This window comes from Coenobita brevimanus, chromosome 8 (genome assembly GCF_032717465.1).
Source record: "Coenobita brevimanus isolate Jiangsu-jjx chromosome 8, ASM3271746v2, whole genome shotgun sequence".
Classification (NCBI taxonomy): Eukaryota; Metazoa; Arthropoda; class Malacostraca; order Decapoda; family Coenobitidae; genus Coenobita; species Coenobita brevimanus.
In genome coordinates this window covers 29432975-29577153 of record NC_136961.1, presented here as the reverse complement: position 1 = coordinate 29577153, position 144179 = coordinate 29432975, and positions in this window count along the sequence as shown.

The window sequence follows — 144179 nt, the reverse complement described above, 5'->3', positions numbered from 1 at the left end:
GCGAGGCTTGGTGGATGTGTTTGGGAGAGTGTGTGAGAAACGGAATCTAAAGGTGAATGTAGGGAAGAATAAAGTTTTGGTCTTCGAAAGAGGTGAAGTCAGTGAATGTACAATGAGGCTGGATGGTGAGGAATTGGAAAATGTGAGTACGTTTAAGTATTTGGGTAATGTGGTGAGTAAAGATGGAAGTTTGGAGGTAAAATGCTTGGAAGGGTACAACAAGGAAGAAATGTTGCGGGTTCCTTGAATGCAGTGATAAGAAACAGGGAAGTGAGCATGGAAGTGAAAAAGTTACTGCATGACAGTATTGTCATACCAACTCTAACGTACGGAAGTGAAGCTTGGACGTTGTTGGGGGCACACAAGTCAAGAGTGAGAGCAGTGGAAATAAGTTATTTGAGAGGAGCCTGTGGAGAGACAGACTGACAAATGAGGATGTGAAGGAGCATTGTGGTGTGGATGTGGATGTGATAGGAAGCGTTAGGAGAAACACAGTGATGTGGTTTGGCCATGTAGAGATGAGACGTGTATGTGAGTGAGGTGGAGGGGGAGAGAGGGAGGGGAAGGCCAAGGATGAGATGGAGGGATGGAGTGGAATGGTATATGAGAGAGGGTGATGTGAATTGGAAGCAGGGCAGTGAAATGGCGGGGAACAGGGTGACGTGGAGGCGATTTGTTTGTGGGCACCCCGTATAAGGGATTCAGACGTCTGGCAATAGATAGATAGATAGATAGCACTAGCATTTTTGCTTTGTTTTGTTTTTGTTGTTCTTTCAATAACTGGCAGTTTTTTTTTTTTTTAAACGAAAATTCAGGTAGTTGGCGGTATATTGTACTGAAATTCACTTTTGTCCACATTTGGGGCACAGTACTGTACATATAGGTTTTTATAGCTTTTGTCGAACACAGGAGCGGAAAAAAAAAAAAAAACTAAGCCACAATAAAACACTTCTTTAATGTGTGTGTGAGTGGTACTATTTATTTTAAAGCAACCTTTTCCCCTCAAATATGTTTAAAAGCAATAAAGCATAGCAGCCATTTTGGAAGAAGTTTTACAAACTCCTTATATATAAGCTACTCTTTTATATGAAGAACAGGCTTTCTCAACCTTTTCTTATAATAGGAAATTCGTATTTTATAGTTCAATAATTAACCCGCCTCATCCCAACCACTTTTCCACCTCTGACTCCCCCTAATCCCGACCATTTTTGGAAAAAAAAAAAAATTTGGCTCAAACCTCCACTTTTGGTGAGAAACATCGAAAAATCATAGAGAAATCGTTCACCTGAGGTTTAAAATACTCGAAACAGGTAGCAGTACCTCCTCACCTTACTGTGTTTTCTATCAGGCTGACTCCAAAGAAAACGAGTTCAATGGGAGTGTAACCATTCCACACCACTCATAAACGGTATTTATTTATTTATTTGGTACGAATTTATATGTAGTACGAGAGAACAATGGTTTTCACACAGTAATAAAGGCAATATAAGCATTGTTTCACTCATGAAACACATCAACATACCTGACCTTTTTTGGCAACATTACCTGATCATCATTTCTGACTGTTTCTTCATATAATGCTATGTAAAATTTGTCCTCCACATTGTCATCGATTGGGGAATCACTCTGGCCCTGAATTTCGTACCGTGGCATGACATGGCTTTACTAGCCAGGTCACTGGTAACAGGTGAACTGCTGAGACAATGGCGTGCTGGGGGGGAGGTCATGCTGGGTAAGGCATTGTCCCTGCCTGGCATCTTGTAGAGGAAGGTGTCCTGTGTATATGCACCAAAAATCACTCGCGAAAATTGAAAATTGTGCAAATTACGGACCTTGCAATTGATTCGCGTTTATGAACGTGAACGGGATTGGCAGTGACAAAACGTGTGGACATTAATTCACGTCGATGGGACGCCGCAGGTTAACACTCAGTTGCCAAGGAAACTGTGAGATGAGAAGAGTAATATTTTAAAAATACGAACTTCGGAAGAGAACCTGGCTGCTCTGCCAAATGTAATGGCCAGGTGCGGCATGTTTGCAATGCACGCCATACTGTCAACTTGATTATTGTCTGGTGGCATCTGACTTCCCTCTAGGCTTGCTGCAAGCAAACGCTGTGTGTAAGTCTGAGTCAGTCACTGACTAGCAGAACTTTGGGGTACTACTGCAGATTTTACACCTAGCCAGAACCCTTAGATATTGCTTCCGACTGTATTTGGTGTTTTTGTGTGCACTCTAGTGATAGATGTGGATGCTGGTGATCTAAGTAATGAGGGAAAGACTCTTATTCTCACTTGGAAGCAGGAGAACGGTCCGAATGGTCGGTGAGGTGAGAGTAAGTGGACTTCCACCAGATGTTGTCCTGGAAAGAAACCCTCCTCAAGGACGACAGTGCAATACAAGTGAAGGCTACAAACAAGCTTCTAAGGCCTCTGGTACTTAAAACTTCTGATATTACAGCTGCACATCTGTAAGTTAAATCATCCCAAGCTAAAACTGGGTGTCTCTTTCCGCACCGTCCAACACTGGCAGCAGAAGTACCTAAACCTGACATCACTCTTAATCCGCCATGTGCCAGCCGACTTGGGACCTTTATGCCACCCCAGTGTTGGCCAATTTTCGATATTATTTATTTATTTTTTTTTTTTGCTAGATAGGTTACAAATGATGATAAATAATGGAGAACAACCATAAAAGTACTCACAGAAGCCATTTAGTCGATTTTGAGGTCGATTCTCTCTGAGCATGCGACTGAAAACTTCAGAGTAAAGCCCATAGACTTCACTACCCATCGCCACCACAGAGCGAAAGGAGGCAGAAGCTCTGCATTTTCTTCATCAGTAGCTATGGTATTCGAGCCAAGGACACTCTTGCTGGGTATATAGATGATATAGGAAGTGTCCTCGAGCATAGTTATGTACGTTGGCACATTATGACAAGCAAGTGAGTGAGTTGGATTGCCCATATAATGTTCATAAAAGTTCTTATTCTACGTTTCTTAGGTAGAAAGTCTGTGCCCACACGTATTATACTGTACATAATTTTTGTTTTCCACATAACTTATAATTCTTTTTATAGTCTACGCACTCTTGGTGTTTTTTTTCTCGCACACTCAATGCACTACCGTTCCCTTTTCTCGCATGGCAAGATACTCACGCCATGTCATTTCACTTACTATACTTTCTCGCACACTCATTGCGCTACCGTTCTCTATTCTCGCACAGCAAGATGTTCACGCTTTTTGCTTAATATGTTTTTTCTCTCTCTCTCACACACACACACACACACATACATCCGTAACTTATATTACTTCACATACTATTATAAAATCACTAACACTAGTTTCTTAGCATTTTTTATTTTTATGCGAGGAAGAAGGAACCAAAGGCCAAGCCCACAAATCATTCCCTCCAAGAAGAAAAACAAAAACAATACACAAGAGAGCCAGATTCAAAATCCATTCATTTTGAGATGCCTGGACACACTGCATTTGAAAGACTGGAGACCATAGGAAGTAGGAAATACAGACAGAGGGAGACCGTTCCAGAGGTGACCTGTTGCATATGTGAAGGACTGGGAGTCATGGTTAACTCTTGCATTAGAGAATTGGACAGATAAGAGATGAGAGTTTGTTGCAAAACGGGTGCTACGTGCCTGTCGTAGAGGTGGAGGGATGCTAGCAGACAGTTCAGAGGAGCAGTGACCATTGAAGTAGCAACAGAAAAAACATAAAGAGGCAACAGCACGATGAAGAGACAGAGGCTGAAGGGAGCCAGTAAGAGGAGAGTTGATGAGACAAATAGCCTCTGACTCCACCCTACTAAGAATAGCTGTATGTGGGGAGCCTCCCCACACATGAGAGTTTTACTCAAAACAGGGGCGAATAAACCCGTGTATAAAGTCAACAACTGTGCAGGGGTCAAGAAGGCACGGAGTCGGCTTAACATACCTAATCTCTTGGAAGCAAATTATACACGAGATGCAATGCGATCCTTCAAAGATAAGTCCCGTGTGAATGAAACCCTAAGCATGTTCAAGGATTATGCGGATTGAGCTGGATATTATTAACCCGCCCCATCCCGACGACGTATGGGTACGTCACCACGATTTGCATTTGCCAGTCCCGGCGACGTACCAGTACGTCGTGCAATTGCAATGTGCATAATTTCGACAATTTTCAAATTTCGCGCTTGATTTGCGGTACGTACCCTCGCCTGACCTTCCCCTACCTGCCACCAGGCGGGGACACTCGGTGACCTCGCACGACCCGCGCTAACCCACCACTCGTCCACTCACCTGGTAGCCACGGTCCTGCTCAGACATGGCTAAGAGAGGTCTCTCAGAGAGTGAAATTCAAGTCGCCCTGGACACCTTTACCAGCGACAGTGATTCCCCACTGGATGACGAGGAGATGGACAAGGATTATGTGCAGCCAGAGGAGGAAGAAACCACCAGCAGTGACGAGGAAGTTCCGTCACCAAGGAAGCGGCAGTACTTGACTTACCGTGCTGCTAGAGAGGGGCAGGAGGCAAAGAAGGCACGTGGTATGTCATATCCCTATCCCCAGCGTGCCTTGGAAGCAGAATTCGAGGTCGAGGACGAGGACGAGGACGGAGACGTGGGACGTGCTGCCACGTGGTATGGGCGGGAGGTGATTACGCATCGTGGCCCAGAGCACACACCACGTCGTCTAAGCAGGTATGGGCCTAGCATTCTGTTTGGGGCGGTAGGAAGTGAAGTGGAGGGAGTGGGGAGTGAAATGGACATTCCTGGGATTAGGGAAAGTGAGAGTGAGGTGGGTGAGTCATTGCTCTCCCTATGCAGTGTGAGGCGGCAGAGTGGATCACGTGGGCCAGTGCGGGTGCGTTCCTTATCACGTGGGGTTGTGAGGGAGGGGGAAGGTGGGGAGGAACCACTCCAAAGCACGTCTTATGCTCCCCAATATCCCCTAACACGTGGTCGAGCAAGGTTGCATGAGAGAGCACGTGGTGTGGTAATGGAGGGGGAAGGTGGGGAGGAACCACTCCCCAGCACGTCTTCTGCTCCCCAATATTCAACTATTTCATCCCCACAGCCCCCTAATGTTCCTCAAGGCCGTAAGGGTAAGGGAAAGGGAAAGGGTAAAGGCAGAGGGAAGAGGAGTGACATTGGGGAAGCCCTCCGTACTCCTTCTCCCCAACCTCCCCAACCAGGATCTCCTCCCCACCCAGACGAAGGCGGTGATGGGGACGAGGGATTTGTGTCGTGGGATTGGGAGGATGGGAGTGATTTTTCTCCCCTCATTCACCCCTTCACTGAGCAGGGGCGATCTGGCTGCATTGCACCAGGTATTCACTGTAATTCAAGCAGGTTGGATTTTTTCCACCTGTTTTTCAGTGAGGCCTTCGTAGATCAGATCGTGTTTCAAACAAACCTGTTTGCAAGCGGCCAGCGGCTAGAAAGTGAAAGATTGGGAACAAGGAGTAGGCATTCAATGATTTATGATTACCCTGTCTCCATTCCAGAAATGTTCTTATTTTTGCCCTTGTCCTTTTGATGGGTATAATAAGAAAAAATAGAATTCCTGCTTACTGGACTACAGACCCTGTTATGTTTACCCCCATATTTGGTCAAGTGATGAGCCGTAATCGGTTTCAACAAATTCTAAGTCGCCTCCATTTTTATGATGCTAATGACCCTGCAAATGCAAACAACACGGACAAAATGAGGCGAATTAGGCTGGTCTTTGATCACCTCAGGCAAACCTTTCGATCCTCATTCTATCCCTATAGAGATCTCGTCATAGACGAGAGCCTCGTGTTGTGGAGAGGCAATATTTCATTCAGACAGTATATACCCAGCAAAAAGCACCGTTTTGGGTTCAAGATCTTTGTTATGTGTGACTGTAGGACTGGATACGTGCAAGACATAGTCTTGTACACGGGTGCACAGACAGACATAATAGAAGATCGAAGTATAGGACTTTCGGGAGCAGTGGTAAAGACGATGATACAAGACTACCTTCATCGTGGTCACGTTCTCTATCTCGACAACTGGTACACTAGCCCTCTTCTCGCTCGTTATCTTCACAGACATGAAACGGGAGTCTGTGGAACCGTAAAGGTGAACCGGCGTCACATGGTCAAGGTAGGGCGGAAACTTGCAAGGAGTGAGGTTGTCTTCTTCAAAGCAAACAACATCCTTGCAACAATGTGGAACCACAACAGAGAAGTAAGCCTCTTGTCCACGGTTCACCGCCCCTTGATGCACCGTACTGATTCTGTTGATTACCATAGCGAGAGCAGGCGTCGTGTTTGGAAACCTGAATGTGTCATGGACTATAATATAAACATGCGCCTCGTGGACCAGTCAGACTCCATGATATCGACGGTAGAGTGTGCCAGGACCACGATGAAGTGGTATAAAAAACTGTTCTTTCACTTGCTAGATATCACTGCTCTGAATTGCCACCACCTTCACGCCATGACCACAGGAGTTCAGGAAACCTTTGAAGGGTTTGTGAGGGAGCTCACACGAGAAATCTTTGCAAAGTATGCTGTTGAAAGGCCCCAACAGCGCCCCCGCACTGCCCATATTACCCACACTCCCCAGAGAATATCCGCCCGCCATTTCCCCACTCCTATCCCGCCCCAGCCCAACAGACCTAGGCCCCAGCGCTGGTGTCACGTGTGCAGTCATTCCCAGGTGAGACTCACGACACAGAGGAAGGACACCCGCTATGAGTGCGTGCAGTGTGACGTGGGTCTGTGTATTCACCCATGTTTTAGTGAATATCACACGTTGCTGCAATTTTAGCATGGTGTGAATGCGAAAGGACGCAGAAATTATGATGTAAATGCGACAGACAGACGCTCTGTGAAAATATCAGTCATGTGGATCGCCAAATATTAGTATAAAGTGCCTACGGGTAGAACATAAGTGAAAACATTGGGTGTAAGTATATAAATCTGCCCTAAGTTGAAACTTACATAGAGAGGGTTGTTTGATGCGATATTCTGTCGCTCAGTGCAATAAATACGGCCCCTTATTATATATTTTCTATTATGTGACATTCTTACGGGTATAATATAAGTTCAAATCGTTGTATATGATGATGTATTTCCTAAGTCAAATATTCATAGCGTGTCTATAAAGATAAGATTTCCTGACGCTTAGTCGAATGAATAAGGCACGTATTAGTCAAAATAAAAGTCAGCAAGTGATAAAGTGAATAATTAGTATATAAGTGTGTGAGTGAATTAGTATATAAGTGTGTGAGTATTATGTATGACGTAACATTCCTTGCGAGGGTATTTTCAGGCGATATTCTCACGCTCACTTGAATAAATAATGGCAGTAAGTATGTATAGTGCATTGGAGGGGTGTAAACTTGTGTAATGTAAGTGGGAAATTGGAGTGAATAAATAAAGTAGATGATGAAACACGAGTGTTTGAGATCGTGGTTGCTACGTGAATAGGCGCTAGCATATCGCTAAATGCCCTCGTAATGAATGAAAATAATTGAAAACCTTCACAGTGGTGGGGGAAAGGTTCTATGTAAATGGGAAAATAATTGGAAAGTGATAAAACAATTTGGTATGTTGAAATACGAGTCATAGCGAGTGCGCTTACTAAGCTGATGTGCACTAAACTTATGCTGCATGTCATCATAATGAATGAAAACATCTTAAATCACTTACAAACAGTTGTAATTGGTAAATTGTCATTGAAACAGAAGTATACAAGTAGAAAAAATGATCGGTAGACTCATAACAGAAAATTAGCAGATAGCATGATACGACTCGGACCTAACTCGCTATGCTCGCGCGATGGTACAATGCTTATTTTTCCTATATGTGTCTGAAATCCATTATATTGTTACTGTTATTGTTTATTAGTACAAATTCAATAAATGTAGAGGTGTTGTGTGTTGTTTGTCCCATTATTCCTTACCATAGAAAACGTTAACGCATATCCAGCCCATTACAGAATACGATACCTGCGGGGGGAAACCGCACCTGTATAGACCACTTATAGACCGCAGAGACCACTTTCTTCAAGATTTTCCATAGTTTCTCGACCTAAGCGGAAGTTTCATAAGAAAAAATTTTTTTCCAAAAAGGCTCGGGACTGGGGGATGTCATAGGTGCGGAAAGGCTCGGGACGTGACGGGTTAAATATTAGTGGGTACTCCTGGGAAAGATTTTGACGGATTGATCGTTGTAAAAACTGAGTCTTTGATGAATTAATAACAAGATTATTTTTACCCCACTCACAGATACGAGCCAAGTCAGACATTAGGTGTGCTATAGCCTCATCCCTTGTCTGTTAAGGTAATCATATAACACTTACTTATCAGATAATTATCATTACATGTTACTTACAATTATATGCATTTCACTTGCGTCTCTCTCTCTCTCTCTCTCTCTCTCTCTCTCTCTCTCTCTCTCTCTCTTTCCACAGTCGTCCACCTTGCAATATTTCACAAGGCTGTGAAAAATATATACTCTGTCCAAGGTGAATGAAATGGATGACCGGACATAGAAAAGCGGCATGTGTGTGTGTGTGTGTGTGTGTGTGTGTGTGTGTGTGTGTGTGTGTGTGTGTGTGTGTGTGTGTGTGTGTGTGTGTGTGTGTGTGTGAAGAGGATGGAATGTGTAATGATGCGTGGAGAAGAAAAGCGTTGGTAGCAGGAGTGGTTTGAGTTTGTGTGTGTGTGTGTGTGTGTGTGTGTGTGTGATGAGTCAGTTGAGAAGGTGATGTAGGTGGGGTGTTGAGAATGGAGGGAGTAAGAAGGGAAGGATGGAGTTAGTAGTGTTATGAGGAGGAGGAGTGTCTGGAGTAGAAGTGGTTTGTGTGTGTGTGTGTGTGTGAAGTGGATGGAATGTGTAATGATGTGTGGAGAAGAAAAGCATTGGTACCAGGAGTGGTTTGAGTTTGTGTGTGTGTGTGTGTGTGTGTGTGTGTGTGAAGTGGATGGAATGTGTAATGATGTGTGGAGAAGAAAAGCATTGGTACCAGGAGTGGTTTGAGTTTGTGTGTGTGTGTGTGTGTGTGTGTGTGTGTGTGTGTGTGTGTGTGTGTGTGTGTGATGAGTCAGTTGAGAAGGTGATGTAGGTGGGGTGTCAGGAATGGAGGGAGTAAGAAGGGAAGGATGGAGTTAGTAGTGTTATGAGGAGGAGGAGTGTCTGGAGTAGAAGTGGTCTGTGTGTGTGTGTGTGTGTGTGTGTGTGTGTGTGTGTGTGTGTGTGTGTGTAGAGGGAGGAGGGAGGAGAGGTGTGTAATGGTGTGTGGTAGTGAGGACTGATTGGATGTGTGTTGTGTGTAGGGAAGGAGAGAAGTGTGCAATGATGTGTGATGAAGTGTACTCTTGCTAGTAATGGCTGTGTGTGTGTGTGTGTGTGTGTGTGTGTGTGTGTGTGGAAAGATATACTGGTGTGTGGTAAGGAATGGGGAATCACTTTCCCCATCATAAGGCATCTCAAGGAGAAAGTCAATCTCGTGCTGGGCTAGGCCGCGATGCGCCACGATCCTCACTCACTGTTAGACTGACGTGGCACGCTCGTTCTCCCACATGGACCCAGGTGTGCGGTGATGACTCATACCTGGTGGGTGAGGCCTAGAAAGGTGAGGGAATATCTGCCCTGATTCTTTAGGCATGTAATTTGAATTTTCTAATTTTGCCAAATATTTCAAGTTGCCCAAGTACATGTATGTCAGTGGCACTGTCTGCACATACAAGGGCCGACGTACATGTACGTCAATGGCATGTGGTGGGATAACGGCCAAGAAACCACTTCTTCCCTAACAAATGCATCAGAAAAAGGTATGACTTTTCAAAGAAAAACAAAGATTGGACCTTGCAAGACCCGATGAAGGCATTGTTCTTGATGAAAGCATCTTTAAAAGTTTTCATCCTCAAAGTGGGTGGAAAAGGAGACCTCTCAGAGTCAGTTGCTATGCCCCCTACGACACGCAGAAGTCTACACAGTGATGGCATATTGGTGTGTGGTTGTTGTAGTAAGGAATTTGGCAGGGGAGGCCTCTACTTCCTTTCTAAAACCACAACGATGAATCTTGATGAGTCTATTCAAGAGCAGGACAACCATCTCTTGCAATTCTATGACATTCTTGGTCACACACATTTTATGCAGGACCCTCCCATGTTACAAGGCCAAAAGGATTATGAAATTCCTCTCAGATCATGACACCGAAATGCTGGATTGGCCAGGTAACTCTCCAGATTTGAATCCCGGTGAAAACTTAAGGAATTGTATGAATGATGAGACAACAACTTTTCAACATCTCATCAGTTTCTCTCCTTACGTATGAGATTCCTAACTTGTGGGCGAAGGAGATGAACGGATATTACTTTTAAAATTTAAGAGATGCCATGACCAAACACTTCTAGATTGTAAATGAGATCGAGGGCAGCATGACCAATTAAAAAGATGTAGTTATATGCATGGTCTTGTCCAAATCCTTTATATATTCCCTGGAGTGTTTTTTTTTTTTTTTACATTATGTCCTGTGCAGTCAGCTAGTTTTGTGGAGTCTCTCTCTCTCTCTCTCTCTCTCTCTCTGCATATATATATATATATATATATATATATATATATATATATATATATATATATACTGTATATAGATAGATAGATAGATAGGTAGATATGTATCTATATGTCAACTGTATGTATTAATATCTATATCTATCTATTTATCTATCAGTCTACTATCTATCTATCTAACTATCTATCTATCTGTCTATCTATATATAGTAATCCCTCATTCATCCGGATATGACATAACAGAGCCAAAGGCATGTCCGAGTAGTGGCAACATCCAGATAATGAACACTATTCCCCAACCATACCCAGACCCTACCTATACCCACCCCCAACGTATACCTAACCTATTTGTACAGTACCTATGCTTAATTTGGCGGTGTTTTCAGGTCATTCAGGCAAATTTTGACATCAAAACATTCACTGGAATATCCAAAGTAATGGTAAAACACCAAGAAAACCATGCAGAAAAACCACTGAAAACCAAAAAACACCCTGCATATACACTACCGTATGTACAGAACCCCTCTTTATTTTGGTAATGTTTTCGGTCATTCTGCCACATTTTGACATGAAAACATACACAGGATTATCCAAAATAATTTGCAACACCAAGAAAACCATGCAAAAAAAAAAAGAAAAAGAAAACCAAAAAGCACCCTCCCAAAGCACTACCGGTACTGCATGCACAGTAGTCCTCCTTATTTTGGCAGTGTTTTCAGGTCATTCCAGCATATTTTGACATCAAAACATACACAGGATTATCCAATATAATTTTCAACACCTAGAAAGCCATGCAAAAAAAAAAAATGAAACCAAAAAACACTCTACCTAAACACTACCATATGTACAGTACCCCTCCTATTTTTTGTACTGTTTTCAGGTCATTCTGCCATACTGTGACAAAAACAGTGGTGGGCAGCGCAAACGAAGAAGGATCTTGCGCAAGCGCAAATGCACAATCTGACAAATATTTAGTTTGTGCAATGTCGCAAAGCGCAAGCGCAAACCATTTGCATATATTTTTGGTAATTACTGAAAAATATTGAGATATTTAAATAAAACAGCATACCTACGTACTTACTTTTATTTATTATTATTATTTTCTATTATTTGTAATTTGTGCAAGTGCACAATCTAATATTTAGCTTGTGCAATGTCCCAGAGCGCTAGCGCAAATCATTTGAATATGTTTGTGGGAATTACTGTAAAATATATATTGGTATAATTAAATAAATTACTAAATTAGCAACCTGCCCACCACCTGCAGTGACTGAGGTACAGTAGGTCATTGTCCGGGAAAAACAGCCTGTATTTACCAAGGCATTGGCAAAGATCACGTGATTACTATATCATCAACTCTCTCTCTCTCTCTCTCTCTCTCTCTCCAACAGAGGAGGGAGGGAATGGAGAATAAGAGAAAGAGGAGGGAAGGAACGGAGAATAAGAGTGAGAAGAGGGACGAAGTTTATGCCTTATCTCCTCACTCAAAGGGACGCTCCTTTGCCATTCCCGTATTTATTCTCTCTCTCTCTCTCTCTCTCTCTCTCTCTCTCTCTCTCTCTCTCAGAATAATGCTCTTTATCTCTCTCTCTCTCTTGTCTTGTGAAGACAGTTTATTTAATAATTCAATATAGATATACAATAGCATATGTAATTCGTTACAAAAAATAAAAAATCATGAAAACAGAGTATTTAAATCAAATATCCACAGCCTAATGAATTATTAGGCTGTGGATATTTGATTTAAATAAGATGTTTTAATGGTTTTTTGTAGGGAATTGCATATGCTAATCTTAAAAAATAATGTATATTTATAATTATTTACTAATAATAATAATTTATAAAATATTTAAAATACGCTCTATTGAAGCATATTAAGAAATGCTACTACCCCCTTCCCTCCTGCCTCCCCCCACCAAGCCAACCCACCCTTGAGCCCCGTCCCAGCCTCCCCCATCCATTGTCCAGCCATGCGGGAAGCTCCCAAGACCACTGTCCCCTGGAAGACCACGTGTCCCTTGGATTGCGCAGTGCACAATCCACAGGGCAGGTGCGCAAGGCAGGTGCACAAGCGCAAATTTAGTTGTGCAAGCACAACTAAGTTTGCACTTGCACACCTGCCTTTTCATGTGCGCAAGCGCAAAATTGCTCATGGTCTCGTGCGGTGCGCAATGCACAAACGACATCACCGGAGCACAAGGGGGCGCAATTGAGCTTTGCCCAAGTGTTTGCGCACCTGCCCAGCAATGCATAAAAATATACATAGGATTATCCTAAATAAATTTTAACACCAAGGAAACTATATAAGAAACCTAAAGTTACCTGCTGAAAAACATTCGGTTGCAGTAATTACGACCCAGTGCACAGCAAACAGGCTTCTTAACCCACACACCTCCAGCAGGTATAGAGTTGTCCCATGTGGTCCAGTGGCAAACATTTACGCGGAGTAGACTGTAGCACAAGTCGAGCAGGGCAGTACTCCCGAGGTGGATGGAAAGCTGATGACAGGGAGTGCTGGAGCTCCCGTTTCATCAGCCCTCAGGACTAGTTCCTGACCATCCCCCTTTGCTGAACTTTTTCAGTGTCTCAGTTACACAGAGAGTAGGCCAGCATGCTCTCCAGTACAAATTTCTCTATCTATCTTCACCAAACTACATGCACAGTACACACTACACTTCCTATTCAAAATTCACCAAAATGGCATCAATTCACCCAGCCTCGGAGTCCCCAGGGGGGGGGGACCATAAATGCCCCCGCCATCTGCCCCTCTCCCGGTGACGACTCGAGGTGCCTGGAACCACTGTCTGACTCTCTTCTTCTTCATTTCTGCAACATTCGCGGCCTTTCATCTAAATTTCGCTCTGTTGAGCACCACCTCTCCTCCTCTAAACCTCACCTTCTTTTTCTAACGGAGACTCAGCTGTCTGAGGCAACTGACAGCAAACCCTTTTCTGTATCCTCCTACTTTCTCTATACTCATTTCAAAGCCAAAGGTGGCTGTTGTGTATACATACGCAACGACTTATCTTGCTCTCGTGTTCCTGAACTTGATTCTTCTGAATTCTCCACTCTCTGGCTTCGGCTTTCCTGTCATTCTCTGACTAAATATATCTGTGCTGTTTACTTATCCCCTAATTCTACTGACTATCAAAAATTCTTCGACTATCTTACTTCTACGATGGAACACATTCTGTCCATTTCTCCTTTCTCTGAAATCTCCATTCTTGGAGATTTCAATGTTCACCACCACCTTTGGCTCTCCTCTCCTTTCACGGATCCACCTGGTGAACAAGCCTACATCTTTTCTATCCTTAATGACCTAGAGCAGCTTGTACAGCACCCTACCCGTATCCCTGACCGCCTTGGAGAGAGCTCCAACATACTTGACCTCTTCCTCACAACTAATCCTTCTGCTTACTCTGTTAATCTTTTCTCTCCATTGGGCTCCTCCGATCACAACCTTATTACCTTAACCTGTCCTATCGCTCCAGTACAGCCTGCGGACCCTCCAGGGAAACGTCGTCTCTGGCATTTTGGAGCCGCGGACTGGGAGGCCCTCAGGCAGTACTTCTTTGATTTTCCCTGGAATGATTATTGCTTCCATGGCCGTGAGCCATCTGAGTGTGCCTTGCGCATTACGGAGGTTATTCTCTCGGGCATGGAAGCATACATTCCTTTCTCATATCCTTTGACTAACGCAAGAAAGCCTTGGTTTAATCACGCTTGTTCTAATGCTGTCCGCAACAAGGAGAAGGCCTACAAAAGGTACCGGAGCCAACCCACCCCTGAATCACATAATCTTTACGTTTCTGCCCGGAATCGTGCTACGTCTGTTCTTCGCTCTACTAAAAATAATTTCATCCATACTAAATGCTCTCAACTCTCCAACTCGAATTCTTCCCGCTCCTTCTGGCACCTTGCCAAAAATCTTTCTAACAACTTTACCTCATTATCCTTCCCTCCTCTTTTCTACTCTGATGGTTCTGTAGCTATTTCTTCTACTGATAAAGCAGATCTCTTCGCACAGACTTTCTCCTCCAATTCCACCTTAGACGATTCCGGTGCTGTTCCTCCATCACTTCCCCCCTCTGACTTCCTCATGGCTGACATTAAAATTTCTTCAGTTGATGTATTTTCTGCCATTACTGGCCTCAGTACTAACAAGGCATATGGGCCTGATGGGGTCCCTCCTGTTGTTCTCAAAAACTGTGCTTCTGTCTAGGCAAACTATTTCACCTTTGTCTGTCAACTTGTACCTTTCCTTCTTGCTGGAAGTTTGCTCTCATTCAGCCAGTCCCAAAGAAGGGTGACCACTCCCAACCCTCCAACTATCGTCCAATTCCTTTAACGTCCTGTATTTCAAAAGTTTTCGAGTCAATTCTTAATAGAAAAATTTTAAGGCATCTTTCCTATCACAACCTTCTTTCCGATCGTCAGTATGGGTTCCGTCAGGGACGCTCCACTGGCGATCTTCTCACCTACCTTTCAGACTCCTGGTCATCCTCCTTTCGGGACTTTGGCGAAAGATTTGCCATTGCACTTGACATCTCAAAGGCTTTCGATCGAGTCTGGCATAAATCTTTAATTTCCAAACTGCCCTCCTACAGTTTCTATCCTTCTATCTGTGCCTTCATCGCTAGCTTCCTTTCTGGTCGTTCTATAGCTGCTGTCGTAGACGGCCATCGTTCTTCTCCTAGATCTATCAACAGTGGTGTTCCTCAGGGCTCTGTCCTATCACCAACTCTCTTCCTTTTATTCATCAATGATCTTCTAAGCTGTACATCTAACCCTATCCACTCATACGCTGATGACTCCACCCTTCACCTTTCCATTCGGTTCCCGCAACGCCCATCTCAACAGTTACTTCAAGAAACAAGGGATGAGGCTATGGCACACCTAATGTCTGACTTGGCTCATATCTCTGACTGGGGTAAAAATAATATGGTTGTCTTTAATGCATCTAAGACTCAGTTCTTACACCTATCAACCCGACAAAATCTTCCACAGGTATACCCACTAATGTTTAATAATATTCAGATTAATCCTGCATCATCCTTGAACATGCTTGGGGTTTCATTTACTCGGGACTTATCTGGGAAAGATCATATTACATCTCTTGTAAAATCTGCTTCCAAGAGATTGGGTGTGCTAAGCCGACTCCGCTCTTTCTTTACCCCTGCACAATTGTTGACTCTATACAGGGTTTTTATCCGCCCCTGTGTGGAGTACAACTCTCATGTGTGGGGAGGCTCCCCACATACAGCTCTTCTCAATAGGGTGGAGTCAAAGGCTTTTCGTCTCATTAACTCTCCTCCTCTTACTGACTCCCTTCAACCTCTGTCTCTTCGTCGTACTGTTGCATCTTTATCTCTTTTCTATCGCTACTTTAATGGTCACTGCTCCTCTGAACTGTCTGCTTGCATTCCTCCACCTCTACGACGGGCGCGTAGCACCCGTCTGGCAGCAAACTCTCATCCCTTTTCTGTCCAACTCTCTAATGCAAGAGTTAACCGTTACTCCCAGTCTTTCATTTATGCAACAGGTCAGCTCTGGAACTGTCTCCCTCTGTCTGTATTTCCTTCTGCCTATGATCTCCAGTCTTTCAAACGTAGTGTGTCCAGGCATCTCAAAATGATCGGATCTTGAATTTGGCTCTCTATTGTATTTTGTTTTTCTCTTGGAGGGAACTGTTACTGCGGGCTCATGCCTTTGGTTCCTTCTTCCTCGCATAAAAAAAAAAAAAAAATCTAGCAAATGTCCTATAACTCCTCCTTCTCCACCTGAATCTCCCAGAGCTGGGCGAGGAGTGGAGATGTACTGTGTAGTGATGGTGGCCTACCCACCTCAGGAGACTCCGAAGACCGCCGCAAACTTAGATCCAACAGAGACTCAATGGCTGTTCATGTGCTCAGTTGCGGGTCTGATGGTGAGATGGGAAACGAGCTGGTTGTGGTAGTGGTGGTGGTGAGAATGGGCTGGCACTCATGGGGGTCACAGATTTGAAGAAGGGGTCTATCCTGGTCTGGTGATTGGACAGACGATTCTGCCAGAGGATGAAAGCTCCCACACCTTCATCACCAGGTGGAGTGGCACCAAATTCCTTGTCATAATGCAGGTGCTCGGCATACTCCAACACCCCCTCCAGGTAACCATGGAGGACACAGTGATGAGGGAGTGAAAGAGTTGCGGAGGACTGCGAGTCAGGGTCCTCATCCTCATCCTCGTCAGTCCTGCTGTCCTCTTCCATGCCATCAGAGGCAACAGCAGTAATCTCCTAATCAGACATGGTCTGGTAATTTGGATAGCCGCCGTTGTCATCTAGCCGATCCCTCACTTCGTAGACATCCTCCTGCTTTCCTGCTGTTCAAAGGTGACTGCGGAAATCAACCATATCAAACCCCTCACGGTCGTGCTCGGCTTTGATTTCCTGCAGGAGATGAGACCAACTGCTTTCGAGGGTTTTCACAGAGACTTCCTTCCACACGTTCGTCCACCCGAACACTGCATACTTCAGTCGTAACACTGAAGATTCTGCAAGGTCTGCTCCCCACTTGTGTCCTTGACTGCATCTTCATTCTCATGCATCACCATCACCTCGTTCAGGAACCTCTAGCAGTACAGTCTCTCCATAGCCACAATAACACTTTGGTCCATTGGCTGAATCAGAGCAGTTGTGTTAGGTGGCAGAAACATGTACCAAATCTGCCCATCATAAGCAACCGCATCCTTCCCAGATGGATGTGTGGCAGCATTGTCCAGGAGCAGGAGTACCTTCACCTGGTCACAAGAGTTAACAAGGACCTCCATTTGATAATGGATAACCTCCCCTATGAAATGTCTCTGGAACCAGTCTATGAAGATCTTAGCAATACACCAGGCCTTCATAGAATGGTACAACACAACAGGCAGGCTATCGATCAACCCACAGAGACAACGTGGTTGATTTGCATGCCCACAACAAAACAGAGACACGTTGTTTGGACAACTTCCAAAAAGACACAGTCTTTTCCCTTTCCTCAGCCAGAGTGTTGGTCAGCAAGGAGTGGTAGAACAGACCAGTTTCATCAGCTTTATAGACTTGACCAAGTGCAAGGCCCTCGTCCTTGATCAGGCACTGTACTTTCTGGTGAAGCAGATCTTCTTCCTCCACTGCTACATCCAAAGCCTCGCCATGTGCCTTGTGGCCAGTAAGTCCATGCTGAAGCTTGAAGTGAAAGAGCCATCCCTCAGACGCCTTGAAGTCATGCATGCTGTGCAGATGTGCAAACTTCTCGGCAGCACCCTTCACTTCAGTCCCATGCACTAGCACACCAGCACCACATTGCTGGTGAAACCACGTGAATGTCAACTGGTCGATAATTGTGTGCCAGGCCTGGGCCATTACCTTCCTGTCGCCCCGAGGTATGCTTTTGGCAAGGTCCTGTCTACAGTATACTGCGTAAGCTTGTCACTTGACTTATTGGTAACAAACATTGTTGAACGGGGTAGATCATATTCATGAAGAATGCATCCTGTGGTCCAGCCCGCGTCAACATTTACCAATATCTCATGTTTCTTCTCCGGAGTCAGAACCTTCCTCTTATGCCTCTCAGGTGTTAGTAGAGCCATCACCACACACACACGAGAATACAGCACAGGAGGGCCACAACCTGAAGAAGGTAGGGGACCACCACAAACGCAACTGCATTCACAGCCATCATTGCAAGCAAGTCACTACGACAAAACAAACGGAGGAAGTGATGTGCAGGCTTGTGTCGGCCAGCAACCAGTACACTGCTGCCATATCATATCCAATGGTTGCGTCCAAGCACAGAAGAGGAATAACGTGGGGATCTCCTTTCTGCATATAAGTTCACTTCCATTAGCCCAGCCAGTGGTTAGTAAATGATGGCAACAGTGGGTGATCAGTACATCACCACCTCAGGCAGTGTATGACTAATGCAGCCTGCCAGGTGACTGATCAATTGATACAGAAGCAGACAGGCACACGTGGTGGGAGGTTTTGCTCTAATCCCGGAGGCCGGGGGACTCCCGTCACTGGTGTAGAGGCAGACGCGTGCTTTTACTGTACATTTACTCTTGGCTTATGGTCTGTGTTACACACATGGCGGCCACCGGTAGGGGAGGATGATAATGGTTTGGACACTTTTTAACCCTTACACCGCGGGCATGTTTCCCAGTGTTTTGCGTGTCCCGCGGGGTTATTCGGGCTCCTACAGACTCTCAAAAAATATTTGCCAAAAATCAGTTATTAGTCCTAGAATATTAAAATTATATATGCTTATGGCACATACATTCAGCTTTCTCCTGGGATGGTTGTTGAGCCTTCGTCGATTACCGTAGGACTTGTGGAGACCTCTGAATTTGGGTAATGAAGTCTCCACTTTACACTTCCCGACAACCCGTAATATGATTACCACAGCCAGATATTAACACTATAAACATTACTATATGATTATCAAGTAGTTTGGGATCCATACTCCAAAAAAAAAAACACTGTGAAAGCAATGAAAATTACAAGCCCATATGACCTTCCCACTTGCGCTAGTTCGCTGTTGGTATTCTGTCATTTATTATAAAACCCCTCACACTTTATATTTCTATTACTATATAATACTTATATATATCTGGAGTCTTTATCCATAAGTTTCCTTCAGTAGTATTAGTTTATTGTCACTGAAGTCATTCAATTTTTCATTCAGTAAAATACGTAGAGAGCCATGGATTCACTTTCACTGTTATAACATCAAGTATTTGTACTCATATTCTTATATTACTAATTACTTACATTTCTATTTACGTTTTCTATCGTATTTTCAATATTTACACTTCTATTTTACTTACACTATGTTATTCACTGTCACTTTCAGTAACATAAAACTATATTACACTGTTCAATCATATGTACTGTACATCCATTGCTTTCACTTTGCTATTTACACATTATTTACACATTATTTTCACATTACTTTCCTTTCCCACTTGCACTTTTAGAACTGCTTCTGGCTGTGGTAATCAAGAAGCAGGTAACACAGAGGGGAACCTGGGACTCAGCGTACTGCCAAGAGGTGCGTTTGTGCTCAGGTGTGCATCGAGTGGTATGTGCACACACCTGGCACCTGCGGATCTCAGCCTTCCTCTTGCCTGTGGCAGGCATTTGCACCAGTCTGTGCCGATCCATGTACGCCCTCTGCTCAAGTCTGTCCGGAAGTGTTACTGGATGGCGCCTTGGAGCTGCTGCTGTCACCCTACCATATCTTTCAAGCAGCTGCTGAACACAAGTCCTGGCGAAGAACCTCAGGGAGAAGGACTTGGGTGGCTTGACCTTCATCTTGTACAGGATGAAGGCGTTCAGCATCGTCATGTCTATGAGATGCAGAAAAACTTTCCTGTACCACCTAGTATTCTTCCTGAGGCAGTTGATCTCTCCAATCATCATGTCGGACTTGTCCACCAGCCGCATGTTGATACTGTAGTCTAACACAGCATCAGGTTTCCTCATAGGTTCGCCTGTCCTACGGTCGACCTTCCCACTGTCTGTCATTTCCCCCTTATGTACGGTGGTGAGCATGTGCACGACCCTCTTGTCATGCCACCGTATTGCCAGCATCTTCTCAGACTTGCGTAGGTGCACGTCTCCTCGCTGCGAGGTTCCTGCCTCTGGGAATTTAGGGAAGTGGGCATGATTGCTCTTCACAGTGCTGCAGGAGCCGATGCCGTGCTCAGAAAGGTATTTGGCAAGTTTCGGTGCTGTATAATAGTTGTCTGTATACAGCACATGATTCCCACCAAAATACCTTTCAAGGAGCACTTTCACTACACAGCCTGAGAAGCCAAGGGGGTGTGTTTTATCAAGATCGACAGTGCTGGTTGAATAAATGATGAAGTTAAGGATGTACCCCGTCTTACAGTTGCACAGTACAAAGAACTTGATTCCAAAGCGATGGCGTTTGCTTGCAATGTACCGCACAAACCTAAGACGTCCTCTGAACAAAACCAAGGATTCATCAATGACAACCTTCTGAAAGGGGTGGAAGAATGTCATAAACTTATCCTTCATTCTGCTCAGAATCTCCCGGATCTTCCAGTGTGGGTCGGTTTGGGAAGGTACATCATTGTTGGCAAAATGCAGGTTTCCCATGATGTTCCAGAAGTGATCTCTGGCCATGTACTTATTGAAGGTGGGTGAGGGTAGTAAGGGGTCCATAGACCAGTCTCACCACATATATGCTGCATGACTTCGTCATCGAGGAAGGCCAAAAGGAAGTCCACACACTCAGCATCCTCATCAAAAGTGAAAGCAGGCTGTACTCCTGAGGAACTCTCATCAAAATCGAGATGTTCTGGGACAAATTCGGACCCTTCCATCCACGCAAAGGCGTCCAGGATTCCCTGTCGTGGTGGTGTAGGGTGGGTGAGGGTGGAGGGTGGCTGTGAGGCAGATTTATCACGTTCGAGGTCACTCGCACTGACCCTGGGTTGCCGTACAGCACTAGCAGCCCTTACTCTACTAGCAACTCTACTTTTACGGGTCAGGGATTTACCTCTTCGTCTATGGCCTGCCTTCACTGTTGATGCTGGTGGTGACTCCGATGACGAAGACTCCGGAGATAATTCAGCAGAAGAAGAGGAAGAAATGAGTGAAGTGGGGCTTGGGGAACGAGGAGGTGAATCAACTCAGGACTCATGGCGGTCTGGGTCATGCAGGACCATTGTTCCGGGGCTAACCCACCGCCTTTTCACTCCTTTCCCAAATTCCTTCCCTTGCTGCACTAACAGCTCCTTTCCATTGGAGCTAGGGATAACTTGGGACACTGAAGCACTCGTATTAGTAGTTTCTGGCACAATTTCCTCACCCGGCTCATCACATGAATCCCCCGAAGGGTCAAAGTCACTATACATCATCACCATTGATAATTCGGCTAGTTCATGTTCCACTGCTGAGTCACTTAGTCCTTTCCTGCTTCCCCCATGAGTTTTTCTGGGTGTAGAGGTCATGGGGCCCTTTGCAATGGGTGCAGAAGTGGCACAAATGGCGGGGCACGAGTGCAACATGCTTTGACCACAGTGGAGGACAAGGAACTAAATGCCGTGGCTTATCTGAGAATGCAAGGGTTGACAGTGACAATGGGGCTGACAGCTGCTAACTTACATGCTAATAAATTATTGGTAGAAAATCTTGGCAATACATAATGAAATAGGTAGTTCCAGGTGAATTTAAATGTCACTTAGGCTTCTCCCTTCTTTTCTGATATATATTTTTATTACAGAAATAGATTACAAGGCATAATTCAAAGGGGAAATTACCATGGTAATGTGGCGAATGAATGCATGTGAGGTGTTGTCAGGTAATAATTAGCCAATTCCTGGTGTATACCACTATCACTTACCTTAATTTTTTTTGGTATATATTATTTTGTATAAGTATAGGGCATAGGGCTTATTTCAATGGATGAAATCTGTGGAAAAATCCGGGGGAGATTTGCTTAGCACAGTGCGGCTGGGGAGGTGAGAGGACAGGGTAATGGAGGGGAAGTAGGGAGGGGAGTCAGGAACGGGGGAAAATCGCTAAAATGTCAACAATGGATGGGAGTACAGATGAGATTTGGAGTGCTGACTAGTGTTGGACATTGGCAGTACTGATAGATGATACAAGCCACCACTTGAAAGCCCAGGATAATTCAAAATAACACAGAATCACAAAAGTGACGCCCTGCGGTATGATCCATTGCGCCCGAGCATCACGAAAGTGATGCCCCGCAGTTAAGGGGTTAAAAAATATATTTATGAAAATTCAGGTTTATGCAGGAGTGTAATCTGGTTTATGTTAAAATGTTACCACATCATTTGGGTCATTAGGCTGATAATATGAAATTCTTAACTCTTTTCAGCTTTAAGCTATAGTTGACGAAACGCAAGTTACTAAATCGTCCGAAACATCCTTGTCAGTGGTGATGGATTGGACAGAACGGTGGGATGGTTCGGCCATGTGTATTACTCGGCATCTTAAAATTATGTGAGTTAGATTGTACAAAAACAAACATTTACTGATTCAAAGACATTTTACTTTCCTAAAGTACAAAATTAAACTACAGTATCCATGAACCACTTGATATTTGTAAAAAAAAAAATAATATTTTATCTCAGGAATTACCTTCACAAGATCTATTAATAACTGAGTGAACCTCTTACTTTCTACTTCAGAATTATGCATAATTGGCTTCCTCTCTCTCTCTCTCTCTCTCTCTCTCTGGAATATTGACATCACTTTTCACATGCTAGGCCTAATTTCAGCCTTCAAAAGAAACGTAACCTCTTGTTTTATTTCTCTCGTTCTGCCTGAATAACTTAAAACTTTCAATGCGTATTGTAGCCTGCAAAACTGAAGCAGAAGTTGTAATACCTGTTCCTTCGTTTTACATTTTGAGGAAAAGGTTAGATAAACAAAACTATAAGTATATATTCTCTGAAAACGATTAAGAATGGTGTTCATTATGTGTTCAAATCTGAATTATTAAAAGAAGCAGCATTATCATTCGACAAGGTTATGACTTCATAATAGTGGAGGGATGGTTTGAACACTGTCCGAACCATCCCTCTCCACAACTATCTGAATCTCCTGAATTTAGAAAAATTTATTGATGGGTACCCTGAAGTTTCACACGAGAGATTTTAACATTCGTTTTTCATAGCAATGTGTTCTACATGCAACACAGATTCACCCTGACAATGCAAAGTTCGATGCTTGGCATATTCATAAAGGTAGAGCTTACAATATACACTCAAATTATTACATAGGAGCAGTAAAAAAAAAAATCTGACCTGCATTTTAAAATTTGGCGTTTCTTGCTTGGAGGTTCCGTGTGGTTGAAGTATGCAAGCTCTTCCTCTTTCACGCAAGATCTCGCGGCCCTGGGTCCCATACATTTCTCAGGAAATGTACTGTTCGAACCATCCCAGTGTCCAAACCATCACCACCCACTCCTACCCCTCAACCAGGGACGACATTTGCCTCCTCCATTCAAAAATAACCGTAGGATTATCTCGAAAATATGCTCAATATGTTTCCCAGGCAATATTATGTAGGTTGTCTTTAACCTAATCTAACCAAACCTAACCTATGCCATTAGGGCTGCTTGGCTAAGGTGGCTGACTGTGGTATTGAAACGAATACCCAGAGTGAATGGAAGTGTCCTTTACAGTGCATACACCCGTACAGTAGCCTAATGTGCACAGTATTATCATTTGCATTGGTACAGAGGTTACTGTACTGATAGTGTAATCACATCGTGGGAAGGAAGCTCTGTGTGTGTGTGTGTGTGTGTGTGTGTCCCAGTGGCCGCGTGACGTTCGACATTCGGTAGAGAGGCGGACGACTGCTGTCACCAAACATGTACTCGTGGCTTGTAGTCAATGTTCAATGGTGGTCACAGTTGGGAAAGACGGAGCCCAGTGGCTGAACAACATTCAACGTTCAGTAAAGAGGCGGACGGCCGCTGTCACCAAACATGTTCTCATGGCTTGCGGTCTGTGTTACAATCTCATTGGCAGTTAGGAAAGTCTTAGCCAGGTGGTCCCGTGATACTGGACATATGGTGAGGAAGCATGCAGACGTTTTGACACCGCTAGCATGTTAAAGTCGTATTGCTTGGGTGCTGGAGGTTCATTGGGCACGATCGGACGAGTGTACAGCTTTGACCATTCAATACAGGGGTGGATGGACATTTAGTTCTGGTGGTGGGTAATGGACAACTTTCCATTCATGGCTCGGGCCCAGCGACCATGACACTGAATGTTTGGACATGACCAGCTGGCTGAAATTGTCGGGCACTTGTACATCTGGATAATGGCAAGTTAATTCGGATAATGATTTAATAGAGCCAAGGTCCAGCATCCGGATAATGAACACGTCTGGATACAGAGCATCTGGATATATGAGCGACTGTACTATATATATATATATATATATATATAATCATCAGCCGGCCTATCCCAACCCAAGTGGGGATGATACAGCCAACGTATCTCTACAAAGTGGCTTAGGATGTCTTGTAGAGACTATATGTAGGGTGTGAAGTGCTTGTAAGTGTAATTGTGGTGTTGAAGTGGCTTTGGATGTGTGTGTAGTCTGTGAACCAAGTGTAATTGGCACACGCAAGCCGACTGGGTGCAAGCACACTCTTATAGTAAGCGACACTGGTTCAACCACAGCACCCCTTATGTCCGCCAAGCAGTACGTGGCCAGGAGAACGCTCCTAAAGTTTTTTACCCTGGCGGGGCGCAAACCCTTGCTCTCCAGTGTATGAAAATTCACACTTTGCCACTGTACCATAGAGGCTTCATATATATATATATATATATATATATATATATATATATATATATATATATGTATATACATATATATATATATATATATATATATATATATATATATATATATACCTTATATATATATACCTTATCTACCAATCTGTCTGTATATACATACGTATCTATCTATCTATTTATCCATCTATCTATCGAGAGACATCATGAAAAGTAGCCTGTCGCCATGTGTCGGGATGACAACTGTCACACGATGGGTGATATGACCTCCTTCGACAACGGTGCCAGTAATGCAGCAAACTGTGACACGACACTATTGAGAGTATGGGCAAGTCTTGGTTCCACTCCACATCATTGTCTTATCTTGGACCGAGGCCTGGGTGATGGAGAAGTATGGGAGTCGAAGAGGAGAGGAAGAAAGATAAAAATGAAGGAGAGGATACCATTGCCACAGACAGGGAGCGTCACATGCTGCTGAAAGAAGCATATAAAATCCTTTGAAGTACATAGCAACCAGAATTTGGAGCATGAACGCAGGGAAAGTGGAAACAACAGAGAGGGCTGGAGGACAGTGGGCAATGGAGAAAATCGCAGAGGAAGATGAAAGTGAAGTATGAATATAAGTGAAAACAGGAGAAAATGGGAGCAGAGAAGAAGGATGAAAGCAGTGTAAAAATGTGTGAAAACATGAGAAAATAGAAGAAAGGGGACAAGTGTACTATCAGCTCTATAATTGATTATATCGTAGTCAAGGCGAGCTGTAGTAGACAGTGATTATATATGTAGGAGATACCCTCAGTTTACTTGTAGTCGATGACAGGAGAAAGGTGAAGATTAGTCCTGGGGTTTGTAGTTTGTAGTTTATTTCTTCAAGAGTATAACTCAAAATATACAGTAAGTTAACTTCTCGAGCCTGTCCCCTTTTTACCCCACCGTGCTTCTCTCCCTAAAGTCTAGACCCCCTTCTTGCTTCCTGTCTCCTTGCTTCCATCTCCCTTTTGCTTCTGCCTCCAAATTCCTTCTCTCTCATATAGGAGAGCTTGTGTCACATGTACTACACAGTTGAGTGGAATTTTCTCAATTCTGGGGGCTTTCCTATCAGACGTCAGAAGGTGCAAACTGGCATTCCTCAGAGAGAATGTGCAAACGACCTTTCCTCCAGGCTCTAGCCATGACTTTGACTTAACCTCTAGATTACCTATGTATGCTAGCAGCTATTATATATTGTATTATGATACTGTAGAGTCCCGACATCGCTCGGTCACGCCATGTGGTCAACCTACAACAGCATGTGGCAATTAATTATAATCTATTGATACATGGCATTCATTACAATATTGCAGAAAAATAGTATTCATGACAATATTCTACAGACTTGGTAATACTGTAGAAACATAACACATTGTAGTAATACATTGTATGTATAATGGAGTAAATACGTTGTAGTAAAACTGAATACAGAATATTGCATAATATACTGTAGTATTTATAGTAAGAATCATTAACATATTTGTAGTGTATCTATGATATATATATATATATATATATATATATATATATATATATATATATATATATATATATTGTTACATAGCCTATGATTTCATCATCCTTTGTGTAATTCTAACGTACAGTATGCTGCATGTTTGATCACGAGCGTGTTCTACCTCACTTCCCCCCTCCTCCCTTATAGTAGAGTAGGTCGTTCTTTCTGTTGTTCAGAGCAGGATTGTCAACTCTTTGTCCCTATGGCTTCATTTGCACGTCCTTCTTACAAGTTGTATCAAGCTCTGCCGGCCCCTATATAATGAGCTCAGTCTCTGCATTAATTGCCACTTAGATCTACTCCTCATTTTGCTCACATCTCTGTCCTCCCCTGTACAGTTGTTATTATTGTGAGTGCTCAGGAAGTCTCCAACCATCTAGCAGCTGTGTAATTTGAGTATAACTGTTATTGCATTTTTTCTTGTACTGTGTAGCATGAGGTGTTAATTCTTAAGCCTAGTAAGGTTTTTGTGATTCATGTGTTTTGGGTGTCAGCCCTTATTAATAATATTTTGTATCTGTAATAATATATCTTGCATTCACTGAGTATTATCTGGTATTGTCATTTTATCAGGGCTGACGTAGATAAATTTACTCTTGCTAATTTCGTGTTAATAGAGGCTATTGCAGTTAACCATATATTTAACCTGTTTTTTTGCCATTACATTATCCTTATGAGTCCTGAATGTTTTGTTGATGAGTAAGGATGGAAGCTTAGAGAGTGAAGTGCTTGAATGGGTACAACAAGGAAGAAAGATTGCTGGTTCTTTGAAAGCAGTGATAACAAACAGGGAAGTGAACATTGAAGTGAAAAAGTTACAGGACAGTATTGTGATACCAACTGTCACGTATGGAAGTGAGTCTTGGACCTTCTTGGAGGGACAGAAATCAAGAGTGAGAGCAGTGGAAATGAGTTTTTTGAGATGAGCATGTGGAGTCAAATGGACGGACAAACTGACTGCTGAGGAAGTGAAGGAGCGTTCTGGTGTGGATATGGATGTGATAGGAAGCGTTTGGAGAAACACACTGAGGTGGTTTAGCCATGTGGAGAGGATGGAGAGTGAGAGACTGACGAGGAGAGTGTATGAGTGAGGTCGATATATATATATATATATATATATATATATATATAGAGAGAGAGAGAGAGAGAGAGAGAGAGAGAGATACAGTATATAAAAATAGTCTCACCACTGGAGACATTCAAAATTGATACGTATGCCTGAGAAATACTGATTTCCATAATCAACTGTCGATGCTAGACTGGTTTCAAGTTGAAAAAAAAAAAAGAAAAAAAAAACAGGAAATGAAATTCATGAGAAACTGGTTAGAGTGTTCTGACACTGTCTCTGCGCCCTCATATTCCGAATGCGAAATTTCCACGAATGAAGAGGAATGTACTCATTGCGTCCTCAGATCATGAGAGTTTTAAGATGCATTAGAGACAATATAAACGAGTAATCCAAAATGGTGATTGTAATTGTTGTGTGCTTTTACTGTGCTTTTTAAACACTCGGTGAGAGAATATAACCTTGTCGCTCCGTACCCAGTGATAACACTTGCTCTACGTACAGCAGGAGCTGTGAATCATCTAAATATTCATTCCAGCAGCTCAAAACTTTAACCTAACACAATCCACTTGACAGAAAATAACAAGAGAAAAGTGTTGGCTAAATATGGAGTGGGCATGTAGGGGACTGGGGATCCATGAACAAAGAGAGTGCACAGATTCTACTGTATAACATACCATCCTATACTGAAAGTCTGTCTACTGTATGGGGAAAATATAACCATCGATTTTGGAAGTAGTGTGTAGATCGGCGACACTCATTGTCAACTCGTCTTCGATCAGTTTTGTTTAATGACAACCTGGTGTGTGTGTGTGTGTGTGTGTGTGTGTGTGTGTGTGTGTGTGTGTGTGTGTGTGTGTGTGTGTGTGTGTGTGTGTGTGTGTGAGATGCATATAAACAATGAGTCATTGCTTTTTCAGGAATTCTGAATGTAATAAACTTTTGGTGGTAATCGTTAAGTGGTGATGGCGTCTGTTGTGTGGACACTGTGGCTTTGGCTGGGTATGTCTAGCCTAAGGATCTACGCCCGCCTGCCCATCTGTTCTGGTAAGCTGATGCTTCTGGTCTGGAAGAGGGGAGCCAGTGGTGCATTGGGTCATACCCTCAGCTAGGAACAGGAAGAACCCAAGTTAAAGTCTCTGGTCTAACAGAGTTTGAAAAAAAAAAAAATCTCCTTCATCCCTGTTCACTCAGCACTAGTACTGAGGACCTGGATATAACAATAACTGTTGTGAGTTTTATTTTAAGAGAAACTGTGGGTAATAATCTTTGGAAAAAAAATATATAGGCAGTTGATTGACATTAATTTTATATTGCCCCTCATCTGTGATATAACATGGCAATGAAACTAAACTTTTCCAGGTCAAATTACTTTATCTTCCTAAATATACTAAATAAAACATTAATTCAGTGTCACGTAATCGAAGGGGAAGTTCAGTTCCATTCACCTGGTCTTCACAAAGTGACCCGATCTTGTAAAATGAGATAGGGCTGTGTTTCTTTAAAAATTATGAAAAGGAGTACAACTGCACCCATGGAATTTCATAAGAAAGACCCACATGACCATTTTAATAGGTAGATTCCCCAATGTTTCTGAGAGTGAAAGAAAAAAAAATGCTTTCTCCCCACGCCTCTTAGATGCAGCAGAGTAATCCTGGGCCGCAATGATTGGACTCCATGGTGGCGAGAATGTAGACAAGTCCACTCTGGCTGGTGAACTCTCATATGCTGGCTGTGCGTGACGACGGCAGAGTCGGCATATCCAATACTGTACTTGTAACCTGAATAGGTAGCAAGGAACATAACAATAACAATTGAAAGGACAAACACACAAAACACCAGAGTGACTGGATGGGCTGGTTTGTGTGGGCGAATAAGGAGGAGGGGATTGGATTGGAAACATAATTATTCATCCAAATACAAGGATGCAGTTGAGTCATTCTGGGGGAAAATCGCAGGGATTGCTTGAATTGCATCTAATTCCACATAAGTGAATGACATTAAAATGTATGATATGAGGGAGTACAGACATTTTGGCATAAGGCGGATGTGGGAGTGACTCACTATAGGGACTACAACTGTTATCCAGGACCAAATTACCTATACCATGAACAGTCTAAAATGTCTTAGCAATATCAATGACAGCACAATTAAGAGTGAATTGCATAGGTTTATTCATAGAGATACACTACTGGTCATTATCTCAAACAAATTCAAGGGCACCGCCGGATTAAGGGGGGGGCCCAAGGGGCCCGGGCCCTGGGCCACCCACCAAGAGGGGGCCTCCCACCAGAGCAACTTGTGTTCATTTCATTTCGTGTTTATGCATTACATATTACAGCATTGGATGAATAGTCCTCGTTCGGTATTTCCTAACTAAAAGTGTCCTATTTATATATTAGGATTTAGGTTACCAGTCTGTGGTGTATGCCACTGGGGGAGTTGGAAAGGGGGCCTCCCTTCCAAGCGGGCCCCGGGCCTCCCACATGCTTAATCCAGCCGTGTTCAAGTGTGAAAATTTTAAGAATTCCCTTTCCACAAAGCTGAGACACAGTGGCCTTCTCAAGAAATGTAGCACCCTTACAGGTGCTAGTGCTTGTTTGCGAGCTGCAAGCTCGCAAACAAGTAATATTTGGTGCGAACTATACTGAGCGAAATCATCCAACAATATCTATACTGTAAGCTAAACGATTTTCAGTTAGCACATTAAATTGGGCAGATGGGTCTGTCTGTACAAGGACACCAGTCACAGTTACTCTAAAAGACAATGAAGTGATTCAGAAGACATCAGTAATATCTTCGGGGTCACTGTGAACCAGAACTGGCAAGCAGAAACATACTGAAGATAGGGTCTTGCGAGCTACTACTCATACGAGATCATGGTACAAGGAAAGGTATTCAGGATAGGCAGAAAAAACAAGTCCTGGCCTCGTCAGTGAGATATTGTTTAAAATTTCAAGCAATAATATATTTGGCAAAATATCTGCACTCACTTGAGGCTGCATGGTCATGCTCTGAAGACCTAATATATTCCTTATATGATCGGCAATGATATCCAACAAAGCTAATAGAAGATATAAGTTTCAAAATGCGAGCTTCGCCTTCCACCTGCAGAGTTCTGAAGGAAAACAAAAGGCTAATTACTGCATGCACAATATTAGCTACATTTTGGACCTTGACAAGTGCAGCTTGCATATAACACATATACCTAATAATAATATACACTTTGAATGAACATTCATTAACTGACGATTTTTTTTTTTTTTAGATGTCTCTTCATTCTATCCCAAATGGGCGTGAATTTCGTCTAAGTGGTTCCGAGTTGCAGTACCAAAAAAAAGGAGTTGCAATATCGCCAACAAGATAAATTGCACCTCAGGGTCTAGAATCAGTCAGTGGTTCATCTGGCAACAAATATTCAGCAGAATTATTAAAATCCTCAGATCTTATACCCATTCACCTTGCTCTCACTCCATTCACCTAGATCTCACTTTTCGTTTCCACTCTGCTGGTACACGGCACTGACATTAGCTTCACTTTCAATGGCTTGAGTCTTCTGCATATCTTGCACCTCCTGTGTATCTTGCATCCCTTTCTTTCACCTGTAGAACTTCAATTATCGCGCAAGTTGTCCCCAGGCGAATCCACTCCGCCGTGATTATATACCGATATGGCAGTGAAATGATTTGAACTATTTTCGCCATCATCATCATTATTGTCACCGGCCTCATGTACTGGGTGTGGACGGCGAACATTTCTGTTATATGTAATGGTGAGAGAAGTTTCTGGGACCACTCACACTCAATCTGTGTGCAGGATAGAGGCAGCTCCATCCTCACCTCAGTGTACCATAATTACTACGTCACTGATGCGCTCCATGACCCTGTAAGGTCATGCATAAAGTGGCTGTAGTTTCATAACAACTCCATACTTAGGAATCGTACACACATATACTCTGTCTCCTACATGGAAAGGCTTTAGCGCAGCCTTTTTACTTCAATAATTTTCATTCTCTGTAATAGCTAGCACTTCTGAAAAAGTTTAGCTGCCAGTGGCTGCTGACATTTACTTGCCATCATCCACATTATAGTGCAGCTGCAATTCGTTTACTGTCTGATATGACACAAGTGGGTCTCTCAGATACAAAAGGAAATATGAAGAGTTCCTAACTGACCTACTGAATCCTGAGTAATTGGCATTGCAAGTCAAATGTACCATTTTGTGCCGCTGATTTGCATTACTTTCAGTCAATAAATGCAGTATCTGAATCACGGTTCCGTTCACCTGTTCCACCAACCCATGTGCAGAAGGATGGTAAGGCATAGTTGTGATGTGCCCCATTTAGAATATGTCCGCCACTCCACGTAATGTGCCATTCACGAATTCTGCTCCTTAGTTGGTGTCAAGTTGTTGTGGAGTTACATGAACGAGTACAACTCTTTCAAGGAACACACGAGCTACTTCCTCCGCATTTTTTTATTTTAAATGGTTCAGCAACAAGAAATCTGGTTAGTGTATCCATTACCATAATGATATACTCGTGTCCTCCTTCAGACATAGTCAACGGTCCTATAATATCCACATGGACCGGATATCATGGCGCCAACATTTACGGGTATCTCATCAGTGGGGTCAGGACATCCCCGACCTCTTAGAAAAATATTCAGTTTGCAGTACCAACACAAAGTGTTATTATCCTTGAGCATAGTCGGCCAATATACAAATCTCGGTGAATGCAATAGTGATCTTGGTCCCGACACGTCCTGACAATAGTAGGTGGTGGGTTGAATGTGATGCTGCTGGCACACACTGTTAAGGTACAACCACCTGTAGTAAGTCATTAGCCTGATAAGCACGTGCTTCTTTTCTGTATAGCAATCAATCCTGGCGGAGACAAAGCTGTTCAACTTGGACAGCCAGTTTGGGGGCCTGAGGAGCTTCTCCGTAAAGGTACGGTACTGCTTTAACGATCCCCAAATTGGATATGCATCTTGCTGATTCCTCGGTTCAACAAGATAACAGCTACCTGTGTCAGGGTAGGTCTTGATTCTCTCAACAGCCAATATAACCTCTACATCATCATGCTGTGGCTCGCTACGAAGACGTGACAGGGCATTAGCTACCTAATTCTGATGTTTGGGTAGATAAGACACATCAATATCATATTCTGCAACCTGAATTTGCCATCTAGCAATCCTTCTGGACGGTTCCTTAGCATTAAACTTACATTATAGGGTTCATTGTCTGGACAATCACTTTGTACAGTATCTTAAGGGGTTGATTGATTCAGAGTCCATACACAGTACTCAAGGCTTCCTGCTCAATCGTGGCATAAGTCATCTCAGCCTTAATCAAAGCTCTATTAAAATATGCTGGCGACCTGAGAAATCCATCATCATCCGTTTGCTGCAATACCCCACCTGTTGCTGTACTGCTTGCATCTATTGTCAAGAAGAACAACTTATCAAGGAAAAGGAACTTAAGAACTACATTATCTCTTAACTATCCCTTCATAACTCTGAATGCATGATCTGCATCGATGTTCTTCATTTTAGAGTTCTTTAACTCTTCTTTTCCCACAACCCAGTCTTGTGAGGGACAAAGCAGTCTTACGAGTAGGGAAGCCATCTATGAACCTAAGGTAACAAGTAATTAATCCTAGAAAATATTGGCGCTCCTTTAGTGTCTGTGGGACTGCGATTTCCTTTATGACTCAGACCTTATCTAGTTAGGCTCGCCATCTTTCAGCAGAATTTATGTCCTAGGTAAGATACTTCAGCCTTGGAGAAAAAAAAAAAAAAAAAAAACACTTCTACAGCTTAACAGTAAGTTGACCTGCTTCCCGTCTATAGAGAAAACTTCATCCAAATTTTGTACATGTGAATAAAAATCCTTACCATAAACAATTATTGTCACCCAGGTAAGTATGACTGATACGTCCCGTCATACCGATTAGGAACTCATTTATAATACACTGGAACACGGCAGGGGCATCCTTAAAGCCAAATGGTAGGTTATTATACTCCTAATGACCACCTGGTGAAGAAAATGCGGTCAATGGTTGTGACTCTTCATCAGTTGGTATCAGATAGTATTCCTGCCTCAAATCTAAACTACTAATTATATATAATGTTCTCTTCTAACTGAGAAAGGATGTGTGTGTGGTATTTGGCAATGGGACGGGGTCTCCTACTATCTGCTTATTCAGGTGCTAAAAGTCGAAATGGATCCGTGTTCCGCCATCTCTCTTGGCAACTGAGACCAGTGGTGAACAATAAATTGTTCTAGAAGTGCGTATACTATTTTTCTTTCTTAATGTGTGCACTTGTTGCCTAAGAGTTTCATGATATTTAGTTGGTGTTGTATAGGGACGGCAATTCACGACCGGCCCCGTGGCATATGCATGACGTAGGATACAGTCTGTTGTAGTAAGTGGGTTCGTCAGGCAAAGAGAACGCATGAGGATGTTTTCACGCAAGCTGTTTCATGGCATAGTTCTCCTGACTTTACGGTGAAAACAATTCATCTATAACTGTATTCAGTCTCAATCTTTCCTCCTTTTGTGTTACACTGGTAACTTGGCCTTGCTCGTTGTCCTAACTTTCATCCCATCTTACTTCCTCAAATGGTTCCCTCTGCCTACCCTATACCTGCCAGATATACTGAACTGGTCAGGAGTGGCGTTAGTCTACGCAACAAAAACCGCTACACTTTCCTCACACCTCACTCTGGACCATGTTCACTAACCTTGCCCACAGCATAGAGGTGAAAGTACTACCAGAACTTGGGGTAAATATACCAAGTGTCCTCTCAAAAATATCAATCTCTAATGGGATGACGCCATTCATAGATGGGTCTGTCACAACTGTCACACTCGTCATGTAGCGTCCAGATACGTACTCTAGTCTATTTGATAGTCGGGCTTGGTTATGGTCAGGGAGGAGGCAGTGTCTTCGTGGAGACCTACCTCTCAGACCTGTAATTCTAACTTCTCCCCATCAATCTTGATGTGCAGTGGGTCTAGGATAATGCGTATACATTCCAAGCAAAAGTGAAATAGGAACTAAGAATCATTTAAACTGTACAGAGTAAATTACTAACCACTACTAACTCACTTTCATAGGTGTGGTCTGCTAACCCTATGGGTAGGTCTGTCACTCCTGCAACTTCATCAGTGCTTGCAGACACTAGCTTTCGGCCTACCTACGGCCAGAGCTCAGGTTTTGTCTTCCTCAAATTCTCAATGGTTCCTTGGTTAATGAGAGATCAACATGGCCCCATACCTAAAAGCATAGGGAAATATTTCATCACACGCTTCCATTCCATGACTTCCACAAGATCAGATACATTTCCCCAAGTCACAACAACTAGTCGTCGGACTATTTTGTGTGTGTGTGACGAGCACTGCTCAGCATGGTAAGTTGTACTTTTACATTGACTGCATTGCGTGACCTGACTCTGGGTTGTCTCCATTAGAGAAACAATGAATTGCCATGTGACCAGATCCACCACAGCAGAAACATTTGAGCTTTCTCCTTTCCCCAGTTGACGAGATGTTATGCTGGCCTCATGAGATTGGCCTTGTGGCACGGCTCGTGCAGGCTCAGCTACCTGTAACACCACATCTGTTACATTTTCCTAGGCTCACAGAGGTAAACCTCCCAATATCTATCTGTCTTTTAGCAAAGACTTTACCTTCTGTCATACGCGTGATTACGTCACGTCTTCTGCCCTTTGCAACGTTGTTCTCGGCGAGTGAAGTATTGCACTGTCCTGCCTAACTAATCATCTTTTTCACGAGCATCAATAGTGAATGTATACAGGCTGAGGAACATTTTCATGAATAAGCTAATGGCTGTATACGTTGCAGATTTTCCAAAAGGAGGTCCAGTGCTTGCAGTCCGATTTGCCAGTCTCACTAGTCATGACCAGTAATCAAAGATACGCTCTCCAGGCTTACATCTCACTCAGATCAATGCCTGATGAGCAGGGTGGAAAACATTCTGAGTAAAATTTAAGGAGAACAGACTTGAAATCCTCCCAGCTACCGTTCGCTTAATGTACAAATTGTTCAGCTCTGTCATGAACACCACCTAGTGTGTATTTCCTAGCTACATCAAACCTGCCAAGTGTAGTTCGTCTAGGTCCAGTCCTGTTCTCTGTATCCCTTATCCATGTGCTACCATAGGTTCGAGAGTTAAACCTGGGTACTTAGCTAGTGTTGAGTATTTACTGGCTGTAAAATAAGCTAAATCCATATTTGAAATTCAGCATCTTTCTGATTATCAGCAATTGCTTGCGACAATTGATCACAAAGAATCATAATGCCTCCTGCAGCTTGATCTGGTTATTCTTCCGCCATTTCTACTAATGCTCCAGAATCTAAATCTGACAGTGTATGTTCTAATTCGAAGGGAACATTCTCTTCGTTTAAGCTAGACTCACTATTAGATTCCATACAGTCAGGTTCTAGACTCTCAGGTGTGGATCTGTTTAATGATTCCCTGAATGATTAGGGCTTAAAATATCCCTTGAATGTGCCACTATTGTTTTGCTTTACACTCCCTCAGTAATTATTTACATGTTTTGCACTCATCTTTAATGAGCATGATACCTGACTGTTATTGTTAGGAATTGGTAACATGAGAACAATGGTAGTAGGTAGTGCAGAGATAAATCCAGAAAGATCTGTCCGAATACCCTCCCTGAATACATGGAAAAACTGTTCCACACATTGAGGTTCCAAAACCACAGATACGTTTTCTTCTTTACTGTCACTGACTTTGTACAAGAGTTACATTACTTTACCAGCACCAGTGGAGATACATGGAGATTTAACTCAGTTACATGTAATTAACAAATGCATTAAATGTAAACTACTCGTAATGACTCACTTTTGAGCATTGTATGTTCACTTAAATTCTTACTTCAAGAATAATCACTTATCACCACGACCAAGGACGAGAATGACTGTTTTAATTTTTGCTGGACTCTGAGATGTTACTTGGCATTTAACTGAAGCTTAGATCATGTGCAATTTCCTTGCCTTCCAAGTCTCTCCAGATCTCACTAACATCTAATTACCAGATTTGTTTTGCCATCGATTGTCATGACTATCTGCTTCTCTCAGCAGAAAATCTATGCCCCTCAGACACTCTATATTCTGTCCCATCTGCCAGCAACCTAACTCTCCTCTGCCTTTGTCACCCTTATGACTGTCCATACACTTCCTGGAGCACTGTCTTGCCACATACTTGAGTCACAAAAATTAATGATGTACTCATCAACATGCTCTCTCTCATGTCCTCTTACTAAAATTAATTATGTTTTTAGGGGTAACTTTCTCGTGACTAAAATTAATGATGCTTTCTTTCATAACCTTTGTTTCTAACCTTGCGCCCCACAAAAGTCTTGTCTATGTCAAGGGCATCAAGTACCCTTGGATGTTTTTGTCTTCTCCTGTTTCCACTCTTTACTTCCTCCCTCTTCTACAATTTTCTTTGTCTCCCGTCATCTCTATGTCTTCTCTATAGCTTCTCATGTTTCCTGTGCTTTAGTTCTTATCTCCTCGTGATGCTTACTTTTGATGGTCATGTATGACTGCATAAGTATCCTGCAACACTGTTTATAGCAGTAGAGTTTTCTTCTCCATTTCCTTCTTCCCCATTTCCTTCTGCTTCACCTTGCCCAGGTCTAAGCTCTTGACCAAGACTGGTATGTGTATAAGGTAAGCCTGGGGCATGGGAACCCTGGATGATTTGCTTAATGGTGTTGTAAACTACCACACCACATGTGTTGGCATTGGCCTGGTGGGAGATGGGGGCTTAACGTCGTCCAGTGCTTGACTGTTGCTGTCACGACAAGTATATCCTAGGTATGATTTATACCAACATAGTGTGAGAATTTGAAGTGAGCGCACTGTGGAAACTCATGGGCTAGCATGGTAAACCTTGCGGTGTTGCCTCTTGATGGAAGAAAATATAAACAGTATCTGCCATGTGTGGCTGATTGTGGTGTAGTGGGTGACTCAGCCTAATGTAAGCAAGTATCCCACTGTTGGTGATGTTGTATAAAGTGGAAGTTGTACGGGGTGCTATAGAGATGGGTGTTGATGTTATGTGGTGGTAGAACTGTCACAAGAGTGTCAGCAGGAGTTTGTGGGAGTGGCAGATAGATGTGGGACCGGCTGATGTGTGGTTGGACTGAGGTGTCTCCTTAGCTATGGGGACGTTTACGGTTCAAGGCTCAGAACCGCCTTCCAGGCATCTTGAGCCTCCAGGAGTCGCCTGGGCTGGAGCAGAGTCCAGTGAGCTGGCGCAGACCGGCTCATCAGTAATGCAGTGAACACCAAGGGATGCTACCAATTAAAGAGAAAATATAAGACGCAGTGGGACCATATCACGCTGACCATAATATGGTGGAGCCCTGATGGGGGTGTGGCCACGGTTTGGTGCTACACTGTGCTCAGAGTGGGGGGGGGAGGACTGTGGAGTTGCTACGCAGAAGCGTAGCCTGTGAGTGTGGAAGACGGGGTGAGACACTTATAGTGCACGATGGGCAGTGCTGCGACACTGTGAGCTGACTGGGTAGGGAGTGGAAGCATTTCTGTATTTTTCTTTTGTGTAAATGTTCACTTGAGTTTATGGATATGCATTTAATAAAGAATTATTGTTTCGCAGAGTTTATATTAACTCAAGTAGGAAGTCCAGTAAAAGTAGGGGAAGTGTTCTTTGTTTTCTCTGCGTGTTTTCTCTGAGTGAGGTGTAAGGTGAACCCTAGGCCGAAGGCAGCTGGGACCGGCTCATTACGCTAGTATCTCGGACTGAATGGACCTTGTGTTTGCCTTTCTGTTAAACAATTTCCCTTGCAAGGGACGGCTTTTGTTGTGTTCCCGGCTTCAGTCGTCTTCACATAATTTGAAAAAAAAAAAAAATTGGTATTCTGTATTCATTTCCGGGAAATTATATTAAAACTGCAAAATTCAAACACACACACACACACACACACACACACGCACACACACACACACACACACACACACACACACACACACACACACACACACACACACACTTATATTAAAACTGCAAAATTCAAACACACACACACACACACACACACACACACACACACACACACACACACACATATTAAAACTGCAAAATTCAAACACACACACACACACACACACACACACACACACACACACACACACACATAAAATCAGACTTTACTGATATGCCAGAAGACCCGCCAACATGTCTTAAAAATACCCCCGCTAATACCAGTACACCAGTCCTGTATGAGACAGCCCTAGAATGTATTCAATATGGACATTGGGTGTTAGCGGCGAAGTATATATATATATATATATATATATATATATATATATATATATATATATATATATATATATATATATATATATATATATATATATACCCTCTAACTGTTGCCCGATTTCTTTAACATCCTGTGTCTCAATAGTTTTCGAGTCTTTTCTTAACAGAATAATTTCAAAGCATCTTTCTCATCATAACCTTCTCTCTGATTGTCAGTATGGGTTCCATCAGGGAAACTCCACTGGCGATCTTCTCATACCTTTCAGACTCCAGGTCGCCCTCCTTTTGGGACTTTGCCGAAAGCTTTGCCATTGCACTTGACATCCTAAAGGCTTTCGATCGAGTCTGGCATAAATCCTTAATTTTCAAACTGCCCTCTTACCGTTTCAATCCTTCTACCTGTGCCTTCATCTATAGCTTTCATTCTGGTAGTTCTATAGCTGCTGTTGTAGACGGCCACTGTTCTCCTAGATCTATCAACAGTGGTGTTCCACAGGGCTGTGTCTTATCACCAACTTTCCTCCGTTTAATCATCGATGACCTTCTAAGATATACATCTAACCCTGTCAACTCATACACTAATGATTTCACCCTGCACCTTTTCATTCGGTTCCCCCGGTCCCCATTTCAGCAGTTACTTCAACAAACAAGGGGTGAAGCTATGGCAAACCTAATGTCTGATTTGGCTCGTATCTCTGAATTAGGTAAAAATAATCTTGTTGTTTTTAACACATCAAAAACTCAGTTCTTACACCAATCAACCGACAAAATCTTCCACAGGAGTATATTACGGAGTTCAAATCGGATTGAGCTGGTGAAGGTTTATATCTAAGGGATGGTTGGGGCTTATTGCTCACGTAATGCCACTCAAAGATGAGTGAGGCTGGTCACTCTCATCTTAAATGTCAGGACCAACTTGACTAGCCCCGGGGTTCCTACGCTCGTCATGGGGGCAACGTTGGGTTGGATGATGGATGGATGGATATATATATATATATATATATATATATATATATATATATATATATATATATATATATATATATATATATATATATACAGAAGGGAAGGACGGGAAGAAGGAGTATTAGCAAGGAGAGTGGTAAAGTTACAAAAGGATGAGAAAAAGGCAGAATATAAGAGAGAAGTGGAGGAACGACTGGCCAAATATGAAATGGAGCAGATGGGGGACGTGGAAGGTGTGAGCAGGATATTCACAGAAGAAATCTGATTAGCATGTGATGTGGTGTTTGGGATGAAGAGAAGACGGAGGGGGGTGCAAGAAACAGCGTGGTGGAATGAAGAGGTGAGACAGGCTATGGCACAAAAGAAGAAAGCATACAATGATTGGATGAGAAATAGAGACATGGAAGATGTAGAGAGATGGAAGAAAGAGTTATATGTAGACAAAAAAGAGATACGTGAAAAGATTAGTAAGAGAGAGTAAGAAGAGAGTGGATGAGGAATTTAGAAGGAATTTGAGTGTAAAGTGGAGGGACTGTAAGAAAATGTTGTGGAAAGAGGTGAAGAGAGTAAGACAGGATGGATGTGAAGTTAGCAGGAGAGTGAAAGATAAAAATGGTAGATTACTAGTGGAGATGGGAGAAAAAATGAGCAGATGGAGAGAACACTTTAAGGAATTGTTGAACATAGAGGATGGAAGTAATGCGAGTATAAGTGGCTGGGGAATGGCTGGGCGAAGGAGGGAGGTGAGAAGATAGGAAGAAATCAGTGGGATAGAAGCTGTCAAGAGAAATGAAGAAAGTTAAATTGGGGAAAGACCCAGGAAATGATGGAGTGTGTCGTGAAATGCTGAAGCATGGGGGAGAGATAGTAGTAGAATGGATGTGGAACATGTGCAGATTGGCCTGGGAGGAAGGTAGAGTCCCGGAGGATTGGAAGTCAGGTATAATTATTCCCTTACAAAGGAAAAGGGGAAAAAAAAGCGTGTGGTAATCATAGGTGAATGTGTCTTCTTAGTATAATAGGAAAAGTGTATGGTAGGATACTTATTGACAGAGTTAGAGAAAGAACAGAGGAATTAGTTGGAGAAGAACAGGTAGGCTTTAGGAAGGGAAGAGGTTGTGTAGATCAGATATTCATTCTTAGATCTTTAGTGGAAAAGTTTCTAGAGAAGGGAAAGAAGTTGTATGCGGCTTTCATGGATTTGGAGAAAGCATATAACAGAGTCGATACACAAGGATTGTGGAAAGTATTAAGAATTTATGAAGTAGATGGGAAGTTGTTGAATGCTGTGAAGAGTATGTATGATGATGCTAAGGCTGCAGTGCGTGTGGATGGTGAACTGAGTGAATTTTTCTCTTTGAAGGTTGGGTTGAAACGGGAATGTGTCATGTCTCGATGGTTGTTCAATCTGTACATGGATGGGGTAATAAAAGAGGTACAAGGTAGGGTAGTGGATGTTGGAGTGGCCCTGGTGAGAGAGGATAGTGTTTGGAAACTCCCTGTACCGTTGTTTGCAGATGATACTGTGTTGTTGAGTGAAGACGAAGAGCTGCAAGGCTTGGTGGATGAGTTTGGGAGAGTGTGTAAGAAACGGAATCTAAAGGTGAATGTAGGGAAGAGTAAAGTGATGGTCTTTGAGAGAGGTGAAGTCAGTGAATGTACAGCGTGTTTGGATGGTGAGGAATTGGGAAATGTGAGTGAGTTTAAGTAATTGGGTAGTGTGATGAGTAAGGATGGAGGTTTGGAGGGTGAAGTGCTTGAAAGGGTACAGCAGGGAAGAAAGGTTGCTGGTTCCTTGAAAGCAGTGATAAGAAACAGGGAAGTGAGGATGGAAGTGAAAAGGTTACTACATGACAGTATTGTGATACCAACTCTAACGTATGGAAGTGAAGCTTGGACGTTGTTGGAAGGACACAAGTCAAGAGTGAGAGCAGTGGAAATGAGTTATTTAAGAGGAGCCTGTGAAGTCACATAGAGAGACAGGCAAACAAATGAGGATATAAAGGAGCGTTGTGGTGTGGATGTGGATGTGATAGGAAGCGTTATGAGGAGTACACTGAGGTGGTTTGACAATGTGGAGAGGATGGAGGGTGAAAGACTGACGAAGAAAGTGTATGTGAGTGAGGTGGAGGGGGGGAGAGGGAGTGGGAGGCCAAGGATGAGATGGAGGGATGGGGTGGAGAGGTATATGAGAGAGGGAGGTGTGAGTTGGGAACAGGGCAGTGAAATGGCGGGGGACAGGGCGACGTGGAGGCGATTTGTCTGTGGCCACCCCGAACGGCATTGAGCCGTCTGTCAATATATATATATATATATATATATTCTTCATCTTCTTCTTTCGGCTCTCCCCTTAGGGGTCGCCACAGAAGATCACCCGTCTCCATCTTACTGTGTCTTCTGCATCTTCTTCTTTTACACCTACCACCCGCATGTCCTTCTTCACTACATCGATAAACCTTCTCTTTAGCCTTCCGCTCTTTCTCCTGCCTGGTAACTCCATTTCCAGCATCCTCCTCTCGACATGCTCATCCCTCCTCCGCACATGTCGAAACTATCTCAGTCTCGCCTCTTTAGCTTTGTTCCCAAACTGACTTAAGTGCGCTGTCTCTCTAATATGTTCATTTCTAATTTTGTCCAACCTCGTCTCTCCTAGTGAAAAACGCAACATCTTCAATTCTGCTACGTCCAACCGTGCCTCCAGTGGTACTGTTTCCATTCCGTACAACATGGCTGGCCTCACTACAGTCTTATAATCCTTCCCTTTCATTTCTGCAGATTCTCTCACAGATCACTCCTGTTACCTTTCTCCACCCAGTCCATCCCGCCTGAACTCTCTTTTTTACCTCTCTACCATACTCTCCGTTACTCTGTACAGTTGACCCCAAGTATTTGAATTCATCTACCTTTGCCACCTCTACACCTTACAGCCTCACGGTACCCCTGTCATCTCTCCCATTTACACACATGTACTGAGTCTTGCTTCTGCATACTTTCATTCCCCTTCTTTCCAGTGCATATCTCCATCTCTCAAGCTCTGCCTCAGTTTCCTCCCAGCTCTCACTACATATCACAATGTCGTCCCCAAACAACATTGTCCACAGAGGTTCCTGTCTAATCTCATCTGTCAATCTGTCCATCACCATTGCAAACAAGAAGGGGCTCAAAGTCGTTCCTTGATGCAATCTCACCTCCACCTTGAAACCCTCAGTCATTTGTACTGCACATCTCACTTCTGTTACACTATCGTCGTACATGTCCTTCACCACCCTCACGTACTTCTCTGCCACTCCTGACTTTCTCATACAGTACCACAGCTCCTCTCTTGGTACCCTATCATAAGCCTTCTCCAAGCCTATAAACACACAAGGCAACTCCTTCTGACGTTCTCTGTACTTCTCCATCACCATTCTCAAAGCAAATATGGCTTCTATAGTACTTCTTCTTGGCATTAACCCCTACACCGTGGGCATGTTTACCGATGTTTTGCGTGTGCCGCGGGGTTATTCGGGCTCCGACAGACTCTCAAAAAATATTTGCCAAAAATCAGTTATTAGTCCTAGAATATTAAAATTATGTATGCTTATGGCACATACCTTCAGCTTTCTCCTGCAATGTTTCTTGAGCCTTCGTCAGTTACCGTAGGACTTGTGGAGACCTCTGAAGTTGGGTAACGAAGTCTCCACTTTACACTTCCCGACAACCCGTAATATGATTACCACAGCCAGATATTAACACTATAAACACTACTCTGTGATTTTCAAGTAGTTTGGGATCCATACTCCAAAAAAAAAAACACTGTGAAAGCAATGAAAATTATGAGCGCGTCTGACCGCCGCACTTCCGCTAGTTCGCTCTTGGTACTCTGTCATTTATTATTCATAAAACCCCTCACACTTTATATTTCTATTACTATATAACACTTATATATATCTACAGTCTTTATCCATAAGTTTCCTTCAGTAGTATTAGTTTATTGTCACTGTAGGGATTCAATTTCTTTCAGTAAAATACGTAGCATTCACTTTCTCGTCCTGTATACTAGCATTGAGAGTGAATGTCACTTTCATCTTCACTCTCATAACTCATAGTATTCAGACATGCTATAGTGAAACCTTTACTTTCATTACTCCTAGGGTATATACTCGTATTCTTATAATACTACTCATTTACATTTCTATTTACGTTCTCTATTTTGTTTACGTTATTTACATTTCTATTTTATTTACACTGTGTTATGCACTGTCACTTGAAGTAACTTATAAAACTATTTTCCATTGTTCACGTATATTTACATTCATTACTTTCACTTGCTGTTTACACATTATTTACAAATTATTTACAATTCCACTTGCACTGTTTTACTCAATAGAAAGATCGTAGTCACTCTTTTATCAATTGTCAGCCCTTTACCTCTTTCCACACGAGGTTTAGTAGGGGGTAAAGGTCACAGGGCCCTTTGCATGAGGGTGAAAAAAGGCCCTGAAGTCAGCAAGAGGATGAGCCGTACCTCCTCTTCGGAAGATGAGAGAGAACTGATAACGGAGGGCTGGCCCGGGTAGAGGCCTACTTAGGGGATATTCAGTACTACCAACGTAGCTCTTGAAACAGCTATGTATTTCACTGAAATGATTGGCAGGAAATCTAGACAATACATTATAAATTAGGTAGTTCCAGGTGAATGTAAATATCACTTAGGCTTCTCCCTTCCCTCCTTATATGTATATTTATTACGAAAATAGATTATATGGCATATTTCAAGGGGAAAAAAACAGCGAAAATTGGCGAACGAGTGCACGTGAGGTGTTGTCAGGTGATAATTAGCCAATTCCAGGTGTATGGCACTCTCACTTACCTATTTCTTTCTTGTATACATTATTTGGTATAAGAATAGGGCATAGGGCTTATTTCAATGGATGAAATCAGTGAAAAATTCCAGGGAAGATTTACTTAGCGTAGCACTGCCAGGCAGGCGAGAGGATAGGGTAATGGAGGGGGGGGTAGGGAGGGGAGTCAAGAACGGGGAGAAATGGCTAAATTGTCAACAATGGATGGGAGTATAGATGAGATTAGGAGTGCTGACTAGTGTTGGACATTGGCAGTACTGACAGATGATACAAGCCCCTACTTGGAAGCCCGGGTGAATTCAAAATAACACAGAATCACAAAAGCGATGCCCCGCGGTATGATCCCTTGCTCCCAAGCGTCACAAAAGTGACCCCCCGCGGTTAAGGGGTTAACCCTTTAACCGCGGGCATTGTTTTGCCCCGACTGGCCTCTCCCGCGGGGGTTCCAGCCAAAATGTAAACAAACTTTAAACCTTTATAATTCTGCACAGAATAAATCTAGAGAGAAAAATAAGGTACCATTAGAAAGTACTAACCTTCGGCTGTGCAATGATGTAGGTTTCATGATTTCGTTGACTAGCACTGGATGGGCAGTGCCATTAGAAGTGAGCGATCTAAAATCACTATTTTTCGCTCACACACCGTTACCTTCGCTCACACACCATTACCAAATGCCAACCTCATTCTGATAATAATACTATAAACATATATGAATACTGCACATACGATAAACACCCACTCTGTGTTCAGTGAGGCAGGTAAAAGGCACTGTAATTGCCCGCACTTCACTGCCACATCAGCGGTGTTGTAATCACTATTTTTCGCTCACACACCATTACCAAATGCCAACCTCATTCTGATAATAATACTATAAACATATATGAACACTGCACATACGATAAACACCCACTCTGTGTTCACTGAGGCAGGTAAAAGGCACTGTAATTGCCCGCACTTCACTGCCACATCAGCGGTGTTGTAATCACTATTTTTCGCTCACACACCATTACCAAATGCCAACCTCATTCTGATAATAATACTATAAACATATATGAACACTGCATATATGATAAACGCCCACTCTGTGTTCACTGAGGCAGGTAAAAGGCACTGTAATTGCCTGCACTTCACTGCCACATCAGCAGTGTTGTCACTCACACAGGTGGACAGATACTGATGCGTGTTTGGTCAGGAGTGGGGTGGGGGCCCAGGGGGTGGGAGGTGGGGGCACAGGGGGGGAGGAGGGAGGTGGGGGTCGGCTGGAGTGAAAGAACTTAATAGCTACTCTCCCTTGAAACAATTGGCGCACGGAAAAAACGCACGGTATTCAAAATATTCACAAACATTCGAGAATGACACCCGCGGCTTGGTCCAGTTTTTGCAATGTCATTCTGGGATGACACCCGCGGTTAAAGGGTTAAACCAAATTGCTCCTCGCATATTCTCACTTCTCTTCTCAGCCGAGCATCCACCACTCTTTTCCATATCTTCATTGCATGGCCGATCAGCTTTATACCTCTGTAGTTGCTGCAGCACTGCACATCACCCTTGTTCTCGAAAATTGGAACTAGAATACTTTTTCTCCACTCCTCTGGCATCCTCTCACCCTCCAGGATTTTGTTACACAATATATATATATATATATATATATATATATATTTGCAGAATCGTTTAATCTCACCCAGCTGGTAAAGCAACCAACCAGAATACCTGACCATAATGCCCGTCTCTTGGATTTATTCTTGACAAGTAATCCAGCTCAATACAGGATGAAGGTACTGTCACCAGGTGGATCCTCTGACCACAATCTCATCAAAGCTTCATTAGTTAGCCCCCCAAACCTCCCTGTTCAGAACCTGTCAGGGTGACCCGATGGCATTTTGACGGGGCAAGCTGGGAGGGATTTAGAAATTATCTTGCTGACATTACATGGCAGTCTTTCTTCTCTAGTGATGTCAATTCTACCCAGTCCCACATTTGCGACTTAATACTAGCTGGTATGGATTTATTCACACCAAGTTAACAGTTCACAAAAGATCGAACTCTCCAAAATGGTTTGATGGCAACTGTGCCAGAGCAACAGCCTAAAAGTCATTAGCATATAACTTTTGCTTATAATAAAAAAGATCTGAATCACTTTCTCAATTTAAAATTGCTAGAAATCATGCAAAAGCTGTAATAAATCCAGCTAAATCAAACCTTCTTCAAAAGCAAGCATCAAAACTACTTAACAACCCTAATGACAATAGAATATTCTGGTAAACTCTTAATTCTTTCAATAATAACTTTAACAAGTCATCTTCCACTCCCCCACTAATATCATCAGATGGCAACATTACAAATGACCCACGTGGGAAAGCAGATATTTTTGCCAATACATTTGCAAGAAACTCTACCATAGACGATACGAGCCAGAATGTCCCAGTACTAGGACTTGACTCTCCCGAAATTGCCCCACTTAAAATGCAGACAAGATACGTAAAATCCATCCTAGACAATTTCCTTACCAACATAGCTCCAGGCCCAGTTGGAATTCGGCCAATTGTTTTGAAAAAGTGTTCCGCTGACCTTGCCTCTGTTCTAGCTAAATTATTCAGGCTATGCATATGTACTTCTTTATTCCCAAAGTCATGGAAAGAAGCCAATATCCACCCAATTCCGAAGAAAGGAAATTCCTCTGACCCCTCTCATTACAGACCCTTAGCTGTCACATCTTCTATAAGTAAGGTATTTGAAACTGTAATTAATAAGCACACTGTTAAACATCTTGAATCCAACAACTTAATTAGTGATAGACAATATGGTTTTCGCCACGAAAGATCCACCATTGAAATACTCCATCTCCTAACTCATACCATCCATCAATCAACTGATCAACATGGAGAAACTCATGCAGTAGCTCTTGATATTTCTAAAGCTTTTGACAGAGTATAGCACCGTTCCCAGCTGTCCAAATTCCCTTGCTATGGACTAACGTCTTTTGTTCCTTTGATTTCTTTATATCTTAGTGACAGGAAAATAAGAGTAAAAATAGATGATGTACATTCCAATTTTCACTAAATTAATGCCGGCGTGCCGCAGGGGTCAGTTCTGATGCCAACCATATTCCTGGTTCATTTTAATGATCTCTTATCTGTCACCCAGAATCTCATCCACTCATATGCACATGACTCAACACTACATAGTTCATTCACACTCAGACACCCATTTACAAAGTCTAATATCTCTACCTATCAACTCAGTACAGCCATCTCCATAAATCAAGACCTATCTACGATCACTTAATGGGGCCAAAACAACCTTGTCTCCTTTAATGCTAGTAAAATTAAATATATACAACTTACTAATAGACAGATATTGCCACATTCGTACATTACCTTCAGTGCTACTAATAGTCCCATCTCCAAAAGTATTGAAATTCTTAGCGTCTCACTTACCAATGCCCTCAGTTGGACCTCTCACGTTAAATCACTTGCTAAAACCGCCTCAAAAAAATTTGGATTATTCTATAGAGTCCGTAACTTCTTCACTGATGAGCAGTTGGCTATAATTTATAAGAGTCAAATGCGCTCTCAGCTTGAATATTGCCCCTCCTTGCTGAATGCATGTGGAGAGGTTGCATTAAAAGAACTAGACAAAATTCAGATAAAAGCTGTTAGAATTATTAACAACCCTGCCATTACAAATAAACTACCTCCTCTGTAAGTATGAAGGAATGTTGCCTCCCTTGCATTATTTTACAGATATTTTTATGGCAAGTGCTCAGACGAAATTGCCTCCATGGTGCCACCTCTCCATGCCTTCCCTTGTGCTACACAACCATCTGGTAGCGCTTATGACTGGAATGTCACTCAGCTATATTGCAGAACTTCTGCCTATCAGAGTTCTTTCATTCGCCGGACTGCATCTCTCTGGAACTCGCTTCCCCAGAGTTGTTTACCTCCAAACTTCAACCCACAGCTGTTCAAGTCAAACTGTTACAGATATTTTATGAACAGAGGAATCTGGTGTATGGATTTATTTTTTTTATTCATTTGTTTTTCCTTCCTCTGTTCTGTTATTTAATATATATATATATATATATATATATATATATATATATATATATATATATATATATATTTTTAAGGAACAGAGAAAGATAATGTACACTTTAAGTGAGAATACGAAGAGTCACTACTGTCCCGTAAAGTTCCAGGTTCAAAACAAAAGAGTTAGGTAAAATTACAAGTTAAAGTTTAATGCTTAAACTAACAACAAAACATTCAGAACTCATAAGGATAATGTAATGGCAAATAAACAGGTTAAATATATGGTTAACTGCAATAGCCTCTATTAACACGAAATTAGCAAAAGTAAATTTTATCTAAGTCAGCCCTGATAAAATGAGATACCAGATAATACTCAGTGAATGCCAGATAAATAATTACAGATACAAACTATTATCAAAAATGACTGACATAAAGAACCCTACATGAATTACAAAAACTTCACTAGGCCTACAAATTAAATTTATGCTATACAGTACAAGAAAAAATACAACAGTTATACTCAAATTACACACAGCTGCTAGATGTTTGGAGATTTCTTGAGCACTCACAATAATAATATCTGTACAGGGGAGGACAGAGATGTGAACAAAATGAGGAGCAGATCTAAGTGGCAATGATGCAGAGATTAAGCTCATTATATAGGGGCCAGCAGAGCCTGATACAACTGGTAAGAGGGACGCGCAAATGAAGCCATGGGGACAGAGAGCTGAAAATCCCGCACTGAAACAACAGAAATGACGACTTACTCTACTATAACGGTAGAAGGGGGGGACTGAGGCAGAACACGCTCGTGATCAAACATGCAGCAACTGTGCGTTAAAATTACACAAAGGATGATGAAATCATAGGCTATGTAACACCTCCCCACAAAGAAAAAAGAAATTTACAAAGGAAATTTCTTATTACTCTAAAACAATCTGTATAGGGCATTACAGACCATGCAAAGGTCTTTCCTAATGTTACAGAAAATGAGATCTCCCTAGCACGTTCAGTCATAGGTACTTGCCAGTATCCCTTTAACAAATCAAACTTACTTATGTACCTAGCCTTTCCGATCTTGTCTATGCAATCTTCCACACGAGGGAGAGGGTAAGTGTCTGTTTTAGTTATCTGATTAACACGTCTGTAGTCAATGCAAAGCCTCTGTGACCCACCTGGCTTAGGGACCAGAGTGACAGGAGAACTCCACTCGCTCTGACAGGGCTCAATCATCTTGTGGTCCAACAGGTATCCAAGCTCCTTCTGGATGAGAGGAACTTTCACTGGGTTCACACGGTAAGGAGGCAATTTAATTGGCTTTGCGTCTCCAACATCGACATCATGCATCAACACAGTGGTTCTTCCTGGAGTGGCACGGAACACTTGCGGGTACTCCTGCAGTAATGCCGAAAACTCCTGCCTTTCCTTGGGAGGTAGATGAGAAAGCTTAGTCTGGAGATCATTCATGATATCAGGATTCTTCCCCAAACTATCACTCAGGCTCATACTGCATGGGAGAACTTCACTTGTAGACTCGGGTGGAACAGCTACAGTGCAGACTGGATTATTTTCGTCCCGCCTGTGATATAACTTTAGCATGTTGATGTGACATAGTTGCTTGCTCTTTCTACGATCTGGCGTGGCGATGACATAGTTGACATCACTGAGTTTCTTCTCCACGAAATAAGGGCCACTAAACTTGGCTTGAAGAGGTTGCCCATGAACTGGTAGCAGAATCAAAACCTGATCTCCTGGCTGAAAGTGGCGTAGCCTGGACTTCTTGTCATACCAAGTCTTCATCTTCTCCTGAGCAGCTCCTAAATTCTCTCTCGCCAGCTGTAAAGCAGTGGACAGCCGTTCTTTGAACTTCATCACATACTCCAGCAGGTTGACGTCATCTTCCTCCGACAGCCAGCATTCCTTGAGTAGCTTAAGGGGTCCTCTTACTTCATGGCCAAACAGTAGTTCAAAAGGTGAGAAGCCCAGTGATTCATTTGGAGATTCTCTTGCAGCAAACACAACGAATGGAAGACCTTTATCCCAGTCTTTCTGATGTTCCAAACAGTATTTCTTGAGCATCGATTTGAGTGTTTGATGATATCTCTCCAACGCTCCTTGGGTCTGGGGATGGTAAGCTGAAGACGTGATCTGGGAGATGCCCAACTCTTTCAGAGACTGCTTGAAAACATTTGACATGAAATTACTTCCTCGGTCTGACTGTTCCTCCTTGGGCAGACCAAACTTTGTGAAGAACCCTAGCATTTCCTTAACCACGTTCTTTGCTGAGATGTTTCTAAGAAATGTCTTCAGGATAACGAGTAGCCATATCAATCATGGTCAACACATAAGAAAATCCTGAAGAAGTCTTAGGAAGAGGGCCCACAATATCCACCAACACACGGGTGAAAGGCGCCTCAAAAGGAGGAATGGGAACTAGAGGTGCAACCTTTTCGGTCTGATTACACTTCCCCACAACTTGACAGGTGTGACAAGACTTACAATACCAGGAAACATCCCTGAAGATACCTGGCCAGTAGAAGTGTTTCAAAATGCGTGCCACAGTCTTCCTCACTCCAAGGTGTCCTGCCAAACTGGAATCATGAGCCACTCGAATGATATCCTGCCTACAAACACGAGGGATGACAACTTGATGTACAACCTCCCATTCACAGTCGGCTGATGCTGTTGGGGGTCTCCACTTCCTCATAAGTACTCCTGACTTTACATAATAACAAGTAGAAGCACCGGCTGACTCTTCTTCACTGTAAGCAGAGTTAGCTAGACCTTTCAACTCAGGGTCAGCAACCTGCAACTCAACCAACTCTTGACGAGACAAATTATCAACACTACGGGGTACTGCCTCATCTGGTGAGTGGTCCAAATTAGCAAGAAAAGTGTCAGCTAGGATAACATCATCATCATCATTATCCTCTAAATCACCAGTAACTTTAGACTTAGCCCTAGTGACAGCACATGCAGGGAACACATCAGGGACATCACAATCCCGGGACACAGCCACTGGCTCACTAGACAACTGAGGAGCTGGACACACTTGACTTCCACCAATATCATTTCCAAGTAAGAAAGTTACACCTGACATTGGGAGTGTCTCAACCAACCCAACCATAACAGAACCATTAACAAAACCAGACTCTAAATTCACTCTGCACAGAGGAACAGAGAAGTAATTATTCCCTACACCTTGTAAGATTACAGTTTCATCAGAGGAATTAAAATTAGAGCCTAGAACACTGGTCAGCATAAGGGATTGGCAAGCACCTGTATCACGATATATTTGAACTGATTTCCTGTCATTACTGTCCAGAGGACTGACAAAACCATCAGACAGGAAATTAGCACATGAACTCTTGAGAGTGTCACCCACGTTACTGCTCAAAAGAGGAGCTCCATCATGAGAATTTAAGTTACCCCTCAAAGCAGGTTCAGTTAACTCAGTTAAAGAATTCTGGGAACTCTCAAGAGTGGACACTAGACCAATTGACTGAATATTTAAAGACTCCTTTTGTTCACATCACGCTGTCTCCTGAAACATCTCTCCGTAGTATGACCAAGCTTACTACAATAAGTACATTTACTTTTCTGAAATCTAGAGGTGAAGCTGGTATTTACTTCCTGAGAAACATCATCCTTATTCTCTTTTCCTGTTACCTGTACTCTGAGTAGAGGCAACGTACTTACTCTCAGCTTTCCCTTTTTCTCTAGAATATCTCTTGTGAGTGAGAACATACTCATCAGCTAAAACTGCAGCATCAGACAAATTATCTATTCTTTTCTCATCAAGATATAGGCTTACATCTTTATAAATACACCTTTTGAAGTCCTCCAGCAAAATCATCTGCTTAAATTTGTCAAAATCAGAATCCACATTCTTAGAATTTAACCACTGCTCCAACAAATCTTCTTTGATTTTTGCATACTCAACATGGGATTGCTTATCTTGCTTGTAAGTTGTCCTAAATTTTACTCTATAAGCTTCAGGAACAAGCTCATAGGCCTTAAGAATCAAGCTCTTAACTACATCATAATTATCAGATTGATCCTGAGGCAAAGCTGCATAAGTTACCTGAGCTTTACCGGTGAGAACAGTTTGAAGGAGTACTGGCCAATACTCCTTAGGCCAATTAAAACCTGTAGCTACCCTCTCAAACAACTGAAAATACTTTGTTAAATCAGATTCATTAAAAGGAGGGACAAGTTTAACATTTTTAGCCACATCAAAACCATCAGAGCTAGATGATCCAGTTCCCCCTTGTTTCATGCGATACTCATGGTCTGCCTGAATCCTGGCAAGTTCAACTTGTGCCTGTATCTGTGCCTCCTGAATCCGTGCCTGAGATTCCGCCTCCTTAGCCTGAGACTCAGCCTGCTTAGCATTTGCCTGAAATTCAGCTTCCTTCACACGAGACTCCTGCAGAGCTAGCTGTAACTTAGCTAATTCAATCTGCGTTTGCTCATTTGGAGGAGTTACATTGAACAAGCTTTCATTAATCATGGCAACAATCTGATCTTTAGACTGATGAGAGCGAACAACAAATCCCAATTGTTGAGCAACAATCTTAAGTTCATTCTTTGTTCTGTTTTCTATATCACACACTGTTTGCACATTTGACAAAAAATCCCTGGCTTCATCAAGTGTAGTAATAGTAGCCATCATGAATATATCACAGTCACAAAATATCAAACAATATCCTTATGATAATATCCTGAATATCCTGATATGAGGTCGCCAAATTTATGTTACGGAACAGAGAAAGATAATGTACACTTTAAGTGAGAATACGAAGAGTCACTACTGTCCCGTAAAGTTCCAGGTTCAAAACAAAAGAGTTAGGTAAAATTACAAGTTAAAGTTTAATGCTTAAACTAACAACAAAACATTCAGAACTCATAAGGATAATGTAATGGCAAATAAACAGGTTAAATATATGGTTAACTGCAATAGCCTCTATTAACACGAAATTAGCAAAAGTAAATTTTATCTAAGTCAGCCCTGATAAAATGAGATACCAGATAATACTCAGTGAATGCCAGATAAATAATTACAGATACAAACTATTATCAAAAATGACTGACATAAAGAACCCTACATGAATTACAAAAACTTCACTAGGCCTACAAATTAAATTTATGCTATACAGTACAAGAAAAAATACAACAGTTATACTCAAATTACACACAGCTGCTAGATGTTTGGAGATTTCTTGAGCACTCACAATAATAATATCTGTACAGGGGAGGACAGAGATGTGAACAAAATGAGGAGCAGATCTAAGTGGCAATGATGCAGAGATTAAGCTCATTATATAGGGGCCAGCAGAGCCTGATACAACTGGTAAGAGGGACGCGCAAATGAAGCCATGGGGACAGAGAGCTGAAAATCCCGCACTGAAACAACAGAAATGACGACTTACTCTACTATAACGGTAGAAGGGGGGGACTGAGGCAGAACACGCTCGTGATCAAACATGCAGCAACTGTGCGTTAAAATTACACAAAGGATGATGAAATCATAGGCTATGTAACAATATATATATATATATGCCGTCTGTTAACTAGATCCAGTGAGGCAGCACTTTAAAAACCTGAAATCAGTCTGATCAACCTGTCATAAGGTGGTCTCTACCAAAGGAACTTTAAACCATCTGAAAACACGTCATGTTCTGCTGATATAAGGTTTACCTCAGTGGTTTCATTTTATTCCACCTACACGACACTGACATGATGTTCATTCCAGTGTCCACTTTTCCATTGCTCTGCGATTCAAAATCTCAGTCACACTTTCCTTCCACCTTCTGTTGGGCTTTACCGTTCCTTTCACTCCCACCATTTCTGATCTGTGCAGTTTTTTCTTTAACCTCTTGCACTTTTTTTTCCTTAACCTCTCATCATCTATGCAGCTTTCATACATGCCCATCTAGTCCAGCAGGCATTGATCTATCGTTACACCTACTTCTCACTGCTCCATAGTTCTTTTGCTCCCTCATCTCTCCATGCAGACCACCATCCATCATCTTTTCCCCAACAGGAGAGCTTGACTCCGGGGCTAGACAACTCAGTCCCGACATTAAAAGCGAGGGTGACCAGCGTCATTGGCCCATGAGTGACATTAATTGAACAGTAAAACCCATCCATTCCTCGAATATAAGCCCTCATACGCTCAGTCCAATTGGATTGCCTTTACCCAACACACCACCACTCGTTATTTGATTTTTTTTTTTTTTTTGGCTACTGCCCAGGGTCATAAATGGTTTATTGCTTTACGAGAAACCATTTGCCTCATCACTCAATGCATAATCATCTGATGGCATCAAGTGAATAGATGAGGGGCACCCCTACTTACGGAGCCTAACCAATGGCTTGACTCACGTCCCTGGGTTCCATTTCCCTTCTCAAAGTGTTTTTAATAATATTTTCTAGGAGCACAAAAAGAAGTTGAACCTTTTTACAGTATGATGCTTGAAAGTAGGAAGATGCTCATCAGGTCTGCTGACAGTGGTCTCCGTCTGCCAAGTTTGGGCAAGGTAAAGAAACAGGTTTACAGGTGGAGAGGTCTGTTCAACTGAGTGTAAGTTGTTGGCATGTTTATGACTATTGCAAACATTCACTGCAAGAGAACTTCACGAGTACAGCAGCCAAAGTTGAGGTATTTATGGTCTCCTATGTTGGAGATGCCAAGGCTAGCTGACTAAAATGACATTTATGACCCCCAAAGCTTGGCGATTTTTCGAGCCTGACATTTAATCAGTGTGCTTTTCTTGTAAGTAGGTTGTTTTCAAACAGTCATAACTCTGTAACCATAGCACAGAGAAACTTCATTTAACCCGCGGCGTCCCGTCGACGTACTTCCACGTCCTCACGTTTTGTCACTGCCGATCCCGTTGACGTACTTCAACGTCCTGCAATTGCAAGGTTCATAATTTCTACAATTTTCAAAATTCGCACGATATTTTCGATTCGCCCACCTACCCAAGCCTCCCCTACCTGCCGCCAGGCGGGCAGCATCCCAGACCCCGCTGACCCGCGCTCGCCCTTGTCTCGGTCACTCACCTGTTAGCAGTGACCCAGGTCAGACATGGCGCAGAAAGGTCTCTCAGATGACGAAATAGCATCTGCCCTGGAGGCCTTCACTGGAGATAGTGATTCTCCACTTGATGATGATGTGGTGGATTGAGATTACGTCCAGCCAGAGGAAGAAATAACAAGCAGCGATAAGGAGGTCCCTTCGCCCTGGAAAAAGCGGTATGTGACATATCGTAAGGCAAGGGAAGTCCAGCCTGCACCCAAACCACCTGCACGGACCTCTCTCCATTCCCTAGAGAGAGATTCTGATGAGGACGAGGACGAGGACGAGGACGGCGGCTTAGGACGTGATGTTGCCTTGTGGTTGGGGAAGGAAAAAATCTCACCCCGAGGATCAGAAGGTGGGGCGAGAAGGCAAATAAGGTATGGTCCTAGTGTTTTGTCTGGGGAAGGCAAAAGTGGTGTGGTGGGAGTGCGAGGTGAAAGGGAAAGTGGTGTGGCGGGAGCGCGGGGTGAAAGGGAAAGTGGTGAGGTGGGAGTGCGGGGTGAAAGGGAAAGTGGTGTGAGGGAGGCAGCATGAGCACGTGATGCACGTAGGCCTAGGGGAGAGGAGGTGGAGCCACTCCCCAGCACGTCTTTTGCCATACAATATTCCCAAACTTCCTCCCCACAGACCCAGAATGTGGGGAAAGGAAGGAAAGGGAAGGGAAAGGGTAAAGGAAAAGGGAGAAGGAAGAGAAGTGTTAGTGATGAAAGGCGCCGCTCTCCACCTCCCCAACGTCCCCCACCACCACCAATGTTGCGTTGTGCCTTCAGCCATGTTTCAGAGAGTACCATAACTTCCTACACTACTGAAACTGTGTGGGATGGCGATATGATGCTCAGTATAATGGTAAGGCCAGTCAGTATTTTCTAAGTCTTATATAAAGTTGAAACGGGTGTAATGTTTGCAGGAAAGTGGTGTATAAGTTGAGAAATAGTGTAAGTTGAAAGAAGTGATATCAAAACTACACCCACTGTGTAAATCTGCGAAAATATGACGCTCAGTATAACACTCTGGTCAGTAAATATGTGATAGCAAGAATATAAAGTGGAAACGGGTGTAATGTTAGCAGGAAAGTAACGTATAAGTTGAAAATAGTGTAAGTTGTAACAAATGATGTCACGAGTACACCCACTGTGTAAATCTGCGAAAATATTACACTCAGTAGAACATTCTGGTCTGTAAGTATGTGATAGGAATGATATAAAGTGGAAAAGGGTGTAATGTTAGTAGGAAAGTAATTTATAAGTTGAATACTAGTGTAAGATGAAACAAATGACATCGTGATAACACTCACTGTGTAAATATGTGATAATATGACGCTCAGTAGAATAGTAAGGTCTCCTATTATGTGATAGCAATTATATCAAGTGGAAACATGTGTAATGTTAGTGGAGAAGTATTATATAAGTACAAAAATAGGTTGTAAGTTGAAATAATACTCATAGCGACTTCACCCTCTGTGTTATTATGCGCTATTATTATGCTAAATATTTACGTAAGGCCTGAAACTATCTCAAAACAGTTCTCTAAAGTGGAAAAGTGTATAATGTTATTAGGAAAGTATTATGTAAGTTGAAAAAACACAATACGAGTTGAAACAACAGTCACATCGAGTTCACTCACTACGTAAATAAGCGCTAACATTACGCTAAATGTTATCGAAAGGCCTGTGAATACGTAAAAACAGTTCAGTAAAATGTAAAATGGTATAATGTTATTGGAGATGTATTATGTAAGTAGAAAAAATGATATGTATCATGATTCAGCAATGTTAGCGATTCATCGTGAACAGTTTGGCCGATTTTGCTCGGTTCGACCGATGGTACAATGCTTATTTCACCTCTATTTTTGTATAAAATCCAATTTACTCTTGTATCACATGTTTTTATGTTTGTAATAAATACATATCTATTTACTTTCATTGGTTTCCCAGACTTATAATACCATAGAAAACGTGAGAGCCTCAGACCACCTACAGAGAACACAGTACCAGGTGTGACGAAGGTATACCTGTTTAGGCAACTTATGAACCCCGGTGAACACTTTCTTCGTGATTGACCATTGTTTCTGACCAAAAGCGAAAGTTTTAGCAAAAAAAATGTGGGTCCAAAAATGGTCGGGATTGGGGGTTACCAGTGGTGAAAAAGTGGTCGGGACGGGGCGGGTTAAAGAAGAGAATACTCAGCAGTCCTTCATATCCCCATTCAAATATTCCTAGGTCTGAACGTGGAGTCGTTCAGGAGGTAGGCGGTGACGAATGCAGTGAATTTTCACGGTTAAGGCCTTGTTATGAGGTGTGCTTGAGTATGTGGCTTCAACACATAGCACGTCCACCTGCTTAGGCCAGACGGAGATTCTCTGCTCGCACCCGCTCACGCTTCCTCTTGCCACAGTTGACCTTGACACGCCTCTCCACTGCTTCTGCCACTGTAGCTTACATGAATCAGCACCATTTGTACATGTGGCTAGCTGAATTTATTTGCCCAATTTTTCTGGCCTTTCCAGAGTGACACTGCGCACTATGGTGCATGGGAAGGGAGAAAGAAGTGATATTCCATGGTCTATTACATATTACTTGCCACAAAGGATTACTTTTTACTTTGTGTGTACGTTGTCTGTGTTGCATAAGATAACTTAAGTTATTCCTAAATTCGTCTTATTGTGTGACACCCATACTTCTCATACTTTTCAAAGCTTTCACTTGGTTAAGTTCTTACTGCAATAGAGGAACTGCGCAACATAAATGCAAGTTTACTATCACACACACACATACACAAAAAAAAGGTATCCACAGCATTAATTGGCAATTGTATTGCGAGATCATTTTTGCCCTATCCTGAAATCATTTCCTTATACCTGTATTTTTCCTTATATTCTAGATTCTTTTGTAATAAAATCACTTTCCTGACACATTTCTTACTGCACTAGGGGAAATGTATAAAATATTTTGTAATTACTATCGCGACCTTATTTATCTGCATACATATTGCGCTAAATTACTATAACACTAATTTACACCTGTATTGCAAGTTTACTTTCACTATAACCTGTTAACGTATTCTTATACCCGCACTTTTCTTTATATTCTAAATTATTATGTAGTAATCTCAATTTCCCACACATCAGTGCCTAGTAACTGAAGAGTACTCAGTGCACAATACCACCTTGCAATGACTGCACTGGTAGTGCATCTCCTAGCGAACTTGTTGCCATCAACGCCTATTAAGGGAGACATGGCACTGCCTGGTTATTTTTTGCTTGCAGGTTTGTACCCCAGGTTCACCATGTGGTGATGCAAGAGGTAGTCTGCCTCGGTGATCTTGTCTGACAGAACAGCAGCACTATATCTCCTTGGTGCAGCTAGCTAAACACGTCCATACTTTGTCAGTAGCTCATGCACGAGATCTTTCTCAAATTCAGGTAAAGATAGACCTATGCCAACAGCCTGCCTGAACAGTACGAATGTGTTCAGAACATTGATATCAAGTAAATGTACGAATGCCTTCTTGTACCACCTGCAGTGCTTCCAGACACTGAATGGCACACATCTGCATATCCACGAGCCGCATGTGGATATTGTAATAAATGACAGCATCAGGCTTGATCGTGATCTTCTTGGCCCTGCTGCCCTGTTTTCCAGTGACGTGCATTACATCCTTGTTAACTGTGCTAAGCATATTGATCTTCCCTTGGCATGCCAGTGGATGGCAAATGCTTTACCACATTTTCTGGCGAGTAAAATTTCTTCTCATTCTTGGCCGGGATGGTAAGGTAGTGCCTACTGTTGGGCCTAAAAGTGCCACAGGTTCCAGTCTCATGCTCAAGGAGACACTTCATTAGTGCGGGGGTTGTACGAGTATTGTAGTTATCTGTGAACAGTATGTGGTTTAGCCTAATGCACTTTCACAATGGCACCTGAGAAGCTGTGTGGGTTGTCACTAAAGTTGTCCATATATGATGCAGACTACAGTACAGTGTCCAGCACATTATCCAATGCTGCAGTCACCAGTAACAATTTGATGCCAAAATGACGTTTGGATGACATGTACTCGAAGAATGCCACTCGTCTCCAGATCAACACAAGTGACTCATCCACCACCACTTTCTGAAGAGGCCAGAAAATCTTGGTAAAAGAATCATTGATCAAGGTCAAAACCGGGCGAATTTTCATAACCTGTCATTCAGTGCAGGTTCCAGGTTGGGGGAAAAGTGAAAGAAATGAAGACTGGCCAGGTATCTATCTTGCACAATGAACCCTCCAGACAGGAGTGGCTGTGAGATCGTCCTTTACTCAACAGTCCTGGAGGACATACGATTTTATGTGTGCCATCAACATTGTCACACTGTCAGGGCTACCCACACTTAAAACTTACCCATTCTGATTGGGCTCCACTCCCTTATGTTCAAGTGATGATGGGATGGAAAAACGAACCTGCACAGGGAGATTTGCTGATGAAAGTTGATCTCGTGCACCCTGGTTATTCCATCACAGACTCTGAAAAATATTACATGAAAACATCCAGAATGAGCGAGGTCGCTGTCTCCAGGAAATCTACCGGGACGCCTGCCTGAGAGTCATCATGGCAGGTGCCACAGGCTCAAACCCTTTCCCCTCCTCTCACACAGAGTCCATAGTTCCCACACATGGCTTGTGGGTACTGGGACGATGGACACATCCAGCCAGCAGTCCCACAAGCTTGGCCTCTTGCGCAGTGGGAAGGGGAGGGAGAATGGGTTGAATCAGATGGTGCTGATTCTCCACACGGCAATGCCTGGGGAGTGATGGAAGGCAATGCTACCTGCTGCAGCTGTCCACACGATGGCCTCTGTGGTTATGAGGGTGCATGTGAAGGGTTGGGCTGTGAAGACATTACCCTCAAAGGTCCAGGCTGTGGAAGTGAGGGTGGTGGTGGTATGGAACTTCTTTTTGGCCAATATATTGGTCTCCGGGTGGCTGAAATGCAATGTTTGTTCCACACATGATCGTAGAAATACGAGTATCAGCCACCACTGTAGTGTCCTCCGAGGTGCTCTTAAGCAATGGCATGAAGCTATAGGAGGAAGAAGGGGAGGGCAGCCAGGGCATGTCGCTGTCCATATGGCAACTACTGCTTTCTGAGGCAGTAGCAGTAGTAGTGCTTGTTCCCTAGGCAGTCTGGCCGAAAAGCCCTGAGTCCCTAAGGAAGGCCATGGCCCAGACCGGGCTTTCCCACAGAGCTCTCAAGGAGTGTATGTTGAGTTGTCGGCATAGGTGATTGTGTGCAATGCAGTCTTCCATAATGTGCTCAATAGTATGGGGTGCTGTGTTGCATTCTGGACATGCATAAGCGACAGAGTCGTCCAGCCTATTCTGGTAACTTAAGAGAGCTGGATGATGCCCACATCTCAGCCTGGCCAGGTGGACTCCGTCCTCACGAGGGAGATAGGATTCGGAGGGGTGGACATCAGGAGGCCGTGCATGCTGCTGTGTGTTGTCTTTAAGTGACTGAATGGAACAGAAAGTGATCTGAGTATGGATATGCTTCTGGTAGCTGGTCTGAGGTGGGCGAGGGGGAGAGATGACAATATTTGTGTATGATATCGTGTGCTGGGTGTTGTTTTGATGTTCCTTGGTGTATGTGGGTGTGTTGCCATGTAGTGTAGTAGATGTTGTGGGTTTGTGGAGGCTGCAGCGAGAATTTGGGTGCCTCTCATGTCTAGGTGATCCTTGACTTTGAGGACTTTGGTTTCTTGATGTAGGTGGTCTGTGGGTGTAGTAGCTGTGCAGCCTGTGATTATTTTTAGGGCCTTGTTCTGTATGGTCTGTTGAGTGTTGTAGTGTGTTTTAGTGAGGTTAGGAACCCAAGCAGGGGTTGCATAATTCACCACTGAACGTATACTGTATATTGCTTGTATACTGTGGTGGTGGTTCTTTGTTGTGTCCAAATGTTGTGTGGGCAAGTGACCTCAGGGCATTGAGTCTTGATGTTTTTTTCATGTTTTTGATGTGTTGTTTAAAAGACATTGATGTATTGTATGTTACACCAAGGATTTTGTGTGTGTGTGTGTGTGTGTGTGTGTGTGTGTGTGTGTGTGTGTGTGTGTGGTAGGGGAGTGTTGTTTATGGTGAGGTGTGGAATGTGACTGTGTTCTGCTGTCCAGTTTGTGAGAAGGGTCACTAGATTTGGCTGGGGCTATTTTGAGCCTGTTTGTGGTGAAGCATTCATGTATTATGTTGAGGTAAGGTTGGAGGGTGAGTGCAGCTGTGTTTGCATTTTGGTGTGTACATGTGAGTGTTATATCATCTGGATAGGAAGCTATGTGTAGCTGTGGTGTGTGGGGTGTGGGTATGTCGTGCATGTATAGGTTAAAGAGTGTAGGGGACAATACAGATCCCGGGGGGACGCCATTTGTGAAGTTTCTGATGTTCGAAGACTGACTGGCAAATGTAACATGTGCACATCTGCCTGCTAAATAGTTTGCCAGCCATCTTTTTGTGTTATTGTACATGTTTCTGTTGAGTATTTGTGTGTGTGTGTGTGTGTGTGTGTGTGTGTGTGTGTGTGTGTGTGTGTGTGTGTGTGTGTGTGTGTGTGTGTGTGTGTGTGTGTGTGTGTGTGTGTGTGTGTGCGGTGGGGGATGGCAACAAAAGCTTTGCTAATGTCTAGTGTGACTAGGAGTGTTCTGTGTGGTGGCCTAGCTGAATTCATGCCATCAAAAACTCTCTGTGTAAGGTCTGTATGAAGGCTGTTTGTGAAGTGCAGCGGCCTAAAGCCATGTTGTGATGGGGCTAGGGGGGTGTGAGGTGTAACTAGTTGTAGTACCAGTCGCTCAGTGACTTTAGAGGGAATGCAGAGGAGTATGATGGGACGGTGTGAGGAAGGTAACGTGGGGTCTTTCTTCGGTTTAGGGATAGTGATGATAATGCCATGCTTCCAGATGTTGCGTATTGTGTTGTGTGAGTAGCTGTAGTTTGATATGTTGATGAGTGCTTGTATGGCTTGTGGTCCATGGTGTTTAAAGCGAATGTTGCTTATGTTGTCTGGTCCACAGGCAGATGAGTGATTAAGGTTGCTGATAATGTGCTTCGCCTGGTTGTAAGTGAAAGGTGCAGAGTCTGGGTCTGTGCGGAACTGTCTCTTACGTCGGATGATACGTCGGTCGTTGTGATGGGGGTTTAGATGGCTGACATGTGAAAAGTGATTGATGAGAGGTTTGCTTGTTGTTTATTTGAAGGTATGGTGTCTGTTATTGTGATGACAGGATGTGATTGTGTAGTGTTGCTGTTGGAAAGTGTGATGCTGTTCAGGGTTTTGTAGAGTTTGCTGATGTCTGTTTTGTGGTCAAGTGTCTGGAGATAATTTTTCCAGTATAGTGTTTGCTGTTCTGATATTTTATTGTTTATTTGAATGTTGAGTTCTTGTATTTGTTGTACAGTGTCTTGTGTATAGGGTGTTGGGGAGTGTCGTAGTGTGTCCCGTTGTCTGATGAGGCTTTTAATTTCTGGTGTGAAGTTGGGGTTGTGTCTCTTTCTGTTGGCTCTAGGGGTGTGTCTTATGTCTGCATTTTGTATAATTGTATTGAAATTGTGCACAGCAGTGTTGAAGTTTGTGATGGGTGTACTGTTTAATGTTTTGAGATGTTGTTCTGTTTCAGTTGTGAAGGTCTCCCAGTTGGCTCTCATATAATTAGCGTATATGTGTCTGTGGCCAGCTGGGGTGATTCTGGTTTTGGTAGTGATGATGATTAGGAGGTGATCAGATCCAAGGGTTTTGATCACTCTCCAGGATGTTGTGGAGGCGAGGTCTGGGGAACAGAAGGTGATTTGAGGCAGTTTCACCATTATGTAATGATGACACCATCATTTCTGGTGCCCTCACAACAGCACCATCGTTCAGCTCCTTCCATGGGTGCATCAGAGGCTTGGCAGGGTGGAGGTGGCAGGCATTGGACGGCCATTCGTGGTGGGTAAGATGCTGCATGATGTGGATCCAGAATTCGTCGTTCTTCTCACTAGTGTGGCGAGTGAGAAACAGACCAGGTCAGCCACGTGACAACGAAAAGCCTATGGGACTCACAGGCACCATGAAAAATGGGTAGGAATGCAAACGGTGGTAAGAAAAGTAAAGCAGCTATAGACATCATCCATGCTGGCCGGGGCAACCTATTTTATGACGAGTATAGTTGTCGTCCACGCTGCCCTGGCCACCTTTTTTTATGATGGGTATAGCCGTTATCCAAGCTTTGGGGGATAACGACTATTACGAATGACTGCTCATGGTGTAATAAGCCTCAAGGCTCCTAATGGTAGGTGAAAAACCTTAGAATGTATTGGATTGTTTGTCAAATTAATCAATGAATGAAAAAGCCAGCATTCCATTCACAATGTATGTACTGCCCAGTTGTCTTACAGGCAGATCACTTGGCTTTGCCAGTCTAGTTAATTTGAAGAACAATATTATTATCTTTAAGTTTTACAGATACTTCACAAAATGCTGAAACACCATACCATAACAGTGGTTTCAAGATACGTCTGGGATGAAGTCAAAACATTATTTTCTCATAATACCATAATACTACTCTAGTTTTACAATTCAAGTATATCGAGTGAATGTAAAATGGCATATTACAATCAGTGGACATGTTGCTATATGTGTTTCCTATTATATCACATATATCTTTTCAGAAAAATTACTACTGTACTTTGGTTACAAATAACTAGCGCCTTATTGCTGTTACGCACCAAAAGGAACAGTTTAGTCTATTTTATATGAATTTTTATACCGAATACAAAGTGTGAAATTTTGTGACTGGTAATTTATTTGAGCTCTAAGAAGTAAAAAAATAATTTATAAAAACTGGAAAGTAATTCAGGCAGTCAAGGGTTAATGAATACGTTATGATATGCTTCTCAGATATGAGCCAGCCTGTATTGGCAACAAGGGCAGTTTTAGACACCATCTTGGCCATGGAACGCTGTGATCATTCCTCTTTATTGCTGGTGACAGATGGTACATTATGGTCAGTCTCAGTTCTAAAGGTAAGTTTTGAGTTCTCCCATACACATATAATTATTAAGTGCATTTTGTAATGTGTGTAGTAGAACATGTTGAAGTGTGTACAGTGACACTCTTTAAATCCATTATTGTTTTGGATTCTGAACTAATGAAGCAACAGCTGCCATCATGTTGTCGACTAATTTGTCTTGATCTCATTATATCTCAAAATATTTTTTCACTGTACAATAATATTTGACCTCAATACTGTGTCCAAACATCTGCAGAGATGTCCCGTCAAGACACTGTACAACTGAAAATATGACTTCCATAATAAAGATTTAACCTACTGGGACTATCAGTTCACCCAAGGTGGAAGATTGGTGATACACTCAGTGTGGATGTAGAAGTATATGGCCTGCATTCACTGGCCTGGTGCTGTAGACTTATTGGGTTTAATGTCTTACTTGGAAACTGGTTTGCTTTGCTGTACATCAGGCAGGTTTGATATTATATTTTATCTTTTAATACACTTCCATATACTCTCATTACTGATGTCGGAAAACAAGAAAATTGTACAGGAGGGCCCGAGTAAATTCTGCATTCATCCAATGAAGCTTACTAAACAAAACTGGTAGGATGACCACAAGGTAAATGGCACTAAATTCATTACATTGTCTCACAGTGTAAATGATGTCAAAATAGTGAAGATAATTTCCAAAAATAGTTTTGTCTTCATGTCAGTACACTTCTATTACATAATAAATATATAAAAGTACTGCACATCTCTGTCGGGTAGCTCAGCACTTACTTCTGCTGGGACATGCCAAAATCCACAGAAATCCCTGAAGCACTCAATGTTATGTAAAACCAGTGTGAACAATCAGAGTTCAGCATCCCTTTGGAACTGGAATATTTCAGTTGACATGGAACTGACACGCGTGCATCAGTAACACAACTGTAAAAAATCACGGCAGCACAACACGTTGCCTCGGAGTCCCCGGGAGGGGGGAACATAAATGCCCCCACCTTCCACCCCTCTCCCGGTGATGACTCGAGCTGCCTGGAACCACTGACTCTCTTCTTCTTCATTTCTGCAACATTCACAGCCTTTCCTCTAACTTTTGCTCGGTTGAGCACCATCTCTCCTTCTCTAAACCTCACCTTCTTTTTCTAACTGAGACTCAGCTGTCTGAGGCAACTGACAGCAGACCCTTTTCTGTATCCTCCTACTTTCTCTATATTCATTTCAAAGCCAAAGGTAGCTGTTGTGTATGTGTACGCAACGACTTATCTTGCTCTTGTGTTCCTGAACTCGATTCTTCTGACTTCTCTACACTCTGGCTTCGGCTTTCCTGTCATTCTCTGACTAAATATATCTGCGTTGTTTACTTTACCATCTCTCCTAATTCCACTGACTACCAAAAATTCTTTGACTATCTTATTTCTACAATGGAACATATTCTATCCGTTTCTCCTTTCTCTTAAAACTCCATTCTAGGAGATTTCAATGTTCACCACCACATTGGGTTTTCCTCTCCTTTCACTGATCCACCTGGTGAACAAGCCTACACCTTTTCTATCCTTAATGACCTAGAGCAGCTTGTACAGCAAAGTACCTGTATCCCTGACCACCTTGGAAAAAGCTCCAACATACTTGACATCTTCCTTACAACTAATCCTTCTCCTTACATGCTTAATCTTTTCTATCCGTTGGGCTCCTCTGATCACAACCTTATCACCTTAACCTACCCTATCGATCCCGTACAGCCTGTGGACCCTCCAAAGACGCGTCGCCTGTGGCACTTTGGAGCTGCAGAATGGGAGGCCCTCAGGCAGTACTTCTTTGATTTTCCCTGGAATGATTATTGCTCCCATGGCCGGAAGCCATCTGACTGTGCCTTGCACATTACGAAGGTTATTCTCTCGGGCATGGAAGCATACATTCCTTTCTCATTTCCTTTGACTAATGCAAGAAAGCCTTGGTTTAATCACGCTTGTTCTAATGCTGTCTGCAAAAAGGAGAGGGCCTATAAAAGGTACCGGAGCCAATCCGCCCCTGAATCACATCTTTTATACATGTCTGCCCGGAATCGTGCTAAGTCTGTTCTTAGCTCTGCTAAAAATAATTTCATCCATACTAAATGCTCTCAACTCTCCAACTCGAATTCTTCCCGCTCCTTCTGGCACCTTGCCAAAAACCTTTCTAACAACTTTACCTCATCATCTTTCCCTCCTCTCTTCTGCTCTGATGGCTCTGTAGCTATTTCTTCTACTGATAAAGCAGATCTCTTCGCTCCGACTTTTTCCTCCAATTCCTCCTTATACGATTCCAGTGCTGTTCCTCCATCACTTCCCCCCCTCTAACTTCCTCATGGCTGATATTAAAATTTCTTCAGCTGATGTATTTTCTGCCATCACAGGCCTCAATACAAATAAGGCATATGGGCCTGATGGAGTCCCTCCTGTTGCTCTCAAGAACTGTGCTTCTGTGCTTACACCCTGCCTAAGCAAACTCTTTCGCCTTTGTCTGTCAACTTGCACCTTTCCTTCTTGCTGGGAGTTTGCTCTCATTCAGCCAGTCCCAAAGAAGGGTGACCATTCCCAACCCTCTAACTATTGTCCAATTGCTTTAACATCCTGTATCTCAAAAGTTTTCGAGTCAATTCTTAATAGAAAAATTTTAAAGCACCTTTCCTGTCACAACCTTCTTTCTGATCATCCGTATGGGTTCTGTCAGGGACGTTCCACTGGCGATCATCTCACCTACATTTCAGACTCCTGGTCATCATCCTTTCGGGACTTTGGCGAAGGCTTTGCCATTGCCCTTGACATCTCAAAGGCTTTCGATCGAGTCTAGCATAAATCTATAATTTCCAAACTGCCCTCTTAAGGTTTGTATCCTTCTATCTGTGCCTTCATCTCTAGCTTCCTTTCTGGTCATTCTACAGCCGCTGTTGTAGACGGCCATCGTTCTTCTTTTCGATCTATCAACGGTGATGTTCTTCGGGGCTCTGTCCTATCACCAACTCTCTTTTTTTTATTCATCAGTGACCTTCTAAGCTGTACATCTAACCCTATCCACTCATACACTGATGACTCCAGCCTTCACCTTTCCATTCGGTTCCTGCAAGGTCCATCTTAGCAGTTACTTCAACAAACAAGGGATGAGGCTATGGCACACCTGATGTCTGACTTGGCTTGTATCTCTGACTGGGATAAAAATAATCTTGTTTTTAATGCATCAAAGACTCAGTTCTTACACCTATCAACCCAACATAATCATCCACAGGAATACCCACTAACGTTTAATAATATTCAGCTTAATCCTGCATCATCCTTGAACATGCTTGGGGTTTCTTTTACTCAGGATTTAACTTGGAAAGATCACAATACATCTCTTGTAAAATCTGCTTCCAAGAGATTAGGTGTGGTAAGCTGACTCCGTTCCTTCTTTACCCTTACACAATTGTTGACTCTATACTCGGGTTTTATCCGCCCATGTGTGGAGTACAACTCTCAAGAGTGGGGAGGCTCCCCACATACAGCTCTTCTCAATAGGGTGGAGTCAAAGGCTTTTCGTCTCATTAACTCTCCTCCTCTTACTGACTCCCAGCAACCTCTGTTTCTTCGCCGCGCTGTTGCATCGTTATCTCTTTTCTATCACTACTTTAATGGTCACTGCTCTTCTGAATTGTCTGCATGCACTCCTCCACCTCTATTACGGGTGCTTAGCACCCGTCTAGCAGTAAACTCTCATCCCTTTTCTGTCCAGCTCTCTAATGCACGAGTTAACAATTTCTCCCAGTCCTTCATTTATGCAACAGGTCAGCTCTGGAACTGTCTCCCTTTGTCTGTATTTCCTGCTTCCTATGATCTCCAGTCTTCCAAACGCAGTGTGTCCAGGTATCTCGAAATGATCGGATCTTGAATTTGGCTCTCTCTTGTGTTTTGTTTTTCTCTTGGAAGGAACAATAATTGCGAGCCCGCGGCCTTTGGTTCCTTCTTCCTCGCATAAAAAAAAATCCTACCAAGCTTCATCACAATGCTTCTACCAGTTTAGGCTGCACTACACACACACACACACACACACACACACACAGTCAGGATTAAAGAATATTACATGTACACTGCTGTCATACTTAACAGCTCAAGACTTACTGAAATGAGAGCCGTTTTTGAACCATGCTTTGCAGTGCTCACAACCAATGCTTTATTTATCGACAAAGGAACAAATGCATTGCATATTGCTCCTGCAAAGATACATGAATCTCCATGGAAATGCCGTACAGTATTCTGCATGATGTATCACCAATGGGGAATAAGTTTTTCAATATGACATGAAATTGTAATGGGTATAATTGTGCCCATAACCCATCCTTGCTCTCAAGTTCCATCGAAATCCCTTTCCTAGTTTTGGCTGTGGTATGCCTCCCCAACACCTCTCCCACACAGGTATATATATATATATATATATATATATATATATATATATATATGTATATGTATATATATATATATATATATATATATATATATATGTATATGTATATAAAGTGTATGGTATACATCATCATCAGCCACTGCAAGTCCACTGCTGAACAAAGGCCTCCCCCAACGTTCTGCACGAATTCATTGACTACGCCAATCTCTGCACGATTTTGCCTTTAAACTTTTTTGTCTCATTTCTCCACCTCCTGTCTGGCCTTTTTCTGCAGTTGTTGCAATATCTTTAAGACCATCCTGTCAACCTCTTGGTCCATTGGTTATCCCTTATTCTTGCGACATGATATGCCCACCTCCATTTCTTAAATAACTTCAATGATGTCTTTGAATTTAGTCTTCTCTTTCACCCATGGTGATCTTTTCCTGTCTCAAATGTATTCCCAACACTGCTCATTCCATTTCTCTCTGAGAACAGGTTAGTTTCTTTTCTATTGATTTTGACAGTTCCTGGGTTTCACAACCGTTTGAGACGTGGGCTCGTAGATTTACTATCAGGATTTCAGGTTGATCAAACCCCGTACAACTACTGGATGCTTTATTGGGAGCTTAGATGTTACCCCAGATGACCTCTGAGTTTCAAACAGTCTTTCACGGTACAGACAGAGTTTCCTTTGTGTGTGTTGCACAGTGTCAAGGCTACACTGTTTACACATATAACTGTCTCTTCAGGAGGTGTGGCAAAAAGTCAAGTGACCTCTGCCGATTCGTGGAATTTCACTACGGTTGAGTCATGATGTATAAGCAAAAAACATCCGCTTGCTTATAACAGTACTGTATGTCATACCTGGGATTATACATGCGTTATATACATTTTATTTCATAAGGACTGCCTAGCTACTTAACATGTTGTTTCTATGTTTACTGAAAGAATTCCATCCAACTGTAATCCGTCTTTTAAATTCATTTTCATGGTATTTCCTTACTTTTAGTATCTGTAGCAGGTAACTGTATTCCAGAAATTCTTCATTTCTTCATTCATTTTATTGAAGTTCTTTGGTGTATTTGAATTAAACATTAGTTACACTCTTGTTCATCTTTAGTTTTGCTTTGAGAATTTCTTTTTTTTAGATCATGTAAAGTTTCTTCCAATGTCTGCTGTTTCTGAGATTGCGATAGTGGCATCTGTCAGTCATAAACGGTTAAAGTATTCTCCATCTATGTTTCCTCCTTACTTTCAAGGCATGCCATAAATAGTTTCAGTGTAATTGTTTCTCCTTGATGCATGATTTCTCAGTCTTTATTTTTTTCGACGGTTTTATATAATTAATCTGACTAAAGCAGTTCCCTCCCTGTACATGTTTTCGAGTAGTTTTACAATGTTCTTATTTACTTTTTGTTCGCATAGTGAACTTACAACTGCTATGTGCTCTCCTGAGTCGAAAGCCTATCCTCAATAGACAAAACCTAAGCACAGATTTTTTTTAATATTCTGCAATTTTCTGGGTGAGCTGAATCACTATGTGTAGATGATCAATAGTCGAGTAACCGCTTCAGAATCCTGCCCGTTCACGAAGTTGGTCTTCTTTTAAAATTGTTGTTATTTTTTTGACAAGAACAATAGTGAAGAGTTTGTAAATAACTGATAATAAGCTAACATTTCGATAGTTACTAAGATCTTTTTAGTTGCCTTTCTTGTAAAAACCAAAGAGCTTGCATTACACCATATTTTGGGAAATTTCATCTTCCTTATACACTGAGTAAATATATCGGCTAATCAGTTCTGGACTTCAACTCCTGTATCTATCAGAATATCTGCTACTATTCCATCTTCTCATGGGCCCTTTCCTCTTTTCATACTTTTAAGACAGAGATGTACTTCATCTGGTGTTCATTCATTCATTCATCATCTAAGCCCGTGTTGTCCCATGAGGAGCGTAGGAGCCTGGGGCTAGGCAAGTTGGTCCTGATATTTAAGATGAGAGTGACCAGCCTCACTCATCCCTGAGTGGCATTGTATGAGCTTAAATCCCCTACCACCCCTTGGAAATACACTTGTACGGACTCAATCCAATTAGAGCACCATAATTACCCACTAAACCACCAGGCGCCATAATTTGGTTATATGGTTACAACCCAATGCAGTTTAGAGTCACCCATAAGCAGAAGGAAGAGGAAAGAATGAAGGAAAAAAAAAGACAGGAGTGTCGAGACACCTGTAGGGATAAGCTAGAGGAAAGACAGAAGAGGACAGGAGGAAAGTAGGAAAGGCCGTTTCAAACCGGCTATGATGGTACGTGAGCCACATTAAGGCAGTTTCACACCGGCTGCGATGCCACGCGAGCCACGTTATGCTGGTGATGCCGAGCCACGTGGCTTTCAATCGTTTGCATTGTTTTAAATGAGGCAGTTCACACCGGATGCGAAGCTACGCGAGCGATGCCTGAGACACTGCTCACATAGCTTTCCTGATTGCCGGGCCGGCGATTTTTCCCTGCATAACTTTGCTCACGCATGCGCACTTGGTCAATTTGGGATTCGCGCCAGCTGCCCCGCGATCCCCCTTCCCAGTCCCCAGATATCAGTCTGCTGTCTCTCACGTGCACTTGAACGAGACGTATCGTCGGAGGGCCCAAATGTAGAATGAAGCAACTGATAGAGGAGGTACGGAAATATCCGCGCTTATAATAATATAACCACGGAAATATTGTCTAAATTTCTCTTCATCCATTTCCAGCTCTTGAACAAGATGATGATATTCACCAAATTCTTTTTTTTAAATATTTGTTTCATATACCCACTTCTTTTTTCTCTTATTGCTCATGGCTACAGTTAACATTAACAACTCCTCCTCCTCCTCCACCTCAGGGGACCACAAAGTACCATCTTCCATCGCTGGAGCCAAGAAACTGAGTGTGTGTTAGCAGACATAGCTTCTGGTGTGAAGACTCGCATAGCAAACATCGCGAACGTGCGTACGCAGCATAGCGTGGCATAGCCGGTGTGAAATGGCCTGAAGAAAGACAGGAAATTGCAGTCACCCGAGAGCAGCACTACATCTAGTGAGTGGATGGTGGGCGTCCCCACCTACCACTAACGGTATTTGACTTGTGTCAATAGAAAATTTACCTACCAGTAGTATTGTTTTTGATGCATACAGATCTTTGTAAAATTCTTCAGCTTTCTTCACCATCGTCTCTCTACCGTTAATGACTTCACCATTTTTGTCCTTTTGTGATATGGTATGCTGCTTTCTTAGTGCCATTATGCTTCGGATATTCTTCAGAGCTTTTCATTCTTGTTATAGTGTCTTTGATCTAATTCATGTTTCTCTTTCGCCTTGTGCACTCTGTCTCTTGTTGATCAGCTTACTTATTTCTGACTTTCCTTTCATCTTTCTTTGTTTTCACTTTCATCTCCTTTCTTGTTTTCATGAGCTCGAGGGTCGTTTTTATCGGCCGCATTTAGCAAGGCAGAGCGATAATATTTTATTCTGCTCGTGCAGACGTGCCCGTGTGTGTGTGTGTGTGTGTGTGTGTGTGTGTGTGTATGTGTGTGTCTGTACGGTTTGAGCTATCAACATGAAACCTTCAAGGTGTCAAGGTATGGTAAAAATCTTGAACGAGTTCGACAATGGGCATTCTGGGTCAAGGTCAAGGTCAAAGTCACCAAAATGGTGGCCAAAGGTCAGAGAGTTTTTATTGACAGCCTTTAGTACCATTATATGTCATGAACAGCTTGAGTTATCAATATGAAACCTTCAGAGTATCAAGATATGGCCAAAATCTTGGACAAATTCGAAAATGGGCACTCATGGCCAAGGTCAAAGACACCAAAATGGCTGTCAAAGGTCAACTAGTTTTGATCGCCTGCATTTAGCATCATTATTTCTCATGAACGGCTCGAGCTATCAACATGAAACCTTCAGGGTATCAAAATATGGCTAATATCTTGGACAAGTTCAACAATGTGCACTTGAGGTCTAGGAAAACGTCACCAAATTGGCTGCCAAATATCAACTATAGGCGTTCTATTTTATGAAGGCAGTTTGGGTGGGGCGACCTGGGACCTCACACTGTTAGCTGAGTTGCCACATCACTGCCGCCACACATGTAATTACTCCTGCTCACCTCTCTCTCTCTCTCTCTCTCTCTCTCTCTCTCTCTCTCCTATTTTAAGCTAGTAACTACTTATAAATTTTAAATACTCTGTATAGATGTAATTCAATAAAAAAAACTATAGTATTGCATAACTCTCATAAGACTTGTCAGAGTTGTTTTGCGACACTGTCAAGTGGTGACACGAGGGATAGCCCTGTGTGTGCGGTTCATACTCTGTCAGTCTCCTGCCATGGAAGCTTGCCCATCAACCCACTCTCGCATTGTCCACAGTCAAGCCAAAGAAATTATTTACAATATAAATAAGTATTTCTTAGATGAAAAGGCTAACAATTGACCATTAATAGAGCTCTCAAAAACAGCTGCTAGGACAGTGAAAGCCACCTGAGTCAGTGAAAGGACAGTGTAAAGAAGTTACTCAAAACTAAATAAAGCTTGTAGCGCACAAAATGTACCAGAAGAGCCTACATTCTCTTCACCAAATAAAAAATAGCCCTTCAACCGTAACCAATTTCGATTATTTTGACAGGTGTGTTCTCAGAAGAACTGTCTAAGGATTCTTCGAGAGGAAAGAAATCCTCACATTGCATAAAATAAGGGAAGAACTCAAAGAAGAAATCACTGTTAATGGTTGCATTGAGTCTCTTCGCAGGGTTCTCTTCCAAATAGGATTCAAATTTGCAAAGATTGATGGCTGTAAATTCCTTATGGAAAGCAGTGATGTTGTTTCTAGATTTTTAAATGCGGCAGCTCAAGCATCATTCCAGATTGTTGTTTATCTAGGTGAAATTTGGGTGAACCAGAATTACATTGTGAACAAATGTTGGAGAGACACTGCAGCTCAACACACAACAGGAATAAAGCCACCCACTTGAAAAGGATGCTGTTTAATTATTCTCCATGCAGGAATGGAAGATGGATTTGTCGAGAAAGCCAAATTAGTTTTTCAAGCGATAAATGACGGGGACTATCACAACCAGATGAATGCTGCAGTTTTTGAGAACTGGTTTAGGAATCAGTTGTTACCTAACATTCCACCCAGTTCTGTCATTGTGATGGACAATGCTCCATACCATTCCGTGCAGCTTGAGAAATTGCCAAGCTCATCATGGTAAAAAGCGAAGATAAGGGACTGGCTCATTAATAAGGGAACTCAGTCCAGTGATGATTTATTGAAAGCAGAGCTATATGAGCTTGCAAAGAAATTTTGCAACAGTGGCAAAAAGTATCTGATTGATACAATTACTAAAGAAGCAGGGCATAGGGTTGTAAGGTTTCCCCCATACCATTGCCAGTACTACCCTATGGAACTAATTTGGGTTCAAGAGAAGGGACATGTAGCCAAGAGGAACAATTTTCAAATGGCAGATCTAAAGCTTCTTGATAAAGCAGGTTTAAGTACTGTTGCACTGCAAACCTGGATGCAGGCAATGAAGAATGCTGAGCAGCTTAAGGAAGAGGATGGAAGGAAAGATAGAGCAGTGGACCAGTTTGTTATCCACTTATCAGAAAGTTCAGATTATGAATTTTCTTATTAACATTCAGAAAGAGGATTAGGCCTACTGGGGAAACCTCTGTATTAAAAAAAAAAAAAAAGTGCCTATAGACTTTCACCTCGGGGGGTATGGAAAAAAAAAAAAATAAAAAAAAATAAAATAAATTCAGTAGTTAATATAAATATGAGAGAGAGAGAGAGAGAGAGAGAGAGAGAGAGAGAGGAGCACGTGTGTGGCGGCGATGTGGCAACTTGGCTAGCGGTGTGAGATCCCAGGTCGCCCTACCCAAACTGCTTTCATAAAATAGAACACCTGTAGTTTCTTTAATATGGATTTGCTTTTTGTGAAACGCGGTGATTGAATTCCGTAGAGTTTTGCTAATTTTCTTCACATTTGGTTTGTATGTAGCTTGTAACTTGGCCAACATCATATTCCGGCGGGCGATTAGCATTCGGCTCTCGAATGCTTTTCTTTCATTTTATAATTGTGGGCCTTTATTGTACTTGCTCTCCTTGCTACCTCTGCTGATTCCTGTAACACTTATGTCAGTTTGTCATTCGAATCATCACCATCACACTTAGCCTAACTTGGAACCTGAAATCAGTTCTTTATTTTTAACTGAAAGACAACTTTGTTTTCGCTTAGTCTTAGTGGACATATCATTTTCTTTTTAATCATCTTCTTTCCTCCACTTCAGAAATTGAATCTGGCTGTGCAACCCACGATTCTATGGTCATTTCCAATATTCGCTTTTTTGATAACTGCGACATTAGCGATCGTGTTGTTCATATAATGATGTCGATTTCACTCTTCATTTCTCCATTTGAACATATCCAGGTCTATATTCTATCATTTCTAATGTGAAAGAATGTGCTCATTATTATGCTATACATTTCAGCAAAAGTTACAACCATTTCATCTCTTGTCATTCCTTCTCTTTCTCTGAATTTTTCCTTAGACACTTCTCCATATTTTGATATGCCAAATATTGCATTAAAGTATCCCATGAATAATAGTACATCAGATTTTTTCTTCTTCCATAATCTGGTAGATGTCGTCACAGAATGTTTCTATTTCTTCTTCAGTGACTTAGGAAGTGGGTGCATATACTTATATTACTTTTAGGGTGTGTCTTTTGCTTAGTCCACTTATAATCCATGCTATTCTGTCAGACACTCTCCTGAATTTAATATGTCCTCTTCAGGATTTCTGCTAATGAGAAATCCTACACCATTAACTCTTTCAGTATGCCTTCCTCTGCAATAAAATACATACTTGCTGTCTTGGAGATGAATTATGTTCTTGTTTTCTGTGGATGACACTGAGATCTATATAACAACTGATCTTCTCTGAGTCAGTCACTGAAGTATCGAGTTTGTAATCTTTACTGAGGTTTCTTACATTGTATGTGCAAATTTTCATGGATTTCAGTTAGTTTAGTGTCCTGCTCTCTGATTTACTAAGACAGTGCCTACTCACCTTCACCGGTATACTGCCTATACGCACAGCTGGGAGTGTAGTTGAACATTAAGTAGACATTGATCGAACAGGAACGCCTGTATAATCATTACCAGTTGAATTCATGATTGGTTGGGGATTGTGACAATAATCTCACTTCCCTGTCACATAGTTTCTAGTGAGCTGTAGTTTATGTCCCACGTTATTCAGTATTATTGAGATGCGGGATTTGCTAGATAGGAAGTACTGGAATGTTCTCATTGTTTCTCTCTCTCTTTTTTTTTTTTTTTTTTTTTCAGTTACGTGTCAGAATTGCCAGTTAGTTTGCTATTGTGACCTGAGTTATTTTGTAATGATATACATTAATTTTTGTTCTCCTTTCTCTATAATGCTTTATTTTGGTGATTGTTAAATTACGTAATTTTGTTTCAGTTTCAATGCTAAAGCATTTAGAATGTTATGTAATGTAAGAAAACTGTGGCACGTTTTGGATGTCTCCGATTTGGTAACTGTAGTTGCTTGAGGCAGGTACCAACACATCGTAGAATGTTGAAGAAGCAAGGAAGGCTATAAAAGGAAGTGGAAGAGCCTAGGGGAGTGTCGTTTCAGTTTAGTTTGAGTATAGTTCAGTGTCATTTCAGTGTCAGTGCTGTTAATGAAGTCTGTATAGCTCCAGTACTTGTAAAAAGTGGAGTTGGCAAGCATTAAGTGTAATTATTTGGAAAATAGGGACAGCAAACTTAAGACGCCAGTGTTTATTTTCAACGCCTGAGCTGATGTTGTTGCACACCGAGAGGCTGAGCATAAGAATACTCACTGGGCAACGTCCTACCTATACTAAACTACTGCTGTTGGATCCTGTGGCAGTGCGGGACTGGGAACGTAACAGTGACGCCAGGACTATGGATCATTAGAAAAGTGCTGCAGTGAGCCAAAGCTTCGTTATGGAGACAGGAAGTGTAGAGACAAGAAGCCTAGCTAAGCAAGAGGAGGCATCACTGGCTACAAGTATGAAGCTATTACAAGCACAAAGTGTACAACTACAAGCACAGAATGAAGGGCAGGAAGAATTCAGTGAACAACTACAAGCACAAAGTGTACAACTACAAGCACAGAATGATGGACAGAAAGAACTCAGAGGACAAATACAGGCACAAAATGAAGAACAGAAAGAAGTTAAAGAACAACTGCAAGCACAGACTGAACAACTAGAGGCACAAAGTGAAGAACAATATGAACAGCTTCAAGAGGCATTACAGAACCAACAGAGGGAATTACAACTGAGGATGCAAGGATAGCTAGATACTTTCATGGGGGAAATGAAGGAAGAACTGCAACAGTTTAATGAGAAAGTCAAACAGTAGAAGTATGAGGTAAACAATAATGTGATGGAGTGCAGACAGCATGTCAACAACCAGCTGAAGGCTAGTGAGGGAACTGTGATTGGAGTGCAGACAGCATACTGACGACCAGTTAAAGATAATTAGTGAGAGAATTGAGGCTGTAGAGAAATATTGCACTGCTGAGCCTGAGATTAGTGTACAGGAAGCATATGAAAAAAATGGACGGTGTATGGTGAATCTTGCCGAATCCCAAGCATCTAAAGGTAGCATTACATGGTTCAATAATCAAAATGTAGGAGTTTTAAGTCCTGAACTTAATTATGATGCCCCATTTTTTTGGTCCTAAACCAGTGAAATGCATGGCTATAATGTGGGCCCAATCAAAATGAAACCTCATTAGTTTTTATGGCAAAGTACAGTATGTTGGAAAGCTTGCCTTGAGCAGTTTGAGTTACCTGCTGATCAGAATGGTTGGGATGATGGGCAGAGGGCCTTAGGGGTGCAGGAATGAAGATTCTTGGGCAGTGTTAGTGTAGGAGAGGAACAGTTACTTAGAAGTGCTAGAGCACAGATATGGGACCATGTACCAGACGAGTTCGAAAATGGCCACTCGGAGTCAGAGTCAAGGTCACCAAAATTACTGCCAAAGGTCAACAAGTTTTTATCGTCTGCCTTTAGCACCATTATATCTCATGAACGGCTTGAGCTATCAACATAAAACCTTCATGGTATCAAAAGATGACCTAAATTTTGGACTTGGCAAACAGCATATTCTGGCTGGCGATTAGCATTCGGCACCCATATTCCTCTTTTTATTATTATTATTAATGCATACCACGCATATTCACCGGTAAAGGGTGAACAACAGGCCTGTTGGCCCAAGCATGAAATGAAGGGTAATGTGGTGTCGGACTGGGGGAGGAGTAGAGTCCATGATGGGTGGGAGAGAGGGGGGTGCAACTGGGGTAGCGGTGCGGGGTAAGTGACGAGTTGTCGACGGTGGGACAGGGACAATATGGTTCGCAGATACACATCCACAAGGACAGTCAGGTATTATTATACAGATATATAGTGGAGTAGTAGTATTGTGAGGGAAATTAGACACAATGGAAAGAGGGGGATTAGTAGTGGCAGTGCCAGTAATGGTAATAACAGATTTAGCAGTCTTGTGTTAATGTTGTTTGTGTGAGAGTGATGATGCGGGGAATAATGAAGTACAGCAGGCGTTATAGGACCGGACGACTACAAACCCCCTAAGGAATATGACGGCTCACGGTACGAAGATACCGGGAAGTAAAAGTAATAAAAGAGGCAGAGACTGAAGGAAAATAATGCACGTATGAGGTGTTGCAATAGTTAAGGCCTGGATAACAAGGCCGAGCCGGATATCACAGGTATATCTTTGTTGTCTCATAATATTTTGTGTTGTTTGCATCTAATTTCATCTGGTTATAGTAAATTATTGGCGAATGCTCTCCGCTGTCCATCACAATGTGGATTATTCGTCAATAAAATAACTGCAACATTTATAACCATCTGCACGGTTACTGTGGGAATCAGCATTAAATTCACAATCATTCTATAGTATACCTATAGATAATCCAGGAATAATATACAGAAAAATTATCAGTGTAATGATAATAACCAGTTGCAGCTGATATACAACTGGCTCGGTGTTTTATTTGTATAATGAGGATCCGAAATAGATGGGTCAGGTCCACAGAACACCATGACAACATAGTAGTCTATACTATAAATACTGTATATGCTATGTATGTTACGAACGCATAATGTTTTGCAGGTGAATAGCATGGAAATGTTTCGAATCCATTTTCATTAGGTTTCTAACTATTCGCCTCGTAGCTCAGTTCCAAACTACCACTCACGGTTGTCCGTTCCCCTCCCCTTTCTCTAATCCTGACTTCCACTTCCCACCCCTGAGGGGGGTACAGAAACTTTGGTGCGTGGGTGTACATGAACCGGAAAAACTTGAAGGAATTTGACTGTGAAAATCAAGAACATGGGAAGGAGGACTGCTGCAAGTGGAAGAGGAAACAGGAAAACACTGAAGGAGGTTGCTGGTTCTGCAGAAACCGGGACACAAAAAGGAGGATTGTTACATATGGGAGAAGGAGCAAGAACAAAGCTGTGCAGGGAAATTTATGATTGTAACTGAAGGGTGTCCGACATGTGGTGAGGTGGGACAATTCAGTTCTGAGTGTCCAAAGAAGAAAAAGGAGGATAAGAAGAAGACCGCAGAAGACCAGAAAGAGGCAGGAAACTAGTGGATGCTGGTGTTAAGGGGCAACCACCAGCCAGCTTTTCACAAGTAGCCCCACCACTGAGAAAAAGCAAGATAACTGCAATTGACAGTGTCTGAGTAGACAGATGAATAGACGACAAGAAGTGTTCCCTGGTGATTGATTCAGCCTCAGAGCAGACTTCTGTGAGGCCGAAGTGTTACATCATTGGTATCTGCCTGAGTCATCAAAACAATTGTGTGGCATAACTGGGCACTGCGCAGAACTAAGGGGACCCATGGATGTCCGGACTGAAGTGTCAGGGCAAGAGGCCATGCTTCCAGTCTAAATATCCGAGATGGAGGGTCCTTGCCTTCATGGTCCGGGCTATCTGATGTCCATGGGATATGAGCTGGACTTCTGCTCCATGAGACCTAAGGTCTGAGGAATGTCAGTTCCCATCATGGTAGTGAGACACACCAGATCTTGGGGTGAGGTGAAGGCGTTGCACACTACAGTGATACTCCCAAGATCAGAACTACTGCTCCAGTGTAAGGTGAGTGGCTTTCCTGACAGCTATCTAGGGGTGGTGGAGCCTGATGTACGGTGCAAGACGAAGGCCAGAGTGCTGGGGGGGAGAACTTTGGTGGAAACAGAAGCAGGTGAAATGCCAGTTGTGGTGGCCAGTTTTCCCCATGAGCCACAGAAGATCAACTAGGGAGAAATTGTGAGACTGTGCAAGTTGGTGGACCCCGAATGGCATCAGTGGAAGGCCTGTAAAAGAAGTGTAGTAAAAGAAGATGGGAAAACGCCAGGCCACTTACGAGATCTGTTTTCAAGGAATTGCCAGTGCCTGGATGACTCACAAGTGCTGCAGTTAAGGCAACTGCTAGTGAAGTTTGCTAATGTTTTGTCCACTGGAGACCTAGACCTGGCATGCACAGAGCTGGTAGGGTATCGTATCGACACTGGGGATCACCACCCAATTAAACAGACACCTCGAGGGATGGTGCCAGCTCAACAGCAAGAAATGGGGAAGGTAATGGAGAATCTTCAAAGTCAGGGAGTATTAGAAAAGTCCAGCAGTCCTTTGGCATTAGCAATTGTTCTGGTAAGGAAGAAGGATGACTCTTTAACCCTTAGCCGTTGGGGGGTTTCCAGCTGTCGCCCACTCCTCCTTATGGGGGATTTACAAGATTCTGACAAAAATGCCCTTAATTCAAACCCTAATATCTGCCAAGCTATATTAGCTTGAGAATAAAATAAAAACATATAAGACTCATCAGCTTTTCCTCTTTCTAATGAAGGTATCCCGAGGTCTCTAGGTGGTCCCGTCGATGAGTAAGGATGAGTTGAAGACGAGTGGTTTTGCACACTTGGCCGACTGGATCCAAGCATGCACCACTGGCTGTGACCTTGAACTCGCTGGCTAGCGATGGCATCACTGACGGGAGTGGTGTTGTAACACTGCCAAGGCGTCCTTGGATGGAATGTGGAAAATTCCACTCAATCCTCGACTTTTCCTTGCTCACCATCATAAGGATGTCATCATTATGTCCATGTGGCTCCCCAAAGGGTTTTCTGCCTGTTTCATAGTGCCACTAGGCCTCGTAGGTGTGTGAGAAAGGAAATATCTCTTCGTTTTTCCGTACCCACTTCTTCCGCCATTTATAATAATTTACTTTACAAGGACACTTATAATTGTACTTGGCATCACGATTACGGGTAATTGCACTTCGACAAGTAAATGCTGTGGCTCTTTCATGCAGTATTGCTGAGTATGAGGTAATTACTTGTACTATAATTCAGACTGATTTGTACTAATCAGGGGCATTGTGAAAGATCTAATGTTATACACAACTTACAGTATTTGTACTTCACATCAGAAATACACTGATGCTCATATTCATCACAATTTTCCTGAGTATCAAGTGAAATAATTTATGTATAGCCAACCAGGTAATTTTCTTTCTGACCCACTCAAAGTGGTTCTCTTTCGGGTAACAGGTAGGCTAACTCGGGGTATTTGCAATAATTTTTCCAGCAATATTCAATAAACAATAACTTACTGCATTGCACTGGTAGAACTTATTATAAAACACTTGTATCATAGCACTTACTATAAATCACTTATAATATCCAACATTTCACTTATTTATAAAAACACACACTTGTCAATTCCTCATGCTATTTTACACTTTCCCACACACCTACTCAGTAATCATGCTCGGAGTGATACTCGGAAAAACATTTAGGGCACAGGGTGATCTTGCACTCGCACATTGGTATGAGGTCTCCTTTCATGTTGGGGGACGGCATTTGATCGTGTTACAGACGTGGCACCGCCTGTAGGCCTGACAGCCTCCTGTGGTATGGCCAATCTCTACAAGCCTGTTCTGCCAGAAATACTCGACACAGTTTAGTCTGTCTGATGTAGCTGCTGTCTCCCGCCTACCACCTGGCACCTGTGCAGCTGAATATTCTTCAAGGAGTTCATGTGCAAGCTCTCTCTCAAACTCTTGTAGAGAGAGAGGTTTCATGACGGGCTCCTTGAACAGTATGAATGTGTTCAGGATGGCAAGATTAAGAAGGCATAAAAATGCCTTCTTGTACCACCTGCAGGACTTACGTAGGCAGTAAACCTCACCAATTTGCGTGTCCAATTTACCAACAAGCTGCATGTTGATATTATAATCATTGACAACATCTGGCTTTACCATGGGTTCCCTGGTCCTGTTGTCTGTTTTTCCAGTTTCCACAAACACACCCTTATGTACTGCTGACAATATGGTAACCCATCTCTTGTCATGCCATAGAAGGGCTAACTTGTTACCACATTTCTTGGTGAGAAGGGCTCCTTTCTCAGTATTTGCTGGTATACAGGGAAATTCTTTCTGTTTGCCCTAACAGTTCCACAAGACCCAGTACCGTGTTAAAGGAAATGCTCTGTCAAAGGCTGGGCAGTGTAATAATTATCGATAAACAGAATGTAGTGCCTGTTGAAATACCGTTGCATGAGCACTTTCATGACTGATGCTGAGAAACCGTGAGGATCGTCACTATGTTTATCAACATCTGTTGCCAAATAAACTATCACATCTAGCACATATCCAGTTTTACAGTCGCAAAGGACAATGGATCTGAGGCCAAAGTGGTGATGCTTCGATGGCACATACTAAATAAATGCCAGCTTGCCCCGAATAACACCAGCAACTCATCAATTAGCACTTTCTGAAATGGACGAAAAACCATGGCAAATGACTCCTTGAGCATTGTTAGGATTGGTCTAATTTTCCACAACCTGTCTTTCGGTGCAGGCCCGTAATTTCTATTGAAGTGAAGGAATCTTAGGATTGCCAGGTACCTGTCACGGGCCATATACTTACTGAAGACAGTTGTGCCCATAAGTTCATCAACCGACCAATTAGCATGGAGCAAATGTTTTCTTATATGTAGGAGTAGACTGTAGCACCAGTCGAGCAGGGCAGTACTCCCGAGGTGGATGGAAAGTTGATGACAGGGAGTGCTGGAGCTCCCGTTTCATCAGCCCTTAGGACTAGTTCCTGACCATCCCCCTTTGCTGAACTTTTTCAGTGTCTCAGTTACACAGAGAGTAGGCCAGCATGCTCTCCAGTAAAAATTTCTCTTACTATATACACCAAACTACATGCACAGTACACACTACACTTCCTATTCAAAATTCAACAAAAATGGCGTCTCTTCACCAAGCCTCGGAGTCCCCAGGGGGGGGGGACCTTAAATGCCCCCACCATCCGCCCCTCTCCCGGTGATGACTCGAGGTACTTGGAACCACCGTCTGACTCTCTTCTTCTTCATTTCTGCAACATTCGAGGCCTTTCCTCTAACTTTCGCTCTGTTGAGAACCACCTCTCCTCCTCTAAACCTCATCTTCTTTTTCTAATACAGACTCAGCTGTCTGAGGCAACTGACAGCAAACCCTTTTCTGTATCCTCCTACTTTCTCTATACTCATTTCAAAGCCAAAGGTGGCTGTTGTGTATATATATGCAACGACTTATCTTGCTCTCGTGTTCCTGAACTCGATTCTTCTGAATTCTCTATACTCTGGCTTTGTCTTTCCTGTCATTCTCTGACAAAATATATCTGTGCTGTTTACTTATCCCCTAATTCTACTGACTATCAAAAATTCTTCAACTATCTTACTTCTACGATGGAACACATTCTATCCATTTCTCCTTTCTCTGAAATCTCCATTCTAGGAGATTTCAATGTTCACCACCACCTTTGGCTCTCCTCTCCTTTCACGGATCCACCTGGTGAACAAGCCTACATCTTTTCTATCCTTAATGACCTAGAGCAGCTTGTACAGCACCCTACCCGTATCCCTGACCGCCTTGGAGAGGGCTCCAACATACTTGACCTCTTCCTCACAACTAATCCTTCTGCTTACTCTGTTAATCTTTTCTCTCCATTGGGCTCCTCCGATCACAACCTTATTACCTTAACCTGTCCTATCACTCCGGTACAGCCTGTGGACCCTCCAGGGAAACGTCGTCTGTGGCATTTTGGAGCCGCGAACTGGGAGGCCCTCAGGCAGTACTTCTTTGATTTTCCCAGGAATGATTATTGCTTCCATGGCCGTGAGCCATCTGAGTGTGCCTTGCGCATTGCGGAGGTTATTCTCTCGGGCATGGAAGCATACATTCCTTTCTCATATCTTTTGACTAACGCAAGAAAGCCTTGGTTTAATCACGCTTGTTCTAATGCTGTCCGCAACAAGGAGAGGGCCTACAAAAGGTACCGGAGCCAACCCACCCCTGAATCACATCATCTTTACGTTTCTGCCCGGAATCGTGCTAAGTCTGTTCTTCGCTCTACTAAAAATAATTTCATCCATACTAAATGCTCTCAACTCTCCAACTCGAATTCTTCCCGCTCCTTCTGGCACCTTGCCAAGAATCTTTCTAAAAACTTTACCTCACCATTCTTCCCTCCTCTTTTCTACTCTGATGGTTCTGTAGCTATTTCTTCTACTGATAAAGCAGATCTCTTCGCACAGATTTTCTCCTCCAATTTCACCTTAGACGATTCCGGTGCTGTTCCTCCATCACTTCCCCCCTCTGACTTCCTCATGGCTGACATTAAAATTTCTTCAGTTGATGTATTGTCTGCCATCACCGGCCTCAGTACTAACAAGGCATATGGGCCTGATGGAGTCCCTCCTGTTGTTCTCAAGAACTGTGCTTCTGTGCTTACACCCTGCCTAGGCAAACTCTTTCGCCTTTGTCTGTCAACTTGTACCTTTCCTTCTTCCTGGAAGTTTGCTCTCATGCAGCAAGTCCCAAAGAAGGGTGACCACTCCCAACCCTCCAACTATCGTCCAATTGCTTTAACGTCCTGTATTTCAAAAGTTTTCGAGTCAATTCTCAATAGAAAAATTTTAAGGCATCTTTCCTATCACAACCTTCTTTCCGATCGCCAGTACGGGTTCCGTCAGGGATGTTCCACTGGCGATCTTCTCACCTACCTTTCAGACTCCTGGTCATCCTCCTTTCGGGACTTTGGCGAAAGCTTTGCCATTGCACTTGACATCTCAAAAGCTTTCGATTGAGTCTGGCATAAATCTTTAATTTCCAAACTGCCCTCCTACGGTTTCTATCCTATCTGTGCCTTCATTGCTAGCTTCCTTTCTGGTCATTCTATAGCCGCTGTTGTAGATGGCCATCGTTCTTCTCCTAGATCTATCAACAGTGGTGTTCCTCAGGGCTCTGTCCTATCACCAACTCTTTTCCTTTTATTCATCAATGATCTTCTCAGCTGTACATCTAACCCTATCCACTCATAGGCTGATGACTCCACCCTTCACCTTTCCATTCGGTTCCAGCAACGCCCATCTCAACAATTACTTCAACAAACAAGGGATGAGGCTATGGCACACCTAATGTCTGACTTGGCTCGCATCTCTGACTGGGGTAAAAATAATATGGTTGTTTTTAATGCATCTAAGACTCAATTCTTACACCTATCAACCCGTCAAAATCTTCCACAGGTATACCCACTAATGTATAATAATATTCAGCTTAATCCTGCATCATCCTTGAACATGCTTGGGGTTTCATTTACTCGGGACTTATCTTGGAAAGATCATATTACATCTCTTGTAAAATCTGCTTCCAAGAGATTGGGTGTGCTAAGCCGACTCCGCTCTTTCTTTACCCCTGCACAATTGACTCCATACAGGGGTTTTATCTGCCCCTGTGTGGAGTACAACTCTCATGTGTGGGGAGGCTCCCCACATACAGCTCTTGTCAATAGGGTGGAGTCAAAGGCTTTTCGTCTCATTAACTCTCCTCCTCTTACTGACTCCCTTCAACCTCTGTCTCTTCGCCGCACTGTTGCATCTTTATCTCTTTTCTATAGCTACTTTAATGGTCACTGCTCCTCTGAACTGTCTGCTTGCATTCCTCCACCTCTATGATGGGCGCGTAGCAACCGTCTGGCAGCAAACTCTCATCCCTTTTCTGTCCAACTCTCTAATGCAAGAGTTAACCGTTACTCCCAGTCTTTCATTTATGCAACAGGTCAGCTCTGGAACTATCTCCCTCTGTCTGTATTTCCTGCTGCCTATGATCTCCAGTCTTTCAAACGCAGTGTGTCCAGGCATCTGAAAATGATCGGATCTTGAATTTGGCTCTCTATTGTATTTTGTTTTTCTCTTGGAGGGAAGTGTTATGCGGGCTCATGGCCTTTGGTTCCTTCTTCCTCGCATAAAAAAAAAAATAGGTTAGCCAAATAAACATCTCTCCAACCTCCACAGGTATCCAGTCACGCATGAGCATGCTCTCGCTGGCAGCCACGTCCAGCCACTGCACACACATGGCCTAGTGGAAATTTATTTCCTCCACCAGGTATTGCACGATAGCAGTAATGAAAAAAGCCCCAAATACACTGCTAATAGTCCAAAGCCTGGGGGGAAGCTCATCCTCCTGCACACCTGCTCCCTCTTCATTGAACAATGACACAGATGGCTCAAAGCTGACTCCATCTTCCCACACAAAGGTATCAATTCTACCCACAACTGGTAAAGCCAGCCGTCTGTCGTACATAGGACGTTTTATCTGTGCTCGTGCATATCTACGTGCACGCCCATGGACAGGGGGTGAGGGAGAATGAGAGGGAGAAGAGTGGGAGGTGGGGGAGTAAGTGGGTGATGACTCACCTGATGCGGGACTTGCCTGGGGAGACACTTGGTTCTGAGTTTCAACACGCGGGGCCCGTGTGGAAAATATCACTCCTGAAGGGCCTGGTTGTGGTGATTCCGCCCTTGAGGTGCTTGGCTGAGGTGTAGGTTAGCGTTGTAGGATGACACGTTGGCAAGTAGGCAGCGAGCGTATAGGAGAGATGGCTCATCAGCATTTGTTTCGCTGATGACTGCCAGCTCCATGCTCACCTGCCTGATGTACAGGGTCATCTACCTCCTCCTCAGTGAACTAGTCACTGTCGAAGGCCCTTTCCTCCTCCTGCAGGAATTTGAGAGCCTTCTCTGGTGTGTGAGAGTGGCTAGGGGTTGAAGGGAGAGAGAGGTCACTCTCCACGTGGTAGCTCCTCCTCTCCTCCGAGGACGTGCTGTCACTAAGTGTCCGTGAGGACACAGTGTCATCCTAGGCATGACCAAATGCACTATTGCTTAGCCCTTTCCTCGGCACTAAAGGCAGAACTTTCACAGGGGTTGATGAGGTGATCGGCCCTTCACATGATGTTACAGAATTGGACGAGGATGAAGAAGACGACATGACTCCTCATGCTACAAGTACTGGGTACATACTGAACTGTGCATCCGCGGGATACCTTGGGGTCCTACCTACCCAGTGGGTATCATAGAAAATGGTAGTGAATTCAAAGGGTGGTGGGAAGGTGAGTGCAGTATATGCTGTCAGCTGGTGGCACTCCACGCCCTGAATCGTGACGGTTATACACATCAGTTTGTGGTTACGTGTTAAGGTGCTTTGTGGATTATCAAGCACTGGATGATGTGACAGTGAAAGATGCATACTCCTTGCCAAGAACTGATGACATGGCAGATGTGCTGTTGGGTGCCATGTAGTTCTCCACCTTAGATATGAAAGCAAGATACCACCAAGTCAAGGTTGCAAAGAAGGACAAGAAGGAAACAGTCATGCTGGACATGTTTATGTCAGTTTAAAGTGATGCCATTTGGCCTATGCAATGCCCCAGCTACTTCTGTGAGTCTCATGCTGGAAGGCCTGCATTGGCAGACAGCCATCATCTATCTGGATGATGTAATTGTTTTTGGACGGACTTTTAACCAGGAACTGGAAAGGCTGTTAGAGGTGCTCAAGAGGATCCAAGCAGCACGCCTCAAGCTGAACCCCAAGATATGCTACTTCTCCAGAAGTAAGTGAAGTACCTGGGAAATGTTGTAGGTGAGGATGGCATTCACACTGGTCAGAGAATGTGGCAGCTGTGAAAAACTGGCCAGTTTCAACTTGTGTGAAGGAGATACAGAGTTTCCTGGGCTTGTGTACCTACTATTGGCGTTTTGTCAAGGACTTTGCAGCTACAACTGCACCTCTGCGCAAGTTGTTGGGGAAGAGGCAGAAGTTTACATGAACAGCAGTGACTCAGAAGACCTTCGATGCATTCAAACATGCGTTGGCAAGTTCTCCAGTGTCACCATGCACATATCAGAGTCAGCCATACATCGTGGACTATGATACTAATGATCAAGGTATTGGCTGACTCCTGTTGCAGAAGAAGGATGACAAAGAGGTTGTGGTGGCATATTACAGCAAGAAGCTCTGCTCACCAGAGTGAATCTACAGTGTGACGCATAAGGAGTTCTTGGCAGTGATGAAGAGCTTTGATTTCTTCCATCCTTACTTGTATGGGCCTAACTTCGTCATCAGGACAGACCAGGCAGCAATCAAGTGACTGAAGACGTTAAAGAATCTGGAAGGACAACTGGCATGCTGGATCAGGAAGATGGACCAGCACAACAATGAGGTGCAACACCATCCTGGACGGGCACATGACAATGCTGCTAGCCTGAGCCATTGCCCTGGTGACCCAGAGTGCCAACAAAGTAGTAAAAAAAATTGTAGCAAGAAACGCAGTCGTACTGCAGTGACAGGGCCAGAGTCATATGAAGATCTGAAGAGGATGCAGATGGAGGATGAAGATTTACAACCAGTGCGGCTGCAGCGGAGTACAGTGCAGCCATCTTGGGAAGAGATTTCCAGGTTCAGCCCTGTGACCAGGAGCTACTGGGGGTCAGTGGGACCTTCTTTGTTTGAACAGCCAACTACCGGAGCATCAGTGGGAGACACCTAATGGCCACAGTAAATATTGGCAACTAGTGGTTCCAAAGAAAATGAGGTCCGAGATCTTGGATGAATCCCATAACCAGATCACTAGTGGGCACCTGGGAGTGCAGAAAGCTCTAAGTCGGCTGTGACAGAGGTTCTACTGGACTGGCATGTGGCAGGATGTTGAAGAGTGGTGTTGGGCCTGTGGTGTATGTTGTCCCAAGAAGGGACCCAGAAGACATGGTTGTGCCCCTCTTTAGCTGTACCAGGTGGGTACACTGATGGAAGGAGTCAAGATGGTCATTGCTGGACCTCTGCCACTCACTGAAAGAGGAAACCGGTATATATGTGCCGCCAGAGACTGCTTCACAAAGTGGCCAGAAGCCAATGCAATCCCTGATCAAGAGGCTGCAACTGTTGCTCAGGTGTTGGTTGACCAATTTTTTTGTCGTTCTGGGATGCCACAAGAACTACATTAAGACCAGGGTAGAAACTTTAAGTCTGCTGTGTTCCGTGAGTGCTGCAAGTTACTGGGGATCGAGAAGACCAGGACAACCCCACTAAAGGCCACAGTCAGATGATATGGTGGAGAAATTTAACTGGACCTTGGCATAAGAACTGGCCAAGTACTGTATAGATGGACAAACGAATTTGCCTGTGTTGTTGATGGCTGATGGCATATTGGTCTGTATCCCATGAGTCTACTGGCTACACTCCTGCAAAACTGATTTTAGACCAAGAGTTAATGGGAACACCGCCTGGTGAACAGCTGCTTACAGACACCTCCAGCTATGCGCAGCATCTTCAAGGAAGGCTGGCTGAGGTACATCAAGTATGATAAGTTACAAATTTTTCATGTGTAGTGATGAAGTGCAAGTATAATGCTAAGGCAAGTGAGTTGAGCTTCAAGGATGGTGACAGAGTCTTGCTTTACAATCCTCAGTAGAAGAAGGGACAGTTACCGAAGCTGTAGAGCCCACGGTTGGTCCCTACACTGTGATGGACCACCTATCAGACTTAACATACCGGATTCGGGGAGGAAGGAAATCTCGCCCAAAGGTGGTACACATAAGTCGTCTGTGGCAGTACCATGGGCCAGGACAGTACAGCTGGGATGTCCCTGAAGAATCTTGCGCACCTGTAGCCGAGGATGTTGAGGAGGACCAAGGAGCTGAAATACGAGAAAGTACCTCTTCTTGAGGGAAGAAGTGAATCAGGAAGAGGACCGAGATCTTCCAGGATATATGGACTGCATAGAGGAGCAAGGACGTTGTTGGAAGTGGCATAAGAGAAGACCTGATAAGTTGAAGGATTATCTATCTATCTATCTATTGCCCGATGCCTCAATCCCATTCAGGGTGGCCACAAACAAATCGCCTCCACTTCGCCCTGTCCCCCGCCATTTCACTGCCCCGCTCCCAACTCACACCCCCCTCTCTCGTATACCTCTCCACTCCATCCCTCCATCTCATCCTCGGTCTCCCCCTCCCTCTCCCACCTCCACCTCCCACACATACACTCTCTTCGTCAGTCTTTCACCCTCCATACTCTCCACATGGCCAAACCACCTCAGTGTATTCCTCCTAACGCTTCCTATCACATCCACATCCACACCACAATGCTCCTTTATATCCTCATTTGTCAGCCTATCTCTCCATTTGACTCCACAGGCTCCTTTTAAATAACTCATTTCCACTGCTCTCGCTCTTGACTTGTGTCCCTCCAACAACGTCCAAGCTTAACTTCCATACGTTAGAGTTGGTATCACAATACTGTCATGTAGCAACTATTTCACTTCCATGCTCACTTCCCTGTTTCTTATCACTGCTTTCAAGGAACCAGCAACCTTTCTTCCCTGCTGTACCCTTTCAAGCACTTCACCCTCCAAACCTCCATCCTTACTCATCACACTACCCAAGTACTTAAACTTACATTTTCTAATTCCTCATCATCCAACCTCACTGTACGTTCATTGACTTCACCTCTCTCAAAGACCATCTCTTTACTCTTCCCTACATTCACCTTTAGATTCCGTTTCTTACATACGGTCCCACTCATCCATCAAGCCTTGCAGCTCCCCTTCATCTTCACTCAACAACACAGTATCATCTGCAAACAACAGTATAGGGAGATTCCAAACACTACCCTCTCTCACCAGGGCCACTCCAGCATCCACTACCCTACCTTGTACCTCTTTCATTACCCCATCCATGTACAGATTGAACAACCATGGAGACATGACACATCCCTGTTTCAACCCAACATTCAAAGAGAAAAATTCACTCAGTTCACCATCCACACGCACTGCAGCCTTAGCACCATCATACGCACTCTTCACAGCATTCAACAACTTCCCATCTACTCCACATATTCCTAATATTACCCACAATCCTTGTCTATCGACCCTGTCATATGCTTTATCCAAATCCATGAAAGCCGCATACAACTTCTTTCCTTTCTCTAGAAACTTTTGCACTAAAGATCTAAGAATGAATATCTGATCTACACAACCTCTTCCCTTCCTAAAGCCTCCCTGTTCTTCTCCAACTAATTCCTCTGTTCTCTCTCTAACTGTGTCATTAAATATCCTATCATACACTTTTCCTATTATACTAAGAAGACAAATGCCCCTGTGATTACCAAACACTTCTTTTTCCCCTTTTCCTTTGTACAAAAAAATAATTATACCTGACTTCCAATCCTCCGGGACTCTATCTTCCTCCCAGGCCAATCTGCACATCTTCGACACCGATTCTACTACTATCTCTCCCTTATGCTTCAGCATTTCAACACACATACTCCATCAATTCCTGGGGCTTTCCCCAATTTAACTTTCTTCATTGCTTCCACAACTTCTATCCTACTGATTTCTTCTTGTCTTCTCACCTCCCTTCTTCTCCCAGCCATTCCCCAGCCACTTATACTCGCATTACTTCCATCCTCTATGTTCAACAATTCCTTAAAGTGTTCTCTCCATCTGCTCACTTTTTCTCCCTTCTCCACTAGTAATCTACCATTATTATCTTTTACTTCCCTGCTAACTTCTCTTTCACCCTGTCTTACTCTCGTCACCTCTTTCCAGATTATTTTCTTGCAGTCCCTTCACATTACACTCAAATTCCTTCCAAATTCCTCATCCACTCTCTTCTTACTCTCTCTTACTAATCTTTTCATCTTTCTCTTTTCTTCTGCATATAACTCTCTCTTCTGCCTCTCAACTTCTTCCACGCCCCATTTCTCATCCATTCATTGTATGCTTTCTTCTTTTGTGCCACAGCCTGTCTTACCTCTTCAGTCCACCACGCTGTTCCTTGCACCCTCGTCCATCTTCTCTTCATCCCACACACCACATCACATGATGCACATACTTCTTCTGTGAATATCCTGCACACACCTTCCGCGTCCCCCATCTGCTCCAATTCATATTTGGCCAATCGTTCCTCCACTTCTCTCTTAAATTCTGCCTTTTTCTCATCCTCTTGTAACCTTTCCACTCTCCTTGCAAATACTCCTTCTTCCCATCCTTCCCTTCTTCTATTTCTCCATCTTATTTGGATTTTTTATCTGACCACCACCAAGTAGTTGTCAGAAAGTCCACTCCCCCAACCTCTATAAGCTCTTGCATCCATTACACATCTTCACATCCTTTCATCCACACACACATAATCAATCATTGCCTTCCTTTCATTCAGTTCACCACCCACCCTTCTCATCACTCGCCATGTATACCTGTGGATCATTTTGTGCCTGAAGAGGGTATTGGCTATCACCAACCTCCTCCCAGCACAAATGTCCACTAACGCAATGCCATTCTCATCTATCTCAGCAGGCACACCCCACTCACCAACTATTCCATCCACCTTCACATTCCCTACTTTACCATTCATATCACCGATCACAAACACTCTCATTCCTTCCAAAGTTTTCCATGCACACTTCCACATTTGTCCAGAACTCTTCTCTCACTCTTCTAGCACGATCTTGCATTGGCGCATACACACACACAATTGCCCACATTTGTATTCCAACTTTCAACTTTACCCACACAATCCTTGACCCAACTGATCCATACTGTCTTATGCTCTTCTTCCATCTTTTACTCACAACTATTCATACTCCTTCCTTTGCCCTCTCATTCTCACCCACTCCTGCACGTATACCCCATCCATACTCCCATTCTCTCACACTTTCTCCTCTCCATTTTGTTTCAGTTATTCCAAATACATCCACTTTCGCACCCTCAAGCACCTGGACAATCTCTCTCTCTTTCACCTCATCATTCGCTCCTCTTACATTCCAAGTTGCCATTACATTCCAAGTTACTAACATAAAGTGGAATAACAAATCACCATTATACATGTGGAAATGATGTTTTGATCAGTATTCAGTATAGATATTTTAAAGCCTAATAAATATGCAGAGTACTTAGCTGTGGTGTTGTTGGTATATTGAAGTGGCAGAATGATGATTGAAGCTGATTGCCGGAGAAGGTTTGAGACATGTGTGTTAACTGTCTGGTGGCAGGGAAAGAACTGAACTGCTTCGAGCAAGTTTGTACACGAAGTAAATTAAACTCATCATTAATGAATGTATAACAAAATGAGTTGTTTTTTCCATGACCAAAGTTATCTCTAGTGATAAATAATATCTTACCTATACATATAACACAAGAATTTATTTACAAAGTAATGTGCTGTTGTGGGTGGGAAATTCAAACCCGAAATCCATGACATACTCCCCCGCCCAAAACGTGTACAATATTTACAACTGTCCCGTCCCAATCAGGGCACCCCATAGTTGGGAGGAATCAAGGGTAGTCCGACATGATGTCCTCAGAGGGGCATCACATTGGGTATTTACGGGTGCAGGGGGGTGTTGGGTAGCACCAGTTTGGCTGTCATCTTCTTTCACTTCTAAATCAGTTTCTAGTGGATACAGCTTTACCACCAGTCTAGTGGTAAAACCAGTGCTCATCGTTAGCTGAACTACCCTACATTCTTGGTCAGGACCAGGTAACAATTAGGTGACCTTACCTAGTCGTCAGAGAAGTCAAGGCCCATCATCATGTATCAGTACAATGTACCCAACCTGAGGCGCTGCCATCCTTTTCTTGGAAATCAATTGGCGAAGTTGCTCCCTAAGTGACACTAGGTAGTCCGTGGTCCATCTCCTCCACAGATCTCGTGAGATCTTTGTCACATATAGGAGACGTCGGTTTATCCCCGAATTAGTATGCCAGGTGAAGTCCATGAGATCGTCATCCCTGACTTCCTGTTTCGGGAACTAAGACTCTTCCCATATATAAGCTGTGAAGGAGTAATAGGAAGTGGGTCTCGTGAGATCTCTGTTATGTATAGGAGACGTCGGTTTATTCCTGAATTAGTCCGCCAGGTGACGTCCATGAGATCGTCATCCCTGACTTCCTGTTTCAGGAACTGTCTAAGACACGTCCCATTAATAAGTTGTGAAGGAGTAATAGGGAGTGGATCTCGTGAGATCTTTGTCACATACAGGAGACGTCAGTTTATTCCCGAATTAGTCCACCAGGTGACGTCTATGAGATCGTCATCCCCGACTTCCTGTTTCGGGAACTGTCTAAAATGCTTCCCATTAATAAGTTGTGAAGGAGTAATAGGGAGTGGATCATCAAGGTCACCGTATGTATATCCAAGTGAACGGTCATTGACTGTGGCCTCGAGTTCCAATAATACAGTATCCAACTCTTCACGGGTTACTAAATCTCGACCCAATACCTTTCTCAGGCCAGCCTTTAGGATGCCTATCACACTTTCACAGTTTACTTTTGCCAATTCATTCTGTAACCTCGGATCGTTTTTTAACTCCCTCAACACACTGGCTCCACTTAAAAATGTAGTGGCATTATCGCTAATTATTAGTTCAGGGAAGCCTCTCCTGCTACAGAACTGATGAAAGGCATAAATGAAGGACTCACAGGAGGTTCGACACTGTCTCAATGTGTATAGCCCTAGTAACTGCAGAGGCAAACAAGACTACATATAATTTTCCTACAGTACCCTTTTCTTTAATGGGTAGAGCACCCGTGTAGACTATTCCTGATACTTGAAGTGGATTCACTTCCTGAAACCTGAAGTATGGTAACGGCAGAGCCTGTGGGGCACTATATGGGCCACCTTGTAACCTTTTACAGGTCACACACTTTCTTAAAACCTTCTTTACAACTTCTCTGATCCTAGGAATAAAAAATCTTTGTCTTATGTAACTTACAACATAACTTACTCCACTATGGCTACACACCTTGTGGCAGTACTCAGAAAGAAGAGTCGCTGACCTGTGTTTACTAGGTATTAGGATAGGGTACTTTGCTTCATCCTTTAAGTCCGACAACTGTAACCTACCTTTACAATGCAATAGCCCACCTTCCATATAGAGGCCTAACTGCTTCACAACATTACTTGGTGTGCCCTTTCCAGTGGACAAATAATGGTATTCCTCAGGGTACTCTTCCATTTGAGGTAACTTAATCATTACCGATTCTGCTGTCCTTAATTCCGGCACTGTCAAATAAGCTGGCATTGCCTCATGTGTTCTTTGTCTCCTATCTTTCAGTGTCTTGATAAATCTCAGTAACTATGCCATCACATGCCTTGTCTTCACATAAGAACCATATCGGTCCCAATTCAATATGGCAGGAATGGTTACCGATACTGGCAATGACAGGGTCTCTTCAAGGAGACAACCTTTGGGGGCGTCCCCAACTTCCTCAAATGAACCATTTTCTGGCCATATAATTTGCTGAGGTAGCCATGCAGGCCCTCCCCACCAAAAAGAAGAACCAATTAAGGACACATGTGACATCCCTCTGGAAAAGATATCACTGGGGTTGTCCTTTGTAGACACATAATGAAATTCAGCACCAGGGACTAATGCCTTAATTTCATCATTTCTGTTCTGAACATATACAGGCAACAGTTTTTTACTAAACAACCAGTATAGGGTTGTCTTGCTATCCGTCCAGATGTATATGTTCTCTGTGCTTAACTCGTCCACATAGGCCTCATAAATATACTTGGTGAGAGGAGTTGTTAGCATGACAGCAGTCAGTTCTAATTTTAGTATAGTGAGGGGTTTAATGGGTGCTACTTTGGCCCTTGCCACAGGTAATCTACTACTTCTCTCACTGTCTAAGTAGACTGCTACACCATAAGCAGTGGTGCTTGCATCACTAAATAGATGCAGCGTGACCTTTTTACTATCAGTGACTTGGTGGGGAAATACAATATTGGTACTCTTAATCATATCCTCATATATCCCCTGCCATTTAGCCTCCATATCTTCCGGTATGGGAAGATCCCACCCTCATTCAATACGCCATAGATCTTGTACAAATTTTCTTGCTCGGATGGTCACCAGCAATAATACTCCCAGAGGGTCAAACACACCTGCAGTTATGCTCAACACCTCACGTTTCATCACCACTGTGGGTCTATTTTCGTGACCCTTCACCTGCAACATGTCCTTGTCAGTTAGCTAATTAATGCCAAGTACCCTTACCTTGTCCTGAACTTCAGAAGCCAATCCCTTTAGGTGGAGTATCTCCCGCAATTTCACACTGTTTGTTATCCACTCTCTTAAAGACAAATTGGCACTTGAAAAGACTCTCAGGGCATCCCAACACAGTTGTTGTAAAGCATCCTTATCTTCTTTGGTTCCTTGCAATTTGTCAATATACAACCCTTTCCTTAATTTATCATCAAGGTCTTAATCTCCTGAACCACTGATAAATGTTATTGTATAGTGGCATTCAAGAGGAATTGGGAACAAGTGGCTCCAAATAACACTGCCTTGAACCTGTATATCAAGTAAGGTCTATTTAGATTTAAAGGTTCAACAGGCCAAAGAAATCTAGTGGCATCCCTATCCTTTTCATATAAACCGTTAGAAATGCCTTCTCGATGTCCCTCACCCAGGCAAAACGATGACACCGAAAGTGCAACAATATCTGTGTGAGGTCATTGACCAAAGATGGGAATGCGTGTAAGCAGTCATTCAGACTATATGCCCTGTCATGCCCTCTAGTTGAACAATCAAACACTATTCTAACTGGTGTTGTTAAGCTATCTTTAGTGACACCATGATATGCTAGATAGTGTACAGGATGGCCTACCAGACTTTTGTCCTCCACCTTTTCTATGAATGTTCTTTCTAGCTAATTCTGGATGACTTTACTATACTGTTTGCAATAGTTGGGATCCTTTATGAATTTACACTGCAAACCTCTCAACCCTGGAACACGGTCGTGGGGTGTGAGATTCCAACACCACTTTCATCACGTTACCAGTGTGTGGTAATAGGGAGCAGTCCAGTGGGTCTCTCAGTAGCTTCATGTCTCAGTGTGGGCTAGTAGGGGAAGGTAGTGTTGCGGTGCTTCCTCGCACGTGGTGCGGTGTAGGGAGGGTTTTTGGTAAATTGTACCCAAGAAGAAAAACCAAAGAATGAATAAATAATGTAATTTACAATGGCAAATAACAGTAAAACCTATTTTTAGAGCAAATATGTATATTATCTTTTATTTCAGTCAAAATTATCGTTCATTTACAGTAAAAAAAAAAAAAAAAATTTTCTTTTTTTTCAAACTTCGTCATTGGCCTCTCAAAACATTGTTCTTATATTCTGATCTCATATTGTTTTCATAGAGAGCAAAAAAAAAAAAAAGAAAACATTTTTTTCCCTAACAGGAAGATTTTTTTTTTTTTTTCACACAAAAAATTAGCCCTTTTTTGCCTCTCTCCCATACATGCTGTGATGTTGCCAGGAGGCTGCGCTGCTCAGAGCTAATGTTCCCACGACCAGGGTGTTTGTGTTTCGTCGGGCAAGACTTCAGTACCAGTATTTTTTTTTTTAATGAATTTTTAGGTGTAGGCATCTACAAATTTTAAGGATTTTTAGCAGTTTTTTTAGTAGCCCCAAAGGAACCTAATATACCTCATTATTAAGTACAATATAATGGATTTTAGAAGAACAGATGTTATATTTTCATGTAATGTTTACAGATTTGTTAAATTTTGATTACAACTATTTTTTTTTTTTTTTTTTTCAAAAAGGGGTATAATATACCCCCAGAACCATGTAAAGATAACTTAAAATTATCACATAACTTATTAACGTTTTTCTTTCCACCGTAATTCCGCAACATATTGTCCCTGTTCTTTGGAATATTGCACCGTTTCATAGAAGTTACCTAATATCTTCTCTGCCGTCTTATCGGTCTCACTGGGACTAATACCTATGTGATTCAAGTCCCATAGAGCTGTCAGATCCTTGATTTCTGGAGTAGTATTCCTGCCATCAATATTTGCTAAATCCATTATTGGATCTACTGCCAGTTTTAGAACAGTTAACGGCTCTACATGAGTACCTTATTCTTCTGACTGATTAGTGCCACTCAGTGTATAACAATAAATTGTGGGTAACAAAATTATGCCTCCTTCCCTTATATGGCTAGCGTGTACAAAGTGATAGTAAAAGTCTGCCCCATTCAGCAGTTCGACCACATCCCCACTAGTGACACTTGGATCTGCTAACATGTAGCCCCGAGCCTTCAGATCCCGCACATTATGTTGCAGTCCCTTCTCTGGTGTATAGTTAGGTAGTTCGTCTACAACCACCATCCTCAACTTGCACACTTTTCTACGATGGCGGTAAAACAACTCCACCACCTCATACTCATCACTACCCAGAGAGCCAGTAAATCCTTGCAGTTGTTAACATTCCTTTCTCATCTTGTTTACCTTCAAGTTCGGTAAACTTGATCTTAGAAGAAAGGTAAGTTGTGAACATTCATCTAATAAAGCCCTAACCTTGATCTGTTGGCCTGTTTGAGTAACCAATGGAATCTGAATCGTTGGCAACAACACTGCATTAAGACTCGAAGCCACGGTCATTGTCACTGTTGGTTCTTGGGTTACTCTTTGTTAATGGAGTTCAGAACGAGAAGTTGGACACAAATAGTTGTAGTGTTTCTGCTGGCAATGTCAGCATGACCTTATTCTGGGATCTGTACAACCTTGACTACCATGATCTGCCGACAAACACTCGACACATAGCTTCAATTGCTTTGCTGTCTTTAATTTTACCTTCTTTGTTATATACTTTCCACACTTAGCCCAAAAATGTCCTGGTTTAAAACACAATTTACATCCATTCCTCTGCCTAGGTTCAGCATGTTTCACTTGCTTCACTGCATATGCTGCCGTAGCGGTTGCACCCAAATGTTCCATGGGATTCTGTCTACTTTCAGCATTACACAATTCCGTCTTTAGCACACGAATGTAAGCATCCACATCCAACCACTTCTCTTAAAGTTCACGTGTGATCACTTCCGAAAGTGTACTAGGGAATTTATTATGCAAAAAACCCCCACAAATTTCACTCACAGTCACTCCCATTGCACGTATTGATTCTAATGCACATTCAAAGGCTGCAGAAATTCTTTTAGTTCATTCATTTCGTGAGCTGGAGGAGATAATTACATAATTTTGCAATGTGAGCAGCCTTAATGCAATCTTCTTGACCGTAGGTATTCTTTAAAACTGTGACTGCTGATTCATAACTAGTTGCTACCAAACTGAATCCACTAATAATTTGGAGCGCTTCACCACTTAATTGTCCCTTAACCCGCGCCGTCCCGGCGACGTGAATTAACGTCCACACATGATGTGCACTCATGTCCCAGCAACGTGAGTTAACACGGCAACACTGCAAGGTCCCTAATTTGCACAATTTTCAATTTTCGCGAGTGATTTCGCGAGTGATTTTTGGCACGTATACACGGGACACCTTCCTCTATTCCTCTACAAGAAGCCAAGCAGGGACAATACCTTACACCACATAACCTCTCCCCCCCCTTGCACGCCATTGTCTCGGCAATTCACCTGTTACCAGTGACCTGGCCAGTAAAGACATTCAGGGCCAGAGTGATTCCCCAATCGATGACAATGTGGAGGACAAAGTTTACATAGCATTAGAGGAAGAAACAGTCAGAAATGATGATCTGGTAATGTGGGAAAAAAAAGGTCATGAATGGTGATGAGTCAGTGAGTGAAACAATGCTTATAATGTCTATATTACTGTTTGAAAACCAATATACTCTTGTACTACATGTAAATTCGTACCAAGTAAATAAATAAATACTGTTTATGAGTGGATAAAATAGTTACCCTCCCACAGAACTCGTTTTCTTTGGTGCCAGCCTGTTAGAAAACCCAGTCAGGTAAGGATGTACTCGTACCTAAATCGAGTATTTTAAACCTTAGCTGAGTGATTTCTCTATGAATTTTCGATGTTTCTCACCAAAAGCGGATGTTTGAGCCCCCCAAAAAAGGTCCAAAAATCTCGGGACTGGGCCGTACCACTCCCCAGAAAACATCGGGATGGGGCGGGTTAAGATATGTTAATTTCTGGATGTCTGTCAGATCTGTTCGGGAGTGCACACTACAGTCAAATAGCTCCCCAAAACCCAGCCACTGAATTGGATCACCATCAAATATTGGTAGTTTCAGAGAAGACAGTTTAATTCCCATTGCTTTCCGACATTGCTTTCTCTTGCACTACCGAGTCCTTAACGGGTAATTCTAGAGCACTTTCTAATTCGATCAAGTGTCTGTTGACCATTTTAACATACTCCTTGTCGCTGACCACTTCCTCTTCTAGGTCTTCATCAGGATATAATTCATATAATTCCTGATTGTAAAGGCCCCATCACACGATCAGTGGGCAAGTGTGGTGGCCAAGCATGGGGCCAAGGAGTGTGGTTCAGCTGGAGTTTTGTTTCGCTGACGAACCTGCTCGAGCAAAGATGGTGCTTCAATTCAGCACGTCTACACAACCATTTTCCACGCATTCTCCGGTCCCATGCTGAATCATCACACTTGCCCACTGATCGTGTGACAGGGCCTTAACCCCTTATCCACGAGGCGTCACTTTCGTGACGCTCGGGAGCAAGGGATCATACCGCGGGGCGTCACATTTGTGATTCTGTGTTATTATGAATTCGCCTGGGCTTTCAAGTGGTGGCTTGTATCATCTATCAGTTCTACCAGTGTCCAGCTATACTCAGTTCTGCTAATGTCACCCGGACTCCCATCCACTGTTAACAATTTAGCCATTTTTCTCCTGTCCTTGACTCCCCCCCTCCTTACCTCCCCTCCATTACCCTGTCCTCCCACCTGATCAGCTGCGCTGCAATACACAAATGCTGGACGGATTTTTCCACTCATTTTATCCATTGAAATGTGCCCTTTGCCCTATTCTTATACAAAATAATATATAAAAGAAAGAGAAAAGGTAATTGATACTGCCATACATCTGAAATGGGCTAATTATCACCTGGGAACACCTCACGTGCACTCGTTCGCTAATTTTCCCTGTTTATTTCCCTTGAAATATGCTGTATGACCTGTTCTCATAATAAAAATATATATAAGAAAGGAAGGGAGAAGCCTAAGTGATATTTGCATTCACCTGGAACTACCCAATTTATTATATATTGTCTAGATTTCCTACAAATCATTTCATAGCATATAAATTAGCAGCAGTCACCACACTGACATTGGCAGTCCTAGGCAGCAGCATCCAGTTTACTGTCGTCTTTCAAGGTGAAACCACATCGGATTCGCGCCTGTCCAATTCCGCTGCTTTTTAGCCCCATGCAAAGGGCCCTGTGACCTTTACCCCTACTAAACCTCGTGTGGCAAGGGGTAAAGGGCTAAGTGACTGCTGTGGAACGTGAACTGGCTAATTTATCAATGATAATGATGTACAGTGACTTCGATCTTTTTGGTAACTCTAAAACAGTGCAAGTTGAAATGTAAATAATATGTAAATAATGTGTAAACACCAAGTGAAAGCATTGAATGTAAATATAACTGAACAGTGGAAAATAGTTTTATAAGTTACTGCAAGTGACAGTGCATAACATAGTGTACTGTAAATAAAATAGAAATGTAAATAATGTAAATAAAATAGAGAATGTAAATAAAAATGTAAATAAGTAGTAATATAAGAATATGCGTATATATATTAGGAGTAATGAAAGTGAAAGTTTCACTCTAGCATGTATGAATACTGGGGGTTATGAGTGTGAAAGTGACAGTTTCGTTCTCCACGCTAGTATACAGGACGAGAAAGTGAATGCTACGTATTTTACTGAAAGAGAAATTGAATGCCTACAGTGACAATAAACTATTATTACTGAAGGAAACTTATGGATAAAGACTGTAGTATAAGTGTTATATAGTAATAGGAATATAAAGTGTGAGTGTTTTTATGAATTATAAATGACAGAATACCACCGGGGAACGAGCGCAAGTGGAAAGCTCGTATGCGTTTGTAATTTTCATTGCTTTCACAGTGTTTTTATGGAATATGGATTCCAAACTATTTGAAAATCATAGAATAGTGTTTCTAATGATAATATCAGGCTGTGGTAATCATATTATACGGTGTAGGGAAGTGTAAAATGGAGACTTCGTTACCCAACTTCAGAAGTCTCCACAAGTCCTACGGTACTCGATGAAGGCTCAACAAACATCCCAGGAGAAAGCTGAAGGTATGTGCCATATTCATATCTCATAATATTCTAGGACTAATAACTGATTTTTTTGCAAATATTTTTACAAAGCCTGTTGGAGCTCAAATATCCTCGCGGGACACACAAGGTGCGCTAAAACAGCCCCGCGATTTAGGGGTTAAGACTCGATCTCAGCAAGAATCTTTCCAACCGTCACTTTCATACCTTTGATGTCATAAACGGATGTCACATGTTCTATAAATTCTGTCAAGTTAGGGGTTAGTTTAGTGATAGCTCTCCTTTTGGCTGCTTTAAGCCTCCTTAAAGATTTTATTTTATCCATTTTTAACGATAGGCCAATTAAATGAAAGAAGATGGCAGCAAATACAATATTTTAAGTTAAATGTAGTCTTTCCTGGGCAAAATCCAAGTAAAATAAAATGAAATATAACTAGGCCGAAATTCTAAATTAAAATTTTGACAAATAATTTTGTCAAGCTCCCGTGAGGTTAGTATGTTTGGCAGTCATGGAGATCAAACCCTAAACCCCCTCACGAACAGCTTCTTGCCCAAGAAAGCAACACACTCTATTCAAATCCAACACCCTTTTGCTGCCTGGTACATCCAGGTGTACCCCATCCCATGACAGGTCAGGCTGATTCATCCCCAAGAAGATAAACTGAGCCTTTGTGAAGGGAAAATTTCTCTTCAGGCGAAGGTTAACCCTATTTCTGGCCCGGTTATACTCTTCATAGGTCATGCCTCGGGGGTCTGACCTTTTCTTGAGGCTGAGAATGAAACAATGGCCCCCATTCATGGCCTCGATTTCCTTAGCCAAGGCTTCTATATCGAGGGCCAACTGATTCAAGGCTGTATATCAGGACAATTCGTTCCCCCCGACAATCAGGATAGTCAAGTCTGGCCTTTAATGTTATGAGATCCTGGTATTCTTTACTATTTCTTATTGTGCTGACCTTGGCACCAGGCCCGCCAAACCTGCAAACATAAAAGGCTGGACCATCATCTGGATACTGCACCGGATGACCCAGCGGGAATCTCTGAATATATGAATGCCCAAAGAAGGCTACTTTCTTTAAAGGGTACAGATAATCTACTGGGGAGGACTGAAACCCTACCTCGAACCCCCTCAACCACACGCAGTCTCTCCGGGTGCCCCACGCAGCATATGGTTGATCGCCAGTACAGCAACAAACAATGTTCCCGCTCTTACACTCACAATAACCCCCTGTTATTTACCACTAGATATATCGATCCTGGTTACGGCACCAATTTATGTTAGTTATTATCTCTGTAGGAAGTCTTAATTACTAACATAAAGTGGTATAGCAACTCACCATTATATATGTGGAAATGGCGTTTTGATCAGTACTCGGTATAGATATTTTAAGGCCCAATAAATATGCTGAGTACTTAGCTGTGGTGTTGGTGGTATATTGAAGTGGCAGAATGATGATTGAAGCTGACTGCGGGAGAAAGTTCGAGACACGTTTGTTAACTGTCTGGTGGCAGGGAGAGAACTGAACTGTTTTAAGCAACTTCGTGCGTGAAGTAACTTAAACTCATCATTAATGAATGTATAACTAAATGTGTTATTTTTTTTCCATGACTATATTTATGTCTAGTGATAAATAATATCTTACCCAAATATATAACACAAGAATTTATTTACAAAGAAATGTGTTGTCGTGGGTGGGAAATTCAAATCCGAAATCCACGACAGATGTTTCCAATTTGGTAACTGTAGTTGCTAGGAGCAGGTAACAGTACATCCTAGAATGTTGGAGGAGCAAGGAAGGTTATATAAGGAGGTGGAAGAGCTTTGGGCAGTGAGTATCGTTTCAGTTTAGTTTGAGTATAGGTCAGTATCAGTTCAGTGTCAGTGCAGTTAGTGAAGATAGTATAGCTCCGGCACTTGTGAAAAGAGTGAAGTGAAGTTGGAAAGCAACTTTGGAAAATAAAGACAGCGAACTTAATTAAGAAGCCAGAGTTTATTTACAATCCCTGGGCTTATCTTGCTGTTGCACACCGAAAGGCTGACCGTAAGAAGAACAACTCACTAAGGAATGTCTTTGCTATACTGAACGACTGCTGTTGGAGCCTGTGACAGTGTGGGACTGGGGATGTAACAGTATATTTGGTGAAGCATAATATATATGAAGGAGGTTCCATGGATTGCTCCGTTGAAGCCAGTACCTTGTATATCTGCAAGACTTTCCCCTATATGCCACCTGGGGACAGAGCAGGTAGTAGTGAGTTTCTGTCCCTGGACACACACACACACACACACACACACACACACCAGTTGCGTGTGGTTGTTATTGTCACAGGGTGTGCACTGTGTTACCATCCTGAACCTGCTACTCTGGCATAAGCATTACTCAAAAAAAAAAAAAAAAACTTTCAGCTAGTCCTATACATAGTATGAATTGCAAACTGCAGATGTTGTGAACTGTCATGTATACAGTAAATAAACTGAATTTCTGATATTCTGCAAATTTTATAAATCGCAAATTTAGATAAATTTTATCAAATGAATAATTTTAATATAAAAACACAGGATAATTTTACTTAATTCATTTGTAGAAATGCCCAAATAAGTGATGACCTGATTCCCAGTACCTTTTGCTCAGAAAGTCGCATGGCAACTGCCACGGCTTAGTTATAATTCCTACCTACGGCCTAGTTATAATTCCTATATTGCACACCAGAAAGTTCAGTGTTTAGGTAAACAACACCAAACAGCAGTCTGTAAGTGTTGTTACCATGTATAAAGCTCACATTACATGAGAGGAAACCAGCGTATACTAACACTCAGACGTAGCCAAATGAAAGAATGTGAAATGCACAGCCTATCGCTCAACGGTTTCAGGGTTAAAATGCAGAGAAACTCTCGTAATACTTTTTTTTGTATCATAAATCAACAGTAATGAAGGAAAAATGTCCCATAAAAAAATCATGAGTGCCATCAAATCATAAACACAAAATATATATTATTAACCACATTTAAATCCCTAAGCAGGATGATATTAATGCAGGAAAACAAAGCTGTGAGCACTGTAAGCAGGATGGATCATCATCACGAAACTAAAACCTCTCAGTGCGAGCAGACTTATGCTCTTTAATTAGCAAATATTCCAGCAAGGTAGATATCCCGGCCACTAAAAGTCAAGAAAAGGACAGTTAATGAATGAATAAGACGACCACCTGCGTTGCTGTCAAGAAGCAAATTTATCTGCCAGTACTCAGTCAAGTTAGTGAAACTAGTGCACTGGTACGGAGTAAACTGTAGCACTGATCGAGAAGGGCGGTATTCCCAAAGTGGATGGAAAGCCAGCGACAGGGAGAGCTGGAGCTCCAGTTTCATCAGCCTTCAGGACTAGTTGCTGACTGTCCCCCTTTGCCGAACTATTTCAGTGTTTCAGCAACACAGAGAGTAGGCCAGCATACTCTCCAGTACAAGTATCTCTAACTGTCAACACCAAACTACATGTACATTACACATTACATTTCCTTTTCAAAATTTAGCCAAAATGGCATTTCATAATGAAGCCTTGGAGCCCCCAGGGGGGGAGACAACAAATGCTCCCGCCATCCTCCCCTCTCCCGGTGAAGACCCAACGAGATGCCTGGAACTACTGTCTGACTCAATTCTTCATTTCTGCAACATTCACAACCTTTCCTCTAACTTTCTTTACGTTGAGTACTATCTTTTATCCTCTAAACCTCAACTTCCCTTTTAAACTGAGGCTCAGCTTTCTGTGGCAATTGATAGCAAACCTTTCTCTGTGTTCTCCTACTTTATACACATTTAAAAGCCAAAGGTGGCTGTTGTGTATATGCACACAACGACTTATCTTGCTCTGGTGTTCTTGAACTTGATTCTTCTGAGTTCTTGAATCTCTGGCTTCGGATTTCCTGTCATTCTCTGACTAAATATATCTGTTTTTTGCATATCCCCTAATTCTGTTAACTAGGAAAAATTCTTCAACTATGTTACTTCTACAATGGAACACATCATATCCATTTCTCCTTTCTCTGAAATCTCCATTCTAGGAGATTTCAGTGTTCACCACCATCTTTGGTTCTCATCTCCTTTCACTGATCCACCCGGTGAACAACCCTACATCTTTTCTATTCTTAATGATCTAGAGCAGCTTGTACTGTACCCTACCCATATCCCTGACTGCCTTGGAGAGTGTTCCAGCATACTTGACATCTTCCCTATAACTAATCCTTTTGCTTATGCTGTTAATCTTTCCTCTGCGCAGGGCTCCTCCAACCACAACCTTATTACCTTAGCCTGTTCTAATGCTCCAGTATGGCCTGTGGACCCTCCAAAGAAACGTCGGTTGTGGCACTTCGGAGCTGGTGGTTGGGAGGCCCTCATGCAGTACTTGAATTTTCCCTGGAATGATTATTGCTTCCATGGCTGGGAGCCATCCGAGTGTGCCATGCCCATTAACCCGCCCCATCCCGACCACTTTTCCACCACTGACTCCCCCCAATCCCGACCATTTTAGGACAAATTTTTTTTGGCTCAAACCTTCGCTTTTGGTGAGGAACATCGAAAATTCATAGAGAAATCGCTCACCTGAGGTTTAAAATACTCATTACAGGTAGGAGAGCCTCCTTACCTTACTGGGTTTTCTATCAGGCTGGCACCAAAGAAAACGAGTTCTATGGGAGGATAACTATTTCACACCACTCATAAACGGTATTTATTTATTTACTGTTACGAATTTATATGTAGTACAAGAGTATATTGGTTTTCAAGCAGTAATATGGGCATTATAAGCATTGTTTCACTCACTAATACCTGACCTTTTTTTGCCACATTACCTGATCATCATTTCTAACTGTTTCTTCCTCTAATGCTATGTAAAGTTTGTCCTCCACATTGTCATTGATTGGGGAATCACTCTGGCCCTGAATTTCGTACCGTGGCATGATATGGCTATACTGGCCAGGTCACTGATAACAGGTGAATTGCTGAGACAATGGCATGCAGGGGGGGGAGGAGGTCATGCTGGGTAAGGCATTGTCTCTGCCTGGCATCTTGTTTTGGAAGGTGTCACGTGTATGCGCACCAAAAATGACTCACGAAAATTGAAAATTGTGCAAATTAGGGACCTTGCATTTTTTTCGCGTTTATGTACGTCGATGGGATTGTCAGTGACAAAACGTGTGGACGTAAAAGAACGTCGACGGGACGCCGCGGGTTAAGGAGGTTATTCTCTCGGGCATGGAAGCATACATTCCTTTCTCCTATCCTGTAACTTATGCAAAGAAACCATGGTTTTATCACAGTTGTTTGAGTGCTGTCCACAACAAGGAGAAGGCCCACAAAAGGTACCAGAGCCAACCTACCACTGAATCTCATTTTTTTTATGTTTCTGCTCGGAATCGTGCTAAGTCCGTTCTTCTCTCTGCTAAAAGTAGTTTCATCCATACTAAATGTTCTGAACTCTCCAACTCAAATTCTTTCCGCCCCTTTTGGCACCTTGCCAAAAACCTTTCTAACAACATTACCTCATCATCCTTCCCTCCTCTTTTCCACTCTGATGGGTCTTACAGTTGTTTCCTCTATGGATAATGCAGATTGCATCACTCAGACTTTCTCCCCCAACTCCACCTTATATGATTTCAGTGCTCCTCCTCTGTCACATTCCTCCCGTGACTTCCTCATGGCTGACATTAAAATTTCTTCAACTGATCTTTTTTCTGCCATCAGTGGCCTCATTACTGACAAAGTATATACGTCTGATGGGGTCCCTCTTGTTCTCAAGAACTGTGCTTCTGTGCTTACACCTTGCAAAGGTAAACTCTTTTGCCTTAGTCTATAAATTTGTACCTTTCTTTCTTCTGTCAATAAGTATCGTCAAATTCCCCTGTAAGTACTACATACTTCTTTTTCTCATTTTCCTTTGTATGGGCGAATAATTGTACCTGAGTTTCAATCCTCTGGGACTCTACCTTCCTCCCATGCCAATCTGCACGTCTTCCACGTCCATTCTACTGCTATCTATCCTCTGTCCTTCAGCATTTCGCCACACACTACACCATTTCCTGAGACTTTCCTCATTTTGACTTTCTTCATTGCTTCCATTACCTGGATTCAACTATTCTCTTCTTCCGTTCTGTCGTTCTTCCTTCTCCTAGCTATTCTTCAGCAACCTATACTCGCATTACTTTCAGTCTCTATGTTTAACAGTTCCATGAAATTTTCTCTCCATCTGCTCACTTTTTCTCCCCTCTCCACTATCAATTTACCTTTTTTGCTTTTCATTCCTCTGCTAACTTCTTCATCACCCTGTCTAACTCTCTGTACCTTCTTCCAGAACATTTTCTTACATTCCCTCCACTTTGTGCTCAAATTCCTTCCAAATTCCTCAACCACTCTTTTCTTACTCTCTTACTAATTCTTTCACCTCTCTCCTCCTAGTAACTCTCTCTTCAGTTTCTCAACTTCCTTCATGCCTCTGCTTCCCATCCACTCACTATGTGCCACAGTTTGTCTCACCTCTTCATTCCAATATGCTGTTCCTTGCACCCCCTTTCATCTTCTCTTCACCCCACACACCATCTCACATGCTGCACAAATTTCTTATGTGAATATCTTGCACACACCTTCCACTTCCCCCATCTGCTCCAAAACATATTTAAGCAGTCACTTCTCTGCTTCTCTTTTACATTCTGCCTTTTTTCCATCCTCTTGGAACGTTTCTACCCTTTTTGTATGGACTACTTCCTCCTGTCCTTCCCTCCCTGTATTCATACATCGCATTTGTCTGTACCTTGACTTTAACCACCATGAAATGGTGGACAGAAAGTCCACTCCCACAACCTGTGTATGCTCTTGTATCCATTACATACTTCTCATTCTATCATCCACACACATACAAACAATCGTTGCATTCCGTTTATTGATTTCACCACCCATTCTTATTATCACTCGTCACATAGCCTGCGGATCATTTTGCGCCTAAAGACGATATTGACTATCACCAACACACTCCCCGCACAAATAACCACTAAATCAATGCTATTCTCATCCACTTTTGCAGGCACACCCCACTCACAAACTCCTCTATCCACTTTCACATTCTCTACTTCTCCTTTCATATCTCCAAGTAAAAACACTCTCATTCCTCACAAAGTTTTCCGTGCACACTTCCGAATTTGCCCAGATCTCTTTTATCACTCTGCATGCACAGTCGTCCATTTGTGCATATACACAAACAATAGCTCACATCTGAATTCCTACACTCAGTCTTACCCAAATAATTCTTGAACCTACTGATCCATACTCTGCTATATTGTCCTTCCATCTTTTGCGCACAACAATACATACACCCTCTTTTGCCCTCTAATTCTCCCCTACTTCCTTACATCTACCCCATTCATACTCCCACTCCCACCCTTTCTCACCTCTCCATTTAGTCCCAATCAGCTTTTGTACTTTCATTCACCGGGGCAGTCTCTCCTACTGTCACTTCATCATTCACACCCCTTATATTCCACATTGTAATCCGACCCATGTCTTTGTCTGGTCCTTGATCGTCACCTGTTGGTCTGCCCTGGTCAAAGGTATTTTGTTTGTCTTTCTAGTTTGTGGTTTTCCATGGAGGGGCATTAACCCTCTGCCAACCCACTTACTGACATATAAGGAACACGTACTGATACAGGAGGTTATAATGTAAACACCCAGCGTATTAAATGATTTCCTGGGATACAGGAAATCATTCGGCACATCGCTCAATGTAGAGTTACCTTGAAACAGAGTACCAGTACACTACATCGAGTGGATGGTGAGTGCCCCCACCTACCACATAATTTTTAAACTTCAGCCACCCCTTGCAAATAAACCTTCACCGGCCCAATCCGACTGGAGCGTCGTAATTACCCACTAAACCACCAGGCGCCAAATTTGGTTATGTGGTTACCACCTAGCGTGGTAAATGGTTTCCTGGTGTATAGGTAACCATTTGGCTTGTCACTCAGTGTAGAGTCACCCATAGGCAGAAAGAGGAGGAAAGAATGAAGGAAAGACAGAAGAGGATGGAATGAAAGAAGGATGGAAGAAAGGGTAGACACCCGAGCACAGCACTACATCGAGTGAGTGGATGATGAGCGCCCCCACCTACCACATTATATATATATATATATATATATATATATATATATATAAATATAGTTTGCTTATAAAAAATACTATGGGAAATGGCGTTTCCTAATGATCTGTATCAAGAATGAAAAAGTAAATCTTGCTAATAATATTTATTATTGATGTCTTTTATTTTCTGTTACAGTACCTGAAAGAATTGGAAGCCCCATATGGTGTTGGGATATACGACACGACTCGTGGTGTGAATGATAATTCTACTCTGCTGGAGGTCTCCCGTGTCCTTACCCAGGCTGGACGTGTATGTATTTGATTAGACGGAGTGCCATGAGCATGTATGGCAGATATTTTACTTTCAATTTTAGTCTTGAAAAAGTTCAGTCATCATAATTTTACATACAGAAAATTATCAAAGGTTGATGAACGTTTATTGCTAGGTGTAACTGTGATCAGTTTAGCTCTGAGTATAATCTGATGGGAATGGTAACCCTAAAATATCTGCAAATGGCTAATAACACGAAGGGATACACAGGACTGTAAACAGGAAGAGAGGTTTTTGGCCATTTAATGGTTGTTTTACTTGGAAACCATGATATCTGCTCTATGCGTCAAAGATACAGATAGCAACGTAATAACGCTTTCCCCATCCCACCAATGTGTCAAACTGAAGCCTCCAGTAAATCGTAAGATATGGCACAGAGCTTGCCAAGGAATTTCATAAGAGATGATGAATGGAAAATGTATCGTTCACTAGCTTTCTGGGCAACAAAACACTATGCTAAGGGCATGATGATGATGCTACAGAGCTGCTGCACTATCTGTGATTCAGTAGGAGAAAAAGTAGATTTTTTTTTATTCATCAGTAAATGTTATTTTTTTTTTTCTGTGAGTCTAAGCTGGATACTTGTATGAATAGATTTTGAATCTCGATACTGTACGCAGTTTACCTCTCTGCTGTCAAAACTGTCACATCTTTCTTCGAGATATCCGTTCTGTCATTAGGCTGGAAACCTTTCTAAAATTGCTTTAGCTTTTTCTTCTAATATTTTTTTTCGAACTGACTCTGTTATAATAAGAATCAGTTATCATATTTTCACACAGTTTCTAAATTTTTATATCATCATCACCATTCCTCTTTTTCCCACCCACAGGTGGGATGAAGTAGGATGCAGAAAGGAAAAAGAAAGCATCACGTTATAGACGCAGGACTGATTAATAGTCTGTTCAGTGAAAATAGGCCACACTCTCATTCACTTGCCATTCAGGCTCCCGAAATCTTCAGTCTACTTCACGGATATATTCATCTTCTCGTTCAAGCATCATATGACTTATCAGATGGAGTCGATGGGATAGGTTTTAAAACTGTGGAAACCAAACCCATTTCATCACTCCTCCATACAAAATTTATCCAACCAACTCGATCCTTTGTAAGTCTGCTAACTTCATCAACCTCTGTACTTCACTTTCCCACACACTCATTTATCATATCGATCCTCCTTCCTGTTGACCTACAGCGCATCCTCCCAGCTTCAAACTCAGTTACATTTACCCCTTAGCCACTCTATTTGGTCCTGGAGAAGGACCCCTGTATGTAGTGACACTTACATGGCTGTGAGGTGGAGTTGCATTGCCTCATTTTTCGAAAGGAAGATGAAGGACTGTGGAAGATGGGTAACTCTGGCCTGCATCCAAGTGTGTTGAGGTTCAGGTGAGCCAGGGCATAATGAACAACTACCAGCAACAGTGCACATCTGAGTGCACATCTGAGATGAGTGGATATCACCTCAGTGAAATTGAAGGTGTGTCAAGGAAAAGCAAAGATTAAGCACAAAACAGTAGCGAAGGAAAAACGTCTTTGATACTATAATAGGGTTGCGAGTGATGAGAACCATGCATAAAGAAAAGCATAGGCGACCAGGAAATGGATGCAAACTCTGATGCAAAAAAGACAAATGTATTGATGATTTTCTAAAGATTATGTGTACAATTGTAGGAGAGCTATTTTCCAAACTGTAGTAGCAAAGAACACTGTCTAATAAAAATTACATGTATTGTGTTTAACTGAAACAAAATGTGACTGCAGCAAAAAGATTGAAATTTTAACCTGTACCCTCCTGACATCGTACGTCATATGACAGTACATGGTAAAGGCCATAGACCCCCCGTCATATGCAGTATGATTTGCAATTGCAAGGTACATTGCGTGCACATTTTTCAAATTTCGCTGGTGATTCGTGGGGGGCAGACGCGTGAGACCTTCTTCTAGCTGCCGCCAGACGGGGACACTCACTGACCTCACGCGACGCATGCTTACCTGTGACTCGTCCACTTACCTGACTGCTGTCACCCAGACCAGACATGGTGCACCACGGTCTCTCAGATGATGAAATACAAGCCGTCCTGGACACCCACCCAGATGATTTCGATGGCAACAGTTATCTGCAAATCGACGAAACATTATCAGCTAGTCAAGTGTGCCAGAGATCAGCGACTTATGGGTGGTACCATTATGAATCTACGTTATTTTCACCCATATATATATATATATATATATATATATATATATATATATATGGGGAATCCACACTGGCCCAACCACAGAACACCTGGCTGAGGTGAGGGGGGACCCACCTTAGGAGCACTTAGGGGTGACGGGAGCAACTTTCTTGGTGAATTTTCATTAGTTTCTCACCAAAAGGGAATGTTTGAGCAAAAAAAAAAATCGAAAATTAACCGGGTTTTCTGGAGCTGGGGGGGCCCGAAAAAAACAGAAGGGTATGGGTTAATTGCCAGCGGTTCATTCTGGTAATAAGCCTAATGTATTGATTGAATATACTGAAATAATATAATATTGAAATCCTGTGACCGTTACTAACAAGCAGGGCTATAATCAGAGAAAGACTGACCATTCGAGAGTATCATTAATAAGCAGTTATGATTATTGTTGTCCCCTGCAGCTGCGTAAATTGTTGTGGTGTGTGACTGTGGTTGTGGTGAGTGATGACCTGGCTTTCCTCGCTGCCTTCGCTGAGTCCTCTTTCAAGAACCATCTTCTGTTGATCGAGACAACGAGGCTGATTATCTTCACTCCGATCCCTCTCTACCGTCTCCAGAATCTCCACCACCTTCACAAGACTGTCTCACGTACCAACTCACTCATTGTCGTTGTTAACAATGCATCAACAGTTTATAGGTATGGCATTTTTTTTTTTTTTGCTATATTCTCTTGCAGTTACTCTGAAATCAAATTTCGCAGGCAATATATAGTATGCATTAATGATGTACCCTCAGTTCACTGGTCAGGGTCGGTGTATACTCGATGAAACCATTAAGTGAGCCCAGTTCGCCGCCGATGGTGGTAGCTTCATGGACTACTAGCCGAGGCCTGGTTCTTGCCTCCCCACCCCACATCTTCCCACGAAAATTTCTGAGGTACATTTTTGTATGAATTGCTATACAAATAAAATAATCTAGAACAAGTGTATTTACTAAGCAACAGCACTACCTGAGGTGTTTCGTTCAACTCGTGCCTACATTGCATATTATAGGTTAAGGGAGCTTGAATGCCCCATTCTACAAGTGGCCAGATATCATGCCACCCATTCCTGGCGTGAGACAAGCAGAAATGATAAAGTGCTTAAACCCTAACTGCCAGGTGTCAGTCAGAACTGTCAAAAAATTGGTGGCCCAGTGGCACCGGGTGTCAGTAGGAACCACACTTGTTTTCCGGGCACAGTTTGAAGTGGCCGCCACTTTATTTTGTCACCAAAAGTTTGCGGGAGACTCCCACCTACGTCGTCTTTGACTCTGCCGGGTGTAGGGCTGTCTTTTCTTAACCTTTCTTGTCCAATTTTGTTCCCGCCTTATGTGGACTTTTGCCACATCCATCCTTGCCAAGCCTCTTTCCAGGGATACTAGGAAAGGACTCAGTGATAGTGCCATTGGGCGTGCCTTGGGCACCACTGTCTAGTATATCTAGCAATAGAGAAGTTATCATGCTGAAAGCAAAGCCATAGTCAGGGCCGTGGGAAGACTCACAAACACATTCTGTTCTCATGACAAATATTACTCTTCCTCACGTCATCAACGCAACGACCTACGGACCTGCTGATACTTTCATTCACAAGAAGAAGAGTTGATGAGTATTATGCTCTTTAATTCGTTTCCCAGACTGTTATAGTTTCTGAGATGTGAAGGTTAGAATAAAGCTATTGTGTGTGTGTGTGTGTGTGTGTGTGTGTGTGTTCTTACCTAATTGTTCTTACCTAATTGTATCTTTACAGGAATGAGTCAAGCTCGTACTGTCCCGTGTCTTAAACCATATTTATCGTACATATCCTTAAATTTGTGAATTGTTTTGGCACACACTATTTCATTCGGTAGTGCATTCCATTGATCAATTGCTCTGTTTGGGAAACTGAATTTCCTTACGTCTTTATCACCTCTCTTCTTATGCAGTTTTTTGCAGTGTCCTCTTGCTGATGCTTCTCCATATGTTAAGTAATCATTTATGTCTATTTTCTCCTTCCCTGACATGCACTTATATAGCATTATCATATCACCTCTTTTCTTTCTCTCCTGAAGTGTTGGTAGATTCAGTTTATTTAGTCCTTCTACGTAGCTTAGGTCCCTTAAGCTTGGTATCCATCTTGTAGCAGCCCTTTGAACTTTTTCAATCTTGTCTAAGTGCTTTTTGAGATGAGGACTCCAGACTACTGATGCATATTCCAGGGCTGGTCTAATGAATGATGTTATTATCCTTCTTAGCATGTCTTCATTTATGTATGTGAATGCTATTCTCATATTTGCAAGCAGTGTATACATGTTCCGTACCTTCTCGCTGATGTGGTCAGCCGGAGATAGCCTGTTATTGATAATCACACCTAGGTCTTTTTCTCTTTCTGATGTGTATAGGGTTTTATTTCCTAACTTATAATCCCAATCAGGTCTTTTTCCACTTTTACCAAACTTGATTACATGACACTTGTCCACATTGAATTCCATTTGCCATGTACTACTCCATTCATGAAATTTATTTAATTCTTCCTGTAGCTCTTTACAAGAGTCTGTGTTAGTAATTCTCCTTTGTATTTTTGCATCATCTGCAAACATATTCAGATAGCTCTCATTTCCAGTGTTACTGTTTATATCATTTATATACACTAAGAACATGATTGGTGCCAGCACTGAACCCTGTGGTACTCCACTAGTCACTTATTTCCATGATGAGTAGTTTCCTCTTAGTACTGTTCTCATTTCTCTTTTTATGAGAAAGTCTTGCATCCAACAAAACAGTTTGCCTCGAATTCCTCCTTGATGGTACAGTTTCCATAAAAGTCTTTGGTGTGGTACTGTGTCAAAAGCTTTCTTGAAATCTAAATAGATACTGTCCACCCATCCTTCCCTTTCCTGTATTGTGTGTGTGTGTGTGTGTGTGTGTGTGTGTGTGTGTTTTCATACTGAGGGGAAATGTGAGCAAATTTTAGCCCTGCATCCAGGGGTTATAGCCTGATCATGGTGAATGTATCTTTCTGTGTAAATTTCGTGTTCCTAGGTAAAAATCCTGATACATTTATTAACAGTTCCAATATCATCACTTCCACTGTCATCATTGGAACTGTAGAACTGTGACACTGTGACAAGTTGGTGAATGGTGGATGAATAATACAAGAGGTACAAAGTTTATTCCGGCCTTGTTTACTGTAAAGCTCTGACGAAAGTTTACAACGAAACTGTTCATGAATAAATTTTAACTCTACCTTGTGTATTCCTCATCCATCATTCACTATCGTAGAATGCAGCTGAAGACATACTTTCATGGTCAGTGGATGGACGCAGGGGTACTCTACACATGGGTAAATGTATGGGGACATTAGTTATCCTGGTAAATATCATTCTCCTTGTTGAGTATCAGGGAAACTGGATTCCTGTTAACCTCAATTTCTATTATATTGACCAAAAGTTGGCGGTATTATTAATAGACCAGTTGTTTGTTATATCCACGTCTTGATTGTTGTCTTGTTCCTGGTATTTCTTGATAGGTGCTTTTCTGCAGCACTATCACAATTATATTTATGCTAAATTAGATTTTGCATTGGTACAGAACTTGCAAGATTTCATCCTAATGTTGACTTAATAGTTCTTGCATATGTTACAAGTTCTCTGATTACTGGAAAAAGATTCTGTGCTCCAGAGTTAATAAAATCCAGTAACTTTTTCCAGAGTAAGAGTCCTACTACTGTCTGTCGACCTGTTGCTAAATTTTAACTCCTACACGCGAGTGGGTGTCTGAAGTCGCATATGCTCCTCCCTACAGGGGATTTCCATGATTTTGGACAATATATCCTTACGTCAAACCCTAATATTTGACAAACTATAACAGCTAGAGAAAAAATTAAAGATACATAAGACTCATCTACTCTTCCTCTTTCAAATGAGAGTATCCCCACGTCTCCAGGTGGTCCCGTCGATGAGTAAGGATAAGTTAAAGTTCAAAGGGTGGCGGGAAGACATAAGCGGCTATCCACGTCAACCGGCGTTGCTCCATGCCCAAAATCGTGATGGCTATACATGTCAACCAGCGCGTAGGGGTTAATATGTAATATTATCAAGTGTTAATACACTAATGAAACGAGATGTATGTCCTCGTAGATAAGAAGAACCAAATGGATCAGTGGCATTTGTTACATAAATTTATGGTTTGTTTCAACTTGTGTGTGTTCAGTATACTCTGGTCTGCCTGTTGCATAAACACTACATGCACTGTACATGTACTGGACCTGTGATGCAAGTAGGAAGAATTCCTTGATTTAATTTTAGGAAAAAAAAAAAAAGTGTTTTTCTAAGTACGGCACATTCGGCAACAAAGAAAACTTATTGTCTTCCACTTTCTTTAAAAGGCTGTTGAAATACAATCCACATATTTCCTACTTTCAGCATCATTATTACCTTTGTTACTCAAAGGCATGTACATTCTGAAATCAGGTAACTGGTAATTTCTCACCTAAGGTTCCCCCACGGTCCTCATCTGGTGGTGACGGCAGAACAGCTGGCAGGAAATGTTGCAGTGATTGTGGATGACCCAACTTCACCAGGGGGTCAGAGGCTGACCTTTAGGGGCTACATGGACAACACCATCCGCTTCATTGCCAGGCAGATGAATTTTACGTATGTCACGTGACCATTTCATTGAGAAATATCCTAATTCCAGCATGAACATGGGTGGTCCAAAGGCATATTTCTCATTTCTTTTTGTTGGTATCAGGTAGCAGAAAAAGGACTCTCGGCATAGACACACAGGATGTGTGTAAGTCTGAATTATTACTCTCTCTCTCTCTCTCTCTCTCTGTATATATATATATATATGTGTGTGTGTGTGTGTGTGTGTGTGTGTGTATATAGATAGATAGATATTTAATAACGGGAATTTTGAGATGCACCACAAATATGATGCTGAGAACTAGTCACCAGTGTAATGATCAAAATTTAGATACCACCAGTGTAACGCCGGAACAATTTAGCCACCAATGTAATGTTGAGAATTAGTCACCTATAAATGACACCAGTGTAATGAAGGGAATAATAGAAACCATCACTAATGCTGACAATTTTAGAGATTATGAAAAATAGGGTAGCATGATCTTATTTGAGAGGGCGAGAGTAGTTAGATATTAGCACACCTTGCAGGCCACTCAACCTAGTCAGAACCATTCCTTGGAGGATAGCAAAAATTCAAGACTCGATATTACTTAACCTAAGATTTACTAGCATACGAACTGAGATACAATTTACACTTCAAACCGTGAATCATACCAAACAAAATATAATGAGGATATATATCACTGGAAATGAAAATCTTTACAAAACTAAATTAATATTCAGTAACCAGAATTTACAGTATAACTCCAGAAATATGTATCTTAACACACTAGAATAATATGCCAAGAATACTGATACTCATGGATATAGTTACGTGGTCTCTGATGGACTCGTCGGGAAGGAACCTAAAGGTTATCACCGAAAAATATTCTCTAAGACTGAATACACAGTGACTGAAGAATCTTATGTAAATTAGACATAATAATCAATAAGACTAGTAATCAGAAGGACCGTAATTAAATAGACAAATGGAGCAGCCGATATCACTTTGATTCCATGAACTAAAGGGGGACGGGGATTTAGTGTGTTAGAGGTTAGGCCGCAGCTAGAACACTCGAATCCTTGGAATGCAAACCACAGCCCTCCATAACTCTCGTCTGCAACGATGAAAAGGAGCGACGGTCTTATTATTCAGCACAAGAAGGATCAGGGGAAAGTATTACTAATTTAACTCACGAATGTATATGAGGATTTAATACATGAGGGAGAAAAAAGGAGAGGGGAGTGAGAGCTCAGGCACTAACCTGGAACGATGAAGAGAAGCGACGGTCTCATCGTTCTGGCTAGGCTCCCCCTTCTTTTTTACTAAGCCAGACAGTGTTTGGGAAATGGCTAAAACACTAACTAATTACTTTGTAATATATTGTTTTTACTAGATCTGCAAAGAATACGAGAGACACGTTTGCACTCATCATACGTACAATGTTTAAAATTTTTGTAATTAGCATACAGGAATTTTAATCATAATGAAGCCAAATTAATTAGGGATTTGAACAGTTTTATTACCCATGTCGGTTATATATGCCTACGTGACTGTAACTCCGACACAGTAACATGACTTTCGCGCTTCACAAATGACAATCTTCAAAATTGTCACTTCAGTCAACTCTCAGTCACCACTGCATAGTTCAAAAAGGGAAATCTATTACCCCCTAAACTGAGGGCTTGTTTTGCTTTGACTTGCGTGTCCCGCGGGCATATTCGCGCTCCAACAGACACTAAAAATATTTGCCAAAAATCAGTTATTAGTCCTAGAATATTAAAATTACATATGCAGCTTTCTCCTGGGATGTTTGTTGAGCCTTCGTCGAGTACCGTAGGACTTGTGGAGACCTCTGAAGTTGGGTAACGAAGTCTCCACATTACACTTCCCGACAACCCGTAATATGATTACCACAGCCTGATATTATCACTAGAAACACTATTCTATGATTTTCAAGTAGTTTGGAATCCATACTCCAAAAAAATAACAGTGTGAAAGCAATGAAAATTATAAGAGCATATGACCTTCCCACTTGCGCTCGTTTGCCGCTTGTGTTCTGTCATTTATTATTCATAAAAACACTCACACTTTATATTTCTATTACTATACAACACTTATCTATATCTACAGTCTTTATCCATAAGTTTCCTTCAGTAATAGTAGTTTATTGTCAACTGTAGGCATTCAATTTTTCTTTCAGTAAAATACATAGCATTCACTTTCTCGTCCTGTATACTAGTGTTGAGAGTGAATCTGTCACTTTCACTTTCATAACTCATAGTATTCACACATGCTAGAGTGAAACTTTCACTTTCATTACTCCTAGTATATATAATCGTATTCTTATATTACTACTCGTTTACATTTCTATTTACATTCTCTATTTTATTTACATTATTTACATTTCTATTTTATTTATACTGTGTTATGCACTGTCACTTGCATTAACTTATAAAACTATTTTCCACTGTTCACTTATATTTACATTCATTGCTTTCACTTGCTGTTTACACATTATTTACACATTATTTAAATTTCCACTTGCACTGTTTTACTCACCAGAAAGATCGTAGTCACTGTCTATCATTTTCATTGACAAATTAGCCAGTTCACGTTCTACAGCAGTCACTTAGCCCTTTACCCCTTTCCACATGAGGTTTAGTAGGGGGTAGAGGTCACAGGGCCCTTTGCATGGGGCTAAAAGTGGCGGAATTGGACAGGCGCTAATCCGACGTACTTTCACCTTGAATGACGACAGTAAACTGAATACATTGTGGTGGCCTGTCTAGGAGGAGTGCAATGCTGCCAATTTCAGCATGTGACAGCTGCTAATATATACGCTATGAAATGATTGGCAGGAAATCTAGACAATACATAATAAATTAGATAGTTCCAGGTGAATGTAAATATCACTTAGGCTTCTCCCTTCCTTTTTTATATATATATTTTATTACGAGAATAGATTATACAGCATATTTCAAGGGGAAATAAACAGCAAAAATTAGCGAATGAGTGCACGTGAGGTGTTGTCAGGTGATAATTAGCCAATTCCAGGTGTATGGCACTATCATTTACCTTATTTCTTTTTTGTATATATTATTTGATATAAGAATAGAGCATAGGGATTATTTCAATGGATGAAATCAGTGGAAAATTCCAGGGAAGATTTACTTAGCGTAGCACGGCTGGGCAGGAGAGAGGAGAGGGTAATGGAGGGGAGGTAGGGAGGGGAGTCAAGAACGGGGAGAATTGGCTAAGTTGTCAACAATGGACGGGAGTGCAGATGAGATTAGGAGTGCTAACTAGTGTTGGACATTGGCAGTACTGATAGATGATACAAGCCACCACTTGAAAGCCAGGGCGAATTCAAAATAAGGGGTTAACTTCGGCAGGTAGATCTCTTGATCAGAATATAAAGGAAGACATTTCATGATTTTTAATCTCTACTAAACTTCAATGGTTATACTTCTTTGTTAATAACAGCTGGTTCACTATATATAAACATTAGTCATATTCACATCAAAACTCGACTTAGTACTATCAGTAGCAGAATCATGTTTTGGATTATGAATATCAACCAAGACTAGACTCAAATATAGTTATATCATGAGCTATACTTACAATACTTAAGCAGGTTACCCTTACAATACTAGTTTATACTAACTTACAGTAATACTTAAAATTATGGCACTACATGGGTCCTTCCTCAGGGAAAAAAAAAATTAACATTGGATGTCAACATTCAAATCATTCATCTACATTTCCTTGGGACGTGTGTGTGGACGGGACAGACCTACCAAATTTGACCGTGAGCATGACTCCAATAACTGGCACCTGTCGGTCCACAGGAAAAAGCACATACCCCAGGAAGTTGCTTCTCTGTCACGATAAACACTCAAAATTCAGTGAAGAGATGTGCCCCAGCCAACCTCCTGCCTGGGTGACAACATGGTCATCTCACCTAGACAGTCCTGTATTCTCGCTGCCAGGATCGTCCTATGGGCACTTCCCATTCATACAACATACGGACTAATCACATTCACACTCTCATCCATTCAATCTTATGCCTCCAGCTCTCCACCAAGTATCTGACGAGCGCCTGTAATGTCCTGAAGTCACTGTTTCACCCGAGACCGTGCTGACTGTAAGTTGAGAGGTAGGTGCAAACTGCCCCTCGAATTAAAGGAATCTAATATTTCCACTGACGTTTGCTGTGTTCATAACCCAAACTCATATGAACTCAGTCAATAGTCAGACAGTCCGACCTGCAGACATTTCCCTACCCATCTCTTAACTTTATACTGCCATAACCAGCTTAACATTCAACACTTCTCAGTAGGTCTCCAGGAAGGGCATCTCTCATGGGGACGCAACTATTCATCCACTGGATCAGGCTCAAAGGCCCCCTTCAGTTGTCCCAAGGGCCACTCTTCTCCTCCACAACAGGGCCTCACCCATCCTGTGGCTCCCTGCATCCTTTTCCCCGTGAACACATCCTCTACCACATACTGTACACACCTCCATCCATCAACACTTCCACTACATGATGGCGTGATGTGTGTGGATTGTTTGTTTTGAGGGGATAGAACCTAACGGATCGGCTATCATGGTCCACTGAACTACATGCGTTGTTCCTGGCATATGCATATGACCTCTAAGTTCCATCAACAACTCATCTTCCACCTTACTTATCTTTCCACTAGACCAAGCCACAAAATACACAAATTTTGTTTTCATCTCGGTATTCATTCTATTATCGGTGAAGCATAATTTTGCTAGTCCTCCAGGAGCTTTAAAGATCATTAATTCTAGAAACATCATGAGATTAAGTGGTCCTCCAGTGTGCTGTTATCGAGGGATTCTATTTCACAACAATATCTTATCCCACAACAATATCTTATTCCAAAACAATATCTTATCCCACAACACTATCTTATCCCACCGCTGCCACCAGTGTAATAACGGGAATTTTGAGATGCACCACTAATATGTTCCTGAGAACTAGCCACCAGTGTAGTGATCAGAATTTAGATACCACCAGCGTAACACCGGAAAAATTTAGCCACCAGTGTAATGTTGACAATTAGTCACCAATAAATCACAAGTGTAAAGAAGGGAATAATAGAAACCATCACTAATGCTGACAGTTTTAGAGATTATGGAAAATGGAGTAGCATGATCTTATTTGAGAGGGCGTGAGTAGTTAAATATTAGCACACCTTCCAGGCCAGTCAACCTTATCTGAACCACTACTTGGAGGAGAGCAAAAATTCAAAACTCAGTATGACTTAACCTAAGAATTACTACCCCCCTGGGGGTAGGGGGGTTTCAAGAATACTCTCCCAGTATCCCTGCTTGTCGTACGAGGCGACTAAAAGGGTTGGTGGTGGGTTAGTGCCCCACCCCGTAAAAAGAACTAACTAAAAAAGCAAATAAAGTGCCTCGGACCCGGACGGACCATACGTTGACGACTAAGGAACGGACAAAGGACATTCTGAGAGTAGGAACGTGGAATGTGAGAGGAGTGAATGATGAAGTGAAAGAGAGAGAGATTGTCCAGGTGCTTGACGATGCAAAAGTGGATATATGTGGATTGACTGAAACTAAATGGAAAGGTGAAAGGATGAGAGAATGGGAATACGGTGTAGGTATATGTGCGGGAGTCAGTGAGAATGAGAGGGCAAGAGAGGGAGTATGTCTGATGATAAGCAAGAAGTGGAAGGAGAATATAAGAGAGTATGGAACAGTGGGTGCAAGGATTGTATGGGTGAGGATGAAAGTAGGTATACAAGCATGGGCGATTGTATGTGTGTATGCTCCAACAGAGGATCGAGTGGCAAGAGTGAAAGATGAGTTTTGGGCGAGAGTAGAAGCATGTATGGAGAAGTTTGAGAGGAGCGAGAGAGTGCTGTTGATTGGAGACATGAATGGCAAAGTCGGGAATGTACGAGTGGATGGAGTGGTTGGTCAGTGGGGTGTGCCAGCGGAAGTAGATGGGAATGGTAGTGCTTTGGTGGACATCTGTGCTGGTAAGGGGTTGGCAATAGCCAACACCTACTTTTGTCATAAGATGATCCACCGGTATACATGGAGAGTAATGAGGAGGATGGATGGTGAACTTGTTGAACGAAAGGCAATGATAGACTACGTGTGTGTGGATGAGCGAATGAGAAGACAAGTGTTGGATGCAAGGGTGTGGAGAGGGTGGGGGAATGGAGTCTCGGACCATCACTTAGTGATGGCCAAGGTAGAGCTGCAAAGAAAGTGGTTGAGGAGGCGAAGGGGAAGACAGGAGGAAGCAGCTCCTGTGAGAAGAGTGGAGAAATTGCAAGATAGTGAGAAGAGGACAGAGTATAAGAGCATAGTGGAAGAAAGATTGGGAAGGTATGAGCTAGAGCAGATGGAAGGGGTGGAAGACGTATGTAAGATATTCACGGAAGAGATAAGCGCAGCGTGTGAGGCGGTTTGTGGAGTGAGGAGGAGATGCAAGGGTGTGCAAGGGACAGCATGGTGGAATGATGAGGTGAAACGAGCTGTGGAACAAAAGAAGAAGGCATATGGTGAATGGTTGGCGAGTAGAGGTAGGGGAGAAGATGAGAGAGAGATGAGAGAGGTATATGTGAGCAGGAGAAGGGAGGTTAAGAGACTGGTGAAGGAGAGTAAGAAGAAAGTGGATGAAGAGTTTGGGAGGAATCTGAGTGTGAAATGGAGGGAGAGTAAGAAATTGTTTTGGAAGGAGGTAAAGAAAGTAAGGCAGTGTGAAAGGGGAAATAGTAGGGGAGTGAAAGATAGGAATAATAGATTGTTGGTGGAGAAGAGAGAGAAATTGAGGAGATGGAAGGAGCACTTTGAGGATTTGTTGAATGTAGAGAGTGAGAGCAGTGTGAGTATAAGTGGTTGGGGAATGGGTGGGAGAAGAAGAGATGAGAGGAGGGAGGAAGAGATCAGTAGGTCGGAAGTAGTGGAAGCGATGAAGAAGATTAAGCTGGGAAAGGCCCCAGGAATTGATGGAGTGTGTGGTGAAATGCTTAGGTATGGGGGTGAGATTGTTGTGGAGTGGATATGGAAGTTGTGTAGATTGGCTTGGGAAGAGGGAAGGGTTCCAGAGGACTGGAAATCAGGTATAATTGTTCCTCTGTACAAAGGAAAAGGGAGAGAGAAGTATGTGGTAACCATAGGGGTATTTGCCTTCTTAGTGTGACTGGTAAAATATATGGTAGAATACTCATTGATAGGGTTAGGCATATGACAGAGGAGCTAGTTGGAGAAGAACAAGGGGGATTTAGGAAGGGAAAAGGGTGTGTAGATCAGATATTTGTTCTAAGATGTTTAGTGGAGAAGTATCTAGAGAAGGGAAGGAAAGTGTACGCTGCCTTCATGGACTTGGAGAAAGCTTATGACAGAATAGATAGGAAAGGTATGTGGAAGGTATTAAGAATATATGGAGTGGAGGGGAAATTGTTGAGTGCTGTGAAGAGTATGTACGAGGGAGCTAGGGCTACGGTGCGAGTGGATGGTGAGCTGAGTGAGTTCTTTGATCTCAATGTGGGACTGAAACAGGGGTGTGTAATGTCTCCTTGGCTGTTTAATATATATATGGATGGGGTCGTAAAGGAGGTACAAGGTAGGGCAGTGGATGTGGGGGTGGCCCTAATGAATGAGGGTGAGATTTGGAAGCTTCCGGTGTTGCTGTTTGCTGATGATACAGTATTGTTGAGTGAAGATGAATGGGAGTTGCAAGGTTTGGTGAATGAATTTGGGACAGTGTGTAGGAGGAGGAAGCTGAAAGTTAATGTAAACAAAAGTAAAGTTATGGTGTTTGAGAGGAATGAAGTCACAGAGTGTGCAGTGAGGTTGGATGGTGAGGATATGGAGAATGTGAGTGCATTCAAGTACTTGGGTAGTGTGATGAGTAAGGATGGAACTTTGGGGGATGAAGTACGTGAAAGGGTACAGCAGGGAAGGAAGGTTGTTGGCACACTGAAAGCAGTGATGAGAAATAAGGAGGTGAGTATGGAAGTTAAGAAGTCACTGCATGATGGTATTGTGATCCCTACCCTGACGTATGGAAGCGAGGCGTGGACCTTGCAAGAGGGGAACAAGTCAAGAGTGAGAGCAGTGGAAATGAGTTACTTGAGAGGAGCATGTGGAGTGACATGGAGGGACAGGTTGACGAATGAAGAAGTGAAGGAACGTTGTGGGGTAGATGTGGATGTGGTTGAAAAGATTAGGAGAAATACACTGAGGTGGTTTGGACATGTGGAGAGGATGGAGAATGAAAGACTGACTAAGAGGGTGTATGTAGGTGAGGTGGAGGGAGGGAGGGGGAGGGGTAGACCGAGGATGAGGTGGAGGGATGGAGTTGAGAGGTATATGAGGGAGGAGGGGGTGAGTTGGGGGGAGGGGAGTCAAATGGTGGGTGACAGAGTGACTTGGAGGCGTTTTGTCTGCTGCCACCCTTTGCGGGATTAGGGCGTCGAGCTATAGATAGATAGATAGAAGAACTGAGGTACAATTTGCTCTTCAAACTGTGAATAATACCAAACAAAATATAATGAGGATCTATATCACCGGAAATGAGAATCTTTACAAGACTAAATTAATAATCAATAATCAGGATTTACAGTGTGACTCCAGAAATATGTATCAGTATTCTTGGAATATTTATCTAGTGTGTAAAACACTAGATTAATATTCCAAGAATACTGATATGCATGGATATATTCCCGTGATCTCTGACGGACTCACTGGGAAGGAACCTAAAGGTTATCACCAAAGAATATTCTCTAAGACTAAATACGCAATGACTGAAGAATCTTATATAAATTAGATACAATAATCAATAGGACCAGCAATCATATGGACCGTAATCAAATGGACAAATGGACCAGCCAAAATCACTTTGATTCAATAAACTAAAAGGGGGGGGGGGATTTAGTGTGTCAGAGGCTAGGTCAAGGCTAGAATACTCGAATCCTTGGAATGCGAGCCACAGCCCTCCGTACCTAGATGAGAATACGAAGAAAGACATTCGCAATTACTAAACTTCTGCAGAGATACCTCTTTGTTAATAACGGCTGGTTTACTGTGTATAAACATTAGTCATATTCACATCAAAACTCGACTTAGCACTATCAATAGCAGAATCATGTTTCAGATTATGAATATCAACCAAGACTAGACTTAAATATAGAATTTAATGGTTAAATTATGAGCTATACTTACAATACTTAAGCATAAGGTTACACTTACAATACTAGTTTATACTAATTTACACTAAGACTTAAAATGATTACACTACACACACACACACACACACACACACACACACATCTCTCTCTCTCTCTCTCTCTCTCTCTCTCTCTCTCTCTCTCTCTCCCTCTCTCTCTCTCTCTATATATATATACATATGTGTGTATGTGTGTATTTTGGGCAGCCGAAACTACACATTCAAATTGCACCAAAATTGGCACAGAAATCGCAGAAAATTCGCTAATGTGAAAAAACTTGGTCTCATCACGATTGAAAAACTTTCATTATATTAAATGAGCGATCATATTCTGACCAAAAAAAAGGCCACTCCTGGCCCCCGGCATAGGATCTCCGTAGAATTTTTTGACCATAGGTACAACTAAAGTATTTCGGATGCGTTTGGACAACTTGGGTTCCATTCCCGATGCTGCAAATAACACGATCAATTGGTTAGCTGCAAAAAATCCAAGTGACAACGTTACACTAGAACAGCACATAAAGGCAAGAGCCCTCCACAGGAGCAATTGCGAGGGCCCTAAGGACCCATGAGCACTTGTACATGTATTATAAAGTTACAACCACAGGATTTGTTCCACTCCTGACAATAGTTGTTACAGCATTAGTTGTTCGTTGGTATGTTGTGAATGACACGTAGACACGTCAGGCAGTTGTCAAAGGCAGATGAACAATTATGGGATTTATTCCTTCTAGTACAGTTGAGGTACACTTGCAAAACACTGACTTTTCTCTCCCACGCTAACTCTGTCCTTCATTCACTGGTGCTCGTTCACAGGCCGACTCTCACTGACTCTGCATATCTAATCCATCCTTCACTGATTATTCTCACTGTTTGACTCAAGAACTGTCACTGATTCACTGACTGTTCACTGACAAAAAGCACAACTTGTAGCTAAATCACTAAAGCTCCTCTGTCTGGGAATCTCGCTCTGGCACACTTCCAATAACCCAAGCTGGTAGGGGGGTAGTTCATCCCAGCACAGCTCCAGGCCCTGTCCCTGAACAGGACTAGTTTCGTGCCATTGTTTGGACACTTGACCAGGATTTTTCCCGGCCTTTCCCTCCCTTATGATCAGCTGATGCAGCAAAGCATGTCACTTGAATTAACCATTTATTGTCCCGCCACCACGAGTGATTACTGTCATGGAGCAATCTGGCACACCATCCAATTCCTCACCCCCGCAGCCAGGGCAAGAGACCTCTACAACCGCAAAACAACCGTCGTCCATGATAGTATTATAGAAAGGCTGAGAGGTTCCCCTGTGCACAAAGCGCTACTTTGATTATCACACACTGGAAGAATCGTAGTATGAGATGTATGTTGGTAATAACGATAGTGTCGTTGGTGAAATAATAAGGAGAATGATGTTTGTTAAACATACGAGAGTGCCTTGTGTGTTACATTTACGACAATGAAGTTTGTGAAATATTTACTATTGTTAAGTTTGTTTATTAATGACGATAGTGACATTTGTGAAATATTTACGGTCGTGACATTCGTGAACTATTTACGACAATGACGACTATGAAATAATTACGATGGTGACGTCAATGAAATAGATACGATACTGACGAGTGATGTGTTTTCACGAAAGGGAAAGTGATTGATGAAACACTTACGATAGTAAGGTTTGTTATATTTACGGTACTAATGTTTACGATATATTAATGAAGTGACGAGAGTGATGTGATTTAACGAAAGACAAAGTGATTTGAGCAAAATTTATCCCGATAGTGGCGGCTTGGAAAATAGCCAGCTAGTTACTACCTCTGTCAGTGTCATCTCAGCAGAAATGTAGACTATGACAACGGAGAAACGTGCGGGAGTGATTCTTTCCAAAATCTTAACACAGTGACGCTTATCATGAAACTGTAAATAGTATGTATAAGTGCCTGCATATAATAACTGCACATGGAAATTAAATGAATGATTTAGTCACAAATGAAAACAAGTAAACCCATCTACACAACACCTGGTGGGGGAATATTTTCCCTGGTAATATGCATCAATTCATCACGTAGTGTTTTGCAGCATGGAAGCAAGCAACGACCGGGAAAAAGGTTGCAATCATGAATCAAGACACCAAGATGATGAGACATGACACAAGACAGCAGGAGGAGGAGGCAGGGAGTCTTGAGCAAGACCAGAGCTTTGAACGTGGTGGAACAGGTAGTGGAGGGCTGGCTGGCTGTCAGCTCACACACGTGCACACTGAGGCAATGGCCAGGCACACCCATCCGAACACAGGCACACTGAAAGCCAAAAACTGCCTCCATTCAACCAGTCCTCACTCCAAAACGCCATCACCTAGCAACCTGCAGACTCTTGCACTGGAAAGAGAAAGAGATGGTGAGTAATGCAAGCTTTATTTGAACTTCCTATTTTGAGTGGTTCCTCAGTTATGAGAGTGTGAAACATAGCTATTCTGTGAATTGCCTGTAGGCTGCAGGAGGAAAATGCAAAAAATGCTCGCAGCCTAGGAATTTATATACCCCCTCCCCCCTGCATCCCCCAACTGGTGCAGTTCAGAAGTTACATTTTCTGACGCAATAATGCACATTCTAGATCCTAGAGGAGAACTCATATTTCTGCACTCAATAATACTCTTAAATTTACAATATTCAGTAACAACAACGAAAAGAACTAAATTTGCTACAGTAAAAGAAAAAAAACAAACAAGATCTCCAGACTGTTCCTCACACTTCCAGATGCAAACACCAACCTAAACCTACGACAGAACACCTAATTTCTATAATGTTCCTCATATCTCCATATATAAAACTCCCTCAAAACTGTGTTGGCCCCAACACAACTACCCAATCCTACCAATTTACAATATACACAGCATAACCTTACAGACTAATGGGTCATTTCTGTCACCTCTGGTGTTCAGGTCCCATGGCACAAAGAACAAGATCTTCATTGCTACCGACTCCATGATTATCTTGGACCCTCCCGTCATCTCTAGTGTCTAGCAGGCCCTTGGCTGCACTCGAAGAACACTTCCCAGATTCATGATATCCCCCAAGGAACATACATCAGCATGCCTCATTGAGAGTCCCCTCAGCTCCTTTATCTGTTTTCTCCAGACACCCGACACTCCTGGCAAACAGATCACATGAGTGGTAGGGAAGTTCTTCCAGAACCTTAACTGTACTCCTCTTGCATACACTGTTTGGTGGCTCCTCATCAACATACTGGCACAACCCCACCACTGTACCCTGATGTACTTTTTTGACACAGAGTGAAAAGTTGGCTGTGGTGATGGGCATTTCCTCTGCCACAGAGTCAACTAAGGTCCTGCCCAACTCCCCTTTCTATCATCTCATGGATCCTGTGCTGAATCAGTCACATGGAAGTGTGCACTGATTATGCAGTGTGTCGCGCCAGACAGCAGCATCTTTAATTCATGGGGGATAATTATAACCCATCTTGTCATCCCGAGTAACTCCACGGCCCTCAGCAGAACACTCCTTCCTTCTAGCCACATATGCATCGAATGGAAATCAAGCAGGCAGCAGTGGGACACCAGGCAGTCCAAACCCAAGATACAGGTGTCCCCAACATCGGCATGACATAGCTAGGGTCTCTTCCTTGCCTCCCTGCTGCACCCCAACACTCACTGGTTCCCCAAACCCAGCGCAGCACCATATAACTCTCCAGAGCTGCTGCAAAGTCTCTGGGACCTGCCTGTGACCCACCACTTCCAGCTTCCATTCTGATCCTGGGTCAATGATCACCAGGCACGCCACTCCCTCAGTTACACCACCCCATGATCCACCACTTCCAGTTTCCATTCTGATCCTGGGTCAATGAGTACCACTCCCTCAGTAACCCTCCCCCCCTTCTGCACACCTGTCATTAGCACCTAAGGGGTATGCTGGTGCTGACCCTCATCCAAACATTGTTCAAAAACTTTTATCCCCTACTTTCTTCATGTATTTTCACGTCTCACTCAATCATCCACTACACATGGGTCCTTTTCCATCACTTCTTCTACCTGGTCGCTTATTCTCTTTACGTTGCTGTATGCCACCTCTTGTTGTTGCACCTGTTTTTTTATGCCATCATACAGTTCATCTTGTAGCTGGCGAAGTTCCTGTAATTCCTACGAAAGTTTTTCTCAGGTCTCGCTTAGTGTTGTGGTTACAATGTTTCTTTTTGTTTATTTTACTGTGTTGTGAACATTGCGAGTATATATATTCTTGTTCTTGTTTTTTTTTTTTTTTTTGCTCAGCTTTTTCCTATTTTGTTTGCTCCTTCTGCTGTGCTTCTTCCAATTTCCTTTGTTCCTGTTGCTGTGCTCTGAATATTACAAGAGTATCTTTAATTTGTTCTTCTTACTGTTTTCTGAACAATGCATGTATATCCTTCTGTGTTCTTCTTCTTGTGATCTGAACATTGCATTCAATTTTTCTTTTGTTCGTCATGCTGTGCATCTTGATGTTTCATTTGTCCTTCATGCTGTGCTTCTCGATATTTCATTTGTTCTCTGATTATTGTGAGTATATCATCTTATGTTTTTCATGATCTGCTCTCAACACTGTGATTATATCTGACAGAGATACGTCCACCATTTCGTCAGCCTGTCCGTGAATTCATCACTCAAGATGTATTTCCACTTCTAACACTAGCTGTTACACCATAAGATTCGTTCCATCCTTGACAGCAGTTGTTGCAAAGCTGGATGTGTTCCACTCGTGACACTGATTTTTACATACTTAGGATTTGTTCTGCTTCTGACACCAAGTGCTGCAACCTTAACGGTTCATTAATACATGAAGAATGACACATAGACAGGCCACGTGGTTAATCAAAGGCTGATAACACTCCTGGGCTTCAGTCCTTGTAAGCACAGCTGAGGTACACTTGCAAAACACCGCCTTTTCTCTCCCACATTAACCCTGTCCTTCACTCACTACTACTACTGCTACTACTACTACTACTACTACTACTCGTTCACTGGCTAACTCTCAATGACACTTGCATAACTACTCTGTCCATCACTGATTATTCTCACTGTTTGATTCACTAACTCTTACTCATTTACTGACTGTTCACAGGCAAAAACGCACATCTCACAGCTAACTCACTAAAACTCTGCTGGCACTCTTTTTCTCTGGTTCACTGTCAGCAAACCAGGTGGGTCCCTTAACCCTCTCTGGCACAGTCACGCGAATCGCATTCCATGTGATTTTGTAGGAAGGAGCACAGTCACTCAAAGGAGCACAAAAAAAATCACAAAAAATTTAGTTTGGGGCCGATTTTCGTCAAATTTTGGTGTGTTTTAGCGGGTGCATGTTTGTCCCAAGGTAAGGCATTGGCAGCACTGTGGCTGCTCTGATCAGACAATGAGTAGCAGAAAAAGCTCAGTATCTCACAACTAGCCGGGCTGGAGGGATGCGCAGCTGTCAGTCATCCCTTTAAACCCCCCATTAATCCCCCCTCCCACCCGAGGCAGAAGCCATTATTGAAATATTGTGATTGTACAGTGTTTGTTACTATAATGTGAAGTGATTGTGTCTATGGAACATAGATATAATGTTTGTAAAACACTGGGGCCCATTATCAGCCATTAGGCCTAAAAGCAGGAGTGTGGTTTGTTATAACGGGGTTTAAACTCTGCTTCACCCTGCCCGTAAATGATGTGAGTATTTTACCTAAGTGAAGCCAATACTTATATTTTGTGAAACATTTAGTGCCTGGATTAATGAAATAACTGACCTACCATAGCAGGCGTTATGTATGCCATAAAGATATGCCATAATTGCTAAGGAAACCAGTGGTCATGTATGCCATAGAGTCAGGAAGGAAATAATAGAGGAGGTTGGGATAGAATCATGTGATAGTGTTTTATATTGCGTATGGTTTAGTGTGAAACATACGTATAAAGTAGTGCATCGAGTGTTCACTGAGAAATGTTGCATGCATTGACTGACTTAGCTCAAACCTAGCGCAAGAATCAGAGACAACAAATACGCCACACAGTCACAGACTTCAGCGCAAAAGGTATTGTACCAATCTCAGACAGTGCTATTTTGCATATGGTTTAGTGTGAAACATACATATAAAATAGTGCAGCGAGTGTTCACCGAGAAATATTGCATGCATCGACTGAGCGAAAACATAGCCCAAGTATCAGAGAAAAGAAATATGCCACAGCCACATATAAATATACGTATGTCGTGCAGTGAATGTTCATGGAGAAATCTATTGTGTGTATCGCATGTGTTTTAGGCAAACGTATCACAAGGAGAGAAGAAAATACGCCACAGCCACAGACACACACACACGCTCAACCACTACATAACTCCTCATCTTCCAGCAATCCTTCAAGCTCCTGTCAGCATCTCAACACCTCTGGAGGAAGTGAGTTATCCATATTATGTTGATTTGTATATTGACCTGTTTCTATAATTCTACATTTTTTACACAAACAAGTATTGTTTTTTACCTACACACACACATGAGATGGAAGAAAGTTCAGCTTCAGTATCAGTACCTAGCAAAAAGGCTAGTGGTCATGTTGAGTTTCTGAGAGCACTATCAAAAACCTTATGATATTTTACGTGTATATTATAAGTAAAAAAATAAAATGATAAAACCTAACGAGCAAAAATATGTAGGTGTAGGTGAAGCAGAATGCTTTTATCTCACCTGTGGGCGAGGAGGAGTATTCTACGTTTGTTGTCCAATTACTCCTAAACTATTGTACCTATCAATTTCCCATAAGAACCATGATAAAGAACAGTGAATTCTACATATGTTCAGGACATAACAATGTAATATCTCTGACAAAAAGATGGGAATATAATGATATTTGTGCGTGCATCACGAAAGTGATGCATGGCCATGAGTACCCAGTCGCTTTTGGCGATTTACTCAAAAATTATGAGGCGTATCAAAACCAGGGGTGCTCATGAGAAAGCTCGTGAAATTCTGCATAATATTATGCAATAAAAACATAACGTGTGTGAGAAAAGATCTTCTTAAGAGCTCCTTGAATTTTTTTTTTCAAAAATGGCTTTCAGTTTCTGGCTATTTTCTCAAAAACTACAAATCTTATCACAACCGGATTTGTCTCATTAGAGAGCAGATGAAATTCTCTATCAAATCTTCTAATAACATTTTCCTGTATGATGGAAAGCATTTGAATGGTGATGTTGGGAACTGAAACTGATGTAGCAAAATGTTTATTCATGGCAGCCTAATGTTGTTTTATTCGTGTTTTCCTGTTTATTTATTTATTTTTTTTTTTTTGGTGCTTATCAGCTAGAACAAACATCAACGAATAAAATGAGATGGGTTCCATGGCAGTAAATTGATGTTTGGGTGGCGACAATAAGGCGAGAATACATCTTATTTGCCGCGTGCGGGCAGCCAGGCCGGGTGGCCAGGTGGATTAAATTGTGCGCCAGAAAACTTGCCAAAACATATCATGTGCGAGAGGGTTAATTTACCCCTCTGGCTCACCTTAATAGCACAATTCAAATTATTCTAGTAATGGAACTCACATTTTCTGATTCAGTAATGTACATTTTAGATCCTAGGGAAGAACCCACATTTTCTCACACAATAAGACAACTAAATTAACAATATACACAAAAAATAACCATGACAAGAAATAATTCCTACTGTAAGAGAATGAAAAAACAATGCCGAAATCTCCAGAATGCTCCTCACATTTCCAGATGCAAAAAACAACCCAAACCTATGAAAGAACACTTGACTTTTAGAATGTTCTTCACATCTCCAGATATAAAACACTACCCTGTTACTACCGGCACAACAGTATTATGACAATTTTTAAATTCTGCTACTTATGCACAGAGTGGCACTAGGTATGTGGATGAATAAACATTAGTCAGGTAATGGAGGGAGATAGAGAATTTGAAAGTATACTTGAATAGTGATCAGTAAGATGAAAAACGTGGAAGTTATAGGGTGTTTGCACGCATTTGTTTGGTGTGCATAAGAAACTTTAGAATGCAGTCAAACAGCATGTAAAACTGGTACCATGATTAAACTATATAATAAGTTAACAAGATTTCTTTGGCTGATGATATGCACAGCAGTCCAAATCCTGACCCTTCCAGGTTCACGTACAAGCGGCCCACTGACAATAACTGGGGCACCAGGCAGAGTGATGGGTCCTGGACTGGCATGGTGGGGTTGCTGATGAGAGAGGTGAGTCAGTAGTCCTGGACTGATATGGTGGGGTTACTGATGAGAGAGGTGAGTCATGGGTCTTGGACGAGTATTGTGGGTGTGTTGATGTGAAAGGTGAGTCATGGGTCCCTGACTTGCAGGTAGTGCTACTGATGAGAAAGGTGAGTCACGAAACCTGGAATGGCATGGTGGGGCTGCTGATGAGAGAGACGAGTCATGGGTCTTGGATGGGCATGGTGTTGCTGCTGATGAGAGAGGTGAGTCACAGGTTCTTGACTGATTTGGTGTGACTGGTGAGAGTGATGAGTCACGAGTCTTAGATTGGCATGGTGGTGTTTCTGACAAGAGATGTCATGGGTCGTGGATTTGCATGGAGGGTATGCTTAACCGTATGAGGCACGTTAACGTGAATCGCGTTCTTTGTGGTTTGGCATATAGACGCATGTAGACGCAAATCGCGTTGTTAAGCAGAGAAAACGCCATCAAAAGGAAAGTTTTTGTCCGATTTGCGTCAAATTTTGGTGCATTCTAGTGGGTGCGTCTCTCATCCGAGGTAAACAATTGGCAACACTGTGACTGCTCTGATGAGACAATGCACTGCAGAAAAACTTCAGTATCTCATGACCAGGCAGGCTGAAGGATAGTGCTGCTGTCAGTCGTCCCTTTAAATCCGCCATTTTCCCCCTCCCACCTGAGGCAGAAGTTATTATTGAAATATTCTGACTGTACAGTGTTTTTGACTATAATGTGAAGTGACTGTGTCTATGGAACATAGATATATTGTTTGTAAAGAATTGAGGCCCGTTATCAGCCGTTAGGCCTAGAAGCAGGAGTGTGGTTTGTTATTGCAGGGTTTCCACTCTGCTTCACCCTGCCCATAAATGATGTGTGTATTTTACCTTTATAATGAAGCCAGTACTTATATTTTGTGAAACATATAGTGCTGGATTAGTGAAATAACTGACCTACCATAGTAGGCATTATGTATGCCATAGAGATATGCCATAGTCGCTAAAGAAACAAGCAGTCACATACGCCATAGAGTCGTGACGAGAATAATAGACGAGGTTGGGATGGAATTATGTGATAGTGTTTTATATTGCATATGGTTCAGTGTGAAATATACATATAAAACAGTGCAGCGAGTGTTTGTCAAGAAATATTGTGTGCATTGACTGACTTAGCTCAAACCTAGCGCAAGTATCAGAGACAACAAACACGCCACACAATCACAGACTTCAGTGAAAAGGTATTGTACCAATCTCAGACAGTGCTATATTGAGTATGGTTTAGTGTGAAACATACGTATAAAATAGTGCAGCGAATGTTCACCAACAAATATTGCATGCATTGACTGACTTAGTGAAAACCTAGAGCAAGTATCAGAGACAACATATATGCCACACAATTACAGACTTCAGTGAAAAGGTATTGTACCAGTCTCAGACAGTGCTGTATTGCTTAATGGTCTAGTGTGAAACATACAAACAAAATAGTGCAGCAAGTGTTCACTGAGAAATATTGTGTGCATTGACTGACTTAGCAAAAACCAAGCACAAGAATCAGAGACAAGAAATATGCCACACATATATACATATGTCTTGCGGTGAATGTTCATGGAGAAAGCTATTGTGTGCATTGCATGTGTAGTGCAAGGAGGAGAGATCAAAATACGCCACACACACACACACACACACACACACACTACATAACTCCTCGTCTTCAAACCCTTCAAGGACCTGCCAACATCTCAACACCTCTGGAAGAAGTGAGTTATCAGTATTTTGTTAATTTCTGTATTGACCTATTTCTATATTTCTATATTTTTTACAGAAATAAGTACTGTTTTTTACATATACACATATGAGATGGAAGAAATTTCAGCTTCAGTATCACAACCTAGCAAAAAGACTGGTGGTCACGTTGAGTTTCTGAGAGCACTGTCAAAAGCTTATGATATTTGACGTGTATACTTTGAGAAAAAAAAGATAATAATAAAACCTAACGAGTGAAAATATGTAAGTGTGGGTGAGGCAGAGAAAGGGAGCGTTTTTTTTCTCGCTTGCAGGCGAGGAGGAGTATTCAACGTTTCTCGTCCATTTACTCGAAAACAATTGGACATATTGATTTCCTGTAAGAACAATGATAAAAATCAGTGAATTCTACGTATGTCCAGGACAAACCAATGTAATATCCCTGATGAAAAGTCGTTGTTACATTGGCGGAAATATAAAGGTTATTGTGTACACATGACAAAAGTGCTGCATGGCCATGAGTACCCAGTAGTTTTTTGTGATTTACTCGGAAACTATGAGGCCTATAAAAAATTGGCGCAGACCATGAGAAAGTTGATGAAATTCTACACAAGATTATGAAATAAAAACATTATGTATATGAGAAAAGTTTTGCGGAAAAGCTCCCTGCACAAAACTTTTTTTTTTTTTTCAAAAAAATGGCTTTCAGTTTTTGGCTATTTTATCGAAAACTACAAATCTTATCAAAACAAGACTTTCCCATTAGAAAGCTGATGAAATTCTCCATCAAAAGTTCTAATAACATTTTTCTGTATGATGGAAAACATTCGAACTAGGATGTTGGGAAATGAAATTGACCTTCAGAAATGTTTATTCATGGTGGCCTAATGTACTTTTATTTGTATTTTTCTGTATTTTTTTTTTTCACTTATCAGCTAGAACAAACATCGGCGAATAAGATATGTAGGCTTCATTGCAATATATAGAGGTCTGGGTGGTGAAAATAAAGCGAGAATATGTGTTTTCAGTGGCGCGCAGGCGGGCTGGTGGGGAGGGGGGTGGAGTAAAATCGTGTGTCGGCAAAACCTGTAAAAGTTATGCGTGCGCGAGAGGGTTAAGAGAAATATAATTACCCCTGTCAAGGAGGCTTTGTGTGTGTGTGTGTGTGTGTGTGTGTGTGTGTGTGTGTGTGTGTGTGTTATTATGGAAAACAGTTGGGTTAAATGCACCTAATTATAAATAATGATTTTAGATCATAAGAGGAACATGTGATAAGTAACAGGGTCAATGGCCAAAGACAAATTTTAGTGGCCTGGAGGAGTTTAAGGCTTTCTCAGTGCGTTTATTTACGAGCTGTAATCGATTTTGTCACTTTTACAGGAGGCTGTAGGGTAGAAGAGGATTTAAATCAATGCTTATCAATTATACGAATGGCATTAAGGCTGACAATCCATTTTGCCAAGTCCCAACTCTATGCTGACTACTCCCCACAAATGTCGAATTAAGGGTATCAAATTCTTGTTTCACTTCTATGTACGAATGGGACAGAGCAACAGTTCTCAACTGGTGGGTAATTATGTCCATAGGGATAATATAACATCTCCAGAGGGGTATTGGAGGTTATTGTTTAAAATGGTTCATCAATTAAAAAAAAAATGAAAGGTTATTTTCATGTAGATTGTAGATAAAAACAAGCATTGCTGCCAGACGTGTAGGTTGTGACTTTACAAGTAATACTTCAAATTCATAGCAATTAAGAGTGTATCTACAGTTATATCAGCTTATTTGGTGATATTCTGGTATGTTTCCAATTCCAGCCATGTTCAGTTCAGCACAGTAACAAGAACACTAAGTATCTGGCAATAACGTTCATCATTTATCAGAGATGGAGACGAACGGTCAGAGAGGAAGGAGACACTGATACTTGATGTGTTAAATAATGAAAGTCAATTAAAATTTGCAAATTTAGCAAAACCTATATTTACAGCCAGGGGTCAAGAAACATGCAAACTCATCTGCCTATACCAGTGACAGTATCTAAAGAAAGACCAGTTGAAATTTTTTGTCATAAAGCATTAGAAAGTAAAATGGTTTATTATTACAAAGTTATATATCAAGGTCAGCTGTTCATAAGAATATATAATTCCCAACATACACTGAATCATAGTTGGTTCATTTCCAAAGAGTGCAATTTTAGAACTAAACCAATCATAACTATCAATTATCTTTTATTACATTTACCCCTAGATGCTGGGCTATTGTTAATGCAGTCGTCACCTCACTGTGGGCATTTTCCTGTAAATTGCTTGTTATCAAACCTCAATATCTCGGAAAGTATAGTACTCAGGGAAACAAATTAATGACCATATTATTGACCAACTCTTCCTCTTGTCATTGCATTGATGAGTAGTGACATGAGGAAGAGAACTAATCTTCAGTGTAAGAGCAGGACGTGTCCGTGTCCCACGGTGCCTACAATGGCTTTGCTATCAGTGTGATAACTTCTCCACTACTAGATATACTAGACATTGTTGCATCCTAGGCATGCTTTATGGCACTATCACTTAGCTCCTCTTTAGTATCCTTGGAAAGAGGTTTAGCGGGGATGGATGATGCAACTGGATACAGCTGGTGCAGATGGAATCAGACAATTAGGAGCCTGAAGACACGGTTGTACACCTGGCAAAAACCCGGGACAGACTGACTCCCACCTCTTTGGTATGGAGGGACTCTCTCCCTACCTGTTGGTGTCCAGATGAAATGGCGGCTGGTTCAGATGAGTAGCGCCGCAGGAGAAGAATTCAAGCTCCACCACCCGCCAAACCCAGATTTCCCGCTCAAACGGTAGCCAGATGCATCCTTTACCATGTGGTGGGAGATGGATGCTTCTCTCTCTGTGCTGATAGGGTCGAAAATGCTATAGAATAACAACGTGTGCCAGTCCGTATGACATTGTCACAGAATGTACAACACCGCTGAGAGAGAAGAATCCAAGCACTAAACAGGGTGGCGTGGTGGCCACCAGCCAATCAGAGCATCAAAAGGAATGACGTGCTGTGCCATCACAGCCAGCCGGCCAATGGCGCAGAGCCTGATGCTGTGACGTAGGCTGTGCACGGCCAATCAGCTTGCTGCAGCTGTCTCGAGGAAGCAAGGATAGCCTCAGTCTCACTCTCCCTCGGCCGCAATTAACATTGACTCTTGGATTATCTGTGCTTTTTTGGATTTTATAGCCATGGCTACACATGATTCTAGCAGTGATGTTGATAGCCCGCAAGCTATTGCTGTTCTTCGTGACGCGAGTGATAGTGAGAGTGAAGTGGAGAAAGGAAGAGGGAGAAAAAGGCCTCGAAATGTGGAGGAGTGGGGCAGTGTTGTGGCCAAGGTGAAGCATAATCTAGGCCAAGCCTACACGAGTTATAAAACCAATAAAGGGGTTTCTGCACGTGCAATTGGTAATCCTTGCCGTGATGGGTGCTTTGGGAAGGTTACGAAGCTGGCAGAGTCGAGCACAACGTCGCCCTCCCTGATGAGGATGACGAATTGCTTGATTATTGCGACTAATCCTGGGGGGACGGGGGGGGAGGGAGGAGGGGGGATGAATCAACATTCAACAGTCAAGTCACTCCAGTGTGGTAAGTACCCCTAATATTAGTGTTATAATCATGTTTCTAATCATTCTTTGCAGGAAAAGATGACATTTAGCTGAACTCATCATGCACATGATTGGTATTATTAATTAATAATAATTACTAAATAAGTATTGTCATAAGTTTTTTTCATACCATTATGAAGCTGATGCTTTAAGGTTTATTTTGATATGTGAAACATAAAAATCATAGGGTTGATTATTGAGATTTTTTACATTTCTTAAAGGCAAACTTTAGGAGCGATTTCTGCCATTTTTTAAAAAGGACGCTTAGATTCTTCTCCCGCGGCGCTACTCAAATGGTGGCAGGAAGACACTTGTGGGTATAGCCGTCACCTAGTGGCCATGTAACACCCTGATTGTGACTTGTTTAGACATTGCCTGGCGAATTGGGGCTGAATAATTAAGGACTTTTAATAATTATCAAGTATTACAATAAATTAAGGATTTAATTTAAAAATTCAGGCTTTAATATTACTTCAGACGTAGGATTCGTCCCACTCCTGACAAATTTTTACAACCTTAGCTGTTCATACATACGGTGAGAATGAAACCTAGAAAAGTCAAACAGTTAATCAAAGGTGTTTGTGTGTGTGTGTGTGTGTGTGTGTGTATATATATATATATATATATATATATATATATATATATATATATATATATATATATATAGTAAAGCCTCAGTAACTTGGACACTCATGACTTGGATCCCCATACAGGTCGGACAGGGAGGTCACTAAGTGGCCATATGAAAAATTCAAAGTTACATTGTGTAATGTCATAAACATTTTTTCATTGACACAAACCTTTCATAAATACACAGTAGAACCTCATAGCTGCCAAACTTATAAATAACGACCTCACTAATTAATGATTTCTTCCTAAAAAAAAGTCTGAAAAATATAGAAAATAAAGTTTTTTCCAGTATATAATTGACCTATTTAAAGGAAAATCTCCATTATCACCAGTATAATTCTGCTAAGGAAAATCCACTCCAAAAAACATTGACTTACCTCGCCTTATTTTTTATTCTTTTACTATCCTTGTGGTCGTTTATGAATGCTGCGGTGGGACAAGCGGAAGATGTGTGTGGTGTGAGACGAGTGAGTGGTGGTGTAAGAAAGGGAAGTGAATGGTGGTGCAAGGAAGTAAGTATGGCTGTGGCTGAGAAGAGACGTCTAGATGAATTGTGGTTGCAGAGGAAGAATGAGGTGTCATATGAGAGGTATATGGAAAAGGGGACTAAGGCAAGAAGGGCTGTGCATGATGCTAAAGTGCCAGCAAATGAGAGGTGGAGTAGGCGGTTGACTGAAAATTTTCAAGAGAATAAGAAAATGTTTTGGAGGGAGGTGAAAAGGGTGTAAAAGGGAGAGTCTGAGTGGGAAGAGCGGTTAAAAGCACAGGAGGGAAGGATGTTAAATGAGATGGATGCAGTAAGAAAGAGATGGGTGGAGTATTTTCAAAAGATTGTTAAATGTAAAGGAGGAAAGGGAGGCTGAGATTTTGTCAGATGGAAGGGTGCAAGGCATAAATATCTTGAGAGAGTTGAATGATTCATTGATCACAATGGAGGAAGTTCAGGAGGCACGAAAGGAGATGAAAACAGGGAAATCTGCAGGTATGGATGAGTGTGCTGTGGAATGCCAGAAAGGTGGTGGAGTGACAATTGTTGACTGGTTAGTATGATTGCTGAATGTGTCTTTTGTGAGAGGTATGGTGCCAGTTGACTGGGCAAGTGTTTGTGTGGTTCCATTGTATAAGGATAAGGGTGATAAATATGAATGTACTAGCTTTAGGGGTATAGGTCTGTTGAGTGTTGCAGGTAAGGTGTATGGTAGAGTATTAATTAAGAAAGTAGTTAAGAGAGGGTACAGAGGAAGTGACTGGTGATGAACAGTGTGGCTTTAGGAGAGGGAGGGGATGCGTGGATCAGGTGTTTGCTGTGAGACAAGTATGTGAAAAATCTTTATCAAAAAGTAAGGATGTGTTTTGGGTGTTCATGGATTTAGAGAAACCGTACGATAGAACTGATCGGGAGTTTTTGTGGACTGTTTTGAGATTGTATGGACTTGATGGTAGGTTGCTAAAAGGAGTGAAAAGTTTTTAATGTAAAAAGTAGATGATGTGTAAGAGTGGGAAATACTACGAGTGATTGGTTCCCATGAGAGTGGGGCCGCGGCAGGGATGTGTGATGTCGCCTTGGTTGTTTAATATATATATTTGCATGGTGTTGTAAGGGAGGTGAATGCAAGAGTGTTAGGTGGACGTCTGAGTCTGGTGAATGTTGATGATAGAGAGTGGAATTTTAATCAGCTGCTGTTTGCGGATGATACTGCACTGATGGCTGATTCAGAGGAGAGACCGAGACAGTTGGTAGAGGAGTTTGGAAGGGTGTGCGAAAGGAGGAAATTGAGAGTAAATGAGAATAACAGCAAAGCGATGAAGTGTACGAGGTTGGTAGATGGTAGGAGGATGAATATAGAAATATAGTTTTGAATGGTTAGTTGCTTGAGGAGGTAGAGTGTTTTAAGTATTTAGGGTCACATCTTGCTGTGGATGGAAGAATAGATGCAGAAGTGAAGTTTAGAATAAATTAAATAGGGAAGGTGCTGGGAGGAATGAAAAAAGTATTTAATGTCATTCACTCAGAATGGATGTAAGAAGAAAGCTGCATAAGGGTGCTGTGGTACTGACTGTGTTATATGGGGCCGAAACGTGGAATATGAGTGAAGCAGAGAGGAAAAGTTTGAATGTAATAGAGATGAGGTGTCTGAGGAGTACGTGTTGAATGACGCATATGGATTGCGTGAGAAAGGAAGTATGAAGGAGAACTTGAGTTGTGCAGATGGCTGATCGAGTTGAACAGAGGGTGTTGTCATGGTCTGGCCATATGGAGAGAATTGATGATGAGCGATTGGTGAAAAAGATAACTGGAGTGGATGTGAGAAGTGCAAGGCTGAGAGGAAGACCACGAATAGGATAGATGGACACTGTGAAGAGAGTGTTGGATGTGAGAGGGATGTCTGTTGAGCAAGGAAGAGTGGCTGCATGTGATAGGAAAGAACAGAGAGAGATTGTTAATGAATAAATGATGATGCAACCCTGAGGGGATATTCTCCCGCATTTAGTCTGAAACATTTATTTATGGGTAATGCATTACCGTAACAGTGGCTCATAGGCTATACAAATTACCACTTAATGTCATTTTCAGGAAGGCATCAAGAGTTAGCGAATTTCAAGAATTAGGGAGGGGTTTGGAATGGAACCAACGCCAATTTGGGAGGGGGGTTACTGTAATGTTAAAGAGACGTCATAGTTTTAATATGTTGTACTTTGGTGTGCCTTAATACATTGCATGCATGAAAA